This window comes from Saccoglossus kowalevskii, chromosome 5 (assembly GCF_978046115.1).
Source record: "Saccoglossus kowalevskii chromosome 5, keSacKowa6.1, whole genome shotgun sequence".
Taxonomy (NCBI): Eukaryota; Metazoa; Hemichordata; class Enteropneusta; family Harrimaniidae; genus Saccoglossus; species Saccoglossus kowalevskii.
This window is the reverse complement of record NC_140645.1, coordinates 24,929,552-25,072,062: the sequence shown is the minus strand read 5'-3', so window position 1 is coordinate 25,072,062 and position 142,511 is coordinate 24,929,552. Positions and strand designations below refer to the sequence as shown.

The following is a 142,511-nucleotide window of genomic DNA, read 5'->3' as shown; positions in this document are numbered from 1 at the left end:
CTGCTCAGCGAAATCAGGCGTGGTCTGAGTATGTGCAAAAATTACCAAGGTACATCAGTGAGGGCGCTGTTCAACAACTCGAGCGTGGCCGAGAGGCCTGGGTGCGTTCACAGATTATCCAGAGACAGCGTTGACGGCGCTGTGCAACACAGTGTTGTTATCACAAGTTCATTCGTGAAAATTCTCAAGAATAGTCGGCAGTTTCAATCATGAATGTCAATAATTTCAATGTTAAAAAATTACCATAATCAAGCATAAGCTTCTGGATCCTTATCCCTGGCATGTCTATGTTTGAAATATATTACTCTAAACAAAATTATATATCCTAAGTCTGATACCTAACGGGGACTGTGCCATGCATGGGTTGTTAAATTGTATCGCATTCAGGTGACCCTATCAGTTAGGGACATACACATGCGAGCAAACTGTGGGTGTTAACGCGGCCGTAAATGTATTCACTTCGAACAATTCTCGGGTTTTGAATGCGTTCTACTGTGTATTATGTTCAATCGTAAAATACGGCACCGTCTCATGTGCACATTTGAGACATTATTAGACCCTTTCTCAATATTGAATGTCCAAAAAATGTACCGCTTTTTCGTGGGCAAACTTATGCAAACATAAATTCATTGACATACTCAGTTATCAAGTCCTAACATGCATAGTTACTTATCTACAGTAAAAAAAACATGTAGGTAAAATATACGTAGCTGGCCATGTTACCAAAATTACAGTATGTAGGCATACAGGCTTAAACCCAAAGCTGTTGCACCGAGTCTAGGTCATATAATATTTATCATATTCCATTTACAATTAAAACCTATTGAGTTGCATGAAAGGAATATTCACAGCTATTGTTTTTATTTATGACCACAATTGGTACAAATATTGTGTCGAAACAATTGCACAGCGTGTGCCACCGATCGACCCTCGTGTAACAAAGGAAATTGTTCAGATTAGTCTCAATATTTTGTCAGTTTCGTACTAGGTTATATTATCATGAATGCAAGCAAATGTAAATGATGTACCATTTTCGTGTTGTACGCAACCGATGATGAATGCCAGTTTAGTATAATGGCTGGATCGCTAAATAATGTAAAAAGAAATAATTAAAAGTTATTACACACAAATCCAGTAGGATATACGACTGGCTTTTGGTATTTCTACGTACTGTGATTCACTATACAAGTGTCAGCAATTTAAAACTCAAATCTGCTGAGGAATTATTCCTTCTATATATTTCTAATGGTAAATATTTGTTTAAATTTAATTCACAGAGACATTACCAGTTCCAAAGTACACACTTGATGATACCATGATAGATGCAAAGGACCTGTTTATGAGAGCAGTTACAAAATTTAAATCCAATGAAATCCTACACAGCAAAATATTGCCTGGTGTTGCAGAGACAATGGATGCAGTAACACAATTGCTTAAGGGAGTCTGTGATATTGAAGAAGAAATTAAATCTGTTGTTATTGTTTTATGGCCAGCAATAACTGCTGGTGACAATGTACGTCTTTGCAACAGTCGCTGAGAGGCAATGTTCAGTGCATTTCATCGTGTAAGGTTGTCATCGGAATTAAGACAGAACATAAAATTGCTGCTTAGAAAAGTAAACGCCCCAGAATCTACAGTTTTATTAATGAGTATTGCCAGAGTCCTTTTTCAAACATTATTACTAAGACGTGAAAATATTGAATTAGATGATAACAGTGAGGGCATCAAAATGAGCAAAATGGAAGAGAATGTGTTGAGATATGCCTGTGGTTATATACCAATGGCTCTGTCAAAATAGCTTCAGCGACGTCGTTACAGTCATGCTTCAAACACTATCAAAAATGAAGACAACTGGAATGGATTCACCAACATTTCTTGAATATACTACCGAGTGGGTCAACAAAGAAAATCGTGGTGGCCTTTTTCCAATCAATGACAAGGCGTATGTTTGTTTGTTTTTTCGCAGAATAGAACACTTTATCCGCGTATATCTTCATTCCGGACAAAGTGAATCTATCCATGAATCTGTTACAGAGTCAGTCTTGGCTGACCGAGTTGCTCTGACATGTTGGTCAGAATTAGCTCCCAATTTGAATGATGAAACATCAATTCAACTCTTGCTTATGTGTGCAAAGCTGCTAATAAACATCAGAGGTCATTCAACAGCACGTAAACTCATTGAAGAACATAAAACAAAGCAAAAGAAGACACACCATAAGGGCATTCGAAAAGAACTCAAAGAACTTGCTTCATGATTTTTATTTCATTTTACTTAGAATTTTGTGTGCAACTTGTTATTTGCAGATGGCACACCTCTGTTAGTTTTTGCGAAAGGGGTAGGTTTGTGGGGGGTGGCTAAGTTACCATTTTATCAATGAAGTGCAATTCCAACCTGAGGGTTTCTATACCTTTTTAGCTACTATCCGGTAGTATAAAATGAGGGCACAAAGGAAAAAAATGTGGGTAAATTTGAATACTACATTTTCATTGAAATTTCAAAACTGAGGGTTTTTATACCCTTTCATTTATAAAATTAGGGTACATAGAAAAAAAATTATGGTAAATCTTGTACTGCAGAGGGTAAATGGGAGTGATGTCAGTGTGTGTGTGTGGGGGGGGTATTTTTCATGCATAGTATATAAAGACTATAAAAGTGTTACATTGTGTACGTTTTTTAGTTTTCACTATCTTTTTTTATATGAACTAAAATACTGTGGAATACTTCATTTCCGCTAGAATTAATTTTTGCCGAAAAGGCTTTTTGGGCGTTTTGTATGGAATTTATTTTCCCTGATTTTTGATTAGTTTAAGGTAAAATATAGGAGAAAAATATTCGCTGGATTATATTTTGACGGAATCATCCCTTCAGCGAAAATAAATTCCAAGCGAAAATAAAGTATTCTACAGTACATTACTCATATCCATCAAAATCTAATGTGAAGGCCCCAAACTGATATGGAAAGCATTTTTTGCAGAGGAAAATGGCAAAATTTTTAATTTCCAGATGCACAGGATTTGAAGCGACTACTCCTTGAAGTAGTATCGTCTCAATTCTTAGAAAAGAGGATCATTTCCTTTGAAAAAAATAGCCTATATTTCGTGCAGTGTCATACAGGATTTCTCACAAATAGCACAACTACTAGATTCAGTTGAGGTGTCAAATTAACCTATTTTTAAATGATTTTCAACATGATATAAAAGACAATACAACTTTAATAATAATGATTTTCATCCGTATGGAGAATCTTGGCCTATGACTTACTGCTGTTTGTATATTTAAAAAAAAAATTGTGATACAGATTATTATATATCAGCAACCCATTCTGAATAGTGAGACTGAGCTCACATTATCACACTAAAAACATGGCACAATTCAAATATACTACACATATTGTTACATATTTTATTCAAAACACATTATTTATTCCAGGAGTTATGCAGTAAATAAATATTATTTACAGATTGCTTTATTTATATGTAAAAAAAATATGTTCCAAAGAACAAAAATTGTGCAGTCTGCTGAAATTGCTGAACTTGAGAGTTGACAGACCAAGTGTAGATTGTACATGTAATTCTAACCAGTAAAAATTGACCATTTCATATTTTCAAAATTTCTAGAAATTCATCCTAAAAAAAGTACCCATAACATTCATTTTTATATTCTGTAAACAGGCAAACAAAATATGTACAATACTCAAAAATATGTTAGGAGTGTTTTGGCACCCTACCCTGCACGGACAAAAATACACAAATTAAATGCTGATGATACAAAGGCTTTCTAATACAGGTAATATACCGGTATTATGATGCGGCATATACATGTGAAGATGTTATTTTCAGACAGTGTTGTTACGACGTCTGTTCGGCAGTGGTGAGTTATCGACAGGTGCATCTCCACTAATCCTTACATTTGATCCACTGACTCTAAGTAGGTTTGATGACTTTAGCTGTAGCGCATTAGCATTCTGACAGAATTGCACAACTGATGGAGCATCATTACCACCTTTCATTTGTCGATGGTTTCCGAAGTATGCTTCTAGTGGATCTTGGTTAAACCGTTCAAATAAAACGCATTTAACACCAGGTTGGCTCAACAGATATTTAGTCACTTGTACAAATGAATTTACTGAAATCACAAAAAGAGAGGAAGAAATTAATTACCCAGTCAAAACCCAGCTATATGTCACTAGTCACTGAAGTAAAAATATTTATTCACGATCAAAGTCTCACCTAAATCAGTTAGTTTATAAGAAATGATGGTTAGATGACCTTGTTTGAAGGGGTCGATGTAAAACACTTACCTGTTATACGAATACCTTGCAAAGTCTCTCTGCATAACTTCATTCGGTTTTTGTCACTTTTTGATATGTGATCTCTTTGATCTACAAATTCATCCCATTTATCAAGATAAGAAAGAAAATCTTGCATGAGCCACTGAAAATTGAAATAATAACTAAAATAAGTTTCAGTGGAAGTAATCTCAGTATCAAGCAGTGCATATGGGCCTGTTTGTTGCGCAAAATTGACTGATCAAGAACTGATCTTTAACCAGTTAATAAGTTACTGAACATGGTATTTCACAATGCATGTATTTATTGACTTCTGTGAAAGGAATGTTTGGTTTGTGAGTAGCAGTACTGTAGCAAACACACATCAATAAATGCAATTCCATATTTGCTCTATTAGAAGTGCACCTAGAAGTATTTATTGTATATTGTGATGCTGAAATGTGACTTATTTTGACACACCTGTCATTTACATATAAAGCACATGTGCCTCTAAGAGAGCAAATACAGTATATGTACTGTACCTTTAATCTTGGGTCATCAACATTGTTATATGGAAGTAAATCTGGCTTTCTCTGGTATATTCCCTCTTTCATGCTTCTCACATTAAGACAGTCAAAAAACTTGTCAAAATATCTAATAAACTGTACTGTTGCTTTATTTCCACCACCATAAAAGGTTTCAATAGCGTTTGCCACACGTGTACTTAGAACCTTAGAACATAAAATAAACAAAAAAATGTAACTCTGTTGTATAAAAAAATTACAAATAAACAACAAAGAGCATGCATGAAGATATCAATATGGTTTATAATTTTGTAACAAACTTGTATGTAAATGTAAGACTACAATAATACAGTGAGATAAAATGATGTAGTGCAAGAACTCCTCATCAACATAGCAAAGTTAACTTACCTGAACAGCATATTTCACTTTCATTCGTTCATACTTCAATTTGTTACACAGAAATAGACCATTTCTCTCCAAATCAGCTTTATACAAATTGATAACAGTTGTCCAAGTTATGTTGTCCATTCTGCAAAAAAAGTAGATGAAATGTAAAAACAACACAAAATCTATTCATGGCTCACAATACCCACTGATAATGAATTTATTCCAATTTTTGCATATACGTCAGGATGTTAATAAATGTTCCCTCCAACTTTAAAGTGTGACTACCCTCTTCAGCATCTTATTCAAAACTATATAAAGCTACCCAACTTAAAGTTGTTTTTGTTATTATCAATCACCAGCATCTGCCACTTTTTTGGCTAATTGTTTTTCTTAACAACTTACCCATAACATTCTTTTTTTGTTGTGAAAGTCTGAATTGGCCCAACAATTTCTGGTCGTATTTATTAAATGCGGGACATCAGAAAAGAAATAAATCTCTCTTTGGTCATCAGCAAATGGGTTCAATGTACTGTGCACCAGGGGCGTAGCTGGGTCTTCAGCATGTAGATGTATAAACCTACGATTAGCTGCAGATGCGCCATCAGAGGTTGAAGCAATAACTTTGAATCCAATTCTTTCTAACCACTCATCTGCTTCCCAAATCAGTGGAAATAAAAAATCGGATGTAATCGTATTAGTTGGGAAGTGAACAAGTGGATACTCCAATCGCATTGTCACACCACGAACCATGAAAGCCAGAATGTAATTTGCAACAGTTTTGGTTGATACTCCGTTTTCAACATTCTGCTCAAATTCCATCAGTGAGTTCCCAAAGTCACCAATATTAACAAAACCGACCAGAGCACTTGTGTTCTTCTGAAACACCAAATCTGCTTTAATTCGTAACACGTCATGCAAAAGTACTAAATACTTCTGGTGATCATTCAGTTGTGGAAAGTTTGATTCTCTGTACAGCTGCTCGAATGTTGCTGCTGTAAATCCAGTAGTTGGTTTAGTCCACTGAGTGTAGTCTACCAGAATTCTCTCACTTGGGAGTTCCAGTACACCAGATTCTCTCAATGTCCTATAAGCAGCACTTGAGCGCAACTTCAGATTAAGGCACCACTTTATGAACATTGGGTGCCAACGATGGCCTCTTTTATCTTCACACTGCAGTGCTGCTTTCTGTTGTTGCCAAAAAAGACTACGAAAACATCCCTCTGTGTGTTCCTTTCCTACAGTGTTGTCAAAATCTTTCACAATCTGGTGAATGTCTTCATATGTGTTGTCATCTAAACAGACTCCTTCTTTCTGAATTTTCTTCTGTAGCTTACTCCTCAGTCTCTTCTCAGCTGCTTCAGCTCTTCGTTTTGCCTTTATTATGTTTTTTGTTCTATGGTATAGTTCTTTGGTGTTTAAGAATGCCAGAGGTACACTACTGCTTGGATCAGTTCTTTCAATCACACTAGTGATCTTCCTTTTTCTGTCATTTGTTACAATGGCATGTAAAGTGTTTCGAAATATGTTGCAGGAGTCACATCGATCTTTTCCATCTTTAGCAATCATATTACAGTCTGTAGTTCTTAAAGAATGGCTATACTGAGCTCCATTCTGATCTGTGATGAACATGTTGTGGCGTTGTGCAATTGGGGGATCATCTCTTCTGGAACCAGTGAAGACACCATTTCTAGATTCTGATATGCCATGAAACTTTTCATCTGGATTGCCAACGCAAACACCACAACTGTCAACAACATCAATAATGGCAAGTAGTGTTGATAGTCGGTCAATTATTTTAGGGAAATGATGAAATTTAGCTGTGTTATGTACCATAGACTGTAAAATTCTACCCTCCCATGTACAATCTCCCTGCATGTTGACAGACTTGGAGACTTGCGACTCTTTATTAATGCCTACTTCAATACACAGAAAGTTCATCTCGCCAGCACTTGACTGCTTAACCCATCTGCCAGGTAACACACATGACTCGAGCAAAATCACCATGTGATCAAACTCCATGCGTATAGGCACTGTGGGAAGAACAAATGTTGCTGAATCTTTATAATGTTGCCAGTACATGGGAGTGGCATTCATTGGAGGGTTGTGCTGCACGTCTGGAGCAGGGTCTGAAGATGATGGAGTACTGTTAGTGTTCACTGCTGATAGAGTGGCATTATAAGTATTTCCTGCTTCTTGTACCATGACTGGTGACAATGGATTACTGGTGGCACCTGATACAGATAATGAGCACAGTGTTCTTGCAGCTTCTATGTCATCCATATGTGAGGTAGAGTTTTCTCTGCTGACATCAACCTCCATACTTTCTTGGTTGACTATGGCTGAACTTGATATCTCCAATCTTTTTTGTTTTGCCCTTTCCATCTTCTTTTTCTGGTAATTCTTCCTATGCTTTCCAATACCATAATTGTAAGGCATAGCTACAAAAAATAGAGACAGTAAATATAAAAGACATATGTAACACTCAAGACACAGAATATCAAACAGCTTGACATGCTTATGATCAGATAAATAATAAAATCAATTATAAAAAATTGAAGTCTATTTTAAAGTCCATTTTAGTTTTAATTTAAAAAATTTCACTTGTCACAAAGTCATATTATTTGATGCCAACCAAAATGTGTACAGGTGGTGGTTACAGTTTTCTCAAAAACGGGTAAAACCTAACTCATCACAATAATCTATGAGTGACGAACAAAAACTGTCTAACAAAACATTCATTAACTACCTTAAAACTGTTGAATAAAATACCGAATCACACATTTACACAACACTCACCTGCTCAGAATTGACTATAACGCTGATACCAACAATAATTCTTCGATATTGGTTCTTGAAATGAAAAAAACAGCTAAGAATCGAATTGAGCACTGTTGATGACAACGCATTCAAGATGGCAACTGATGCGCTGGTTAACGGTGTTAATCACTAATGAATACCAAGGGACGTTACTCGTGACTTCCTGCCCAACCCTTTGATCTTTGCCGCAATTGCACGTTTTCTAGTGTCTTTGGTTATATCATGGAGCTAAAAAAAGATATGGTTTTATCAAGATGGCGATTCGAATGACCAATTTCGATGTTATAGTGACAGTATCTGATTTTAACAAACCTCGCAAACACACTTTTCCGACTTGAACTATTATTTTATTAATATTGAGGTGGAAGTTCAAAAAAGTGCCCAATGCTGCTTTAATGGCTGTTCTGTTTGTTTCGATCAAACTTAGATCGTGTTTTAACACATAAACTACGTTCGATACGTTTTTTGCGGCCCTGACAGAATGGATGGCTGCGTCGATGTCTCTGTTTCCGTAGCCTTCTTTCATGCATACAGCAGCAACATCAGTGGCGGATCCAGCAAAATGTATCGGGGGGGGGGGGGGGCAAGCTTCGCTTAAGATATACAGAGCGAAAATCGCAGAGAAGCTATGTGTAAGCCAGATGATATGAATCGTCATGCGTTTGGGCGGGGCCATGGCCCCCTGGCCCCTACTGGATCCGCTACTGAGCAACATTCTCCGAGCCCTCTTGCAATATATCGTTCCAATCGATATCAAATCGACAAAATCCTCGTAGTTTTCCACACATTTCGGTAAATAATGTACCGTCTTTCGCGTTGTGCCAAAAATCGAAACGAAGTGTATACGCATGCTTAGATGTGATTCAAGAAGGCTTCTGTTGTCATATGTCATACCATATGCTAATTTTATGGTAATAGAAAAGTAGGCTTGTGTTCGCTTGGGTTAACCAGAGGGTCTATGAGTTAACCATGGAGGTAAAAAGACACCTCCATAGATTAACGAATAAACAATTTGACGAACGTGAAACACGCATTGAGACAAAAGAAGTATTATCGTTTCCCAACCGGGGGTTGAGAGACTGCATTTCTACCCACCCCTTATCACGGAGATCTTACCATGGATTTTACATAACCAAAGCTCTTTATTAACAGTTTATTTGTAAACTAAGAACCTACAAACTTTTTAAAACCAAAATAGAACAAGAAAACTACTTAACAATTATGAAAAACAGTGAACTTCGCAAATCCTTAACAAAATTTAGACTTGGCAACCACTGTCTGAAAATTGAAACAGGCCGGCATACAGGATTGGATTTTAAAGACAGAGTCTGCAATATGTGCGACAATGACCATGTTGAAGATGAACAACATTTTGTCACAAATTCTCCTCATTACAATGAAATAAGATTAAAACTTTACATTGTAGCTAATAAACGTATACCAAATTTTGACAAATTTAGTAATGAAAATAAATTCATATCATTACTAAGTGACGAGAAAATGTCTATTCCTTTAGCGCAATATTTAAAAAAACTGTTTTAATACAAGACAGCAGCACCTACATAAACTAAGCCAGTAATACATTCCTTGTATTCAAATTATTATCTTTTTTTTTTTTTTTTTTTTATGCCTTTTTGTTCCCTTACTTTTTATGTGGTTATTTTTCTTTTACTAATATCTGATTTGTAACCCTTTTCATCCCCTCCGGGGGATGTTGTGTGTTAATAAATAAATAAATCACAACTCACGACTTCGGACAAATTTATATTCTTGATTATCACAATAAAAATAACATTCCAAAGATTTGCTAAATTAAAAGTTGTAGTCCTATCAGACTAAATACCACATCACAGTTGAGAGAATAAGACAAAACTATATACAGTATACAATGTATTTCAGCAAAAACAGTTAGGCGAAACGCTGTAACTTTGCAAACGAAACCCAAAAATGTTTAGCTAACGACTACCAAACACGCATATGAAAATTTCAGCTTACAACTGATTTTTAATTCGTGCCGAAAACATGCACAGCACGCTGTGGACACTGATTACCGGTCACCCCAAGTGCCAAACCAGGATAAACAACCATTGTCAATAGAGTAGCCATGGTGTTAAAAATGGATTATGTACTGGAAAACCAAATTCCGCATAGGCATATGTCTCTAACGTGTTCTTTTTGGATCATTTAGTCTTTTTTAGACTCAGCAGCCCTCAAAACCTAATATTAAATATAACAACGAAACAAATCTGTCGTGATTTCACGCTTTCACGGTAAAGGGGTGGTGGCTGCCCCCCCCCCCCCCCCCGCTGTAAACCCCTGCGTTTACTATCAACTCTTTCTACCGTGTCCTTACTTGGTGGCGTTTCTCAATTTATAAACTTGCCACGCTACTAATTTCGCCCAAAAACCGGCTTTTATCGGTTTTAAGCGACCAATTATCACATAATATCCGACCACGGAATCTTTTCCGACAGAAAAAACTACCACATTTTTATCACTTTCTTTTCTCGCTCGCTTTTTAAAACACCAAATCGCTGGCTCAAACACTGATCACTGGTACACGAGTGGTTGAATTTGTTGTTTCAATAGTAAAGTTTATGGATACGAGTAATAGAGTTAATTACTTTTAATTAATTACTATTAAAATCCGAACGACACGACACGGACGAACGACAATCTATGATACGTTGTATGGAGGGGGCAAGGGGAGTAGCTGGTACAGTTTTACGGGAAATAAAAAGGGCTTTTTACAATTTACAAGGAAATAATACGTTTTCACAGTTTACAGTGAAAATTGAATTTTGCAATGAATTGTGTCATCTAGTCATTTCACAGTTTCGAAAATGTAATTTCGCTGGATTATTCTTTACGACTTTTTTAATTTGGATGTAAGTTCTTGTACGTACCGAGAAAATGATACATTTTTACAGTGTACGATAAAAATATTTGATTGATTACGTTGTACGTCTAGCCTGGGATTACACAATTACGGAATTTATTTTTTCAATTTACGTTGTACGAACAAAAAAATATTGCAATTACGTTGAACGAAAGTAACCCCCCTTGCCCCCCTTGTATCATTCGCGCACGCAACTTAACTACGACCTTTTGTTTAACATGCTGAAGGAGCCGAACTATATTCCGTTTGAATCCAGGACTGCTCTCTCCTTTCATCAATGATTATCGAGACAGTCACTTGATAAAGACAACGCGAACTCCCTAGGCCAAAAAAACGAAGAAAATATTGATGGGTTTTCCCAAAAATAACGATGCCAAAACCACGAATTAAAATGCGCGCAGCGGGCGATATTTTCAAAATAAAGCGGAAAATAGTGACAGGTTGGGTGAAATTAATACTGTACACTCGGTTGGTATAAACAGATCCTTAAATACGCAGCAATACGACCGAACAATATCTATCATTCTGAAATATGCCAAATACAGAAAAAAAATGCAGCACGTTTTTTTTTTATGAGCCAAAATAAACAAAACAAAAATTCTACGAACGAAACAGACCCTGTTTGCAATGTTTATTTACACCTGGCATCTCTTAAACACTTCTCAAAATTTGCTATGTTATGTTAGTTTTACAAACGTTTAAAACATTGTTATTCTGATATTTTTTGGTCATCATATAAAATAAAAAAATTTTTGTTCAAAGGGCGGTGGTCATCGCGTCCTGTTAGATAGGGGACTCATAGCGACGTATACAACACGTGTAAACATTGCTTCATTATACGAAGTACGAAAACGCGCTGCGCAACGACCAGCGCCCATCAAATTTGTACCTGTATCATACTATTTTAAAGGACGTTGGCGTTTTTTAGTTTGGAAAATAACCCTCAAAAAAGTGGTTATACACTAAATATTTAAGTAAACATGTATGCCGAAATAACGAAAAAGACTACTAGTATGTTTCAATATTTTTGTAAACTGAATGACGACATCATTTCTGTGAATTACTGATCACCGATATCACGTAATTGACTACGTATTAAATATTTATGTGAACAACTGATCACTTATATCACGTAATAGACTATGTATTAAATATTTCTGTAAACAACTGTAACAACCAGTCTTCTCGGTCATTATTATGTTCAGTATTATGTAAATTAGATAATGAAAAGTTCTTTCTTATTTGTATTGTTGTTTTATTTGCGAAGAATAATTAGAATGTACTGTATACACGTAATGTCTATTGCATGTTCAAGGGTATCGAATATCTCGCCGTTTAGCGCCCCACCCCACAGCTTTACCCTAATGTGATACCATGGAGGTAAAAATCTTGTTTTACCTCCATGGTGATACCAAGTGAAACGTATATTTTTACTATCGCATTTTACAAAAGTCGAAACTGGGTGTATCATGGTACAACACACGCTGCGACAACTGAGTGATCAGCGACATCTTTTTGAGCGATGTTCCAATGGTGAATTAATTTATTTGAAATGTAGTGAATATGAATATGACTCTATTACAACGTGTTTGAATTATGTGCAGCAATGGGCAATGACCTCCAGAGTTCACGCATTAATATCTAATTAAATTCGCTTAACTCTGTTTTTTAATAAACATGTCGCACGTGAAAAGCAGGAGATATTTTAGATTAGTTTTATGTTTACCGATCTTCAACTTTTTAGAATAAATGATAGCTACCGTTGTCGAATCAACCAAGAGGCTCGAATCCGGAAGGCTTGGCTATTTTAAACTTCGTAAATAGCATTCTTTTCAAGCGGCGACTTCATTCAAGTGTAATGAACGTAAGTGAAATGTATGGAAAAGTCACGATACTTGTACCTACGAAAGTTACGACTCTTACGGTCATAAATACATGCACAAAATACGGACGTCCGTCCTGGTCGAAACCCTTGGCCGAAACGTCCGTCCACCGGAACGCCCAAACCCAATCTTCAGTCATTTTAAATATGATTACTCAGTAAAGTAACAAGGAAGGTATACATGTTCGATTTATATAAATCGATGCCAAAGCAAATTCAGAAAATGCAGATTACAGAATAACAGGAAGTGGACACGGTGTCTCGACGTCAGTTATTTTTTTCGCTTTCACACATTATTATTTAGACCGTAGTTTGGTTACGTCAGAAGTGTCCAACACGCCGGACCTCAGCGTGTTGTTTCTCGGTGTTTTCCTTTATGTACGTAGCAAATTTCGACAAAAAGGTAGTCTGCAACATCGGAATAGTGTCTTAAATTGAAGTCTCTGCTTTATGTTTCTACAATGCCGTCTTTAGAATAACCATTGAGAAATTAGTTTTCCTCTAATATATACCAAACATTGGTATTGTTTCCTCAGCAGGCTAATTGAAACCTCTCACAGTCATAGTTGTTGCAATTGTAAAAACAAATGTCACGAACCTAATTTATTCAATGCATGGAGGTATCTGTTTATACCTCCATGGTCAATGATAGTTGCGGTTACGCAATCTTGCGCTTGATCATGCTGTAGTTAGGCCACCTATGGAGGCTCTTTTTACCTCCATGGGCCACCTAACCTTGGGATTAAAATGCAATGGTCGTCGCGCCGCGTCGTGTTTGCTATGGACTCATAGCGACGTATACAACACGTTGTTTACTTACATAAAATTCACGCACTGAGCAAAGACCACCGCCCTTTCGTCAAAGGCCTCTTCTAAGCTATGAATTAATTTATACCGCCCGAATATTTTGATTCGAAATTGAGTTAAGCCACAGCCCCTCCACAAAAGCCTGCTTTATTTTACAATGTGAAACCACCTTATTATCGATATCCAACAACATTTATTATCTTGAATATTACATTTAAGCCCAAATAATAAACGTCAACAATATTAGTAAATGCTAGAACAATCTCAATTATGAATTCTAAGTAGGAAGACTGAATAGACGTGATGTCACAGCGTCAACTGTAGTGCTTGTCACGATTACAAGATCTTAAAGCGGAAGTGATGTAATCGTAGAACGATTTTTAACCCTTGAAAGAGAAGCAACGTCACAACAGTTATAAATACGCATGTCGCTGTGTTGGCTGTTGGTTGTTGGCTCACCCGCTTCAAGTTGTCCGAATATAACGCCTCGGGGGATAATTACTACTTAATGCTAAGTGGTGTTGTTTGAAATAACGCTATTTTATAGAGTGGTTTGCGTGGAACGAATTGTCGTATGTTTTAAAAAAATTACGTCAATTAGTCGCGTAAATCCGGGCAAGAATCCCAGGGCCGACATGCCGTTCACAAAACACTCCTTTAGATACGTGTGCTACAGTAACTCATGAGTAAACATCATCTTTATAAAGCAAGATCACAGTCGCTCTATCCTCTACCCTCTATAGAGGGACTGTGGCAAGATCATAAAATTTTCCCTGAACATTACATGGTCATCAAGTATTGCAATATACTACATAGTAATATAGTATTTTGTTTAAAAATTGTAATATAAGTGATGATATAGAAAACATTCCCTGTAGACACAATCCGGGTAGAACAAACTCCCAGACAGTACATCGCATGGAGACAATGGCATTTAATGTGAGCGTACCATAATCCGTTAATTCTTAAACCACATACTTTTTTTAGCTGTATATTATATATTATGTTTTATAAAGCCACAATAGGATTATTTGTATTTTAAAATAAAGATTGAAATTGGTGACCTTTTAGATCTACTGTGAAATACTTTATTTTCGCGAATATTTCTTTTTCCTTTATTTCACATTCAACTCGCCAGAAATCAGTGAAAAAAATCCATACAAAGCACTCAAAAACACTTTTCAGCAAAAATTAATTCTAGCTAAAATAAAGTATTTCACAGTACATCAACGCTCATCGTCGATCCTGTTCTATTGTAATGTGTTGGCAGTAACTTAAAAATAACATTATCTAAACACATGTTTTCTGAGATAATGTCCGCCGGGATCTTGCTCTGCCGGAATCCAGTAAATCTCAAATTCAGGTTAACCTCAAAACATATTTCGTGCTCGTAGGATTAGCGAAGGTGCGGGTTAAACCCATACCTTATCCATGGAAGGTCCAAGGCCACTTCACAAAATGTCAATAGTCGCTAAAGTGTTAATTCCATAGACAAACATACACAATTTACAGAGGGCGCACAACCATCGCGTAAGCCATGATATGGAGCTATTTTGCTTCCCATGAATTGTAAAGTTCAACTGGATTTGAGATCGGCGAGGGCGCAGTAACAGAAGTAATATTATTATTAGTCACTACGGATGCGTATGTAATAAATTATTATATGTCGCTATAATAGCATATTTATGTAATGTACAGTTACAGTCGCTAGATAAGCACTTCGCCACAATCGAATCATTGAGTATTAGTTCAAAAAATACCATTGTATAACAAAAAATATATAGTTGACGATAAATTAGTAAATTATAAACGGATTAGTTAGAAATATATTTCTATAGTCTTTAGACCTGGCCACCTAAGCAGGTTTATATGAAATGTGAATGATTTCTACCATGTCAAGCCAGTAGTGCAGCAGTTCAAGGTGCGTGATTTCCGCTTAATAAGTTGAACGTAAAACAACGACAAACTCGGGGTTGCCCGTCAATGTACGTTGAAAATATACAACGGGCAACGTAGTATATCAGTTCTTTAAGTTCAGCGTAAAACGACAGCAAATTTGGAAATTTCCGCTGTTTACATTGGGCGTATCAAACGCGCAACTTCTAAATTTACGTCGTTTCAGTTCCGACGGTTACGCGAGGGAAATTCGAACGTTTACACACCCAAATATAAACAACGGATTTACTGCAAAACACGTTGGTAATCCGGGAAGCGGTTACGACGGAAATTCGAATTTTCATGCAGTGAATCACAGTCCCTCTATCACCGGTCTGGCAACGACTATTGTTTTAGGTGTGAAACGGCTTATCCCCTGGGACCAACCGCGTACGGCGTTCCGCGAAGCATAGCTACAAAATAAGCATCGCGCCAGTTGTCAGTTTAGTTCCTGCCATTATTCGCCTTGTCTTGTTCTCCAACGTTTTTTAACCCAATCTCCCCTGTTATAATCATTATAGAAGTATTTCTACCATTACGAGGAGTAATTCTTTCTGGTGAGTACGTTTAATGATTCTTCCTGAGAGATTTTTTATCTTATTTTAGCTATAATTTTTGTTCCCTGTTTTTCCGAACTTATATAACATCATGCACCGAGTCTGACCGAGCCGAACGGTATTTTACGCCCTTTTTATTTCCGTCAATTCGTTCATTTTCCACCAAATCGGACAGTTTAACAACGTTAGAAGCTGGTCGACACATTTGTTATTCCTCTCTTCTGCCCTTTTCTATTAAAATAGCCACTTATTTTTACCATTGCTATTTTCGTTAAAACCAATATGGCGCAACTCCTGTATTCCATATTACTTCCTTCTTGGGCGTGTAAAATCGATGTTGACGTTGCGTAATTTTGACAATGTTACGAAATATTGAACGGCTTTCACCACTGACTGTTACTTGCCAATCTTCAGCTACGCAACTTTCTCTAAATAAAATTTGTGGTCACTGTTTTTTCAACCATCGAAATTATCGCAGTGACGCCATTTTGATTTTGCACTGTGTTTGATTTTGACGAACGGGATTTTATGCACCAATTATTTCTGTTACCAAACTTCATATTTACCCATTCTCTACCCAGGTGGACAGTTTAACGTTATTAGAAATTGGTGGGCTATTTTTATTTTCGTTTTTTTAGTACGTTGTCACCAATGCTATTTTTTTCCCATCCAACATGGCTGACTCCATAGAATCCCACATCACTTCATTCTGGGCACTTAAATCAATGTTTGCGTATCGTAACAACGTTACGAAATATTGAACAATTTTCCTCGTAGATTTTACATTTCAAACTTCAGCTGCATAAATATCCCAAAATAGAAATTGCGGTTACTGGTTTCGTAATTTTTTGGCAGTGTCGATCCCCCCCCCCACGACGAGTTCCATAATTTTAAACTGCGCTAATTTGCGTAAAACTAAAAATGTAAGAATGTTTTGACTTAGAACATCAAAGCTTCGACAGTTTATGTATTGGTGGGCTATTTTTATTTTGTTTTTTTGGTTTTACAACGCGTTATTTTAGGGTGTAACTTTGTTTACATGTTTTGTTTACACCATTTCAGAAGGAAGCCCTGCAAGTGTAGCGTGTGTGACACCTGTCACAATGCCCCGGAAAAGCAACAGCTTCTGCAGACAAAGGGATACTCGTACACAATAAAGAATAAGAAGGGAACTGATAGTAATGTGTGATTATATTTTATTTTATTTTACACTGTAACATTTTCATGTTTGTGGTCATACCATAATTATTCTTGTAAAAAAAAATCATATTTTAATTTATATCTGCATGTATTCATGTTCAAAATTTTGGGAACATGTTGTGACTACTCGTTTACCCTATATCAGTGTGTGCATAAATACCCAAGTGTTATTTCCATCTCCGCTGATAAAGTTTATTTGTTTGTTTTACAGAAAAGTGCTGGTCTCTGTCTTGGTGAATCATTTCCATTACAGCCAACTTTCTCATTTGAGTATCTACGTCAGTGTAGTCGTTCAATTCCTCTCCCTGACGGATGGACTGTTCTGAGCAGAACTAGGGATGTTGTCTTTTCAAAAATTGAGGGTGAATCAGAATACAAGATTTCCAGAAGTGTAACTGTTCATGAAAACCTGCAATGGGGTGTTACTGTTCGTGGTCAAACTGTTAACAGTGGAAACAGTGCATTTCAGCATGTTTCCTCTGTACTTATCGATGTAAACATGTTGATTTAGTAGCGGGCTGCAATATTTGTTGTGGTAATCATGATGTTCATTTCATCAAGATGGTATATGGGAATGAAGAGTTGGTGAAGGCAGTTACTTTCCGCACAGAGTCTGATGTATCTGCATATATCGAAGACTGTTATAGTGGGAAATCTGTTCATGGTGTCTCGTATAACAAAACAATTCGAAGCAAGAACTGTGACATTATTACAGAGAAAAACAGATGTCACAGTTGTATGAAGTCCCGAAGCAGTTTGCGATCTGCATGGCACAGGAAAACAAATAAAAAAGATGAAGATCGATCTTCCTTGTATAGCCATACAAATTTGCGCTATCTGAGCAGTTAAGAGTTAAAAGAGAGGGCAACGAGTTTACAGAAAGACCGCAAGTCATTAAAGAAAAGTCATTTCCGCCTTATAAAAAATGTGACAAGTGATGGTATGCAACTCCAGCAGCATCTTAACAGTGATTTTACTCTTATCGTGGAGGAAAAATCAAAAGAAGTTTATGAAGCTTTTCCAGAAAATAGTTTTCAACGTTTGCTCTGGGAAGAACAGCTGAAGAATGCAAGATGCATGGACTCGAGACAGATGCGATGGCATCCCACTCAGATTAGGTGGTGTTTATCTTTAAGATTCAAATCAGCAGCAGCATACGACGCACTCAGGAATTCAGGTTTTATAACACTGCCAAGTCGCAGAACATTGAGTGACTACACTAATTATGTACGTCCAGAGCCGGGAATAAACCCGAAAGTGCTGGAAGAACTGATCGCCGAAAGTAAAGTGAACAGCCTTGAGGAACATGACAGATTTGTGGTTTTACTTCATGACGAAGTCAAAATTAAATCTGATTTAGTGTTTGATAAAAATACAGGAGAGCTGATTGGGTTTGTTAACTTAGGCAAAGTGAATGAAGAGCTAGCATCCCTTGCACAGAGCAGTGTAGATGATCATTCACCGCCACCTTTGGCAACTCATGTACTGGTTTTTATGACACGAGCAGTATCTACTGGTTTTTGTGCGAGTGTGGCGTACTACCCAACAATTGGATGCACTGCAGACAACATGTTTCCTCTTCTATGGCGAATAATTGCATACCTGGAAATAACCTGTTTGTTGAAGGTCATTGCCTCCACAAGTGATGGTGCCACATGGAACAGAAAATTGTACAAAATGCATCGAGTCAATGGTGCGCCAGATGGTTTATTGGTTAACAAAGGACCTAATATGTTCAGCCAAGATGACCGGATGGTTTATTTTTTCTCGGATGTGACCCATCTTATAAAGACGACAAGGAATTGTTTTGCAAATTCAGAGGACCATAGGAAGTCAAGAAGTTTATGGGCAAGTACTTTTCACTACTGTTTTTCTGTTGCAGGATAAAATAATTGACCTAATTTGTTGGGTTACAAGAAATTTTTAAGAGAGCAAATGTTCGCAATGATATTGATGGTTTTCATTATAACAGTATTTTTTTAGTCTAAATTTTCGTTATTGAAATAATTCTATAATTCTAATTAAAATTTTATTTTAATTAGAATTATAGAATTATTTTTAAAGATTCGGTACTTATTTAATGACCGTTATGAACAAAGCTCATGTGTGTCTCATTAGTGCCAATTTTTATTGGAACTCCTAGTCGTAATATGTGGTTAACCCAAATAATCAATTAATATCAGTGGCTTATTTTTATTTCAGAACAATGGTCACCCAATTCTATGGCACCATCTTACCAAATTGGTTACAACTGACCAAGCAAGAAATATCCATTTGCTCCACAAAATTGGCTATAAGCATATAGAGTTGACTTCCTTTTCTATCATGCGAGTCAACCTTGCAGCGCAGGTAAGTTTTTATAGAGATTGTTGGGACGTGGTTCATCCTCTGAAACCTTTCAAACTGACATGCACAACAATGAAAAGCATAACCTTTTCTTTGATCTAATATAATACTCTTTCTTTTATTTACTAGGTACTCAGTGAATCAGTGGCTAATATAATACTCTTTCTTTTATTTACTAGGTACTCAGTGAATCAGTGGCTAATGCCATGGAATTGTTTGGGCCTCCTGAAGCCAGTGAGACGGCCAAGTTTATCAGGCTTATGGATCGTTTTTTTGATTGTCTAAATGTAAGGAATTTCGATGAGCATCAACGTAAAAGGAAGCCAAACTTACAACCATATGAAGATCAAAATGATCCAAGATTTGAGGTATATAATGATCTATAAGCAAGTGTTGCCAACTTATAATGACACTATACCAGAGAAGCTTCTTTTAAATGAATTATCAAGTAAAAAAATAGGGGTGGGCAACTCTTGAGTGGTTGAATTAGTCAGGAATAAATCACGAACAAAAATACTACAGGAATCAATAACAGAAAAAAATTCTACACACTGATTCCTTAGGGAAAAACAGAGAAAATAAAAAAATAGCACAAAACTAAATGGAAAAAAATATTTTGCATAGTTTTTCTGCCACCACCCCAAAGTTCTTAATGGTCAACCCCTTATTAAATTTTCTTTGTTGTGCACTCATCACTTTTTATATTTATCCATCAGTGGTTGCTGACCGACTTTCTCAAATACTTTGATGACTGGGAGATTTCTCCAAAAGTGCAAGGAATGCAATGTGCATAAGCAAACAGACCATTGAAGGGCCGAAAATGACAAGTCAATGCAAATTAATGGTGTGGCTGGGTTGAGAAATAATAAACATTGATCAATATTCCGACTAATTTGATCAATACCATATTATAATGAATGTGTTTTATTACATTAACGGTGTTTCTACTGGAAAATTAATTTATACATTAATCATGATTCTAATTAAAGAAAAATATTTTGTTTTTGTTTATATGTACTTCTAATAAAAGTATTTGTTTTCCAAACTCATCATTTTCTCCAATTTATTTTTCTGTAGTAAACTCCTTTGTTGATGTTGCTCGCTACCTACTTGGACAAGGAGTGCAGTTTATTTTAAGTGAGCGATTTTGCCAAGACCTCCTTTAGGCACACTTTAGCAAACACCGGCACAGAGGAGGGGCTAACAATGATACGACTGTGAGTGCATTTGGTTATCAAGAAAACAGCATAAGGATACAGAAATCACACCACCTTAAGAGTGTTACTGGTAACACTGGACGTTTCAAACGCCAGCCAATGGAACAGGTTATTGATGATACACCACTCTCCAAGCGCAGTAGACGATAATAAGCAAATTTAAAAAAATTAAATGAGTAATTTTATTGTTAAAATTCGCTTTTTATTTACAATGTTAATAGTGTAATAAAACAAATACAAAAATGATAAAAATTACCAATATGATTCTGTCGAAATTTACCGCCATCTCAAACCAGAGACTGTCTTAAGCCTTTTGATCCCTTCAGATGTTTTTTTTATTTTTACGTTTGTAGTTCTCTACTATGCTACGTGCGAACGAAGAACATCTGATATTCACAAAGAGCCGACAAAAGCGAGTTGGATACCTCCTCTGTTGTTGCCATTCGTGCAACACTTGACCATATTTGATGTATTTTCTGTCGCCCTAAAATTTGTTTTACCAATGGAGCTTGAATGTTCTGTCTATTGTATGAAGCAACATGGTCGTCTGTCAGCCGAGTTCGACAAATTGACTCAATTTCTTTAAAAAGTAAGAAAGTTGATCCAGAAACCTGAAATAATCCCCCCTATCTTGCTTTTGAACCCACTGTTTACTCTCACATACATTATTGTGGCAAGTATCTTTCATATCATCAATCACTGTGACATAGGCTTGACTTTTGCTGTTTTTGCCTCTAGAGTATTTCAATCTTAACTTGTATGGTATGTAACCGGAAAAGTAGCGAAGAGCTTTCTCTTCATCGGCACTCATTGGCTTCAATAAAGCAGTGTGTTCATCACGTTGGGCATTATCAATAAAACATACTTTGCAAACATTAATTAAAGACTGTGTCATGGCTTTGTTGATTAAAATTGTATAAAACCCAGTCCAAACATGTTCATTGTAGGCTGAATACGTTTTCGCTTTATCTCCTGACGTCACTGCTTCCCATAGTTGTGCGGACAGTTGAGTTATCAGATTCTCTGGCAAAGACAGCAATCCTGACTCCAATTTACTGGCGATTTGATGTGCCATCGCAGCAACTGCATGACCATTGACGCTTCCATTTAGGCCTAAAAAAAAGGTGTGTTTCAGGTAACGAGCTAGAAAAAAATAGGTAGGGTAGGTCAGATTTCTTTTTTTTTATTAATCTTCTTTTTTTTTTGCATTCAAACAATTTCGACAAGTTGAAATACAATTTGCTGAAAAAATATAATTAGCATGAATATATCTGGGTCTTTATTCAATGCCCAAATATTAATTGAATTTATATTTTGAGATGATAAAACTTTCTATTGTTCAAAATTGCTCACATGGGCAACTGATATTAGTTACATTTGTAGTTTCAAATTAATGACACCACCAAGATATCAAGTATCATACTCAATGGATCTTGTTGATCTCAGAATTCAAAAACAGCCATTGAGGACAATTGTTGATATCTAGTTCAACTGAGGCCAACTAAATAGAATGTGAAAAAAGACAAGTTTCAAAGATATTCAAGTTTTATTCAAGTTTCCATGTTCAATGTTCATTTATTTATAGAGTCTCGTGCAGCATGGGAGATACCCTTCACTGGTGCATGCAGGTCATCTTTCCTTGATACAAAATGTATACCTGCTGCATTCTTCACGTCCGAACTGTAAACAAATATTAAATTGACCTACAACTTGCAAGTGTGTTGTTTTTAGGATATACAAAATATATAATTATGCTATTCTAATTTTTTACAGTTGTATAAAATCAATTAAAAAAAGACTATTTATAACATTTATTGCTATAAAACACACCGTTTTTACATTATAATAAAGTTTGCAAATATATATAGGTACACATAAATACGTCAAATTCCCGGAATAACGAAGCCTAATTAATCTTATAATTGGACAGAATAATTTGTAAGCACTTTATATTAAAATTTAATGGATTGTCAAATTCAGTTACAAATTAAAAGTAACTCATTTATATTTCCTGAATACAGGTAAAAAATAAATACCGAACGTTATTTATAAGAGCGCCATAGTTTATACACGTACTTTGTGGTTTTGATCAATGGTAGAGACTTTTTCTTAGTCGAAGCAGACATCAGTACTTGGAATGGATTGTTCGTCTATGGCGATGCGGGTTCTGTGCATTTATCAAGTCCCGAACACATCGTGCTGTCCGGCTCAGGGACACAAGTGAACTTTATGAATTTAGTCCCAAATGAATTGACAACGCTCGGCACGGGCGATTTGAACATCGAGTCCGCGTTTCCGATTTTTGTTCACGGCCCATGTTCGTTCTCTGCTAACGCAAACTCACAGAACGATTGTCCCGTACATGCGTACAAATCTTCTAAATCCTCAAAAGTTTCAGTTGTTAGAGAAATAAACGACCTCGATGTCCGAACATTGTGCTTTGAACATACATTTTTTATCGCACAAACGACGGCCGCACTTGCACTGGAGGCGGCCATTTTGGAATCTAAAAATAGGTAAAATGGTGGCACGTGATGTGGTATGCGATCGCTGATTGGCTACAAGACGTATCATCGACCACACATTTCCAAACACCATCGGAAGTCGGGACGAGACGAAACGTCAAATAGCATCAAATAGCAAGTTTTTTTTTTTTTTTTTTTTAAATTTAAACTGTGTAATAAATTAAAATCTTATATATGTTGAAAAAAAAAATTAGGATCAGGACGTATTTTTAGGTAGGGTCGGGTTACCGGAAACACACCACTTTTTTTTTAGGCCTTACCTTAAGATTGTCATCTTCTCTCATTTCCACTAGTGCTAGATGAACTAATTCTGCCAAATTGTCTTTTAAATTCTGCTCTGTATAGACAGGAGCAGACCTGGAGAAACCTATAAAATAATTTCACAAAATCAGCATTTGATGCACAGGGAATTATGGGTGAAAACAAATCATAGGTAAATTACACAAATTCCATGCATACATCAATTGGCGTGAAGGGCAAGTGCATATTCAAAATTAAAAAATGCTAAAATGTCTTTTCATATTGTGATCATTTTTTATTTTAATTGGATCGTGTCCCAGTGTAGCATTAATATTCCTTACCCAGTTTGAATTCATTTTTATCATGTGATTATCTGGCAGACTATATAGTCCATGCCAAATAATTCTGGCAGATTAATTTATTGGTCAAATAATTCTGGCAGATTTATTTAATGGTCAAATCTGATAAAACAAGAAAATTCATTCTTTACCTGGCTTGGGTTTTGACTGTTTGGTGGTGGAGTGGTTGTGTTTTGAACCTAAAAAATGAAGCAATGAATTGTTATCATATGAAATTGTTTAGTATTAAGTTTAACTCATTTAATTACATGTATTGAAAAAATAATATCAATGTTAGTCACCTGGTACATCTTCACATTGCTGATCGGCGTTCATGTCTTTTGTCGATTTATATTGAGATGCTAAAAGCAAAAATAAAACAAAAGTTGTGTTCCTCCTTTATGATACATGACAATTGGTTACGGAACTTTCAAACACAGGAAACGATGCATATTGTTGTCAGACAGCAGTTCGTGTCTCGCACGTCTAAGCTACTTCCTCGCGTTCACTACTTGCACATACTGTAGAAATAAGTCTATTCTATATAAATGTGTATTCAACCAAGAGATTTTTAGTGTCGACATCTAATAAAAACTGGTAATTGTCAATTTAACATTTTAAATATATTTATGTTATCATCGCATCGGACATTAACGCAACAACATGCTTCCTGTATCAAATAGCACTGTGACGCAATCAACAATCCCGCATATATCCAACAATTGAAAATATAAGAACGAATCAAAAATACCTTTTAGATTTTGACCATGGATAACCTTAGTATGTCCTCTAAATCCACTAGCACTTTTGAAAGTTTTATCGCATGACGGGCATGAATAAAACACTCGTTGATCATTTCTGTTATTCGGTCTTGGATTTCCTGAGTGGGTGGTTTCACAAGACGAATGTGCGATCGGGACATCTTGACTTTGAATGTCAGAAACAATATCGGCACTGGTATCTTGTGTCAGATCGTCTTCAGAAAAGCGGACATCTTCCAAAACAAAATCCCAGTCAACGTTAACATCGTTGAACTCGATGTAATCTTCGTAAGACTTCCACATGGCTTCAATCGCTAGTTTGTTTTGATTCTGAATGACCTCCACAAAACTAACTGCGCAAATGCAAATCTGCATAACTCTCTGCATGCTGGGATTTTTCTGACCCTTATGAATATTCAACAACTTTCCGCAAACCATCGCTGCTTATCGTTGGTGTGAATAATCTGTTTACGCGTACGCGGATAGAGACAAAAGATGGTCTGTCGTTGCCAGACCGGTGATAGAGGGACTGTGAGTGAATGTATGGACAATGGCGTTGCCCTACATCAATAGATACCACAAAGACGAATGTGCTTTGGCCCCTTTCTTCATGACATTCCAATGTAATGAGCAAAATTGAGACAACGTTTCCAGACTACCGAAGGAAAGTTTTACAATCTGACGCCTCCCTCAATAGACATATGTTGCCGACAGCAATAACCACTCTATACATTCGCAACGTTCTGTGGGTAAAATAACATCTTAATACTTATTTCAAAAGCACGTCGCTCGTCAGACTCTCGTGTAGAGACGCCATTAGGATTTAAACAGATAACTGGTTGGCACAGGTAAGTAGATTATTCTTTCCATTATAGGGCTAACGCATATGAATACGATTGGTTGCGTTATCACCAACGACACAGGGAATTGAACAAACTTATGTTTTCCAATAAATTTTTAAATAGTAAAATCTTATATAACTCCCCCCCCTTCCTGGTATTGATTTCAAGTAATCACTGATTTTTGTTTATACCACTCAGTCTTTATCATAATTTTTGTTTAAAGGGGCACCTTCCAGTTAGGCTTAATTTCACAACAAATTTACTTTCTGGATTAAAATAACAATGGATAACAAAAGATAGATTAACATTGTAAGCAACATAGACAATGGTGTCCCATAATTCTTTGGTGCAATCCATGGGATTGAGCGGTTCCCCTTTAACAACTCTTTGCTTTATCACAATCTTCGTTACCCGCTAATAATAGGGTGTGAATTTGTGTGTACATCGTGCATTAAAATTTGCATATAGTCATTAGCGGGTAATAAAGATTGTGATTGTCAAAGCGAAAGCTATCCAGCCCGTTCGTACGGCATAAACTAACAGCAATCGACCGTGTCAAGAAGAGGTGAACCCAAGTTAAGGGTTGCACGTGATCAAGCAGTGGGTGAGCCCACTATTCCTGGGTGGGTAAAAAGTGAAGAGTAAATTTGTTTTCAAAGTTGACCAAGAGGCGGGACTGAATATAAAAACGTGCGAAATTGTCCGACAATGACGACATCGGTAAAGCTGTTTACGTTTCTTCAAGAACGGTCTGCCGGAACTCCACTTTCTGGTCCCATCAACCAACGCAAAGCACGTAACTCAGATATTACAATTGTGTATTATGATTTTTTCCCCGATAAGCTGAGCGCGATGTTTAAAATAGGGCAACAGTGCATTTTATTGTGAAAATTGTCGCCCTACGTCAGCTAGGAACAGGCGTGAGCATGTTCGGTCTGAGGGTCGGTGTAAAGGATTGAAGCGCGGTGGTCGTCGCGCAGCGCGTGTTCGAATTTCATGTAAATAAACAATGTATTTTAAACGTGTTGTATACGTCGCTATGAGTCCCATATCACTCTGGATGCGGCACGACGACTGCCCTTTAAACATGTAGTTTAACTAAGGTTAAGGTCAAGTGAAGTCCATGGTAATTAGCATATCGAGCATAACGAGTTTCTTAACCGCTCTTCTAGCAACCGTGCTTTAACTCGGTCCATGGAAGGTACCTTCCATGCTCGGTCTTGCATACACTCGGGTTTCTACTACGCCCCACCCACGTAGTATTATACTTTTTCAGTGTGAAGGCGAACTGGACGTCGCAGCCTGAGGCAGAGGTGGCGGTACGAAATTGTGCATGGAGGGGCGAGATCAGCTCACCAGTCTTGCGCCGAAGACGCGACCTTACTAGCGGGTCCGGGGCATGCTCCCCCTTAAACATTTTGAAATCCAGACCCCAATATTTTTTTCCGTGGGGGCTATCTGGTTATGACAAATCTACGTAAAAATAACTCTGTCAATCCTAAAAATAAACAACAGCTCGGAGGGTGTGATTGGGATCGGTTTGAACTGCTGTTTTTAGGCAAATCCATGCGGTTGTCCTGGGATCCCCACGATTGGATACAAAAGCATAGAAGTTTAAAATTGAAAATTGTTATCCATAAGCCATTTAATTTTGATTGGGGTGGGCGGAGTGAGCCTGTGCTTATTTTTATTACTGTTTGACCACCCAGTTTGCCATTCACCATGACCATTTCCATATAAACAAAAGCTTCAGCCAATAGATCCGACTACCTGTTCTAAGGCACTTGGGAATTAGTGTTGTGGCATGTGGCAAATGTCCCTGTGTCTTGGGTCATAGGATCGGCTAAATTTTAACTAGAAACTGGTAAACCGGTATACCTGTATGTACGAAGCCAGTGAATTTGACTCAATCAAAGCAAACTGCATCTACGTATATAAATATACACACACAGCATATTTTCTTAGAGCACTACATTGACACAATTGTGACAATTGCTCTACTCTCTGTGCTGGCTTGGTGGGTTAAACCCACCTTAAATATACCACACCAGCCACATAGCGCCCTTTGCACTGAGAACAAATTTGACATATTTGAGATTATTAATTAACCTGTATTGCGACCATGGACGAGAACATAATTGTCCATAATATTAAAACAACTGCAATACATCAGTAATGACAACGCAAAATAGCGAGTGTTTAAATTGCTTAGCCACGTGTGACATTGTATGTAACAAGACATGAATGTCACAGTCCCTGTTATTCAATTATAAAATACCCGTGTTAAAATAATACATGGAACATCTGCAAACAACTAAATTAATATGTACTCTATGTGGGTACAACTCATCATTGTCCTTAATCTGATAACTGAAAACTGTTATTGACGCGGTTCTAAAATCTAAGAGTCCACAAGTGCAACCAAACTATGTCTCATACATGCATACACCTTGGTGTACCTTTAATAACATAATTATATAATTAATAACTGAGATAACTGAAAAGTGACCATAAAAGGCCATGCAAGAAATGTTGAATGATATAACGAGTAAGTTCTTATTCGTATTTCTGTGTGAAATTATGTATATTGCATGCAGATGTATACAAGATCAATAACAGCCACGATTTTATTATCATGTCTGAGATTATCATGTCACGGACCGCATCTGACTTGACCAAGGTTGACCTCGATTGACCTAATTTATATCGACTTGGTATAGTGGGAGAAATTGCTTGTATTCAGAAAATTGACAAATATTCTACAGACGTCCCTGCGTTATGGTAGGTGTTGGGCCAACATCGTGAGCGTATTTTAACACAGAAGTTCCTATTTCATAATTTACGCAAATATTAAATCCACCGCCAAAATGACATATTAGGCAAGGAGGGACAGCTGACCCGGCCGGTTTTGCTTAAATCGCGGTTTTAAAACAAGTCATTGAAAATGACACAGTCCCCGTTAAGTTCTCTTTGTGCTCGTCATATTAAAGCGGAGGGGATGTAGCGAGCGTGTCCTTGAAACTTGAGTTCCAAGTAGCGTATACAACAGATTGTTTATTTACATCAAAATACGTGTTTCGTGTCATAGTAATATGGCCAAAATAAAAACAGCCGTTATTCAGCCATCTTTGATCTGATTATGCAACACACTGATATGTATGATGTATGTGCCAAATACGAATGAAAATGGTACATAAATTGTGGTAATATAGTAGTAAGGCCAAACAGTCAGATGGCTGTCAATCGGCCATCCTTGACCAGATTTTGAAACAAATTGTCATGGACATGCATCCTAACATGTATAAAGTACATGTATGTGCCAAATTTGAATGAAAACGGACAGAGCACGTCCAAGATACCGCATAAAAAAACAAAAACAAGATGACTGCCAGTCGACCATCTTTGATCCAATTGCGAAATAAATTGTCATGGACATGTATCCTAACATGTATAATCTATGTACCAAGTTTGAATGACAACTGACAAAGCATGTCCAAAATACAACATTTTCAAAAAACAAGATGGCCATTTTGAATCGAAATCGCTAAACCACTTCATGTGCATATGTCCCACATAAGGTACTAGGCACATGCAAAGAATGAACAGAATTGGTCCACAGGATTCTGAAATATGACATTGGATAGACTGACGCACGGACAGACGGACACACGGACGGTCGGACGGACAGACTCAGGAACTCACGGACGGTCGGGGACATGTATTCTAACATGTATGATCTATGTACTAAATATGAATGAAAACTGACAAAGCATTTCCAAAATACGACATTTTCAAAAAACAAGATGGCTGCCAGTCGGCCATCTTTGATCCAATTGTGAAATAAATCATCATGGACATGTATCCTAACATGTATAATCTATGTACCAAGTTTGAATGAAAACTGACAAAGCATGTCCAAAATACAACATTTTCAAAAAACAAGATGGCTGCCAGTCGGCCATTTTGAATCTAATCACTAAACCACTGCATGTGCATATGTCCCACATAAAGTACTAGGCACATGCAAAGAATGAACGATATCGGTCCAAGGGATTCTGAGATATGACTGCGGAAGGACGCACGGACGCACGGACACACGGACGCACGGACGCACGGACGCACGGAGACCAAATTATAAGTCCCAGTTTTCGGACTTCGTCCGAACAGGGACGAACAAGTCACAACAGAAATGTCCCGGGAATATAGTGATGCAAATATACTGGTCAGTAATGTTCAAAATCATGTATAAATCATAGTGAGGCTTTGGTTAACTGCTCACAATCAATTAAAGCGGGAGGGCCGTCTACTGCACACGCGCGGGAATTGAGTACCAAGCGACGATAACTACGCGCGTAAAAAAAGCTAAGGCTCATGGGTAGACACTAGTTTGTAAACAATGACAGGCTATGGCCATCTGACGCATGCGCAGTTGACGACTTCCCCGCTTTATCAGTAGATTGTTCCACAGGACCATGGCCATGAAAAACAAAATCATAAATCCTTCATTTGACAAGTGTAGCAGATGGCATGGTTTGCTGCAATATTGTTCACTTTGTCATGGGTCAGGGCAGAATAGTACATTTCGGCAGATAAAGTTTGTATCAAAACATGATGGCCCCTATGTAGAATACTGTTTGTTATTCCCAATTATTTTCACTGGGAGAGCTAGCTTACATAACACTTGTAATTACAAGCTTCATTCTGATTTCATTCAATCATTATATAATAGTGTGACAAATATCAGTCCTGCATTTTTTTTTGCCTGAGTTCAATTAGATAAATACGTTTTGAGGATATATAGAGTTTGACCAAGGGGCCAGGACGGGCGATGCTATGTGGATAATACGCGTCAATGTTGGGGTGTTTGATTCGAAAATAAACTGCAAGGATGGAAAAATGTCTGAGATTGCGTTAATTCGAACTTAATAATTATTATCTGTATGATATATGGAGAATATGTATTGCGAATATATGTGCGCGGTGTGCATATGCCGAAGACCTTTCAAAACACTATGCAAATCTACTATGCCTGCTCAGACGATGTTTTACGTGACCTTCTCAAGGCCGTCTATATTTATAAATGACATGTGGAAATGGCTATCGTACCGTAACTGGTATCACTGCTATGGTCTCATGCCACTAATCAATTTAAATGCCTTGCAAGAGCCAATGAACTTTTTTAAATATTTTTTTTTCTCGGGTGTTCCCTGTTTGGGGGCATGATCACCTTGGTCAAAGGTTAGACTAACGTGTGGTCTTTTGTTTACAACTTAGCGGCTGTGTACCTGTGGGGTTATTCTGTGTGTATTTGGATGTTCTAATCTTTTCTAAGGTATATGTTCTAATCTTGGTGTTTTTCCAGTGATTTATTTAGGTGCAGTCCAAATGCAGTAGGTGTGTCTTGTTTACCTGAGTTTTGCAAGGCGTTAACCGTAAAATAAAAAAAAGGGAAAAAAAGAAAACGAAACCGTGAGACACATCCTGGTAATGACGTGATCATGCCAACGACTGCAGCGATTGGCTGATCGCATGTTCACTCCGCCATGCCTTAGCGTTTAATATAGTGAGGGGGGGAACGAGAGAACGGTACAGCGAGGGGTTACCTCGGATGACTGTTTGTGTGAATAAAGCTGGACTGTCTGTAATGAACTAATGTGTATTCATTTGGGTCGAATCTGGTACCCCTACGTGTAAGTGACACCAGCCAAGCGAGACAAAGCTCCCCGATCCCCAAACACAACGCCTGTGTTCACAACACTACGATGAACATTTGTACAACTAGGTCGCCAACCAGTAACACTGAATGCTAACGCAGTGTCATTCCCCATGAAATGAACAACTATCTACTAACAGAGATTTCCAGCATAGACACGATTTATGTTGGGATCAATTGTACTATTTATCTCATTGAATAGGATCTGACTGAAAACTATTATAAATTATTTCCTATAATTCATAGGCTTGACCGGCACGATAAAAACGAAATCACAGCATGGAAACTGTTAAAACATAGAGGGCAGCATACAACATAATTCTGCATATTTATGGGAAAAGCTCCTGATTACTACCTTATACTAAAATATGTTTGGATAGTTAGAGTGCTAACAAATTTCCACTTCTGGTCCAGTTAGACTTTAAATTACACCACGAATATTCACTTTTGAGATATAATTTTTGGTATGTGTTGATTCTTTGATATTTTATCTTCGTCGTTCTGTACTTCGTTTAGTAATTCGAACTTCCCAGTTTGCGTAAAGAGGTTGAGTTTCGCGATTTCGACATCGAAAATGCCTTTGCTTCATTACTTGCTGAGGGACGGCCCCTTAGGTATGTGCTCTGTAACTTGCAGCAAATTGACCTAAAAACATTAGGTAATCAAACAAAAATTATGTTATACTAAAGTCCAAAAAGTATGTTCAAGGTCTTCATTTTTTTCGTAGCATAAAAACGATTTACTTCCTTTGCTTATTGTGACACTCTCAAATCAACTGATTTTCATTTCCCTCAAGAGTCAAAATGTTCCCTTAGGACGGGATAAAAATATTCAAACAAGCCAGTAGACTGGTTGGCGATCCACTCCACTCAAAAACAAGCAACATGTTTTTGGCTGTTTCGATGGTAGGACATGAACGTGAAACTAATGTCAGGTTATAACTAAATGGGCCCTGTATACGATGTTCGCATAAACCAATCAGTCTTTAGAAGTCACTGTGTTTAATACTAGGACGTATTCTGCTGTTACATTTAATATTTCCATCCGTTTTGCGATAGTATTTTCTAGAATGAAAGCAGCATTTACAGTTCAATCAAAGTTCAAAGTTGTGTTGGGGTTACGTTGATACGGTGTAACAATGTCGGCGCCAGTGGTATCTTAACAGTGCACAACGTAACTAAAATAAAAAGCATGATTATTTGAACACTGCTATTACAAAACTGGTAGGAGGTAATAAATTTGGGGCGAAAGTATTCAAAAATCAGTTTTTGGCTGTTGCCATGGCAGCAGTGGCCCAATGTTTTTTTCAATTAGTGACGGTACGACCTGCTTGTCAAGTATGGTCAAAATCAGCCAAGCCAAGAAAAAAATCTCAGAGCAGTTAAAAGTTGTTGCCGGTGAAAAGTTACCCCAACTTTCAGGTCAATTTTCTCTGTCATGAAAATAGACATACAAAAACAAGTAAACTTATGCCCACACTCAAGCTGAGTAAAGTGAGCTATGTCCGTGCTTTTTAATCAGTTTTTTTGCTGTTGCAATAAAAAAGGTGGCCCATAATTTGTTTTCAGATTTTACAACCTAACTAGAATGAAGGTGTGACTTGCCTGCCAAGTTTGAACCAAATCAGCTCAGCCAAAAAATAACAGAAGAGTTATAAAGCCATTCCTGGTGAACAGTTACCCCAAGTTTGGGGTCCAATTTCTCGGTTCAAATAGTAACAATTCAAATAGTAACTGTGTGCCCACACTCAATCTGAGTAGAATGAGCTATGTCTGAGGATTTTTATCTCAAAATTGTATGATGAGATATATTTGGCGCAAAGCCATCTAAAAATCAGTTTTTTGGCTATTGCTATGGCAATGGAGGTCCAAAATTTGTTTTCAGATATTTCTCAATAACTATGGTGAATGTGTGACCTACCTACGAAGTTTGGGGGAAATCGGCTAAGCCAAATAAAATCACAGAAGAATTAATGCGTGAAAACACTGGAAATCACACACAGAAAATTTGATTTTCAGGACAATTCTAGTGGAGCGGATCGCCAATAGGAGTATGAATCAGCTAGGCCTTGACGATAGCGTCATCACACAGTATTCCCATTAATGAACGAAATTAACATAACAATCTCATGCTTACAAATAATCCCATAATTATCGACAAGTTGTTACTACCTTATACTAAAAATATGTTTAGATATTTAGAGTACTAACACATTTCCACTTCCAGTTCGGTTAGACTTAAAATACACCACAAATATTCACTTTTATGATATAGTTTTGGTATGTGTTGGTTCTTGGATATTTCAGCTTCATCGTCCTGTACTTCATTTAGTAATTCGAACTTTCCAGATTGCGTAAAAATGGAACTTTATCAGAGTTCTCAATTGAGTTACACATCATTCTAGCAAGGAAAATTATTGATTACTTTTGTGCAGGTTATATAATAAAATAATTAATATTTCATTTGTGTTAGCGTCTCTTTAATTTTAATTATTAAAAATGTGCACACAATATCTAATTGGGACAGGAATTGCCAAGTCAAATTATAAACCAATATTTTCGTAAACAACACTGACCGTGAAATACGCCCTTGTTCTTTTTTTTATAGAAGAACCTTCCCAAAAAAAAGAAATTCTAAAATTTAAAAACATAAGAGGTAGTCACTAAACCATGTACTTTCACACTCAAGCAAGAGAATAGATATGTTGGTGAACTAGCCTTGCACTGTGAGTGTTTTATTGTTTACAATTTGTAAAATACCAGTTTTTTTTCACGAATAAAAAAAAAGAACTGCAGACCTCACTTCTTTATAATTTTAGGTGGGCCAGCCAAGTTTCCACATACAAAAATACACATAATATTTCTATTTTTTTTTATTTTATAATATAATATTACCACTGAATTCTTTAAAATAAATTTGCCATTTACAAATTAATGTGTTGGACACTATATAATCTTCATATTTTACAATCCATATCCTTATATTTAAATCTGTTTCAAGACAATTGAAAAAAAATATTTTAGAAGCATAACAGTACAACGACTAGATTTGGTGTCACAGTTTGCTCCCAATTCATACTGGAAAATTGCCAGCAATAATTAATAAAACTTGTTCAGAAAACCATGTATTCCCAACATCATATTCAATGACTAGTTCTCAGGATCTACAACAGTAAATAAATAAACTGAAATCATTTTGATGCCATGTTTTTAGACGACACAGCCATATCGCACAGATATTCAACACCGCCATATCGAATTTGGATTTGGACCATATCATTTCAAGCTGCAGGGTGTCTAAACAATGACTAAACAAACAATAAACACATCTTCCACCCACCACACAAATTTTAGCCCATAATTGAACAATCAAGAAAGCAACAAATATCAGGCTGCATCCTGAAAACAACAAAGTAGCGCATTACAACCAGTCATTACAAACATGAAATCCTCCACCCCTCCCAGTATACCCTACAGCATTAATGGTTCCTATATTCATTTGCATTTATGTACAACAAGCGTAGCCAATAGATGCACCTAACCATTAAACTTTTGACCAACCACTCATTCTAAATATTGGTGCGTGAGGGCGCTATTTATTAATGAGAGGAATCTTTTAAAAAAATTAAACAGATCTAATATTACAAGCAGTGAATATCTAGTTTTGCTTTAATTAATGAAGGTATACAATTCACTCACCTGAAAACATATTATAGCATGACTTTTAACTTGTTCCTATAGATCTTGTAGCCTAGGCGCAGTGAAATATTTGTGCGATATATGATTTCTCAGGTAGTTATTCAGCTCTAATTCTTAAATTAAATTAAATTATTAAAATTAATTCATTAATATTACAAGCAGTGAATATCTAGTTATTCTTTAACTAATGAAGGTAAGTTGTCTGACAAGCCCTTGCGGCATTCATCGTGCTTCAAGATAATAATATTGATAAAGCATAAATAAACTGCTCGAAAAACTATGCAGCTTTGTTAACTTCACATGCTTAACAACCACTTTGAATAGCAATGCTGATACAATACCCAGTAGTAATTGATGAATACAGATAAAAAAACAGCATTACGTACCTGGATTGTTGTAAGAGGTCAGTGACGGGTCGGATACTAATCATAGTTCCCCCTTTATTCAGTTACTTTTTCTGTTCAGCAGCTCACTTCCTTTTACTACTCACCCAATTTATTGAAACTTTTCTGTTGAATGTAACGTTTTTTCATCAAGTATTTTTTGTTGTTGAAAAAAAAACAGCTAGAAAAGTGGAAGTATGTTTGGAGATGTGGACACATGGGTACTGATGCAAATAGCATTCAAAATGGCGATCGGCCTATTGTTTGGCAAATATCTTGTTTTGAAGTTTTGTATTGCTTGTCACTCGGCTAGTTTCAAATCTAACTAGCTGAGGACCTGAAATTAGTTGTGCAATGTAGTGTCCTGTGTACATGCAACATTTCAGTTCATTTAAAAGCTTTGTTCAGCTTATGGCAAAAAAGCTTTATACGAGAAAAGTAGACCATTTTTCATCAGTCATATAATTTGGCCGGCATCTTTGATTTATTGTAAAAAGTGTGTATATGATATGTGCAGCCAAATCTTTTCACGAGAAATACGAGAAACTTGGTGGTCGATATTGTTTTTAGTATACTTTAGTATACCAGAGATATACTTTATAATGTGCATCCTTGGGGTGTTTGTTATATTCTGGGATGGTGAGTCATAATAACAACCAAGTATTTTGTTTTTGCATGCGAATACGCACCCTTGTACGGTTGCAAGGTCACGATTTTCACGAGAACACATGACACCTGCAATCAAAACGCAGGTGGGTTTCACCAAACTCATCGACCTTCAATGAAAACAGTAAAACTTTACACATTTTGTTCATATGCGTGTTGTTCATTACGTTCCAGTTACATGAACATTGCAGTATTAGTGTGACCCGTTGACCTTCTGAACACCATAGTTGATTTACATGATGATTAACAGACTAAACCACACTGACATTTGCTAGATAATGACATGATTTTCAAGTCCTAGCACACAAAACAAATGACTGAAAACAATTGACAATACATAGCATTTCAAAAATAGCATTAAAATATAGCTGCAAGCAGCATGATGGAATGTTTGCGTTAGAATTGCATTTATGCAACACAGTTATGACATTACTCTTCTGTAATATCTAGGATAATGGGTACATGTACTGTGATCATTTTACTATATACGGTTGGCAAATTAACCACAATATATGTTGATTTTATCACAGCATGGTGAACAGATCACATTATATGGCAAACAGGTCACAACTTTGCTAACAGTAGGGAGATGCTGTTATTGTAAATTGGTGACAGTATATGGTGAACCATGACCAGTTCACTATATTGGGACCAGTCAATCGTACGGAGGGTGTGGCAATAAGAGTACCATATTTGTACATATTTGAGATATTGAAGACATGTATATTTCAAGAGTTCTATGACCATATATGGTCATTGAACATTGGTCATTTCTTTTGTCCATTGCCTTCAATATAGAATTGGTTCTATGTTTGTGTATGCAGTAGTGCTTGATATATTAGATATATACATACTTAATGAGTTATTCACCATATATGGTCAACAAATATGTTGACCAATTCTCTTGTCCAGTGCCTTCTATATAGCGTTAGTTCCATGTTTGTACATGCAATAGTGCTTTAGATATTAGAGACATGCATATTTGATGAGTTCTATGACCACAAAAAGCTTCATGTCATTCGGACAGCAATTTTATGACTTATATCTATTTTAGTGATTGTTTGACCACATAAGGAAGAAAATTATGGCGGAAAAGGTCACATGTTCACTCAAGTTTTGTTTTATGAATATTGGTAAGCACATACCACAGGTGCTACATACAAAAAATAGAGATCCTAGACCCTCAGAAGGTGGTTCAAACGGCAGAATAATAAACATTACCAGAACAATAACAAAAGGCTTTCGATATTTAGAAATATGGAACTGGTCACCGGATTTGCTCTTCAGAGACAGCGAATGTTTTTACAATCGAAAGATGTAAACATTTTCTGAGACCATGATTGTTTTTATGTATGGTCTGTCATGGCATAAATCCATGTATCAGATACCTTGTACAATTATGACAACATTATTAGACCAAAACGTATCCAATAAATATACACACAAGATGCCGTCACCGCACACATGACAACAATTCGTAGAAACCTTTCATAATACGTAGAATGGATAAACTGATTACCATTCAGTGATAATTAAATTAAACAAAAAAATGCTTTCATTCTTTTATTTTTCCAACGACAACACTCCCTCACTGCCCATTTGTTTGTATTCGTATAATTCGAGATTACCAACCACGTCGATATCGCTATCCGCAGTCAGAAAGTAACAGGTATCCGTCTAGTAGAGTCGAACATAGAACGGCTAAAACGTTGAACAAGGGCGTAACCAGTCGAAGTTGCCACAATTCAAACCAAATGTTTTATAGCTAGTGATACTTGACTGGGTATACACCCGGTTCAAACACACAACTGCGCTGTATAATGAGCTTTGAGTTAACTCCCTTCAGAACATTGTAGATTAGCTTCTAATGGGGATCGCGTAGTTCGTTCTGATTTCAGCAATTTTCATTATTTATCGGCCCTAAAACAAAGCGAAATATGCATTTATGTTACATGGATTATGTAACTATGTTTAATATTAACTATAGTGTTGTCTTTCTGTCAAAGGCGAACCTTTCTGAAACAATGACAAGAAACAATTTGAGTTATCTTACTAACATACGAAAAATCAACACTCCAGCTAACCAAGATTAGCGAAAAAATAATTTCCTTGGCGTAGGTAAAAACCTTCAAGTTACACAAATGAACCAATTGAAGTTCAACATAAGCATACTAAATTTATTAATTTAAAAAAACAAATTACTGACACTAATTTAATGTCACAATTGAAGATATCAGTGAAGTAAGGTCGACTAAATCGAATTTCCTTGGAAACATTAATCACACAAAATTTCATGACCATTAAAAAATAATGTATCAACTATTAAGAAGTAGTAGTGTATATCTTTATTTTTATTTTAAAATGTGGTACTTTGACACACTACTCATAAGAATGTTACTTGTCAGTCACATGACAAAATGAAGGTTCTGTCTAACATGTGTACTGGTCAGTTTGTTTTGTTTTGTTCTTATGTATTTCTTTACATTGTTGTCAGTCATTTGCTTGTGTGGCCCTGGACTTGTTAATGACTATGTTGTCTAGTGTACTGGTCAGTTTGTTTTATTTTGTTCTTGTGGATTGTCTTTACATTGTTATAAGTCATTTACCTTTGCGTCCCTGGACTTGTAAATGATTATGTAGTCTAGTGTACTGGTCAGTTTGTTTTGTTTTGTTCTTATGTATTTCTTTACATTGTTATCAGTCATTTGCTTGTGTGGCCCTGGACTTGTTAATGACTATGTTGTCTAGTGTACTGGTCAGTTTGTTTTGTTTTGTTCTTGTGGATTGTCTTTACATTGTTATCAGTCAGTTGCTTTTGTGGCCCTGGACTTGTTAATGACTATGTAGTCTAGTGTACTGGTCAGTTTGTTTTGTTTTGTTCTTGTGGAGTGTTTTTTACATTGTTGTCAGTCATTCGCTTTTGAGTTCCTGGACTTGTGAATGATTATGTAGTCTAGTGTATTATGTAGTCTAGTCAATTTGTTTTGTTTTGTTCATATAGATTGTTTTTTTAATCGTTGTTTGTTTTGTGTTTATTGAGATGTACATTTCCGTATACGACTTTTGTCTTCAGATTTACAGTTTAGTACGTCATTTACCTCATAATAGAATGAAGGTAATTGTAGGATGACAGAATGCATAGTTGTACAGTGATTTTCAACGCCAACATAATGAAGTAAACAAAAATGTTTATTGTGTGCGTCATATCCACCAATTTGTAACAAACACAACTGTCACCTCTAAATTTCATCTCACGCGCTAAGATCAACTGCTGCCTTTTTGAACAGAAATTTGAACTGAAAGTGAACCATTTAAAATTCCTACAGGAGTATAAGAACAATGCAAGTGTTTGATATAATCTTGACCCAGACTTTTTGCTCTAATTTATCTTAGAAGTTTTAGTATGTGCTCTCTCGTGATCAGTACATCTTTCTTCTCTGTCATTTGTGTACGTTCTCAATATTTTCCCTGCTTTCCCTTGGATGAGACGTAAAACTGAAAACAAAATAAAAACATTACATACCCAACAGCTTAAGCGTCCAACTCATAACTTAACATTTACATAACATAAATATAACCATCTAAATATAGACGGATTCTGATGACAACGTACAGAGAATATGTTTGAACGCAAATACATTGGTTATGTAGTGCACAACCTCACCTTCATCATGTCTTCCGGTTCATTTACATAAAACTACCCAGGTTAATAAAGTATATGTAACAGAACATGTTATGACTTTTCCACATTGCCTGGGTGATTAACGCGGCCGTGAAAGTCGCGTATAAGTTTCATCTAACGAGGCTTGTCTTTCGCTGTGTGTTGCTATGGTTACTATAGCCCTATTACTACTACACTAACCGCGATAACAAGACAATTTAGTCGCAATTCCTTTTCTAGCGTAGTATATAGGTATATGCTCTTTTTATTCAGGTCTATTTCATTTAGTGTATATGTCGTGATTGCGATTACGTTCAAAAACCTGTCATTGTGACGGCTAAGATCGCTGCCCAGGTAAGCTGAGCATTCATCTCATACTAATAATAATCCCACTGACCAAAGCGTTTCAACCCACTTTATCCAGGTTACCCAAGGTAATCTCTAGTAAATACAGCCATATTATTTTGATTTCATTACCGTTTAACATTTATACCACGTGATTTCTCTACACGAAAGCCGTTGCGTGAATGTGACTCGTTGATAGAATTCTACAAACATACATACTGATAATACAAAGCGGGGTACTCATCACTACCCGGGCGATCGCTGGACGATCCCAGGCAAACCCATAGGTAACCACGGATACGGTATATATAGCACGAAGGGAAACAGGTTTCTATTTACATAACATTTTGCTTACCACTGCGCTAGTATGACGTAGACTGGATTATTTATCATTTGTTCAGATCTGCGCATGCACAATATACCGCCCATTCTCAGATGACGTAACACATATATTAACTTATGTGAAGGGAGGGGGTGGTTATCTGTCAAAAAAACCATGGTCAATAAACCTTCCTTCATGCCTATACGTTTATAGTATCATCTGCACTAATTATTCTCTCGCACTTGGCCACAAAGAAATTTGAATTTTGAATTTTGTGCAAACAAATATGGTATTTTAAATGCGTTTTATACATACTGCAGAATAATAGCGACAGAGTGAAAATATTCTGTCTTAATTTATTAACATCTCGGTCTGTCGCTTCCGCCATGTAACTGCCAGAATAAACCATTACCTGTGATCAGTGTCTATAACAACCAAAACTAAATTAAAGATACTTCAGAAAAACAAAATACGCTGTTGGTAATGAAGACACAAAGACATGAAATAGCTACAACACACTATCGAAATTAATTATACATTACAATTAATAACATTTTAAGCAACACACATCTTACTCAAACTAGTTCAAATAATGTGTGACCAAGTTAATCACATCCTGTAAAATATTTAACATTTTTAATGAAATCAATTAAATATGCAAATGTTATTATTTGATTTGTTAAAATGAACTTCCCAACAAGTCAAATTTATGTCGATTAACTTCTACACAGATTTACAAGTTATTCTAATACATAAGTATTTAATAACAAAATATCCTGCCAGATTGACAACCGCTGAGTTATATTGTAAACTCCTGTTAAACATGGAATATGAAAACATATATTTTTTCTAAATATTATTCGATATTCTAAATACGGTTTATCATAAACTAAAACTGTTGCGTTTACAGGTCACACGACAATATTCGCTTAAATAAAAAAATACTCTAATACGTATGTGAAATGATTATTATCGTACGTACTTAAACAACCAGCGCATGTGCGTATTTTATAGTAGTTTATTGTTTAATCAAACAAATACGCACACAAATAAAATAACCTAAAAATAGATAAAAAAACATACTATTTTCATTTCATTTTGTACATCGATTTTTTTTATTTTGTCCTAGTAAACATGAAATGTCACATATGTAAAAAATAAACTTATTACTATTCAGTGGGATTCCAATCAAATATGTTTTTTCCGATTCAACTTATTCTGACAAAAGGCAACATTTTAAGTGCACTATTTTTCTATAATTTCTATTTGTTGTACATAATAAACTTTATCAGGCCACAAATCAAGGTTATTGTAAATATTGTGACAGGAAAAATCTTTTAGTTACCCTTGTCTGAGCTTATTGTGTTAGGCTTGTGACATTGGGAACATTTATTTGTGAGATTTGTATTTACTTTAGTTCCAGAACCTGGCCATGAAATGCACACCAGTCACTATATTTGTAAACGTGTTATTGTGTGGATTAGCTGTATACGTGTTTTTGTTCACTAAGTGGAGTACAACGCTTAGCATTAGACCCGTTACTAGAGGGAGACAGTTCACATTTAGGTAGGTATATTGAATCTCATTGCATTCGAGGAAATGAAACTCTTGCTTTTAATACACAAAACGCACGCCGTGGTCTTAACATGTCGCCCGTGTGTTGACCGTACGATATTCGCCTGCAGATATACATTTGTTAATACAGTTACTAAACAATGATTGTCGTCCAATGTATTCAACATTCAGCGCACGGGTAGATATGCCAACCATATTGTCATACAAGATGGCATTTAACACAGCACGGTACATATGATAATATTACCTCGCTATAATAAATAAAAGTGTGTAAATAATTGCTGAAAATATAAATATAAGATATTCGTATAGGAACTTGTTTGGTGTATTTAATAATAATCATCGCCTGTCGAAATATACTGCGAGATTTTGCCAAAAATATGCAAAACACTAACGACCTTTTGCTAGTTTGGGTATTACCGCTATTACACTATAAAATACAAAACAAACAATAAAGACATATTTTGGATCCGGCTAAAGTAAAATAAGTGTCGTCCCTAGAAACAGCATTGTCATATTATAAATACAGTAGAAAAAATTAAAATCTCTAGTTCGTCCTTGTGTGCAGCAACTTTGGCGAAGCGTTTCTTTTTTTTAATGTTCTATTGTTTATGTATTACATAGATCAGCAGGGAACGAGTCTTACGTGTCTTGAATAACTAAAATTGAATAACTAAAATTTAAAATACAGAAAATAGTTATTCAGAGGGTCTAGATTTCAAAATTGTTCCGGGGCAGCAAGCCCCAGGACCCCTCTAGTAAGCACCTTCGGTGGGAGGACAGACTTGAAAATTTACTAGTGGAAACGCATTTTGATTAGTGATCTTGTTTCATTTTTGTTCGAAACAGAATGCGGAAATAAAACACATGGCTGGTGTTATACAACTGTTTTTTTCATTCGTCTATAATAATAGCAGATATCAATTGAAATGTCGCATATCAACTATTGCAGTATCCTATGTTGTCACGTGTGACTGTAGCATGTAATTTCACAGGCAAAAACGAACATAATTATATTCCGTAGAAGATTCCATATTATACCCCCTAGGATTACGTAATGTAATTGTTTTGTTTAGTGCAGGTGATGATCAGAATAGTATTAGATCTAATTAATCATGTATTTCTTTATAGTTTCACTACGGGGCATATGAACAATAATTCTGTTATCAACAATTGGCCAAAGATTTCTAAGTAAGTTTTGTTTTTCACATATTGCCACGTGTTATGTGGTCGTCAATGTACTTACTTCACCTCCCCTCACATACACTCACACACATGTAATATGCTGCATAAATCACATGGTAGCACAGGTTCTGTTGATTTGCCGAATAGTGGCGTTAAGGGAGTTCAACGCTATGTCAAAATGCCTATGATGGACATGACGCATATATTGTGAAAACAAATTATGACATTGAAAAGAAATTCAATAAAATGTATTTTTCCCAATTATATTTCATATTAGGATTTGTGTACATTTTAAAAATTGAATTTTTCTCTACGTATCAATTTCGAGTTATAATATGATCACACCATCTGTCTAGTTTGGGAAAGGTTGTTTTGTGCATATTTGCTAAAACAGGACATAGAAATATAAAACACGTGTTATACATGTCACGAGTAACAACTCTGATGTTTCCAAAAGCTCTTACCGAGTAATTGCTTTTTACTCGTCTATAGTGCTAGCAGATATCAATTTAAATATTGTATATCTACTATGGCAGTTTTATATATAACAGGTTATCACGTGTGGCTGTAGCATGTCATTTCACAAATAAAAACGAGAATAAATATATTTCATCACGGAGATTCCTTATTATAAAAACTATAATTACGTAATGTAATTGGTACTCTTAGTGTGGGGGAAAATCATTTGCATAATATGAGATCTAATTACTTGCGTATTTCTTTATAGCGTCAATACGGAACATACAGAGAAGAACAATTCTGGCATCAACAATTGGATATCTAAGTAAGTTTTGTTTTTATTTATTGTGTTTTTTGTGTGTGTTCGTCTATGCACGTACCTCTCGCCCTCAAACATGTAATATGTTGAAAATCTCGCATGGCAGCACTTGCCGAACGGCGACGTTAAGAGAGAGCAACCCATATAAGTCAAATATGTCTGTGATGAACTGAGTTTGAGTGCAAAGAATTGTGGGAAAGAACCTCCCTGCACATATATTGTGAAATTAAAATGTACTAAATGAAATGTATTTTCTCTAATATATTGTATATTACGATTCGTATACAAATTAGCATTCGCGTTTTCACCCCATCGTACACATTTTAAGATGCGAAGAAGAATTGTGTTTATGATCACACCATCTGTCTAGTTTGGAAAAGGTTGACTACTCTGTTTTATACATGTTCGACAAAACAGGGCATTAAAAATAAAACACTTGGCTGGTGTAATACAGGTTGTGACTAACAACTCCAATAATTTTTCCAAACGCTTCCGCCGAGTTGTTGCTTTTTACTCTTCTGTAGTACTAGCATATATCAATTTAAATGTGGTATATTGCACTATCATACAATGACATCACATGTTGTCACGTGTGATTGTAGCATGTCATTTCACAGCCGAAAACGAAAGTAATTTCCTAACGGAGGTTATGTTACGCCTCCTAGGATTACGTAATGTAATTGTTATGTCTATGCAGGGGAGTATTATTTGCATAGTATTAAGATCTAATTAGTTACGTATTTCCTTATAGTGTCACTACGAAGCATAACAAGAACTTGAAAAATAACAAGGATTCTAGCATCAACAATTCGATATCTAAGTAAGCTTTTTGTTTTCGTCTTAGTACTTTTTTCAACTCACGTGTAATTTTATTTGTTGCAAAAAATATAATTGTAGCACAGATTTTGTTGATTTTCCAAACAACGACGTTAAGGGAGTTTGACCTAAAAATATGTAATTACGATCTAATTAGTTACGTATTTCGTTATAGTGTCACTACGAGTCACTACGAAGCATAACAAGAAGCTGAAAAATAAGCTTTCTGTTTTCGTCCAAGTACTTTTCCCAACTCACATGTAATTTCATTTGTTGCAAAAAATATAATGGTAGCACAACATTAAGGGAGTTCGAACTACAAATATGTAATTGCGATCTAATTTGTTACGTATTTCTTTATAGTGTCACTACGAAGCATAACAAGAACTTGAAAAATAACAAGGATTCTAGCATCAACAATTCGATATCTAAGTAAGCTTTTTGTTTTCGTCTTAGTACTTTTTTCAACTCACGTGTAATTTTATTTGTTGCAAAAAATATAATTGTAGCACAGATTTTGTTGATTTTCCAAACAACGACGTTAAGGGAGTTCGAACTACAAATATGTAATTGCGATCTAATTAGTTACGTATTTCTTCATAGTGTCATTACGAAGCATGACAAGAACTTGAAAAATAACAAGGATTCTAGCATCAACAATTGGATATCTAAGTAAGCTTCTATTTTTTTCAACTCACGTGTAATTTCATTTGTTGCAAAAAATATAATTGTAGCACAGATTTTGTTGATTTTCCAAACAACGACGTTAAGGGAGTTCGACCTAAAATATGAAATTGTGATCTAATTAGTTATGTATTACTTTATAGTGTCACTACGAAGCATAACAAGAACTTGAAAAATAACAAGGATTCTAGCATCAACAATTGGATATCTAAGTAAGATTTTTGTTTTCGTTTTAGTACTTTTTTTCAACTCACGTGTAATTTCAATTGTTGCAAAAAATATAATGGTAGCACAGGTTTTGTTGATTTTCCAAATAACGACGTTAAGGGCGTTTGACCTAAAAATATGTAATTACGATCTAGTTAGTTACGTATTTCTTTATAGTGTCACTACGAAGCATAACAATAACTTGAACAATAACAAGGATTCTAGCATCAACAATTGGATATCTAAGTAAGCTTTTATTTTTTTCAACTCGCGTGTAATTTCATTTGTTGCAAAAAATATAATTGTAGCACAGATTTTGTTGATTTTCCAAACAACGACGTTAAGGGAGTTCCACCTAAAAATATGTAATTATGATCTCATTAGTTACGTATTTCTTTATAGTGTCACTACGAAACATAACAAGACCCTGAAAAAAAAAGACTCTAGCATCAACAATTGGATATCTAAGTAAGCTTTGTGTTTTCTCCACTCACGTGTAATTTCATTTGTTGCAATAAATATAATGGTAGCATTGGTATTTTTGATTTTCCAAACAACGACGTTAAGGGGGTTCGACCCAAAAATATGTCTGTGCCAATTATGTCGCTGAACATATGTGCAATGCACTATGGGAAAAATAACTTCCTTCGCATATATTGTGAAGAAATATCAAAGTGAAGTGTACTAAATAAAACGGAAATGTATATTAGGATTGGTAAACATTACAATATTCCATATTTCCATGGTTTTAAATATTATCACCCGTGTGTTGGTCGTACCGTAATCGTCTGTAGAGATATATTTATCAATAAAGTTAATACAAAATGATTTTTGGCATTTAATACAGTACGATGCTTATAGTAATATTACCTCGCTATATTTGTCCTTCATGTTAATTTAGAGAGACGAATACGTTCATTTATTTATTTTCAGGCAAAATATTACTGAGAGTTTTTCATCGAGAACCCTGATTAGAATTTTCCAGAAAGATATCCGAATTGAAGATATGGACTTGGACCAAAGTAATTGGACGTCTTTGAATAAATCGACATACTATTTACCACGACAGAAGAATTGTGCAGTCGTTGGCAACAGTGGAATTCTACGTAACAGCTCGTGCGGCAGAGACACTGACTCCAACGATTTTGTTTTCCGCTGTAATATTCCAGATGTAGATAATTATATTAAAGACGTTGGAAAACAAACAAATATAAACATTGTATTCCAGACTACTATACGTGACTTATACGCACTCTGCAAAAACGCCACAGTCCGTCAATCTATACTGGCAGAGAGATTACACGTTCTCAATAACTCAATACTATGGTATCCAGAAAGTTTTAGAAGTAAACAAGTTACCAACGAGACTGCAAAAGAAGCTCTGAACTGCATCAAAACAAAATTTAACCTTCAATTTCAGTTCGCTATTTCAGCTACCTATGATTTTACCGGAAAACTGAAGAGGTAAATGCTTTCAATAATATTCGAGCAGAATGGAATCTACACGACACTGACAACTTCATTAAAGCAATCAAAGAATAATGCCATATATGGAACAATAACGGGTACAATCTTCCAATAAACAGTAACAAACGTGTACACCAATGTAATCTAAAGAACACTAACGTGCACACAAATGTGATCTAGAGAACAATAACGTGCACACAAATGTGATCTAGAGAACAATAACGCGTACACCAGTGCAATATAGAGAACAATAACACGAACACCAATGCAATCTAGAGAACAATAACTTGTACACTAATGCAAACTAGAGAACAATAACGTGTACACTAATGCAATATAGAGAACAATAACGTGTACACTTATTCAATCTAGAGAACAATAACATGTACACTAATGTAATCTAGAGAACAATAATGTGTACACTAATGCAATCTATAGAACAAGAACGTGTACACTAATGTAATCTGGAGTCCAATAACATGTACAGTAATGCAATATAGAGAAAAATAACGTGTACACTAATGCAATCTATAGAACAATAACATGTACACTAATGCAATCTAGAGAACAATAACGTGTACACTAATGCAATCTAGAGAACAATAACGTGTACACTAATGCAATCTAGAGAACAATAACATGTACACTAATGCAATCTAGAGAACAATAAGGTGTACACTAATGCAATCTAGAGAACAATAACGTGTACACTAATGCAATCTAGAGAACAATAACATGTACACTAATGTAATCTAGAGAACAATAAGGTGTACACTAATGCGATATAAAGAATAATAACATGTACACTAATGCAATATAGAGAACAATAACATGTACACTAATGCAATATAGAGAACAATAACGTGTACACTAATGCAATCTAGAGAACAATAACGTATACACTAATATAATTTGGAGTCCAATAACATGTACATTAATGCAATCTAGAGAAAAATAACGTGTACACTAATGCAATCATAAGAACAATAACGTGTACACTAATGCGATCTAGAGAACAATAACGTGTACACGGATGTGATCTTTAGAACAATAACATGGACACAAATGTGATGTAGAGAACAATAATGTGTACACTAATGTAATCTGGAGAATAATGATATGTACACTAATTTGATCTAGAGTACAATAACGTGTACACTAATGTGATCTAGAGAACAATAACATAGATACCAATGCGATCTTGAGAACAATAATATGTTCGCTAATTTGATCTAGAGTTCAATAACGTGTAAACTAATGCGATCTAGAGAATACAAACGTGTACACGGATGTGATCTTTAGAACAATAACATGGACACCAATGTGATGTAGAGAACAATAATGTGTACACTAATGTAATCTGGAGAATAATGATATGTACACTAATTTGATCTAGAGTTCAATAACGTGTACACTAATGTGATCTAGAGAACAATAACATAGATACCAATGCGATCTTGAGAACAATAATATGTTCGCTAATTTGATCTAGAGTTCAATAACGTGTAAACTAATGCGATCTAGAGAATACAAACGTGTACACTAATGTGATCTTTAGAACAATAACATGGACACCAATGTGATGTACAGAACAATAACGTGTACACTTATGTTATCTTGAGAACAATATCATGGACACCAATACAATCTAGAGAACAATAATATGTACACTAATGTGATCAAGAGTACAATAACGTGTACACTAATGTGATCTAGAGAACAATAACGTGTACGCTAATATGATCTTGAGAACAATAATATGAACACCAATGCAATCTAGAGAACAATAATGTGTACAATAATGTAATCTAGAGAACAATAACATGTACACTAATGTGATCTAGAGAACAATAACGTTTACGCTAATGCGATCTAGAGAACAATAACATGTACACTAATGCAATCTAGAGAACAATAATGTGTACAATAATGTAATCTAGAGAACAATAACGTGTACACTAATGCGATCTAGAGAACAATAACGTGTACACTAATGCAATCTAGAGAACAATAACGTATACACTAATGTGATCTATAGAACAATAACGTGTACACTAATGTAATCTGAAGTCCAATAACATGTACACTAATGCAATCTAGAGAATAATAACATGTACACTAATTCAATCTATAGAACAATAACATGTACACTAATGCAATATAGAGAACAATAACGTGTACACTAATTCAATCTAGAGAACAATAACATGTACACTAATGCAATATAGAGAAAAATAACATGTACACTAATGCAATCTAGAGAAAAATAACGTGTACACTAATGCAATCTATAGAACAATAACGTGTACACTAATGTAATCTGGAGTCCAATAACAAGTATACTAATGCAATCTAGAGAAAAATAACGTGTACACCAATGCAATCTATAGAACAATAACATGTACACTAATGCAATAGAGAACAATAACGTGTACACTAATTCAATCTAGAGAACAATAACATGTACACTAATGCAATATAGAGAAAAATAACATGTACACTAATGCAATCTAGAGAAAAATAACGTGTACACTAATGCAATCTATAGAACAATAACATGTACACTAATGTAATCTAGAGAACAATAATGTGTACACTAATGCAATCTATAGAACAAGAACGTGTACACTAATGTAATCTGGAGTCCAATAACATGTACAGTAATGCAATATAGAGAAAAATAACGTGTACACTAATGCAATCTATAGAACAATAACATGTACACTAATGCAATCTAGAGAACAATAACGTGTACACTAATGCAATCTAGAGAACAATAACGTGTACACTAATGCAATCTAGAGAACAATAACATGTACACTAATGCAATCTAGAGAACAATAAGGTGTACACTAATGCAATCTAGAGAACAATAACGTGTACACTAATGCAATCTAGAGAACAATAACATGTACACTAATGTAATCTAGAGAACAATAAGGTGTACACTAATGCGATATAAAGAATAATAACATGTACACTAATGCAATATAGAGAACAATAACATGTACACTAATGCAATATAGAGAACAATAACGTGTACACTAATGCAATCTAGAGAACAATAACGTATACACTAATATAATTTGGAGTCCAATAACATGTACATTAATGCAATCTAGAGAAAAATAACGTGTACACTAATGCAATCATAAGAACAATAACGTGTACACTAATGCGATCTAGAGAACAATAACGTGTACACGGATGTGATCTTTAGAACAATAACATGGACACAAATGTGATGTAGAGAACAATAATGTGTACACTAATGTAATCTGGAGAATAATGATATGTACACTAATTTGATCTAGAGTACAATAACGTGTACACTAATGTGATCTAGAGAACAATAACATAGATACCAATGCGATCTTGAGAACAATAATATGTTCGCTAATTTGATCTAGAGTTCAATAACGTGTAAACTAATGCGATCTAGAGAATACAAACGTGTACACGGATGTGATCTTTAGAACAATAACATGGACACCAATGTGATGTAGAGAACAATAATGTGTACACTAATGTAATCTGGAGAATAATGATATGTACACTAATTTGATCTAGAGTTCAATAACGTGTACACTAATGTGATCTAGAGAACAATAACATAGATACCAATGCGATCTTGAGAACAATAATATGTTCGCTAATTTGATCTAGAGTTCAATAACGTGTAAACTAATGCGATCTAGAGAATACAAACGTGTACACTAATGTGATCTTTAGAACAATAACATGGACACCAATGTGATGTACAGAACAATAACGTGTACACTTATGTTATCTTGAGAACAATATCATGGACACCAATACAATCTAGAGAACAATAATATGTACACTAATGTGATCAAGAGTACAATAACGTGTACACTAATGTGATCTAGAGAACAATAACGTGTACGCTAATATGATCTTGAGAACAATAATATGAACACCAATGCAATCTAGAGAACAATAATGTGTACAATAATGTAATCTAGAGAACAATAACATGTACACTAATGTGATCTAGAGAACAATAACGTTTACGCTAATGCGATCTAGAGAACAATAACATGTACACTAATGCAATCTAGAGAACAATAATGTGTACAATAATGTAATCTAGAGAACAATAACGTGTACACTAATGCGATCTAGAGAACAATAACGTGTACACTAATGCAATCTAGAGAACAATAACGTATACACTAATGTGATCTATAGAACAATAACGTGTACACTAATGTAATCTGAAGTCCAATAACATGTACACTAATGCAATCTAGAGAATAATAACATGTACACTAATTCAATCTAGAGAATAATAACATGTACACTAATGCAATCTAGAGAACAATAACGTGTACACTAATGTAATCTGAAGTCCAATAACATGTACACTAATGCAATCTAGAGAATAATAACATGTACACTAATTCAATCTAGAGAACAATAACGTGTACACTAGTGCAATCTAGAGAACAATAACATGTACACTAATGCAATCGAGAGAAAACTAACGTGTACACTAATGCAATCTATAGACCAATAACATGTACAATAATGCAATCTAGAGAACTATAATGTGTGCGCTAATGTGATCTTGAGAACAATAACATGGACCCCAATGCAATCTACAGAACAATAATATGTACACTAATGTAATCAAAAGAACAATAACGTGTACACTAATATGATCTAGACAAAAATTACATTTACACTAATGTGATCTAGAGAACAATAACGTGTACACTAATGCAACATAGTGAACACTAACGTGCAACCCAATGAAATCAAAGAAACAACATTAGAAGTGGTGTGCATAGTAATTCTCTGTGTTAACGGTTCTCAACATTGTCGATTCTTATTTTTTTTTCATTTTGTTGATCGTTTGTAAAGTATTGTATATATGGCTTTAATTGTATTCAATTTCATTTTCAGGTTACTCAAGTTAAAGAAACCGACAACTGGTATGAGGGCCATTGTTGCTGCTCTCATTCTCTGTGAACATGTCAATGTTTATGGATTTTACCCATATGCTTTTGATCAGAATGGCAACAACCTACCTTATCATTACTACGGACCGTTCATCAGAGTAGATCGTCTCCACACATCGCACAATTACTCCGCCGAGTTCCAAACATTGCAAATGTTGCACAAAAGAAACGTCCTAAGACTAGTTACAGATGGCTGCAAAATTTGAACAATCGCGCTGTAAATATGTACAATATTTTCAAATTATTTTAAATGAGCTGTCATGCCAAGGTAAAGACTTTGGTAACTGCGCGATCTTGCAACTTTGATATCTACTTTTCTTCTGTTTTCTTCTCCATTCAACGACACACAAGCGTGTTTATTGCACGTAATTTTTATATTGTACACGCTAGATTGATTGTTTGTGGTATTGTAACTTTATTGATTTTTAATGATGTAACAATGTTCATTGTTCATAAGTCGTCTCATATGATTGGGTTTGATTATGGGTTTTCACTCTGTTACCAGTACAAGACATTTAATTCATCACTTGTAGCATGTGAGCTGTGATAACAACACTACATTTGATTGAGCACTCTGTCCCCACTGAGCAATTTCTGACTGATTGTCCGAGTATGGGGGCATTATCTATTATTAGAAAATAGAAACGTGCTATTGGTCGAAGTTCATAATTGATGTGGGAGGGGAAGTTGTTGTCGACATTCATAGTTGATTAAAGGGCTGTAACATTGCATGCATTCAATTTTAAAACTAGCAATAATACAATTGTATTGTTCAAAAATGATTTTCGATAGTGATAAATTGGTCTAAGTAATTGTGCACGCTCTACAGAGTCCGGTTCGAATATACCTGTGCGATTACTTAACAAAGTTATAGGTAACGTTATAAGTGTGAAGCAGTAGTTTGCCTCGTTCAATTTTCAAACCACGCTTTTACTGTTTATTGCTCGTTCCCAGTTAATAAACAACACTGAAACACACCAAGTTCGGGTTTTTTATGTACGCAGTGATAAAAACAATTAGTACGTGCCGCACAGTAAATATTTTTCGTATTTGACGAGTCGTCAAATATGAGGTCGTATTTTGTTGGCAGTATCTAATGGGCCGTAATTTGCATGCATGATAACATCTAGTATCCCACAAAATAAAGATCCAATTTGGTCGAAGGAAAGTATTTTCAATACAATTATGAGCAAAGGAAAGTATTTTCAGTACAAATCTTGGCGAAGGGAAGTATTTTCAAAACAATTATGGGCGAAGAAAAGAATTTTCAGTGCAAACATGGAAGAAAGAGAGTATTTTCAATACGACTATAGGCGATAGATTTTTATAGTTTTATCAGAAAAACTCTCCTTATATATAGTGAATATATTCACAGGAATTTTGTATTCATCATCGATAATTGTACATTCGCTTAAGGTCGTCACATTAAACAATTTTCTTCACCGAAGTAATATAGTTTCGCATTTTATAGTCAACACGTCACATTTAAAAACGCGTTTCCTCGCCCCTTTGCACTCCTTCCTTTTAATAGCGACCTTGTTGACCACGCTTAATTAGCCTTAGTGAATCACTACGTACAACAGCGACATAATTCAATTGAAATGTACCGAAATTTGACATTATTTAAAGCAGCATTGTGTGACAAAAACGATGAGTAAAATGACGATTGCCATTTATGAGGACAATAAATTGACGATAAGGTATTGGTCACGTGATATGAACTGACAAATTACGGGCAGTGGCTAAGGACGAGAAGTTATATTTAATTTGGTGAATGGTTTATTATTAAAATAGTCCAATTGTTTATGGATAGATCTCTCGATTTCCTAACAGTTTAACTTGAATAACGGCCCAGGTCATAGAAACCTAATGAACAAATAATGCGAATGCAAAAACGTAACTTTACTTTTCATGTTCATAAACCACGTCTAGACACAGAGACCGTAAGAGCTAAAATATACATGAGAATACAGCTAATCTGTTATATGAACACTTTTTGACTACGGGCAATTTGAAGGTATTTGAAGGTAAACATACTGATTAGAGCTGAGTTCACCGTGACCAGAGAGTATGATTGCTATACTAAATTCAACCATAAGATCTTCTGTCTATAACAAATACGTTCAAATATTCCGTTACCAACAAGCTGTACAAAATAAGCTAATCTATAATTTGTGAAATAATAACATCATTCAATAATCTTTATTTTGTTTCATCAGTGCAACTAATAACACACTAAAATAGTGATTTCAACAATTTCAACAATTTGAACAGAGAAACCTGTTCTTCACATTCCATGTAATTTTACTATAGTTATGGTATTAGTAATTTGGTTAAATGTAATTTGCATTTTCTAAATAAATAAGTGTAAATACAAAAGAAATCAATGACCACAACATTTTTGTTTGTGCCTCGACTCACCTCCATAACCACATAGAATTTTACCTTTTTCTTAATGGCAGTCAAAAAACTGGCCCACCTTGATTTTGGGGCATTCCATTTTGACTCTACATTACTACTAAGTCATGTTAGAGGGCATATCGGCCCGGCCTTTGTCTACAGTGCGGGAAGGATGCAAAAACAATATATTTCACAATATACGTGTCTTTGCTTTCTACGCATAGTTGTAAATGTATAATTCAAAACACTGACGTGCATATGAAACCGATGATTTCAATAAAGTTTGAAAAAAAAATCAGTCGTATTATGTCGGAGAAGCGTTGATGACATGGTCGATCTAATGTTGATCCTTAGTGTTTTGACACCAGTTGGGGGGGGGGGTACTCACATTGAAGTACTATATAAAAGTGTCGCCAAAAGGGATTCCAAATTTACCACTCTGAAAAGGGGTATGTTATTTTACCCTGCCTGTCTGAAAAAGGGGTATTCATTTTTCATCATTTCTGTCGGAAAGGGGCCCATATTTTCTAAAAACTGTCTCTAGAGCTTGAGATCCAATAATCAGGAGAATGAGGCTGTTTTTTTCTTTCTGTAACTACATTTCGATCGTCAAAGTCTATCCCAGGAGTCCACCTGCTTTTCCCTTGGTACCATTTATGCTTACTGTCTGGAACGGGGTGTCAAATATCTACAGTTTGTCTGAAAAGGGGAAGGCAACCAACAAACTACACACCCATGTTAGAATTTTTTGTAAGTACCCCCCCCCCACGGATCATAACTCAACGTAACGCTGCCTACGATTTCAGAAGGCAACTGTTAACCTACGTTTTTCTTCGTAATCTGTGTTAATTTCATTAAAAGTGACGGTTTTTGTAGGAACACGTCTCTTAAATTCGTGACCGGGGACTTAATACCATGCAGATGACAGTGTCTAGACACCATTGTAACTCAAGTTGTTATTTCGTGATAAATGAAAGTAAAATTGACCATGCGTTAATAGAATCGATTAAACCTCTCCAGCTATGTTATTTGATGCATTAGCTGTCCACCAAAACAAGACGAGACTAGCGTACCAAGCCACAAAAGGTCGGTAACTACTAACACTGTCTTGCATTGACGTCACAAACAAATTATTGTGAAATGCATGTGTTTCCAATAAACTCTTGGGACGAATGTTTCTTTATGAAAATCTAACACACATTTTGACCTTAACGCTTGTTGATGGAATATTATTGAGCCTGTCGAACATTGCATCACGCATTGAACCCCATACCGATGACAATCATCAAGAGGGCGTCTACAAGGTTACAAGTCTCTTGCACTTTGATTCACGTTCAACCGGACTTTCACAGTGACCCGGCTTCCCCATTTATACACTCAAATAATATTTTATTTTATAGAAACAAACAAAAAACAAAAAACAAACAAGAAAATATATGCAAGTTTAAAACAAGACTAATCAACAGTTTATTTTACCTCTGAATATGAATTATGGCGTAATTATAAGATCAATAGCCTTCCATTTGAAGTAGGGATCCAGGGTGACTTGCGTGATGAGATGATGGCATTGTATTCACAAGTCTGGTACTGAAGTTCTTATTGACAACCATTGAGAATGTATTTTTCATCACAGTATTGGCATTTCAACGGGAATAGAATGCGCTTCCTTATTGACTGATGTGTTTCTCTATTGATATGAAGCTGAATTTCTACAGAAAATAGTTACAAATAAGTACGAGGATGACAAATCCTTTAATTTCACATTCAGATTATATACTATAAATCAACAAAGCTAAATTTAGTGATGATATTGCAATGACGTATGCAGCTGAACTTGAACTTGAGATTTAGGCGATTGCGTAATCTAAATTCTATATTAAATTCGCAATATCCCTCACTTTCCCAACTATATGCATTACACAGCTCATTCACTATGCCAGGGCCTGTCGTACAAACATTTTTGGCTTAAAACTTACATAACTGAGAACTCTCAATCAGTCTACAGTAAATAAGTACCTGTCTAATTAGTAACACCGCCTCGAATACTGTTTTTAGCTACATGAGTGGATGGCCCAGTGTAAAACAGTTATTATAATTGTTATTAAATATTTGTAAAAAAACGCCACGGGAACGAAGGTATACAAAATAAATACAACCAGCTGTCGTTCGTGGCGACATTAATGCGTGTTAATGATCAGCCCCTCCCCGTAACGAGAATCGTCGAGTGCGGGCGCTGTTCAAGCTCGTTCATAAAGGAACCAGGCTTAACCGATCTTTTTTCTACTATTTAACAGTACAAATGTCGGTTAATGTTTTGGTTTTTTTTTGACTTCCAAAGTATCTCGTAATATATAAAAATAATAATCTTTTTTTCATCCAAAGGTTGACCGAGTTTGTTTAACTTCAATTTCCATTACATTCCCAACCAAATTTAGCACTTTTTTGACATTATTTGAGTTGGGAAAAAGTCAATGACTTATGTTTGACATTTCATTTCAATCAGGCACTTTATTGAAAAGGCGTTTGATAGACAACAATGTGTGGTGTTTTGATGTTGTCTGGGGCAGCTAATGACCGGGCGTGAGGAGAGTTAGTTCGGCTCTGTTAAAATGACCAATGTATACACAATATACACAACTAAAACTGAGGTTTTTGAGTTTTTTTGTTTATTGAGCATCAATTACAAAAAAGAGCCGACATCTTTTTGATCCAGGTTAGTTCTGTATATATACAGGCGTCTCTATGTACAAACAAATATTCGGTTAGATGTTGTTCACTATATACATATTGATACTTAAGTTCATTCAACATAGTTTAGATGCCTTTCCGATGTTTACTTTCTCTTCTCTTAAATGAAACATATAACACTCGTTACAGTTCCACCATCCATAACCTTCATAATTTATAAAACATTCTCGCGTCAATAAACAGCGACCTTCATTCACTTCCTTCGTTTGTTTCTCAGCTTCTATACCGAAAATAGATATTTTACATTTACATTTTTGCCAACCAGCGTTTTAGTGTTGCATACAGACCATCACTACCTCGCGATCTGCGGTGACAACATTGACCACAATATTACATACATATACATTTAGTAAAATAGCAGCGAACAACACCGTCATTTTATCTTCGAGAGACAAATAACTGCTTCTTCTCAAGCAGGCACTGTGCATGTGCACGCGCGAAACACATAAACAAGTGTGGCGACCTTTCGAAGATGAGTGTGTACTCGTATCCGCTGAACAACACTACAGCAATAAACATAAATGCATGTGGGTAAAATTAATACGGATACTATTGAAATTTGATTTGTCTCATTTGATTACAGAAACGCGATGTCAGTCCGACCATGAAATACACGTCAGTTTCGCTCTTTCTGTTTACAATATGTTTTGGAATATTTGTATACACGTTTTTGTATACTACGTGGTGGCACGCCACGCTTAATATTATACCCGTTGGCAGTATGAGAACGTTTGCAAAAAAGTAGGTTTTCTATATTTTCAGCCAAGATGACCGGATGGTTTATTTTTTCTCGGATGTGACCCATCTTATAAAGACGACAAGGAATTGTTTTGCAAATTCAGAGGCCCATAGGAAGTCAAGAAGTTTATGGGCAAGTACTTTTCACTACTGTTTTTCTGTTGTAGGATAAAATAATTGACCTAATTTGTTGGGTTACAAGAAATTTTTAAGAGAGCAAATGTGCGCAATGATATTGATGGTTTTCATTATAACAGTATTTTTTTAGTCTAAATTTTCGTTATTGAAATAATTCTATAATTCTAATTAAAATGTTATGAAAGATTCGGTACTTATTTAATGACCGTTATGAAAAAAGCTCATGTGTGTCTCGTTAGTGCCAATTTTTATTGGAACTCCTAGTCGTAATATGTGGTTAACCCAAATAATCAATTAATATCAGTGGCTTATTTTTATTTCAGAACAATGGTCACCCAATTCTATGGCACCATCTTACCAAATTGGTTACAAGTGACCAAGCAAGAAATATCCATTTGCTCCACAAAATTGGCTATGAGCATATAGAGTTGACTTCCTTTTCTATCATGCGAGTCAACCTTGCAGCGCAGGTAAGTTTTTATAGATTGTTGGGACGTGGTTCATCCTCTGAAACCTTTCAAACTGACATGCACAACAATGAAAAGCATAACCTTTTCTTTGATCTAATATAATACTCTTTCTTTTATTTACTAGGTACTCAGTGAATCAGTGGCTAATGCCATGGAATTGTTTGGGCCTCCTGAAGCCAGTGAGACGGCCAAGTTTATCAGGCTTATGGATCGTTTTTTTGATTGTCTAAATGTAAGGAATTACGATGAGCATCAACGTAAAAGGAAGCCAAACTTAAAACCATATGAAGATCAAAATGATCCAAGATTTGATGTATATAATGATCTATAAGCAAGTGTTGCCAACTTATAATGACACTATACCAGAGAAGCTTCTTTTAAATGAATTATCAAGTAAAAATAATAGGGGTGGGCAACTCTGGAGTGGTTGAATTAGTCACAAATAAATCACGAACAAAAAATACTACAGGAATCAATAACAGAAAAAAATTCTACACACTGATTCCTTAGGGAAAAACAGAGAAAATAAAAAAAATAGCACAAAACTAAATGGAAAAAAATATTTTGCATAGTTTTTCTGCCACCACCCCAAAGTTCTTAATGGTCAACCCCTTATTAAATTTTCTTTGTTGTGCACTCATCACTTTTTATATTTATCCATCAGTGGTTGCTGACCGACTTTCTCAAATACTTTGATGACTGGGAGATGTCCACCCTGAGCAGAGAAGGCAATTTCTCCAAAAGTGCAAGAAATGCAATGTGCATAAGCAGACAGACCATTGAAGGGCTGAAAATGACAGGTAAGGTCAATGCAAACTAATGTTGTGGCTGGGTTGAGAAATAATAAACATTGATCAATATTCCGACTAATTTGATCAATACCATATTATTGGCGATCCGCTCCGCTAGGATTGCCCTTATAATCACTTTTGTCGTTTTGTGTGTGTGTGTGTCTGTGTGTGTACATTTCCAGTGTTCCAGTGTTCACGTATTATTTCTTCTGTGACTTTTTTGGCTTGGCCGATTTCGTTCAAACTTGGCAGGTAGGTCACACCTTAACCCTAGTTATAAGGAAAAATCTGAAAAATTTTTTTGGACCACCGTTGCCATAGCAACAGCCAAAAAACTGATTTTTGGATAGCTTCGCGCCAAATGTATCTCCTCCTACAAATTTGGGATAAAACACTTCAAACATAGCTCATTCTACTCAGCTTGAGTGTGGGCACAAAGTTACCATTTGAATTTTTGATATCTGTTTTCATTACCGAGAAATTTGACCCTAAAGTTGGGGTAACTTTTCACCAGCAACGGCTTTTAACTCCTCTGTGATTGTTTCAGTCGGCCGGTTTTGTTCATACTTCACAGGTAGGTCGTGCTGTCACTAATTGAAAAACAATCCTGGCCCACCATTGCCATTGCAACATCCAAAAACAGATTTTTGAATACTTTCGCCCCAAATGTATTACCTCCTACCAGTTTTATCGGTGTCGCTGGGTGTATATAATAAAGGGAAGTTGTGCAACCAAATTTGCCGAGTTCGCAGTTTTTCGCCAATAAAAAAATAACTAAGGCAACAACTCACGGTTTTTCAGCATTTTTGTAATAAAGACATTATTCTCTATCAATAATCCACCCAAAACAGGAACATTTCTACTAATTCTTGTGTTTTTTAGACGTTTTTCGAAAAACCTGCTATTAGGCTGCAAAAGTAGAACATTCCGGAGGGGGCGAAAGGGAAGAGCCAAATTTAAAAATCGAAAAAATAGAACGCGTATTTTGACCTCTATGCGGTCGTTGCCAAAGAGCCCTGCGTCCATCGCCTGGCGATGCGATGCTCTTCCGTTTCACCAGTTGCGTTTTTTGACTAAAATTTGGGCAGTACTGTCAGTCACGAAAATTGATGAATAAATTAATACACATAAAATATGAATCACGGGCTAATTCAATGGTCACCGAACACTCCACTACTAAACAATCTGTGGCAAGATAGTAGAGTACTGTATATTTGACCCAGATTTAACAAGCGTGGTACAGTTTTTTGCGCGTGTCCGTAATAACGCGCACAAAGGATTGTGGGACAGAGTCCTTTATTTGCTGGCATTCTTGACTTTTGACTGCAGTTCTTTTTTTTATATTTTAGAGTAAATGCTTCTGATATGCTCTTAGGTTGCTTAATATCCGTCTGAAATTCTGGACTGTAGTCATATTTTTCGATTAGGAGTCGTATATTTAAATTGCTCACTGTGACTAGTGTTTTGCATTATGAAGTATATTGTTATGAAGGTCAACACACTGCAATTTAGGTAAATATTTACCATTTCGTTATTTCATTATTTCGCTTTCCAGCATTTACGGGAAACGCTTCATTCTAAAAAATGCTATCGCAAAACGGTTAGAAATAATAAATGTAACAGCAGAATACGTCCTAGCACAGTCACTCTACTAGGAGAGAGTAACTGTGGTCCTAGTACTAAACTAAGTGACTTCTAAAGACTGAATGGTGTTTGCGAACTTCGTATTAGTTATAAACCGACGTCAGCTTCACGTTTATGTCACCATGGAAACAGCCAAAAAACATGTTGCTTGTTTTTGAGCGGAGCGGATCGCCAACCAGCCTACCGGCTTGTTATGAATGTGTTTTATTACATTAACGGTGTTTCTACTGGAAAATTAATTTATACATTAATCATGATTCTAATTAAAGAAAAATATTTTTTTGTTTGTTTATATGTACTTCTAATAAAAGTATTTGTTTTCCAAACTCATCATTTTCTCCAATTTATTTTTCTGTAGTAAACTCCTTTGTTGATGTTGATCGCTACCTACTTGGACAAGGAGTGCAGTTTATTTTAAGTGAGCGATTTTGCCAAGACCCCCTTGAGGCACACTTTAGCAAACACCGGCACAGAGGAGGGGCTAACAATGATCCGACTGTGAGTGCATTTGGTTATCAAGAAAACAGCATAAGGATACAGAAATCACACCACCTTAAGAGTGTTACTGGTAACACTGGACGTTTCAAACGCCAGCCAATGGAACAGGTTATTGATGATACACCACTCTCCAAGCGCAGTAGACGATAATAAGCAAATTTAAAAAAATAAAATGAGTAATTTTATTGTTAAAATTCGCTTTTTATTTACAATGTTAATAGTGTAATAAAACAAATACAAAAATGATAAAAATTACCAATATGATTCTGTCGAAATTTACCGCCATCTCAAACCAGAGACTGTCTTAAGCCTTTTGATCCCTTCAGATGTTTTTTTATTTTTAAGTTTGTAGTTCTCTACTATGCTACGTGCGAACGAAAAACATCTGATATTCACAAAGAGCCGCACTATACTAGACAAAAGCGAGTTGGATACCTCCTCTGTTGTTGCCTTTCGTGCAACACTTGACCATATTTGATGTATTTTCTGTCGCCCTAAAATTTCTTTTACAATGGAGCTTGAATGTTCTGTCTATTGTATGAAGCAACATGGTCGTCTGTCAGCCGAGTTCGACAAATTGACTCAATTTCTTTAAAAAGTAAGAAAGTTGATCCAGAAACCTGAAATAAACCCCCCCCCCCATCTTGCTTTTGAACCCACTGTTTACTCTCACATACATTATTGTGGCAAGTATCTTTCATATCATCAATCACTGTGACATAGGCTTGACTTGTGCTGTTTTTGCCTCTAGAGTATTTCAATCTTAACTTGTATGGTATGTAACCGGAAAAGTAGCGAAGAACATTCTCTTCATCGGCACTCATTGGCTTCAATAAAGCAGTGTGTTCATCACGCTAGGTGTCTGTTCTGTCTCGTTTGAGCCTAATATGGTGACTAAATTCAGTAAAAACACTCTTACTGTTTGAAACAACAGTACATGTTGGGCATTATCAATAAAACATACTTTGCAAAAATTAATTAAAGACTGTGTCATGGCTTTGTTGATTAAAATTTTATAAAACCCAGTCCAAACATGTTCATTGTAGGCTGAATACGTTTTCTCTTTATCTCCTGACGTCACTGCTTCCCATAGTTGTGCGGACAGTTGAGTTATCAGATTCTCTGGCAAAGAAAGAAATCCTGACCCCAATTTACTGGCGATTTGATGTGCCATCGCAGCAACTGCATGACCATTGACGCTTCCATTTACCTTAAGATTGTCATCTTCTCTCATTTCCACTAGTGCTAGATGAACTAATTCTGCCAAATTGTCTTTTAAATTCTGCTCTGTATAGACAGGAGCAGACCTGGAGAAACCTATAAAATAATTTCACAAAATCAGCATTTGATGCACAGTGAATTATGGGTGAAAACAAATCATAGGTAAAATACACAAATTCCATGCATACATCAATTGGCGTGAAGGGCAAGTGCATATTCAAAATTAAAAAATGCTAAAATATCTTTTCATATTGTGATCATTTTTTATTTTAATTGGATCATGTCCCAGTGTAGCATTAATATTCCTTACCCAGTTTGAATTCATTTTTATCATGTGACTATCTGGCAGACTATATAGTCCATGCCAAATAATTCTGGCAGATTAATTTATTGGTCAAATAATTCTGGCAGATTTATTTAATGGTCAAATCTGATAAAACAAGAAAATGCATTCTTTACCTGGCTTGGGTTTTGACTGTTTGGTGGTGGAGTGGTTGTGTTTTGAACCTAAAAAAATGAAGCAATGAATTGTTATCATATGAAATTGTTTAGTATTAAGTTTAACTCATTTAATTACATGTATTGAAAAAATAATATCAATGTTAGTCACCTGGTACATCTTCACATTGCTGATCGGCGTTCATGTCTTTTGTCGATTTATATTGAGATGCTAAAAGCAAAAATAAAACAAAAGTTGTGTTCCTCCTTTATGATACATGACAATTGGTTACGGAACTTTCAAACACAGGAAACGATGCATATTGTTGTCAGACAGCAGTTCGTGTCTCGCACGTCTAAGCTACTTCCTCGCGTTCACTACTTGCACATACTGTAGAAATAAGTCTATTCTATATAAATGTGTATTCAACCAAGAGATTTTTAGTGTCGACATCTAATAAAAACTGGTAATTGTCAATTTAACATTTTAAATATATTTATGTTATCATCGCATCGGACATTAACGCAACGACATGCTTCCTGTATCAAATAGCACTGTGACGCAATCAACAATCCCGCATATATCCAACAATTGAAAATATAAGAACGAATCAAAAAATACCTTTTAGATTTTGACCATGGATAACCTTAGTATGTCCTCTAAATCCGCTAGCACTTTTGAAAGTTTTATCGCATGACGGGCATGAATAAAACACTCGTTGATCATTTCTGTTATTCGGTCTTGGATTTCCTGAGTGGGTGGTTTCACAAGACGAATGTGTGATCGGGACATCTTGACTTTGAATGTCAGAAACAATATCGGCAGTGGTATCTTGTGTCAGATCGTCTTCAGAAAAGCGGACATCTTCCAAAACAAAATCCCAGTCAACGTTAACATCGTTGAACTCGATGTAATCATGGAACTATGTAAGACTTCCACATGCCTTCAATCGCTAGTTTGTTTTGATTCTGAATGACCTCCACAAAACTAACTGCGCAAGTGCAAATCTGCATAACGCTCTGCATGCTGGGATTTGTCTGACCCTTATGAATATTCAACAACTTTCCGCAAACCATCGCGGCTTATTGTTGGTGTGAATAATATGTTTACGCGTACGCGGATAGAGACAAAAGATGGTCTGTCGTTGCCAGACCGGTGATAGGTGGACTGTGAGTGAATGTATGGACAATGGCCTTGCCCTACATCAATAGATACCACAAAGACGAATGTGCTTTGGCCCCTTTCTTCATGACATTCCAATGTAATGAGCAAAACGTTTCCAGACTACCGAAGGAAAGTTTCACAATCTGACGCCTCCCTCAATAGACATATGTTGCCGACAGCAATAACCACTCTATACATTCGCAACGTTCTGTGGGTAAAATAACATCTTAATACTTATTTCAAAAGCACGTCGCTCGTCAGACTCTCGTGTAGAGACGCCATTAGGATTTAAACAGATAACAAGTTGGCACAGGTAAGTAGATTATTCTTTCCATTATAGGCCTAACGCATATGAATACGATTGGTTGCGTTATCACCAACTACACAGGGAATTGAACAAACTTATGTTTTTCAATAAATTTTTAAATAGTAAAATGTTATATAACTCCCCCCCCCCCTTCCTGGTATTGATTTCAAGTAATCACTGATTTTTGTTTATACCACTCAGTCTTTATCATAATTTTTGTTTAAAGGGGCACCTTCCAGTTAGGCTTAATTTCACAACAAATTTACTTTCTGGATTAAAATAACAATGGATAACAAAAGATAGATTAACATTGTAAGCAACATAGACAATGGTGTCCCATGATTCTTTGGTGCAATCCATGGGATTGAGCGGTTCCCCTTTAACAACTCTTTGCTTTATCACAATCTTCGTTACCCGCTAATAATAGGGTGTGAATTTGTGTGTACATCGCGCATTAAAATTTGCATATAGTCATTAGCGGGTAATAAAGATTGTGATTGTCAAAGCGAAAGCTATCCAGCCCGTTCGTACGGCATAAACTAACAGCAATCGACCGTGTCAAGAAGAGGTGAACCCAAGTTAAGGGTTGCACGTGATCAAGCAGTGGGTGAGCCCACTATTCCTGGGTGGGTAAAAAGTGAAGAGTAAATTTGTTTTCAAAGTTGACCAAGAGGCGGGACTGAATATAAAAACGTGCGAAATTGTCCGACAATGACGACATCGGTAAAGCTGTTTACGTTTCTTCAAGAACGGTCTGCCGGAACTCCACTTTCTGGTCCCATCAACCAACGCAAAGCACGTAACTCAGATATTACAATTGTGTATTATGATTTTTTCCCCGATAAGCTGAGCGCGATGTTTAAAATAGGGCAACAGTGCATTTTATTGTGAAAATTGTCGCCCTACGTCAGCTAGGAACAGGCGTGAGCATGTTCGGTCTGAGGGTCGGTGTAAAGGATTGAAGCGCGGTGGTCGTCGCGCAGCGCGTGTTCGAATTTCATGTAAATAAACAATGTATTTTAAACGTGTTGTATACGTCGCTATGAGTCCCATATCACTCTGGATGCGGCACGACGACTGCCCTTTAAACATGTAGTTTAACTAAGGTTAAGGTCAAGTGAAGTCCATGGTAATTAGCATATCGAGCATAACGAGTTTCTTAACCGCTCTTCTAGCAACCGTGCTTTAACTCGGTCCATGGAAGGTACTTTCCATGCTCGGTCTTGCATACACTCGGGTTTCTACTACGCCCCACCCACGTAGTATTATACTTTTTCAGTGTGAAGGCGAACTGGACGTCGCAGCCTGAGGCAGAGGTGGCGGTACGAAATTGTGCATGGAGGGGCGAGATCAGCTCACCAGTCTTGCGCCGAAGACGCGACCTTACTAGCGGGTCCGGGGCATGCTCCCCCTTAAACATTTTGAAATCCAGACCCCAATATTTTTTTCCGTGGGGGCTATCTGGTTATGACAAATCTACGTAAAAATAACTCTGTCAATCCTAAAAATAAACAACAGCTCGGAGGGTGTGATTGGGATCGGTTTGAACTGCTGTTTTTAGGCAAATCCATGCGGTTGTCCTGGGATCCCCACGATTGGATACAAAAGCATAGAAGTTTAAAATTGAAAATTGTTATCCATAAGCCATTTAATTTTGATTGGGGTGGGCGGAGTGAGCCTGTGCTTATTTTTATTACTGTTTGACCACCCAGTTTGCCATTCACCATGACCATTTCCATATAAACAAAAGCTTCAGCCAATAGATCCGACTACCTGTTCTAAGGCACTTGGGAATTAGTGTTGTGGCATGTGGCAAATGTCCCTGTGTCTTGGGTCATAGGATCGGCTAAATTTTAACTAGAAACTGGTAAACCGGTATACCTGTATGTACGAAGCCAGTGAATTTGACTCAATCAAAGCAAACTGCATCTACGTATATAAATATACACACACAGCATATTTTCTTAGAGCACTACATTGACACAATTGTGACAATTGCTCTACTCTCTGTGCTGGCTTGGTGGGTTAAACCCACCTTAAATATACCACACCAGCCACATAGCGCCCTTTGCACTGAGAACAAATTTGACATATTTGAGATTATTAATTAACCTGTATTGCGACCATGGACGAGAACATAATTGTCCATAATATTAAAACAACTGCAATACATCAGTAATGACAACGCAAAATAGCGAGTGTTTAAATTGCTTAGCCACGTGTGACATTGTATGTAACAAGACATGAATGTCACAGTCCCTGTTATTCAATTATAAAATACCCGTGTTAAAATAATACATGGAACATCTGCAAACAACTAAATTAATATGTACTCTATGTGGGTACAACTCATCATTGTCCTTAATCTGATAACTGAAAACTGTTATTGACGCGGTTCTAAAATCTAAGAGTCCACAAGTGCAACCAAACTATGTCTCATACATGCATACACCTTGGTGTACCTTTAATAACATAATTATATAATTAATAACTGAGATAACTGAAAAGTGACCATAAAAGGCCATGCAAGAAATGTTGAATGATATAACGAGTAAGTTCTTATTCGTATTTCTGTGTGAAATTGTGTATATTGCATGCAGATGTATACAAGATCAATAACAGCCACGATTTTATTATCATGTCTGAGATTATCATGTCACGGACCGCATCTGACTTGACCAAGGTTGACCTCAATTGACCTAATTTATATCGACTTGGTATAGTGGGAGAAATTGCTTGTATTCAGAAAATTGACAAATATTCTACAGACGTCCCTGCGTTATGGTAGGTGTTGGGCCAACATCGTGAGCGTATTTTAACACAGAAGTTCCTATTTCATAATTTACGCAAATATTAAATCCACCGCCAAAATGACATATTAGGCAAGGAGGGACAGCTGACCCGGCCGGTTTTGCTTAAATCGCGGTTTTAAAACAAGTCATTGAAAATGACACAGTCCCCGTTAAGTTCTCTTTGTGCTCGTCATATTAAAGCGGAGGGGATGTAGCGAGCGTGTCCTTGAAACTTGAGTTCCAAGTAGCGTATACAACAGATTGTTTATTTACATCAAAATACGTGTTTCGTGTCATAGTAATATGGCCAAAATAAAAACAGCCGTTATTCAGCCATCTTTGATCTGATTATGCAACACACTGATATGTATGATGTATGTGCCAAATACGAATGAAAATGGTACATAAATTGTGGTAATATAGTAGTAAGGCCAAACAGTCAGATGGCTGTCAATCGGCCATCCTTGACCAGATTTTGAAACAAATTGTCATGGACATGCATCCTAACATGTATAAAGTACATGTATGTGCCAAATTTGAATGAAAACGGACAGAGCACGTCCAAGATACCGCATAAAAAAACAAAAACAAGATGACTGCCAGTCGACCATCTTTGATCCAATTGCGAAATAAATTGTCATGGACATGTATCCTAACATGTATAATCTATGTACCAAGTTTGAATGACAACTGACAAAGCATGTCCAAAATACAACATTTTCAAAAAACAAGATGGCCATTTTGAATCGAAATCGCTAAACCACTTCATGTGCATATGTCCCACATAAGGTACTAGGCACATGCAAAGAATGAACAGAATTGGTCCACAGGATTCTGAAATATGACATTGGATAGACTGACGCACGGACAGACGGACACACGGACGGTCGGACGGACAGACTCAGGAACTCACGGACGGTCGGGGACATGTATTCTAACATGTATGATCTATGTACTAAATATGAATGAAAACTGACAAAGCATTTCCAAAATACGACATTTTCAAAAAACAAGATGGCTGCCAGTCGGCCATCTTTGATCCAATTGTGAAATAAATCATCATGGACATGTATCCTAACATGTATAATCTATGTACCAAGTTTGAATGAAAACTGACAAAGCATGTCCAAAATACAACATTTTCAAAAAACAAGATGGCTGCCAGTCGGCCATTTTGAATCTAATCACTAAACCACTGCATGTGCATATGTCCCACATAAAGTACTAGGCACATGCAAAGAATGAACGATATCGGTCCAAGGGATTCTGAGATATGACTGCGGAAGGACGCACGGACGCACGGACACACGGACGCACGGACGCACGGACGCACGGAGACCAAATTATAAGTCCCAGTTTTCGGACTTCGTCCGAACAGGGACGAACAAGTCACAACAGAAATGTCCCGGGAATATAGTGATGCAAATATACTGGTCAGTAATGTTCAAAATCATGTATAAATCATAGTGAGGCTTTGGTTAACTGCTCACAATCAATTAAAGCGGGAGGGCCGTCTACTGCACACGCGCGGGAATTGAGTACCAAGCGACGATAACTACGCGCGTAAAAAAAGCTAAGGCTCATGGGTAGACACTAGTTTGTAAACAATGACAGGCTATGGCCATCTGACGCATGCGCAGTTGACGACTTCCCCGCTTTATCAGTAGATTGTTCCACAGGACCATGGCCATGAAAAACAAAATCATAAATCCTTCATTTGACAAGTGTAGCAGATGGCATGGTTTGCTGCAATATTGTTCACTTTGTCATGGGTCAGGGCAGAATAGTACATTTCGGCAGATAAAGTTTGTATCAAAACATGATGGCCCCTATGTAGAATACTGTTTGTTATTCCCAATTATTTTCACTGGGAGAGCTAGCTTACATAACACTTGTAATTACAAGCTTCATTCTGATTTCATTCAATCATTATATAATAGTGTGACAAATATCAGTCCTGCATTTTTTTTTGCCTGAGTTCAATTAGATAAATACGTTTTGAGGATATATAGAGTTTGACCAAGGGGCCAGGACGGGCGATGCTATGTGGATAATACGCGTCAATGTTGGGGTGTTTGATTCGAAAATAAACTGCAAGGATGGAAAAATGTCTGAGATTGCGTTAATTCGAACTTAATAATTATTATCTGTATGATATATGGAGAATATGTATTGCGAATATATGTGCGCGGTGTGCATATGCCGAAGACCTTTCAAAACACTATGCAAATCTACTATGCCTGCTCAGACGATGTTTTACGTGACCTTCTCAAGGCCGTCTATATTTATAAATGACATGTGGAAATGGCTATCGTACCGTAACTGGTATCACTGCTATGGTCTCATGCCACTAATCAATTTAAATGCCTTGCAAGAGCCAATGAACTTTTTTAAATATTTTTTTTTTCTCGGGTGTTCCCTGTTTGGGGGCATGATCACCTTGGTCAAAGGTTAGACTAACGTGTGGTCTTTTGTTTACAACTTAGCGGCTGTGTACCTGTGGGGTTATTCTGTGTGTATTTGGATGTTCTAATCTTTTCTAAGGTATATGTTCTAATCTTGGTGTTTTTCCAGTGATTTATTTAGGTGCAGTCCAAATGCAGTAGGTGTGTCTTGTTTACCTGAGTTTTGCAAGGCGTTAACCGTAAAATAAAAAAAAGGGAAAAAAAGAAAACGAAACCGTGAGACACATCCTGGTAATGACGTGATCATGCCAACGACTGCAGCGATTGGCTGATCGCATGTTCACTCCGCCATGCCTTAGCGTTTAATATAGTGAGGGGGGGAACGAGAGAACGGTACAGCGAGGGGTTACCTCGGATGACTGTTTGTGTGAATAAAGCTGGACTGTCTGTAATGAACTAATGTGTATTCATTTGGGTCGAATCTGGTACCCCTACGTGTAAGTGACACCAGCCAAGCGAGACAAAGCTCCCCGATCCCCAAACACAACGCCTGTGTTCACAACACTACGATGAACATTTGTACAACTAGGTCGCCAACCAGTAACACTGAATGCTAACGCAGTGTCATTCCCCATGAAATGAACAACTATCTACTAACAGAGATTTCCAGCATAGACACGATTTATGTTGGGATCAATTGTACTATTTATCTCATTGAATAGGATCTGACTGAAAACTATTATAAATTATTTCCTATAATTCATAGGCTTGACCGGCACGATAAAAACGAAATCACAGCATGGAAACTGTTAAAACATAGAGGGCAGCATACAACATAATTCTGCATATTTATGGGAAAAGCTCCTGATTACTACCTTATACTAAAATATGTTTGGATAGTTAGAGTGCTAACAAATTTCCACTTCTGGTCCAGTTAGACTTTAAATTACACCACGAATATTCACTTTTGAGATATAATTTTTGGTATGTGTTGATTCTTTGATATTTTATCTTCGTCGTTCTGTACTTCGTTTAGTAATTCGAACTTCCCAGTTTGCGTAAAGAGGTTGAGTTTCGCGATTTCGACATCGAAAATGCCTTTGCTTCATTACTTGCTGAGGGACGGCCCCTTAGGTATGTGCTCTGTAACTTGCAGCAAATTGACCTAAAAACATTAGGTAATCAAACAAAAATTATGTTATACTAAAGTCCAAAAAGTATGTTCAAGGTCTTCATTTTTTTCGTAGCATAAAAACGATTTACTTCCTTTGCTTATTGTGACACTCTCAAATCAACTGATTTTCATTTCCCTCAAGAGTCAAAATGTTCCCTTAGGACGGGATAAAAATATTCAAACAAGCCAGTAGACTGGTTGGCGATCCACTCCACTCAAAAACAAGCAACATGTTTTTGGCTGTTTCGATGGTAGGACATGAACGTGAAACTAATGTCAGGTTATAACTAAATGGGCCCTGTATACGATGTTCGCATAAACCAATCAGTCTTTAGAAGTCACTGTGTTTAATACTAGGACGTATTCTGCTGTTACATTTAATATTTCCATCCGTTTTGCGATAGTATTTTCTAGAATGAAAGCAGCATTTACAGTTCAATCAAAGTTCAAAGTTGTGTTGGGGTTACGTTGATACGGTGTAATAATGTCGGCGCCAGTGGTATCTTAACAGTGCACAACGTAACTAAAATAAAAAGCATGATTATTTGAACACTGCTATTACAAAACTGGTAGGAGGTAATAAATTTGGGGCGAAAGTATTCAAAAATCAGTTTTTGGCTGTTGCCATGGCAGCAGTGGCCCAATGTTTTTTTCAATTAGTGACGGTACGACCTGCTTGTCAAGTATGGTCAAAATCAGCCAAGCCAAGAAAAAAATCTCAGAGCAGTTAAAAGTTGTTGCCGGTGAAAAGTTACCCCAACTTTCAGGTCAATTTTCTCTGTCATGAAAATAGACATACAAAAACAAGTAAACTTATGCCCACACTCAAGCTGAGTAAAGTGAGCTATGTCCGTGCTTTTTAATCAGTTTTTTTGCTGTTGCAATAAAAAAGGTGGCCCATAATTTGTTTTCAGATTTTACAACCTAACTAGAATGAAGGTGTGACTTGCCTGCCAAGTTTGAACCAAATCAGCTCAGCCAAAAAATAACAGAAGAGTTATAAAGCCATTCCTGGTGAACAGTTACCCCAAGTTTGGGGTCCAATTTCTCGGTTCAAATAGTAACAATTCAAATAGTAACTGTGTGCCCACACTCAATCTGAGTAGAATGAGCTATGTCTGAGGATTTTTATCTCAAAATTGTATGATGAGATATATTTGGCGCAAAGCCATCTAAAAATCAGTTTTTTGGCTATTGCTATGGCAATGGAGGTCCAAAATTTGTTTTCAGATATTTCTCAATAACTATGGTGAATGTGTGACCTACCTACGAAGTTTGGGGGAAATCGGCTAAGCCAAATAAAATCACAGAAGAATTAATGCGTGAAAACACTGGAAATCACACACAGAAAATTTGATTTTCAGGACAATTCTAGTGGAGCGGATCGCCAATAGGAGTATGAATCAGCTAGGCCTTGACGATAGCGTCATCACACAGTATTCCCATTAATGAACGAAATTAACATAACAATCTCATGCTTACAAATAATCCCATAATTATCGACAAGTTGTTACTACCTTATACTAAAAATATGTTTAGATATTTAGAGTACTAACACATTTCCACTTCCAGTTCGGTTAGACTTAAAATACACCACAAATATTCACTTTTATGATATAGTTTTGGTATGTGTTGGTTCTTGGATATTTCAGCTTCATCGTCCTGTACTTCATTTAGTAATTCGAACTTTCCAGATTGCGTAAAAATGGAACTTTATCAGAGTTCTCAATTGAGTTACACATCATTCTAGCAAGGAAAATTATTGATTACTTTTGTGCAGGTTATATAATAAAATAATTAATATTTCATTTGTGTTAGCGTCTCTTTAATTTTAATTATTAAAAATGTGCACACAATATCTAATTGGGACAGGAATTGCCAAGTCAAATTATAAACCAATATTTTCGTAAACAACACTGACCGTGAAATACGCCCTTGTTCTTTTTTTTATAGAAGAACCTTCCCAAAAAAAAGAAATTCTAAAATTTAAAAACATAAGAGGTAGTCACTAAACCATGTACTTTCACACTCAAGCAAGAGAATAGATATGTTGGTGAACTAGCCTTGCACTGTGAGTGTTTTATTGTTTACAATTTGTAAAATACCAGTTTTTTTTCACGAATAAAAAAAAAGAACTGCAGACCTCACTTCTTTATAATTTTAGGTGGGCCAGCCAAGTTTCCACATACAAAAATACACATAATATTTCTATTTTTTTTTATTTTATAATATAATATTACCACTGAATTCTTTAAAATAAATTTGCCATTTACAAATTAATGTGTTGGACACTATATAATCTTCATATTTTACAATCCATATCCTTATATTTAAATCTGTTTCAAGACAATTGAAAAAAAATATTTTAGAAGCATAACAGTACAACGACTAGATTTGGTGTCACAGTTTGCTCCCAATTCATACTGGAAAATTGCCAGCAATAATTAATAAAACTTGTTCAGAAAACCATGTATTCCCAACATCATATTCAATGACTAGTTCTCAGGATCTACAACAGTAAATAAATAAACTGAAATCATTTTGATGCCATGTTTTTAGACGACACAGCCATATCGCACAGATATTCAACACCGCCATATCGAATTTGGATTTGGACCATATCATTTCAAGCTGCAGGGTGTCTAAACAATGACTAAACAAACAATAAACACATCTTCCACCCACCACACAAATTTTAGCCCATAATTGAACAATCAAGAAAGCAACAAATATCAGGCTGCATCCTGAAAACAACAAAGTAGCGCATTACAACCAGTCATTACAAACATGAAATCCTCCACCCCTCCCAGTATACCCTACAGCATTAATGGTTCCTATATTCATTTGCATTTATGTACAACAAGCGTAGCCAATAGATGCACCTAACCATTAAACTTTTGACCAACCACTCATTCTAAATATTGGTGCGTGAGGGCGCTATTTATTAATGAGAGGAATCTTTTAAAAAAATTAAACAGATCTAATATTACAAGCAGTGAATATCTAGTTTTGCTTTAATTAATGAAGGTATACAATTCACTCACCTGAAAACATATTATAGCATGACTTTTAACTTGTTCCTATAGATCTTGTAGCCTAGGCGCAGTGAAATATTTGTGCGATATATGATTTCTCAGGTAGTTATTCAGCTCTAATTCTTAAATTAAATTAAATTATTAAAATTAATTCATTAATATTACAAGCAGTGAATATCTAGTTATTCTTTAACTAATGAAGGTAAGTTGTCTGACAAGCCCTTGCGGCATTCATCGTGCTTCAAGATAATAATATTGATAAAGCATAAATAAACTGCTCGAAAAACTATGCAGCTTTGTTAACTTCACATGCTTAACAACCACTTTGAATAGCAATGCTGATACAATACCCAGTAGTAATTGATGAATACAGATAAAAAAACAGCATTACGTACCTGGATTGTTGTAAGAGGTCAGTGACGGGTCGGATACTAATCATAGTTCCCCCTTTATTCAGTTACTTTTTCTGTTCAGCAGCTCACTTCCTTTTACTACTCACCCAATTTATTGAAACTTTTCTGTTGAATGTAACGTTTTTTCATCAAGTATTTTTTGTTGTTGAAAAAAAAACAGCTAGAAAAGTGGAAGTATGTTTGGAGATGTGGACACATGGGTACTGATGCAAATAGCATTCAAAATGGCGATCGGCCTATTGTTTGGCAAATATCTTGTTTTGAAGTTTTGTATTGCTTGTCACTCGGCTAGTTTCAAATCTAACTAGCTGAGGACCTGAAATTAGTTGTGCAATGTAGTGTCCTGTGTACATGCAACATTTCAGTTCATTTAAAAGCTTTGTTCAGCTTATGGCAAAAAAGCTTTATACGAGAAAAGTAGACCATTTTTCATCAGTCATATAATTTGGCCGGCATCTTTGATTTATTGTAAAAAGTGTGTATATGATATGTGCAGCCAAATCTTTTCACGAGAAATACGAGAAACTTGGTGGTCGATATTGTTTTTAGTATACTTTAGTATACCAGAGATATACTTTATAATGTGCATCCTTGGGGTGTTTGTTATATTCTGGGATGGTGAGTCATAATAACAACCAAGTATTTTGTTTTTGCATGCGAATACGCACCCTTGTACGGTTGCAAGGTCACGATTTTCACGAGAACACATGACACCTGCAATCAAAACGCAGGTGGGTTTCACCAAACTCATCGACCTTCAATGAAAACAGTAAAACTTTACACATTTTGTTCATATGCGTGTTGTTCATTACGTTCCAGTTACATGAACATTGCAGTATTAGTGTGACCCGTTGACCTTCTGAACACCATAGTTGATTTACATGATGATTAACAGACTAAACCACACTGACATTTGCTAGATAATGACATGATTTTCAAGTCCTAGCACACAAAACAAATGACTGAAAACAATTGACAATACATAGCATTTCAAAAATAGCATTAAAATATAGCTGCAAGCAGCATGATGGAATGTTTGCGTTAGAATTGCATTTATGCAACACAGTTATGACATTACTCTTCTGTAATATCTAGGATAATGGGTACATGTACTGTGATCATTTTACTATATACGGTTGGCAAATTAACCACAATATATGTTGATTTTATCACAGCATGGTGAACAGATCACATTATATGGCAAACAGGTCACAACTTTGCTAACAGTAGGGAGATGCTGTTATTGTAAATTGGTGACAGTATATGGTGAACCATGACCAGTTCACTATATTGGGACCAGTCAATCGTACGGAGGGTGTGGCAATAAGAGTACCATATTTGTACATATTTGAGATATTGAAGACATGTATATTTCAAGAGTTCTATGACCATATATGGTCATTGAACATTGGTCATTTCTTTTGTCCATTGCCTTCAATATAGAATTGGTTCTATGTTTGTGTATGCAGTAGTGCTTGATATATTAGATATATACATACTTAATGAGTTATTCACCATATATGGTCAACAAATATGTTGACCAATTCTCTTGTCCAGTGCCTTCTATATAGCGTTAGTTCCATGTTTGTACATGCAATAGTGCTTTAGATATTAGAGACATGCATATTTGATGAGTTCTATGACCACAAAAAGCTTCATGTCATTCGGACAGCAATTTTATGACTTATATCTATTTTAGTGATTGTTTGACCACATAAGGAAGAAAATTATGGCGGAAAAGGTCACATGTTCACTCAAGTTTTGTTTTATGAATATTGGTAAGCACATACCACAGGTGCTACATACAAAAAATAGAGATCCTAGACCCTCAGAAGGTGGTTCAAACGGCAGAATAATAAACATTACCAGAACAATAACAAAAGGCTTTCGATATTTAGAAATATGGAACTGGTCACCGGATTTGCTCTTCAGAGACAGCGAATGTTTTTACAATCGAAAGATGTAAACATTTTCTGAGACCATGATTGTTTTTATGTATGGTCTGTCATGGCATAAATCCATGTATCAGATACCTTGTACAATTATGACAACATTATTAGACCAAAACGTATCCAATAAATATACACACAAGATGCCGTCACCGCACACATGACAACAATTCGTAGAAACCTTTCATAATACGTAGAATGGATAAACTGATTACCATTCAGTGATAATTAAATTAAACAAAAAAATGCTTTCATTCTTTTATTTTTCCAACGACAACACTCCCTCACTGCCCATTTGTTTGTATTCGTATAATTCGAGATTACCAACCACGTCGATATCGCTATCCGCAGTCAGAAAGTAACAGGTATCCGTCTAGTAGAGTCGAACATAGAACGGCTAAAACGTTGAACAAGGGCGTAACCAGTCGAAGTTGCCACAATTCAAACCAAATGTTTTATAGCTAGTGATACTTGACTGGGTATACACCCGGTTCAAACACACAACTGCGCTGTATAATGAGCTTTGAGTTAACTCCCTTCAGAACATTGTAGATTAGCTTCTAATGGGGATCGCGTAGTTCGTTCTGATTTCAGCAATTTTCATTATTTATCGGCCCTAAAACAAAGCGAAATATGCATTTATGTTACATGGATTATGTAACTATGTTTAATATTAACTATAGTGTTGTCTTTCTGTCAAAGGCGAACCTTTCTGAAACAATGACAAGAAACAATTTGAGTTATCTTACTAACATACGAAAAATCAACACTCCAGCTAACCAAGATTAGCGAAAAAATAATTTCCTTGGCGTAGGTAAAAACCTTCAAGTTACACAAATGAACCAATTGAAGTTCAACATAAGCATACTAAATTTATTAATTTAAAAAAACAAATTACTGACACTAATTTAATGTCACAATTGAAGATATCAGTGAAGTAAGGTCGACTAAATCGAATTTCCTTGGAAACATTAATCACACAAAATTTCATGACCATTAAAAAATAATGTATCAACTATTAAGAAGTAGTAGTGTATATCTTTATTTTTATTTTAAAATGTGGTACTTTGACACACTACTCATAAGAATGTTACTTGTCAGTCACATGACAAAATGAAGGTTCTGTCTAACATGTGTACTGGTCAGTTTGTTTTGTTTTGTTCTTATGTATTTCTTTACATTGTTGTCAGTCATTTGCTTGTGTGGCCCTGGACTTGTTAATGACTATGTTGTCTAGTGTACTGGTCAGTTTGTTTTATTTTGTTCTTGTGGATTGTCTTTACATTGTTATAAGTCATTTACCTTTGCGTCCCTGGACTTGTAAATGATTATGTAGTCTAGTGTACTGGTCAGTTTGTTTTGTTTTGTTCTTATGTATTTCTTTACATTGTTATCAGTCATTTGCTTGTGTGGCCCTGGACTTGTTAATGACTATGTTGTCTAGTGTACTGGTCAGTTTGTTTTGTTTTGTTCTTGTGGATTGTCTTTACATTGTTATCAGTCAGTTGCTTTTGTGGCCCTGGACTTGTTAATGACTATGTAGTCTAGTGTACTGGTCAGTTTGTTTTGTTTTGTTCTTGTGGAGTGTTTTTTACATTGTTGTCAGTCATTCGCTTTTGAGTTCCTGGACTTGTGAATGATTATGTAGTCTAGTGTATTATGTAGTCTAGTCAATTTGTTTTGTTTTGTTCATATAGATTGTTTTTTTAATCGTTGTTTGTTTTGTGTTTATTGAGATGTACATTTCCGTATACGACTTTTGTCTTCAGATTTACAGTTTAGTACGTCATTTACCTCATAATAGAATGAAGGTAATTGTAGGATGACAGAATGCATAGTTGTACAGTGATTTTCAACGCCAACATAATGAAGTAAACAAAAATGTTTATTGTGTGCGTCATATCCACCAATTTGTAACAAACACAACTGTCACCTCTAAATTTCATCTCACGCGCTAAGATCAACTGCTGCCTTTTTGAACAGAAATTTGAACTGAAAGTGAACCATTTAAAATTCCTACAGGAGTATAAGAACAATGCAAGTGTTTGATATAATCTTGACCCAGACTTTTTGCTCTAATTTATCTTAGAAGTTTTAGTATGTGCTCTCTCGTGATCAGTACATCTTTCTTCTCTGTCATTTGTGTACGTTCTCAATATTTTCCCTGCTTTCCCTTGGATGAGACGTAAAACTGAAAACAAAATAAAAACATTACATACCCAACAGCTTAAGCGTCCAACTCATAACTTAACATTTACATAACATAAATATAACCATCTAAATATAGACGGATTCTGATGACAACGTACAGAGAATATGTTTGAACGCAAATACATTGGTTATGTAGTGCACAACCTCACCTTCATCATGTCTTCCGGTTCATTTACATAAAACTACCCAGGTTAATAAAGTATATGTAACAGAACATGTTATGACTTTTCCACATTGCCTGGGTGATTAACGCGGCCGTGAAAGTCGCGTATAAGTTTCATCTAACGAGGCTTGTCTTTCGCTGTGTGTTGCTATGGTTACTATAGCCCTATTACTACTACACTAACCGCGATAACAAGACAATTTAGTCGCAATTCCTTTTCTAGCGTAGTATATAGGTATATGCTCTTTTTATTCAGGTCTATTTCATTTAGTGTATATGTCGTGATTGCGATTACGTTCAAAAACCTGTCATTGTGACGGCTAAGATCGCTGCCCAGGTAAGCTGAGCATTCATCTCATACTAATAATAATCCCACTGACCAAAGCGTTTCAACCCACTTTATCCAGGTTACCCAAGGTAATCTCTAGTAAATACAGCCATATTATTTTGATTTCATTACCGTTTAACATTTATACCACGTGATTTCTCTACACGAAAGCCGTTGCGTGAATGTGACTCGTTGATAGAATTCTACAAACATACATACTGATAATACAAAGCGGGGTACTCATCACTACCCGGGCGATCGCTGGACGATCCCAGGCAAACCCATAGGTAACCACGGATACGGTATATATAGCACGAAGGGAAACAGGTTTCTATTTACATAACATTTTGCTTACCACTGCGCTAGTATGACGTAGACTGGATTATTTATCATTTGTTCAGATCTGCGCATGCACAATATACCGCCCATTCTCAGATGACGTAACACATATATTAACTTATGTGAAGGGAGGGGGTGGTTATCTGTCAAAAAAACCATGGTCAATAAACCTTCCTTCATGCCTATACGTTTATAGTATCATCTGCACTAATTATTCTCTCGCACTTGGCCACAAAGAAATTTGAATTTTGAATTTTGTGCAAACAAATATGGTATTTTAAATGCGTTTTATACATACTGCAGAATAATAGCGACAGAGTGAAAATATTCTGTCTTAATTTATTAACATCTCGGTCTGTCGCTTCCGCCATGTAACTGCCAGAATAAACCATTACCTGTGATCAGTGTCTATAACAACCAAAACTAAATTAAAGATACTTCAGAAAAACAAAATACGCTGTTGGTAATGAAGACACAAAGACATGAAATAGCTACAACACACTATCGAAATTAATTATACATTACAATTAATAACATTTTAAGCAACACACATCTTACTCAAACTAGTTCAAATAATGTGTGACCAAGTTAATCACATCCTGTAAAATATTTAACATTTTTAATGAAATCAATTAAATATGCAAATGTTATTATTTGATTTGTTAAAATGAACTTCCCAACAAGTCAAATTTATGTCGATTAACTTCTACACAGATTTACAAGTTATTCTAATACATAAGTATTTAATAACAAAATATCCTGCCAGATTGACAACCGCTGAGTTATATTGTAAACTCCTGTTAAACATGGAATATGAAAACATATATTTTTTCTAAATATTATTCGATATTCTAAATACGGTTTATCATAAACTAAAACTGTTGCGTTTACAGGTCACACGACAATATTCGCTTAAATAAAAAAATACTCTAATACGTATGTGAAATGATTATTATCGTACGTACTTAAACAACCAGCGCATGTGCGTATTTTATAGTAGTTTATTGTTTAATCAAACAAATACGCACACAAATAAAATAACCTAAAAATAGATAAAAAAACATACTATTTTCATTTCATTTTGTACATCGATTTTTTTTATTTTGTCCTAGTAAACATGAAATGTCACATATGTAAAAAATAAACTTATTACTATTCAGTGGGATTCCAATCAAATATGTTTTTTCCGATTCAACTTATTCTGACAAAAGGCAACATTTTAAGTGCACTATTTTTCTATAATTTCTATTTGTTGTACATAATAAACTTTATCAGGCCACAAATCAAGGTTATTGTAAATATTGTGACAGGAAAAATCTTTTAGTTACCCTTGTCTGAGCTTATTGTGTTAGGCTTGTGACATTGGGAACATTTATTTGTGAGATTTGTATTTACTTTAGTTCCAGAACCTGGCCATGAAATGCACACCAGTCACTATATTTGTAAACGTGTTATTGTGTGGATTAGCTGTATACGTGTTTTTGTTCACTAAGTGGAGTACAACGCTTAGCATTAGACCCGTTACTAGAGGGAGACAGTTCACATTTAGGTAGGTATATTGAATCTCATTGCATTCGAGGAAATGAAACTCTTGCTTTTAATACACAAAACGCACGCCGTGGTCTTAACATGTCGCCCGTGTGTTGACCGTACGATATTCGCCTGCAGATATACATTTGTTAATACAGTTACTAAACAATGATTGTCGTCCAATGTATTCAACATTCAGCGCACGGGTAGATATGCCAACCATATTGTCATACAAGATGGCATTTAACACAGCACGGTACATATGATAATATTACCTCGCTATAATAAATAAAAGTGTGTAAATAATTGCTGAAAATATAAATATAAGATATTCGTATAGGAACTTGTTTGGTGTATTTAATAATAATCATCGCCTGTCGAAATATACTGCGAGATTTTGCCAAAAATATGCAAAACACTAACGACCTTTTGCTAGTTTGGGTATTACCGCTATTACACTATAAAATACAAAACAAACAATAAAGACATATTTTGGATCCGGCTAAAGTAAAATAAGTGTCGTCCCTAGAAACAGCATTGTCATATTATAAATACAGTAGAAAAAATTAAAATCTCTAGTTCGTCCTTGTGTGCAGCAACTTTGGCGAAGCGTTTCTTTTTTTTAATGTTCTATTGTTTATGTATTACATAGATCAGCAGGGAACGAGTCTTACGTGTCTTGAATAACTAAAATTGAATAACTAAAATTTAAAATACAGAAAATAGTTATTCAGAGGGTCTAGATTTCAAAATTGTTCCGGGGCAGCAAGCCCCAGGACCCCTCTAGTAAGCACCTTCGGTGGGAGGACAGACTTGAAAATTTACTAGTGGAAACGCATTTTGATTAGTGATCTTGTTTCATTTTTGTTCGAAACAGAATGCGGAAATAAAACACATGGCTGGTGTTATACAACTGTTTTTTTCATTCGTCTATAATAATAGCAGATATCAATTGAAATGTCGCATATCAACTATTGCAGTATCCTATGTTGTCACGTGTGACTGTAGCATGTAATTTCACAGGCAAAAACGAACATAATTATATTCCGTAGAAGATTCCATATTATACCCCCTAGGATTACGTAATGTAATTGTTTTGTTTAGTGCAGGTGATGATCAGAATAGTATTAGATCTAATTAATCATGTATTTCTTTATAGTTTCACTACGGGGCATATGAACAATAATTCTGTTATCAACAATTGGCCAAAGATTTCTAAGTAAGTTTTGTTTTTCACATATTGCCACGTGTTATGTGGTCGTCAATGTACTTACTTCACCTCCCCTCACATACACTCACACACATGTAATATGCTGCATAAATCACATGGTAGCACAGGTTCTGTTGATTTGCCGAATAGTGGCGTTAAGGGAGTTCAACGCTATGTCAAAATGCCTATGATGGACATGACGCATATATTGTGAAAACAAATTATGACATTGAAAAGAAATTCAATAAAATGTATTTTTCCCAATTATATTTCATATTAGGATTTGTGTACATTTTAAAAATTGAATTTTTCTCTACGTATCAATTTCGAGTTATAATATGATCACACCATCTGTCTAGTTTGGGAAAGGTTGTTTTGTGCATATTTGCTAAAACAGGACATAGAAATATAAAACACGTGTTATACATGTCACGAGTAACAACTCTGATGTTTCCAAAAGCTCTTACCGAGTAATTGCTTTTTACTCGTCTATAGTGCTAGCAGATATCAATTTAAATATTGTATATCTACTATGGCAGTTTTATATATAACAGGTTATCACGTGTGGCTGTAGCATGTCATTTCACAAATAAAAACGAGAATAAATATATTTCATCACGGAGATTCCTTATTATAAAAACTATAATTACGTAATGTAATTGGTACTCTTAGTGTGGGGGAAAATCATTTGCATAATATGAGATCTAATTACTTGCGTATTTCTTTATAGCGTCAATACGGAACATACAGAGAAGAACAATTCTGGCATCAACAATTGGATATCTAAGTAAGTTTTGTTTTTATTTATTGTGTTTTTTGTGTGTGTTCGTCTATGCACGTACCTCTCGCCCTCAAACATGTAATATGTTGAAAATCTCGCATGGCAGCACTTGCCGAACGGCGACGTTAAGAGAGAGCAACCCATATAAGTCAAATATGTCTGTGATGAACTGAGTTTGAGTGCAAAGAATTGTGGGAAAGAACCTCCCTGCACATATATTGTGAAATTAAAATGTACTAAATGAAATGTATTTTCTCTAATATATTGTATATTACGATTCGTATACAAATTAGCATTCGCGTTTTCACCCCATCGTACACATTTTAAGATGCGAAGAAGAATTGTGTTTATGATCACACCATCTGTCTAGTTTGGAAAAGGTTGACTACTCTGTTTTATACATGTTCGACAAAACAGGGCATTAAAAATAAAACACTTGGCTGGTGTAATACAGGTTGTGACTAACAACTCCAATAATTTTTCCAAACGCTTCCGCCGAGTTGTTGCTTTTTACTCTTCTGTAGTACTAGCATATATCAATTTAAATGTGGTATATTGCACTATCATACAATGACATCACATGTTGTCACGTGTGATTGTAGCATGTCATTTCACAGCCGAAAACGAAAGTAATTTCCTAACGGAGGTTATGTTACGCCTCCTAGGATTACGTAATGTAATTGTTATGTCTATGCAGGGGAGTATTATTTGCATAGTATTAAGATCTAATTAGTTACGTATTTCCTTATAGTGTCACTACGAAGCATAACAAGAACTTGAAAAATAACAAGGATTCTAGCATCAACAATTCGATATCTAAGTAAGCTTTTTGTTTTCGTCTTAGTACTTTTTTCAACTCACGTGTAATTTTATTTGTTGCAAAAAATATAATTGTAGCACAGATTTTGTTGATTTTCCAAACAACGACGTTAAGGGAGTTTGACCTAAAAATATGTAATTACGATCTAATTAGTTACGTATTTCGTTATAGTGTCACTACGAGTCACTACGAAGCATAACAAGAAGCTGAAAAATAAGCTTTCTGTTTTCGTCCAAGTACTTTTCCCAACTCACATGTAATTTCATTTGTTGCAAAAAATATAATGGTAGCACAACATTAAGGGAGTTCGAACTACAAATATGTAATTGCGATCTAATTTGTTACGTATTTCTTTATAGTGTCACTACGAAGCATAACAAGAACTTGAAAAATAACAAGGATTCTAGCATCAACAATTCGATATCTAAGTAAGCTTTTTGTTTTCGTCTTAGTACTTTTTTCAACTCACGTGTAATTTTATTTGTTGCAAAAAATATAATTGTAGCACAGATTTTGTTGATTTTCCAAACAACGACGTTAAGGGAGTTCGAACTACAAATATGTAATTGCGATCTAATTAGTTACGTATTTCTTCATAGTGTCATTACGAAGCATGACAAGAACTTGAAAAATAACAAGGATTCTAGCATCAACAATTGGATATCTAAGTAAGCTTCTATTTTTTTCAACTCACGTGTAATTTCATTTGTTGCAAAAAATATAATTGTAGCACAGATTTTGTTGATTTTCCAAACAACGACGTTAAGGGAGTTCGACCTAAAATATGAAATTGTGATCTAATTAGTTATGTATTACTTTATAGTGTCACTACGAAGCATAACAAGAACTTGAAAAATAACAAGGATTCTAGCATCAACAATTGGATATCTAAGTAAGATTTTTGTTTTCGTTTTAGTACTTTTTTTCAACTCACGTGTAATTTCAATTGTTGCAAAAAATATAATGGTAGCACAGGTTTTGTTGATTTTCCAAATAACGACGTTAAGGGCGTTTGACCTAAAAATATGTAATTACGATCTAGTTAGTTACGTATTTCTTTATAGTGTCACTACGAAGCATAACAATAACTTGAACAATAACAAGGATTCTAGCATCAACAATTGGATATCTAAGTAAGCTTTTATTTTTTTCAACTCGCGTGTAATTTCATTTGTTGCAAAAAATATAATTGTAGCACAGATTTTGTTGATTTTCCAAACAACGACGTTAAGGGAGTTCCACCTAAAAATATGTAATTATGATCTCATTAGTTACGTATTTCTTTATAGTGTCACTACGAAACATAACAAGACCCTGAAAAAAAAAGACTCTAGCATCAACAATTGGATATCTAAGTAAGCTTTGTGTTTTCTCCACTCACGTGTAATTTCATTTGTTGCAATAAATATAATGGTAGCATTGGTATTTTTGATTTTCCAAACAACGACGTTAAGGGGGTTCGACCCAAAAATATGTCTGTGCCAATTATGTCGCTGAACATATGTGCAATGCACTATGGGAAAAATAACTTCCTTCGCATATATTGTGAAGAAATATCAAAGTGAAGTGTACTAAATAAAACGGAAATGTATATTAGGATTGGTAAACATTACAATATTCCATATTTCCATGGTTTTAAATATTATCACCCGTGTGTTGGTCGTACCGTAATCGTCTGTAGAGATATATTTATCAATAAAGTTAATACAAAATGATTTTTGGCATTTAATACAGTACGATGCTTATAGTAATATTACCTCGCTATATTTGTCCTTCATGTTAATTTAGAGAGACGAATACGTTCATTTATTTATTTTCAGGCAAAATATTACTGAGAGTTTTTCATCGAGAACCCTGATTAGAATTTTCCAGAAAGATATCCGAATTGAAGATATGGACTTGGACCAAAGTAATTGGACGTCTTTGAATAAATCGACATACTATTTACCACGACAGAAGAATTGTGCAGTCGTTGGCAACAGTGGAATTCTACGTAACAGCTCGTGCGGCAGAGACATTGACTCCAACGATTTTGTTTTCCGCTGTAATATTCCAGATGTAGATAATTATATTAAAGACGTTGGAAAACAAACAAATATAAACATTGTATTCCAGACTACTATACGTGACTTATACGCACTCTGCAAAAACGCCACAGTCCGTCAATCTATACTGGCAGAGAGATTACACGTTCTCAATAACTCAATACTATGGTATCCAGAAAGTTTTAGAAGTAAACAAGTTACCAACGAGACTGCAAAAGAAGCTCTGAACTGCATCAAAACAAAATTTAACCTTCAATTTCAGTTCGCTATTTCAGCTACCTATGATTTTACCGGAAAACTGAAGAGGTAAATGCTTTCAATAATATTCGAGCAGAATGGAATCTACACGACACTGACAACTTCATTAAAGCAATCAAAGAATAATGCCATATATGGAACAATAACGGGTACAATCTTCCAATAAACAGTAACAAACGTGTACACCAATGTAATCTAAAGAACACTAACGTGCACACAAATGTGATCTAGAGAACAATAACGTGCACACAAATGTGATCTAGAGAACAATAACGCGTACACCAGTGCAATATAGAGAACAATAACACGAACACCAATGCAATCTAGAGAACAATAACTTGTACACTAATGCAAACTAGAGAACAATAACGTGTACACTAATGCAATATAGAGAACAATAACGTGTACACTTATTCAATCTAGAGAACAATAACATGTACACTAATGTAATCTAGAGAACAATAATGTGTACACTAATGCAATCTATAGAACAAGAACGTGTACACTAATGTAATCTGGAGTCCAATAACATGTACAGTAATGCAATATAGAGAAAAATAACGTGTACACTAATGCAATCTATAGAACAATAACATGTACACTAATGCAATCTAGAGAACAATAACGTGTACACTAATGCAATCTAGAGAACAATAACGTGTACACTAATGCAATCTAGAGAACAATAACATGTACACTAATGCAATCTAGAGAACAATAAGGTGTACACTAATGCAATCTAGAGAACAATAACGTGTACACTAATGCAATCTAGAGAACAATAACATGTACACTAATGTAATCTAGAGAACAATAAGGTGTACACTAATGCGATATAAAGAATAATAACATGTACACTAATGCAATATAGAGAACAATAACATGTACACTAATGCAATATAGAGAACAATAACGTGTACACTAATGCAATCTAGAGAACAATAACGTATACACTAATATAATTTGGAGTCCAATAACATGTACATTAATGCAATCTAGAGAAAAATAACGTGTACACTAATGCAATCATAAGAACAATAACGTGTACACTAATGCGATCTAGAGAACAATAACGTGTACACGGATGTGATCTTTAGAACAATAACATGGACACAAATGTGATGTAGAGAACAATAATGTGTACACTAATGTAATCTGGAGAATAATGATATGTACACTAATTTGATCTAGAGTACAATAACGTGTACACTAATGTGATCTAGAGAACAATAACATAGATACCAATGCGATCTTGAGAACAATAATATGTTCGCTAATTTGATCTAGAGTTCAATAACGTGTAAACTAATGCGATCTAGAGAATACAAACGTGTACACGGATGTGATCTTTAGAACAATAACATGGACACCAATGTGATGTAGAGAACAATAATGTGTACACTAATGTAATCTGGAGAATAATGATATGTACACTAATTTGATCTAGAGTTCAATAACGTGTACACTAATGTGATCTAGAGAACAATAACATAGATACCAATGCGATCTTGAGAACAATAATATGTTCGCTAATTTGATCTAGAGTTCAATAACGTGTAAACTAATGCGATCTAGAGAATACAAACGTGTACACTAATGTGATCTTTAGAACAATAACATGGACACCAATGTGATGTACAGAACAATAACGTGTACACTTATGTTATCTTGAGAACAATATCATGGACACCAATACAATCTAGAGAACAATAATATGTACACTAATGTGATCAAGAGTACAATAACGTGTACACTAATGTGATCTAGAGAACAATAACGTGTACGCTAATATGATCTTGAGAACAATAATATGAACACCAATGCAATCTAGAGAACAATAATGTGTACAATAATGTAATCTAGAGAACAATAACATGTACACTAATGTGATCTAGAGAACAATAACGTTTACGCTAATGCGATCTAGAGAACAATAACATGTACACTAATGCAATCTAGAGAACAATAATGTGTACAATAATGTAATCTAGAGAACAATAACGTGTACACTAATGCGATCTAGAGAACAATAACGTGTACACTAATGCAATCTAGAGAACAATAACGTATACACTAATGTGATCTATAGAACAATAACGTGTACACTAATGTAATCTGAAGTCCAATAACATGTACACTAATGCAATCTAGAGAATAATAACATGTACACTAATTCAATCTATAGAACAATAACATGTACACTAATGCAATATAGAGAACAATAACGTGTACACTAATTCAATCTAGAGAACAATAACATGTACACTAATGCAATATAGAGAAAAATAACATGTACACTAATGCAATCTAGAGAAAAATAACGTGTACACTAATGCAATCTATAGAACAATAACGTGTACACTAATGTAATCTGGAGTCCAATAACAAGTATACTAATGCAATCTAGAGAAAAATAACGTGTACACCAATGCAATCTATAGAACAATAACATGTACACTAATGCAATAGAGAACAATAACGTGTACACTAATTCAATCTAGAGAACAATAACATGTACACTAATGCAATATAGAGAAAAATAACATGTACACTAATGCAATCTAGAGAAAAATAACGTGTACACTAATGCAATCTATAGAACAATAACATGTACACTAATGTAATCTAGAGAACAATAATGTGTACACTAATGCAATCTATAGAACAAGAACGTGTACACTAATGTAATCTGGAGTCCAATAACATGTACAGTAATGCAATATAGAGAAAAATAACGTGTACACTAATGCAATCTATAGAACAATAACATGTACACTAATGCAATCTAGAGAACAATAACGTGTACACTAATGCAATCTAGAGAACAATAACGTGTACACTAATGCAATCTAGAGAACAATAACATGTACACTAATGCAATCTAGAGAACAATAAGGTGTACACTAATGCAATCTAGAGAACAATAACGTGTACACTAATGCAATCTAGAGAACAATAACATGTACACTAATGTAATCTAGAGAACAATAAGGTGTACACTAATGCGATATAAAGAATAATAACATGTACACTAATGCAATATAGAGAACAATAACATGTACACTAATGCAATATAGAGAACAATAACGTGTACACTAATGCAATCTAGAGAACAATAACGTATACACTAATATAATTTGGAGTCCAATAACATGTACATTAATGCAATCTAGAGAAAAATAACGTGTACACTAATGCAATCATAAGAACAATAACGTGTACACTAATGCGATCTAGAGAACAATAACGTGTACACGGATGTGATCTTTAGAACAATAACATGGACACAAATGTGATGTAGAGAACAATAATGTGTACACTAATGTAATCTGGAGAATAATGATATGTACACTAATTTGATCTAGAGTACAATAACGTGTACACTAATGTGATCTAGAGAACAATAACATAGATACCAATGCGATCTTGAGAACAATAATATGTTCGCTAATTTGATCTAGAGTTCAATAACGTGTAAACTAATGCGATCTAGAGAATACAAACGTGTACACGGATGTGATCTTTAGAACAATAACATGGACACCAATGTGATGTAGAGAACAATAATGTGTACACTAATGTAATCTGGAGAATAATGATATGTACACTAATTTGATCTAGAGTTCAATAACGTGTACACTAATGTGATCTAGAGAACAATAACATAGATACCAATGCGATCTTGAGAACAATAATATGTTCGCTAATTTGATCTAGAGTTCAATAACGTGTAAACTAATGCGATCTAGAGAATACAAACGTGTACACTAATGTGATCTTTAGAACAATAACATGGACACCAATGTGATGTACAGAACAATAACGTGTACACTTATGTTATCTTGAGAACAATATCATGGACACCAATACAATCTAGAGAACAATAATATGTACACTAATGTGATCAAGAGTACAATAACGTGTACACTAATGTGATCTAGAGAACAATAACGTGTACGCTAATATGATCTTGAGAACAATAATATGAACACCAATGCAATCTAGAGAACAATAATGTGTACAATAATGTAATCTAGAGAACAATAACATGTACACTAATGTGATCTAGAGAACAATAACGTTTACGCTAATGCGATCTAGAGAACAATAACATGTACACTAATGCAATCTAGAGAACAATAATGTGTACAATAATGTAATCTAGAGAACAATAACGTGTACACTAATGCGATCTAGAGAACAATAACGTGTACACTAATGCAATCTAGAGAACAATAACGTATACACTAATGTGATCTATAGAACAATAACGTGTACACTAATGTAATCTGAAGTCCAATAACATGTACACTAATGCAATCTAGAGAATAATAACATGTACACTAATTCAATCTAGAGAATAATAACATGTACACTAATGCAATCTAGAGAACAATAACGTGTACACTAATGTAATCTGAAGTCCAATAACATGTACACTAATGCAATCTAGAGAATAATAACATGTACACTAATTCAATCTAGAGAACAATAACGTGTACACTAGTGCAATCTAGAGAACAATAACATGTACACTAATGCAATCGAGAGAAAACTAACGTGTACACTAATGCAATCTATAGACCAATAACATGTACAATAATGCAATCTAGAGAACTATAATGTGTGCGCTAATGTGATCTTGAGAACAATAACATGGACCCCAATGCAATCTACAGAACAATAATATGTACACTAATGTAATCAAAAGAACAATAACGTGTACACTAATATGATCTAGACAAAAATTACATTTACACTAATGTGATCTAGAGAACAATAACGTGTACACTAATGCAACATAGTGAACACTAACGTGCAACCCAATGAAATCAAAGAAACAACATTAGAAGTGGTGTGCATAGTAATTCTCTGTGTTAACGGTTCTCAACATTGTCGATTCTTATTTTTTTTTCATTTTGTTGATCGTTTGTAAAGTATTGTATATATGGCTTTAATTGTATTCAATTTCATTTTCAGGTTACTCAAGTTAAAGAAACCGACAACTGGTATGAGGGCCATTGTTGCTGCTCTCATTCTCTGTGAACATGTCAATGTTTATGGATTTTACCCATATGCTTTTGATCAGAATGGCAACAACCTACCTTATCATTACTACGGACCGTTCATCAGAGTAGATCGTCTCCACACATCGCACAATTACTCCGCCGAGTTCCAAACATTGCAAATGTTGCACAAAAGAAACGTCCTAAGACTAGTTACAGATGGCTGCAAAATTTGAACAATCGCGCTGTAAATATGTACAATATTTTCAAATTATTTTAAATGAGCTGTCATGCCAAGGTAAAGACTTTGGTAACTGCGCGATCTTGCAACTTTGATATCTACTTTTCTTCTGTTTTCTTCTCCATTCAACGACACACAAGCGTGTTTATTGCACGTAATTTTTATATTGTACACGCTAGATTGATTGTTTGTGGTATTGTAACTTTATTGATTTTTAATGATGTAACAATGTTCATTGTTCATAAGTCGTCTCATATGATTGGGTTTGATTATGGGTTTTCACTCTGTTACCAGTACAAGACATTTAATTCATCACTTGTAGCATGTGAGCTGTGATAACAACACTACATTTGATTGAGCACTCTGTCCCCACTGAGCAATTTCTGACTGATTGTCCGAGTATGGGGGCATTATCTATTATTAGAAAATAGAAACGTGCTATTGGTCGAAGTTCATAATTGATGTGGGAGGGGAAGTTGTTGTCGACATTCATAGTTGATTAAAGGGCTGTAACATTGCATGCATTCAATTTTAAAACTAGCAATAATACAATTGTATTGTTCAAAAATGATTTTCGATAGTGATAAATTGGTCTAAGTAATTGTGCACGCTCTACAGAGTCCGGTTCGAATATACCTGTGCGATTACTTAACAAAGTTATAGGTAACGTTATAAGTGTGAAGCAGTAGTTTGCCTCGTTCAATTTTCAAACCACGCTTTTACTGTTTATTGCTCGTTCCCAGTTAATAAACAACACTGAAACACACCAAGTTCGGGTTTTTTATGTACGCAGTGATAAAAACAATTAGTACGTGCCGCACAGTAAATATTTTTCGTATTTGACGAGTCGTCAAATATGAGGTCGTATTTTGTTGGCAGTATCTAATGGGCCGTAATTTGCATGCATGATAACATCTAGTATCCCACAAAATAAAGATCCAATTTGGTCGAAGGAAAGTATTTTCAATACAATTATGAGCAAAGGAAAGTATTTTCAGTACAAATCTTGGCGAAGGGAAGTATTTTCAAAACAATTATGGGCGAAGAAAAGAATTTTCAGTGCAAACATGGAAGAAAGAGAGTATTTTCAATACGACTATAGGCGATAGATTTTTATAGTTTTATCAGAAAAACTCTCCTTATATATAGTGAATATATTCACAGGAATTTTGTATTCATCATCGATAATTGTACATTCGCTTAAGGTCGTCACATTAAACAATTTTCTTCACCGAAGTAATATAGTTTCGCATTTTATAGTCAACACGTCACATTTAAAAACGCGTTTCCTCGCCCCTTTGCACTCCTTCCTTTTAATAGCGACCTTGTTGACCACGCTTAATTAGCCTTAGTGAATCACTACGTACAACAGCGACATAATTCAATTGAAATGTACCGAAATTTGACATTATTTAAAGCAGCATTGTGTGACAAAAACGATGAGTAAAATGACGATTGCCATTTATGAGGACAATAAATTGACGATAAGGTATTGGTCACGTGATATGAACTGACAAATTACGGGCAGTGGCTAAGGACGAGAAGTTATATTTAATTTGGTGAATGGTTTATTATTAAAATAGTCCAATTGTTTATGGATAGATCTCTCGATTTCCTAACAGTTTAACTTGAATAACGGCCCAGGTCATAGAAACCTAATGAACAAATAATGCGAATGCAAAAACGTAACTTTACTTTTCATGTTCATAAACCACGTCTAGACACAGAGACCGTAAGAGCTAAAATATACATGAGAATACAGCTAATCTGTTATATGAACACTTTTTGACTACGGGCAATTTGAAGGTATTTGAAGGTAAACATACTGATTAGAGCTGAGTTCACCGTGACCAGAGAGTATGATTGCTATACTAAATTCAACCATAAGATCTTCTGTCTATAACAAATACGTTCAAATATTCCGTTACCAACAAGCTGTACAAAATAAGCTAATCTATAATTTGTGAAATAATAACATCATTCAATAATCTTTATTTTGTTTCATCAGTGCAACTAATAACACACTAAAATAGTGATTTCAACAATTTCAACAATTTGAACAGAGAAACCTGTTCTTCACATTCCATGTAATTTTACTATAGTTATGGTATTAGTAATTTGGTTAAATGTAATTTGCATTTTCTAAATAAATAAGTGTAAATACAAAAGAAATCAATGACCACAACATTTTTGTTTGTGCCTCGACTCACCTCCATAACCACATAGAATTTTACCTTTTTCTTAATGGCAGTCAAAAAACTGGCCCACCTTGATTTTGGGGCATTCCATTTTGACTCTACATTACTACTAAGTCATGTTAGAGGGCATATCGGCCCGGCCTTTGTCTACAGTGCGGGAAGGATGCAAAAACAATATATTTCACAATATACGTGTCTTTGCTTTCTACGCATAGTTGTAAATGTATAATTCAAAACACTGACGTGCATATGAAACCGATGATTTCAATAAAGTTTGAAAAAAAAATCAGTCGTATTATGTCGGAGAAGCGTTGATGACATGGTCGATCTAATGTTGATCCTTAGTGTTTTGACACCAGTTGGGGGGGGGGTACTCACATTGAAGTACTATATAAAAGTGTCGCCAAAAGGGATTCCAAATTTACCACTCTGAAAAGGGGTATGTTATTTTACCCTGCCTGTCTGAAAAAGGGGTATTCATTTTTCATCATTTCTGTCGGAAAGGGGCCCATATTTTCTAAAAACTGTCTCTAGAGCTTGAGATCCAATAATCAGGAGAATGAGGCTGTTTTTTTCTTTCTGTAACTACATTTCGATCGTCAAAGTCTATCCCAGGAGTCCACCTGCTTTTCCCTTGGTACCATTTATGCTTACTGTCTGGAACGGGGTGTCAAATATCTACAGTTTTTCTGAAAAGGGGAAGGCAACCAACAAACTACACACCCATGTTAGAATTTTTTGTAAGTACCCCCCCCCCCACGGATCATAACTCAACGTAACGCTGCCTACGATTTCAGAAGGCAACTGTTAACCTACGTTTTTCTTCGTAATCTGTGTTAATTTCATTAAAAGTGACGGTTTTTGTAGGAACACGTCTCTTAAATTCGTGACCGGGGACTTAATACCATGCAGATGACAGTGTCTAGACACCATTGTAACTCAAGTTGTTATTTCGTGATAAATGAAAGTAAAATCGACCATGCGTTAATAGAATCGATTAAACCTCTCCAGCTATGTTATTTGATTCATTAGCTGTCCACCAAAACAAGACGAGACTAGCGTACCAAGCCACAAAAGTTCGGTAACTACTAACACTGTCTTGCATTGACGTCACAAACAAATTATTGTGAAATGCATGTGTTTCCAATAAACTCTTGGGACGAATGTTTCTTTATGAAAATCTAACACACATTTTGACCTTAACGCTTGTTGATGGAATATTATTGAGCCTGTCGAACATTGCATCACGCATTGAACCCCATACCGATGACAATCATCAAGAGGGCGTCTACAAGGTTACAAGTCTCTTGCACTTTGATTCACGTTCAACCGGACTTTCACAGTGACCCGGCTTCCCCATTTATACACTCAAATAATATTTTATTTTATAGAAAAAAAAACCACCAAAAAACAAACAAGAAAATATATGCAAGTTTAAAACAAGACTAATCAACAGTTTATTTTACCTCTGAATATGAATTATGGCGTAATTATAAGATCAATAGCCTTCCATTTGAAGTAGGGATCCAGGGTGACTTGCGTGATGAGATAGATGTTGGCATTTCATTCACAAGTCTGGTACTGAAGTTCTTATTGACAACCATTGAGAATGTATTTTTCATCACAGTATTGGCATTTCAACGGGAATAGAATGCGCTTCCTTATTGACTGATGTGTTTCTCTATTGATATGAAGCTGAATTTCTACAGAAAATAATTACAAATATGTACGAGGATGACAAATCCTTTAATTTCACATTCAGATTATATGCTATAAATCAACAAAGCTAAATTTAGTGATGATATTGCAATGACGTATGCAGCTGAACTTGAACTTGAGATTTAGGCGATTGCGTAATCTAAATTCTATATTAAATTCGCAATATCCCTCACTTTCCCATCTATATGCATTACACAGCTCATTCACTATGCCAGGGCCTGTCGTACAAACATTTTTGGCTTAAAACTTACATAACTGAGAACTCTCAATCAGTCTACATTAAATAAGTACCTGTCTAATTAGTAACACCGCCTCGAATACTGTTTTTAGCTACATGAGTGGATGGCCCAGTTTAAAACAGTTATAATAATTGTTATTAAATATTTGTAAAAAAAACGCCACGGGAACGAAGGTATACAAAATAAATACAACCAGCTGTCGTTCGTGGCGACATTAATGCGTGTTAATGATCAGCCCCTCCCCGTAACGAGAATCGTCGAGTGCGGGCGCTGTTCAAGCTCGTTCATAAAGGAACCAGGCTTAACCGATCTTCTTTCTACTATATAACAGTACAAATGTCGGTTAATGTTTTGGTTTTTTTTTTTACTTCCAAAGTATCTCGTAATATATAAAAATAATAATCTTTTTTTCATCCAAAGGTTGACCGAGTTTGTTTAACTTCAATTTCCATTACATTCCCAACCAAATTTAGCACTTTTTTGACATTATTTGAGTTGGGAAAAAGTCAATGACTTATGTTTGACATTTCATTTCAATCAGGCACTTTATTGAAAAGGCGTTTGATAGACAACAATGTGTGGTGTTTTGATGTTGTCTGGGGCAGCTAATGACCGGGCGTGAGGAGAGTTAGTTCGGCTCTGTTAAAATGACCAATGTATACACAATATACACAACTAAAACTGAGGTTTATGAGTTTTTTTGTTTATTGAGCATCAATTACAAAAAAGAGCCGACATCTTTTTGATCCAGGTTAGTTCTGTATATATACAAGCGTCTCTATGTACAAACAAATATTCGGTTAGATGTTGTTCACTATATACATATTGATACTTAAGTTCATTCAACATAGTTTAGATGCCTTCCCGTTGTTTACTTTCTCTTCTCTTAAATGAAACATATAACACTCGTTACAGTTCCACCATCCATAACCTTCATAATTTATAAAACATTCTCGCGTCAATAAACCGCGACCTTCATTCACTTCCTTCGTTTGTTTCTCAGCTTCTATACCGAAAATATATATTTTACATTTACATTTTTGCCAACCAGCGTTTTAGTGTTGCATACAGACCATCACTACCTCGCGATCTGCGGTGACAACATTGACCACAATATTACATACATATACATTTAGTAAAATAGCAGCGAACAACACCGTCATTTTATCTTCGAGAGGCAAATAACTGCTTCTTCTCAAGCAGGCACTGTGCATGTGCACGCGCGAAACACATAAACAAGTGTGGCGACCTTTCGAAGATGAGTGTGTACTCGTATCCGCTGAACAACACTACAGCAATAAACATAAATGCATGTGGGTAAAATTAATACGGATACTATTGAAATTTGATTTGTCTCATTTGATTACAGAAACGAGATGTCAGTCCGACCATGAAATACACGTCAGTTTCGCTCTTTCTGTTTACAATATGTTTTGGAATATTTGTATACACGTTTTTTGTATACTACGTGGTGGCACGCCACGCTTAATATTATACCCGTTGGCAGTATGAGAACGTTTGCAAAAAAGTAGGTTTTCTATATTTTCAGCCAAGATGACCGGATGGTTTATTTTTTCTCGGATGTGCCCCATCTTATAAAGACGACAAGGAATTGTTTTGCAAATTCAGAGGCCCATAGGAAGTCAAGAAGTTTATGGGCAAGTACTTTTCACTACTGTTTTTCTGTTGTAGGATAAAATAATTGACCTAATTTGTTGGGTTACAAGAATTTTTTAAGAGAGCAAATGTGCGCAATGATATTGATGGTTTTCATTATAACAGTATTTTTTTAGTCTAAATTTTCGTTATTGAAATAATTCTATAATTCTAATTAAAATGTTATGAAAGATTCGGCACTTATTTAATGACCGTTATGAAAAAAGCTCATGTGAGTCTCGTTAGTGCCAATTTTTATTGGAACTCCTAGTCGTAATATGTGGTTAACCCAAATAATCAATTAATATCAGTGGCTTATTTTTATTTCAGAACAATGGTCACCCAATTCTATGGCACCATCTTACCAAATTGGTTACAACTGACCAAGCAAGAAATATCCATTTGCTCCACAAAATTGGCTATGAGCATATAGAGTTGACTTCCTTTTCTATCATGCGAGTCAACCTTGCAGCGCAGGTAAGTTTTTATAGAGATTGTTGGGACGTGGTTCATCCTCTGAAACCTTTCAAACTGACATGCACAACAATGAAAAGCATAACCTTTTCTTTGATCTAATATAATACTCATTCTTTTATTTACTAGGTACTCAGTGAATCAGTGGCTAATGCCATGGAATTGTTTGGGCCTCCTGAAGCCAGTGAGACGGCCACGTTTATCAGGCTTATGGATCGTTTTTTTGATTGTCTAAATGTAAGGAATTAGGATGAGCATCAACGTAAACGGAAGCCAAACTTAAAACCATATGAAGATCAAAATGATCCAAGATTTGATGTATATAATGATCTATAAGCAAGTGTTGCCAACTTATAATGACACTATACCAGAGAAGCTTCTTTTAAATGAATTATCAAGTAAAAATAATAGGGGTGGGCAACTCTGGAGTGGTTGAATTAGTCACAAATAAATCACGAACAAAAAATACTACAGGAATCAATAACAGAAAAAAATTCTACACACTGATTCCTTAGGGAAAAACAGAGAAAATAAAAAAAATAGCACAAAACTAAATGGAAAAACATATTTTGCATAGTTTTTCTGCCACCACCCCAAAGTTCTTAATGGTCAACCCCTTATTAAATTTTCTTTGTTGTGCACTCATCACTTTTTATATTTATCCATCAGTGGTTGCTGACCGACTTTCTCAAATACTTTGATGACTGGGAGATGTCCACCCTGAGCAGAGAAGGCAATTTCTCCAAAAGTGCAAGAAATGCAATGTGCATAAGCAGACAGACCATTGAAGGGCTGAAAATGACAGGTAAGGTCAATGCAAACTAATGTTGTGGCTGGGTTGAGAAATAATAAACATTGATCAATATTCCGACTAATTTGATCAATACCATATTATTGGCGATCCGCTCCGCTAGGATTGCCCTTATAATCACTTTTGTCGTTTTGTGTGTGTCTGTGTGTGTACATTTCCAGTGTTCCAGTGTTCACGTATTATTTCTTCTGTGACTTTTTTGGCTTGGCCGATTTCGTTCAAACTTGGCAGGTAGGTCACACCTTAACCCTAGTTATAAGGAAAAATCTGAAAAATTTTTTTGGACCACCGTTGCCATAGCAACAGCCAAAAAACTGATTTTGGGATAGCTTCGCGCCAAATGTATCTCCTCCTACAAATTTGGGATAAAACACTTCAAACATAGCTCATTCTACTCAGCTTGAGTGTGGGCACAAAGTTACCATTTGAATTTTTGATATCTGTTTTCATTACCGAGAAATTTGACCCTAAAGTTGGGGTAACTTTTCACCAGCAACGGCTTTTAACTCCTCTGTGATTGTTTCAGTCGGCCGGTTTTGTTCATACTTCACAGGTAGGTCGTGCTGTCACTAATTGAAAAACAATCCTGGCCCACCATTGCCATTGCAACATCCAAAAACAGATTTTTGAATACTTTCGCCCCAAATGTATTACCTCCTACCAGTTTTATCGGTGTCGCTGGGTGTATATAATAAAGGGAAGTTGTGCAACCAAATTTGCCGAGTTCGCAGTTTTTCGCCAATAAAAAAATAACTAAGGCAACAACTCACGGTTTTTCAGCATTTTTGTAATAAAGACATTATTCTCTATCAATAATCCACCCAAAACAGGAACATTTCTACTAATTCTTGTGTTTTTTAGACGTTTTTCGAAAAACCTGCTATTAGGCTGCAAAAGTAGAACATTCCGGAGGGGGCGAAAGGGAAGAGCCAAATTTAAAAATCGAAAAAATAGAACGCGTATTTTGACCTCTATGCGGTCGTTGCCAAAGAGCCCTGCGTCCATCGCCTGGCGATGCGATGCTCTTCCGTTTCACCAGTTGCGTTTTTTGACTAAAATTTGGGCAGTACTGTCAGTCACGAAAATTGATGAATAAATTAATACACATAAAATATGAATCACGGGCTAATTCAATGGTCACCGAACACTCCACTACTAAACAATCTGTGGCAAGATAGTAGAGTACTGTATATTTGACCCAGATTTGACAAGCGTGGTACAGTTTTTTGCGCGTGTCCGTAATAACGCGCACAAAGGATTGTGGGACAGAGTCCTTTATTTGCTGGCATTCTTGACTTTTGACTGCAGTTCTTTTTTTTATATTTTAGAGTAAATGCTTCTGATATGCTCTTAGGTTGCTTAATATCCGTCTGAAATTCTGGACTGTAGTCATATTTTTCGATTAGGAGTCGTATATTTAAATTGCTCACTGTGACTAGTGTTTTGCATTATGAAGTATATTGTTATGAAGGTCAACACACTGCAATTTAGGTAAATATTTACCATTTCGTTATTTCATTATTTCGCTTTCCAGCATTTACGGGAAACGCTTCATTCTAAAAAATGCTATCGCAAAACGGTTAGAAATAATAAATGTAACAGCAGAATACGTCCTAGCACAGTCACTCTACTAGGAGAGAGTAACTGTGGTCCTAGTACTAAACTAAGTGACTTCTAAAGACTGAATGGTGTTTGCGAACTTCGTATTAGTTATAAACCGACGTCAGCTTCACGTTTATGTCACCATGGAAACAGCCAAAAAACATGTTGCTTGTTTTTGAGCGGAGCGGATCGCCAACCAGCCTACCGGCTTGTTATGAATGTGTTTTATTACATTAACGGTGTTTCTACTGGAAAATTAATTTATACATTAATCATGATTCTAATTAAAGAAAAATATTTTTTTGTTTGTTTATATGTACTTCTAATAAAAGTATTTGTTTTCCAAACTCATCATTTTCTCCAATTTATTTTTCTGTAGTAAACTCCTTTGTTGATGTTGATCGCTACCTACTTGGACAAGGAGTGCAGTTTATTTTAAGTGAGCGATTTTGCCAAGACCCCCTTGAGGCACACTTTAGCAAACACCGGCACAGAGGAGGGGCTAACAATGATCCGACTGTGAGTGCATTTGGTTATCAAGAAAACAGCATAAGGATACAGAAATCACACCACCTTAAGAGTGTTACTGGTAACACTGGACGTTTCAAACGCCAGCCAATGGAACAGGTTATTGATGATACACCACTCTCCAAGCGCAGTAGACGATAATAAGCAAATTTAAAAAAATAAAATGAGTAATTTTATTGTTAAAATTCGCTTTTTATTTACAATGTTAATAGTGTAATAAAACAAATACAAAAATGATAAAAATTACCAATATGATTCTGTCGAAATTTACCGCCATCTCAAACCAGAGACTGTCTTAAGCCTTTTGATCCCTTCAGATGTTTTTTTATTTTTAAGTTTGTAGTTCTCTACTATGCTACGTGCGAACGAAAAACATCTGATATTCACAAAGAGCCGCACTATACTAGACAAAAGCGAGTTGGATACCTCCTCTGTTGTTGCCTTTCGTGCAACACTTGACCATATTTGATGTATTTTCTGTCGCCCTAAAATTTCTTTTACAATGGAGCTTGAATGTTCTGTCTATTGTATGAAGCAACATGGTCGTCTGTCAGCCGAGTTCGACAAATTGACTCAATTTCTTTAAAAAGTAAGAAAGTTGATCCAGAAACCTGAAATAACCCCCCCCCCCCATCTTGCTTTTGAACCCACTGTTTACTCTCACATACATTATTGTGGCAAGTATCTTTCATATCATCAATCACTGTGACATAGGCTTGACTTGTGCTGTTTTTGCCTCTAGAGTATTTCAATCTTAACTTGTATGGTATGTAACCGGAAAAGTAGCGAAGAACATTCTCTTCATCGGCACTCATTGGCTTCAATAAAGCAGTGTGTTCATCACGCTAGGTGTCTGTTCTGTCTCGTTTGAGCCTAATATGGTGACTAAATTCAGTAAAAACACTCTTACTGTTTGAAACAACAGTACATGTTGGGCATTATCAATAAAACATACTTTGCAAAAATTAATTAAAGACTGTGTCATGGCTTTGTTGATTAAAATTTTATAAAACCCAGTCCAAACATGTTCATTGTAGGCTGAATACGTTTTCTCTTTATCTCCTGACGTCACTGCTTCCCATAGTTGTGCGGACAGTTGAGTTATCAGATTCTCTGGCAAAGAAAGAAATCCTGACCCCAATTTACTGGCGATTTGATGTGCCATCGCAGCAACTGCATGACCATTGACGCTTCCATTTACCTTAAGATTGTCATCTTCTCTCATTTCCACTAGTGCTAGATGAACTAATTCTGCCAAATTGTCTTTTAAATTCTGCTCTGTATAGACAGGAGCAGACCTGGAGAAACCTATAAAATAATTTCACAAAATCAGCATTTGATGCACAGTGAATTATGGGTGAAAACAAATCATAGGTAAAATACACAAATTCCATGCATACATCAATTGGCGTGAAGGGCAAGTGCATATTCAAAATTAAAAAATGCTAAAATATCTTTTCATATTGTGATCATTTTTTATTTTAATTGGATCATGTCCCAGTGTAGCATTAATATTCCTTACCCAGTTTGAATTCATTTTTATCATGTGATTATCTGGCAGACTATATAGTCCATGCCAAATAATTCTGGCAGATTAATTTATTGGTCAAATAATTCTGGCAGATTTATTTAATGGTCAAATCTGATAAAACAAGAAAATGCATTCTTTACCTGGCTTGGGTTTTGACTGTTTGGTGGTGGAGTGGTTGTGTTTTGAACCTAAAAAAATGAAGCAATGAATTGTTATCATATGAAATTGTTTAGTATTAAGTTTAACTCATTTAATTACATGTATTGAAAAAATAATATCAATGTTAGTCACCTGGTACATCTTCACATTGCTGATCGGCGTTCATGTCTTTTGTCGATTTATATTGAGATGCTAAAAGCAAAAATAAAACAAAAGTTGTGTTCCTCCTTTATGATACATGACAATTGGTTACGGAACTTTCAAACACAGGAAACGATGCATATTGTTGTCAGACAGCAGTTCGTGTCTCGCACGTCTAAGCTACTTCCTCGCGTTCACTACTTGCACATACTGTAGAAATAAGTCTATTCTATATAAATGTGTATTCAACCAAGAGATTTTTAGTGTCGACATCTAATAAAAACTGGTAATTGTCAATTTAACATTTTAAATATATTTATGTTATCATCGCATCGGACATTAACGCAACGACATGCTTCCTGTATCAAATAGCACTGTGACGCAATCAACAATCCCGCATATATCCAACAATTGAAAATATAAGAACGAATCAAAAAATACCTTTTAGATTTTGACCATGGATAACCTTAGTATGTCCTCTAAATCCGCTAGCACTTTTGAAAGTTTTATCGCATGACGGGCATGAATAAAACACTCGTTGATCATTTCTGTTATTCGGTCTTGGATTTCCTGAGTGGGTGGTTTCACAAGACGAATGTGTGATCGGGACATCTTGTCTTTGAATGTCAGAAACAATATCGGCAGTGGTATCTTGTGTCAGATCGTCTTCAGAAAAGCGGACATCTTCCAAAACAAAATCCCAGTCAACGTTAACATCGTTGAACTCGATGTAATCATGGAACTATGTAAGACTTCCACATGCCTTCAATCGCTAGTTTGTTTTGATTCTGAATGACCTCCACAAAACTAACTGCGCAAGTGCAAATCTGCATAACGCTCTGCATGCTGGGATTTGTCTGACCCTTATGAATATTCAACAACTTTCCGCAAACCATCGCGGCTTATTGTTGGTGTGAATAATATGTTTACGCGTACGCGGATAGAGACAAAAGATGGTCTGTCGTTGCCAGACCGGTGATAGGTGGACTGTGAGTGAATGTATGGACAATGGCCTTGCCCTACATCAATAGATACCACAAAGACGAATGTGCTTTGGCCCCTTTCTTCATGACATTCCAATGTAATGAGCAAAATTGAGACAACGTTTCCAGACTACCGAAGGAAAGTTTCACAATCTGACGCCTCCCTCAATAGACATATGTTGCCGACAGCAATAACCACTCTATACATTCGCAACGTTCTGTGGGTAAAATAACATCTTAATACTTATTTCAAAAGCACGTCGCTCGTCAGACTCTCGTGTAGAGACGCCATTAGGATTTAAACAGATAACAAGTTGGCACAGGTAAGTAGATTATTCTTTCCATTATAGGCCTAACGCATATGAATACGATTGGTTGCGTTATCACCAACTAAACAAACTTATGTTTTTCAATAAATTTTTAAATAGTAAAATGTTATATAACTCCCCCCCCCCCTTCCTGGTATTGATTTCAAGTAATCACTGATTTTTGTTTATACCACTCAGTCTTTATCATAATTTTTGTTTAAAGGGGCACCTTCCAGTTAGGCTTAATTTCACAACAAATTTACTTTCTGGTTTAAAATAACAATGGATAACAAAAGATAGATTAACATTGTAAGCAACATAGACAATGGTGTCCCATGATTCTTTGGTGCAATCCATGGGATTGAGCGGTTCCCCTTTAACAACTCTTTGCTTTATCACAATCTTCGTTACCCGCTAATAATAGGGTGTGAATTTGTGTGTACATCGTGCATTAAAATTGGCATATAGTCATTAGCGGGTAATAAAGATTGTGATTGTCAAAGCGAAAGCTATCCAGCCCGTTCGTACGGCATAAACTAACAGTAATCGACCGTGTCAAGAAGAGGTGAACCCAAGTTAAACGTTGCACGTGATCAAGCAGTGGGTGAGCCCACTATTCCTGGGTGGTTAAAAAGTGAAGAGTAAATTTGTTTTCAAAGTTGACCAAGAGGCGGGACTGAATATAAAAACGTGCGAAATTGTCCGACAATGACGACATCGATAAAGCTGTTTACGTTTCTTCAAGAACGGTCTGCCGGAACTCCACTTTCTGGTCCCATCAACCAATGCAAAGCACGTAACTCAGATATTACAATTGTGTATTATGAGTGGGTGGTTTCACAAGACGAATGTGCGATCGGGACATCTTGACATTGAATGTCAGAAACAATATCGGCACTGGTATCTTGTGTCAGATCGTCTTCCACTACGTGAAATAGCGAAAATATTGTTAAGTACAGACATTTATTAAAGCCTGTATTTTTGGTAAATACAGGTAGATACAGGGTGATACACATGAAAACAGGAAATGGAAATACATTTCCTGTATTCATACCTTTATTCACCTGTAATTGCACTCTTGTAAATACATGGTGATTACATTGTGAATACAGGTAAATACTTACTATAAATACATTGTTTATTTCTGATGTATTTACCATTTATTTCTACGGTGTGTATTTACTTGTGTAGCCAAATACAAGTAAATACATATGCATCTAATTAAATATACTGATACATACTGGCACATAATTCTACTGGTGAGGGGATTTGATTTGATTTGATGGACTGGTGGGTTTACACAGGGGGGGGGGGGGGTGCAGATACATCGTCGACATATGGAATTGATCTTAACGGGGCTATCTGTTTCTGTACATGCTGAGAAATTTGAAGACATGTTTTGAACTATACTGAAAAACTATAAGTACACATCTCACCTCGGGTATTTATATGTTGTTACCGGTTTGACCCCTTGGGTATACCAAGAAATAACAATTTCCTTATTCAAAACGACACAACTTCCCCAATTCAAACTCGCCCATGCAATGCATTATTGCTTGATAACAAAGTACAAATTTGACAGGTTGTCATTTACTCCTGGGTAATTAGTTTCGCTGTATATGTAGTCCAAACCTTGTTTTGCTTTCCTGCAAGTTTTGCCATACTTGATTGGGAATTGGACATTAAATCATTTATGGTAACTATAATTGTGCAAGACTAGTATGTATACTGACAGCCATGTTTAGGGGATGTAACATTGCTTTGTTATTAGACTGGCACAGTATGGGTGAATAATTTTTTTTTTAATTTAAAATTAAGAAAAAAAAATAGCGAAATTGAGGTGTTACCGCAAAATCACCTTTAACCGCGAAATTTTGCAAAATTATTTTTTCCAATTTTTTTTTTATTATCATTTAAATGAAAAAAAGTCATCACAGCTGGGCCAGTCTACTTTGTCATGAATGCTTCTAACAAAACTTGCATTGTAAGATACTTTCATGAATGGAATGAGGAGGGGGGGCATTGTGCAGCAGAAAACATTTTAATTTCAAGTTAAAATGAACCAAATCCAGTTTTTTGGCACAAACTCAATGGTTGGTAGAACCTTTTGTGTTGAAGTTCAAGATGCATATTGACCAGTGCTGTATACGTGTACAATGCAAACACTTAAAATCAACACAAATTCACAAAATTTTCATTTAAAAAAATTATTTTGAAACACAGAATACATCATAATTATTTAAATAAAAAGTTACATCTCTGGTAAAGGTGGACCTCAAACATTTCGCCAAATATTAATAAAAATACAGATAAAATAATAAAATAATAAACAATTATATACAAAATCTGAAAAATGTATTCGCTCTCTCACAGCTGTTATCAAAGAAAATCCAAGATACTGAAATAGTATGCCCTATAATGCATTTTATGACGCCACATACAGTAACTTTTCTTTTGTGACACAAAACATCTGCAATTTTTACACATTTTATTACTGAAATACAGGGGCTGATGGTACAGTAACCAGTCCACATTCAATGTAAGACACAAGTGAAATTTACTTTTAAAATATCCTTCATTGAAAAAATCTTTCCACGCTTTCCCGTCATAGATGTCATTCAAAATGTTTTTTTCCTGGTTGTCTTGCTCTCCACTTGTTGCATGCAGTTGTAAATCCGGGTCTTCTAACAAACATTTCCAGGGATGTAACTAGACTTCTACAACAATAAACTTTCTTGGGATACAAGACATACAAGTACTGTACTCTCGACCATTTTGTCCTTTTACCTTTTTGAGTAACACTTCACCACATTGCTTTTGACGTGACCGATGTTGATGTTGTGGAAAGGCAACATGCTGGCACTTTAATGAAACTTTCTTTCCGTTAAACTTGGTTTTAAAACAATCCTCAAATAAATAAACACTATGTCAAGTCCCAGAAATTTCCTAATAGTGAACAATGTGCCTGGTAAAAATTTTAAAAACTTTGTCAGCGCATCAATGTTAAAGATCGTAGCTATTGTCAGTAGCAGATGTTTGATGAATGCCACAAGGCACTGAATACCTCTATCAGAAACAACATAGGTTTTTTGCCATGAAAGAATAAACAGTAATATTGCAGTCATCAAATGAGAATGATCCGTTTGTGTTGTATCAGCATGTTGATTGTCAGGCACATCGTTGTTGAACTGCATGGCTTCCTTGATGTCAGCCTCATCTACCCAGACCTCTTGTACATTTTCTTTATTGATTGATGGCCCAATTCCTGATGACTGACATCTATCATAATTACTTGATCTCTATAAAATAAAATTACACTGTTAATGAGCATTGGGGTGAAGTATACACTTTTCAACAAGCTGTGATCATGTCAACAAATCTATTGGTTAAGTGGACAAGCGTTTACAATGCACACAGTCCCTGTGCTCTTCTGTTCTGTATTTAATGACCTGAGACGCTTTCTTACTTTTTTATTGTGTACTTTTTCAACATTGGGTATAAAATGACACCTAACCAATGGAGGATTAGTAGTTGGCACACTTTCATTTTTCAAAAAAAAACAAAAAACATAGCTTGGTATGATTGTCCATGTCATAGGAAAACTTGAGAAGAAAATAGAAAATAAAAAAAAAAATTCAAAATGTGTCCCTTATCAATAAATTATATTGATCTAATAATGATCAAAATCTTTGATTTCATAAATAAAGTTTAACTGATTGAACTTGCGTTTTTAAAAGTATGACTGTGTGCCATTTATTTCACCCACCTAGGCAGTGTGCCATTTTATTTGCAGTTGTAAACAACTCTCAGACTGGTAAAGTTCAGTCATTGTGTTTTGGGGAGCATTTGGGTTACTCAATCATGGAAAATGTTGACATGAATGGCTTTAAATATAAATACCATGATTAAACATGATAATTATGAATAGTAATTGCATACGTATATCACAATTTTGTTGTGGGAAAAACTGGTGTAACAGTTTGCAAATGTCACAGTAGAAAAGCTTACATGACTGAACAGTGACAATCACTTAAATACTAAACAAAGGCCAGGAAACCATCTACCCTGTGCTGCAAGAAGTAGCCACACCTCAATAATCATAGACTTACTTCATTGCTATCTTTCTTTTCTTCAGAGCTAGAATATACATCAAATTCACTATGATCTTCCTCAACATCAGTGATTAAACTGGAAATGATGCCATAAAATATTTATTTATTTATTTACTTATTGACTCTTACACAATCCCCGGAGGGAAAGAAAATGGTCACAAAGTACAAGGAGAAATATATATATATAAAAAACAAAAAACAAAAACACAATATACTAAATAACAAATAACAAATACAATCACTAAATTACTAAATAATACAAAATCTCTAAAATACAATCTAATATAAAATTACAAAATTGACAGCAGGCATTAAGATGTCAAGTAAGACCCTGCTTCCTGACTTCAAAGCTTTTACTTATGAACTTATAAATGAGTACAATATCTATAAGGATTATTTTATTTGATGAAACATTGATCAATACATGTCTTTCACTTGCCCAATTTCACATAAATTTTAGTATCATATGACATCCATATTGGAGGCCAGACTGAATTTCCTCCATATATTCACATGTAACAACTTTTCAGACTGTAAAACAATTTTGTCATACACCAAATACTTACAGCAGCACAGTGTCAAAGAGTACAAAAATACAATGCCATAGACACAAAAGATAGTTTGAGTGCCTTTAGCATGGCAGACTTCCTGCTTAACCATACAGGCCTAATGACCTCCATACAAAAATTCTATACTGTAGAGTCTTTATTTGGGACTGAATTTTTATCATTAAGTTAAATCATCTCACCATTGTTCCTAACATTGTTCATCTGATTCCTGTAATGACTGGTTATGGGCATCGTTTGGTAAAATTTGGACAGCAACAGCATCACTGCCATCAGGCACATGAACTGGATGTACTTCAACTTCATGTAAAGCTGCAACTAAATAAAATACTAAACTTATTGCAAAAAACTAAGAATTATGAGTTGAATAAAAGAAACATTCAATTAATTTATACTAAATTTTGTGATTTAACTTTATCATGATAATCCTGTTTACATATCATTAAAATAAATTATTTTTATTTGTAATTCTGTTTTAATGTGTTCAATGGGACAACAGTGTATAGCATGTGATTACTTCAAAATAATATGGAATACAATGACTTATTTTCTTTTTATATTTGACTAAGAACAAAAAAATAGATCTGTTTCTGGTCGTCAGTTCAAAAGGCCGCTCTCGAAAGTTTTTTTTTTTTTAATTTGAAAAAAAGAAAAAAAAAAGTGAAGTATGCTTGTCGTTGATGGCACTGTATCTTGTTCACGCATGTGCAGATTGAATTTCTTGATTTCTCCCTATAGTGTTTGTGTTAGCGTATGACAAGTCAGTTTCATCCAGTTTTGTTTCTAAAACTCAATTTAAAAAAAAAAGGGGGGGGGAAAACGTATCACCGCATTGTTTTTTAAGAAACTTCGGACCAGAAACAGATCTATTTTTTTTTTGTCCTAATAATTTTTACCACAAACAGATTCATTTTGTTCACATCAATATTTTAGCTGAAATTCTAATGTCAGTACACATCCAGCTTTAAAGTGGTATTCTACTCCTTGTTTTTATCGATATCGCATTTACAGCCCAGAAATGTGTCCCATTTGTCAAAAAACACTGTATGTTAATGACAAAACTTTCGCCACCTTGCGACACTCAAAACATGCCCATAGAACATGTTTGATTTCATTTTAAATATATATGCACAACCTAGATTTTCAAAATAAATTCAGACAACAAAAAGTGCTCACGAGTCACAATATTATATTTTTATAACCCCTATGTCACCAGCAAAGATTTGTGATACAAAGACAAATCTTCGCTATAAGAACCATTGGTAAAAAGTTCTAAAACACTATCAGTGCTATTTTATACCCTAGTTTTTCTTTTGAAACTGTATGGTTAACCCACGTTTTCTGCACAGAAATAAATAAACACTGACTCAGTGAACAAAATACTGAGATTTGGACAAATTTTAGGTTGTATTAGTGTTGAGCAGCCTTTAAACTTAAAATCAAGCAAATTTATTAGCAAAATTTTTTTTATTTGTAAGTTTTGTTTATCTTGAAGATGACAGTGCCATATGATCATATCCCACTTTCTGTTTTTCTATAAGACATTGTTATTATCAGCCACATAGACATTGTTGGTGTGGTATTGCCCCCCCCCCCCTCCCACAAAGAAAAAAAATCATCGTAAAGCAATACAATGTCAATTGCCAACTAACATCGTCTGCTAAGAACTTTATAATTTCTGTCTGTGTAGACATTTAAATCTTACATATCATACTGGTGTTCCTGATGGAAAACATAACAGTGCAAAAGCATGCTTACCTGTTTCGACTTCAATCTGTTTTCCATTATCATCAGCCCAGTAACCGTAAGGTTCGAAATAAGTACGCTTGTGGTTGTAAAACGAGGACTTTCCCATCTATCTAAAACAGTGGCCGCATTCATATAAGCGTTGTTTTGACAGTAGTTCTGACATGCTAATTTCGACGTGCTTCAGCAATACTAACTAAATTATAATAATGCTTGAAACTTCGCAGACAACGGAAAAGTGATTCAAATACAGTATGGTATATTTTATGGGACAATAATCGTGAAACAAGAATAACTTTTGTCATTGTCAAGTGTGACAAGACACATTGTTGACCTCACTGGCATAGAAAGGCCCTCTAGACCGGCCTGTATTCTTACTTAAGTCGAGGTAAACTTGATGTCTTCAGCTGTTATTGAAACAAATGCACATCAAGGATTGAAAATTAATTTTTATATGCGATATTTGCATATTGTGGATTTACAAACACTTAAAAAAAAAGAATTAGGCACACGTTTTAATGATACAGCTAGGTAGTCACAACAGCGCCACCATACGACAACCTTTCGTGTACACAAACTACAGTCTATGTTTGTCATTCGCTGGTTCCCGGCGTCCTTTGCGAATGGCAGGTAGGACGCAGGTAACTAGTAATCGCCATATTGTTCCATTTGGGCCGGTTTTCCGGCCGGAAGGAACGCGACTGGGTGACGTAATTTGAAAACATTCCAAGTTGCGTTTTGCGTAAACGTGTCTGTAATGCTACAATAAAGCCATGCTCATACATACTGCCTGCTTAGATTTACAGATTTGATATGTTCTGTGCTAATTTATAACAAAAGAAACAATTCTTTTTATTCGCCCAACTTTCGAAAGCAAAAGGAAACCCCTGAACGGCCACGAGCGTAAGCGCTGACGTCAGGTAACTAAGGGAAATGGAACAAGCAACTAGAAAGTGATGTACCCAATCAGAATGCCGGAACCGTTGCTAGTTACCGGCCTCTTGTGGCTTGGTACGCCATGACACTTGAGGCGGGAACCAGCCAATGTTTGTCATTGCATCCGTGCTGACATGAACAGTCTTCTTCAACTTTACACCCAAAGTTCAACATCCTAACATGAATTCAAGAAGACGTCTAAATGCTAATGAAGCATTCAACAACATTGTGGAAGAAAACGCTTCATCAAGTTTTGCCGAATCTGATTTCAATAGTAGTACTCCGTTTTACCCGGCTAGTTGAGTTCAGCCATCATGGTTCAGCCTCAGGAGCCTCATGCTCAACATCCACTCTATACCTAGATAGATGCACAGACAACCCAGCCACCAAGATGGTCAACGTCAAGACAGCCACCCTCATCATCCACTTTATTCGACCTAAATGCACAGACAACCCAGCCACCAAGATGGTCAACGCCAAGACAGCCACTTCAACAACAGAATTCAAATACTGTGGGGTATGCACAAGATAGTCAGACTGCAGGTAATTGTTCAGTTTTATATGTGAGTTAATTTCGATCAATCGCATTTGCACCTTTCTAGTTATTTGTGGCGCCGATCCTGGATCTAAGATTAAATATATAACGTTTAATTTTTCCTACAGTGTTGGTGTATTTATCTGATATATTTGCTATGTTAGTAGCCTTTCCTATATTTCGTTTATGTATGGGCATAGACACTCAAAGCATTGTTTTGTCAGCATATCCTGTGTACCATATGTTGTGGATCCTTGATTAAAAGTCAAGTACACAATAGTTTCAAACAATAGGCTTCTTCACAGGATGTACTCTCTCTTTTGTTTAGAACTTTAACACACATTAACAAATTTGCGTATATGCTTCTTTACAGACTTTCAATTTATATATGAGAATTTTAATTCTCTCCAGGAAACTTGCAGCAACATGTCATCACAGCAAGAAGATTTGAAAGACTGCATATTGTCTAGATTAAAAAATCTGGAAAAAAAAGTTGAAGATTCTATACTACAACAACGGCAGCAACGGCAACAACAATGTCAGACACAGTCAACAAAAAAAACAAAAAATTAGAACACCATCAGAGCTTTCGGTAAGTGTTGCTTAAACATTTACACATGCTACAAACCAATCCGATGCTGTATTGAATTATTTCGCAAATATGTGTAGTTTAATGAAAGACGTGGGGAGAATTGGGGTTTGTGAAACAGATTTAGAAATTAAAATGAATATTTATTTAAGCTCTGCATGACACTGATTTGTCAATTTCATTTACCTTTAAGATTTAGTATAACCATAGACCCTTTTAGAGGATCTATGGTATAACCAACTGCTGTAATTGATCTTGTTTTCTGTGTATTTTTTATAGATGAGAATCAAGCAATTATGTGCACATAATCAGAGTTTGGCATTTGATGTTATTGCTGGGTGAGTTCACAAACATAATATTTTAGTCTGTAACATGCCATACATATAAACACAAACTGAAAAGAAACAGTTGTGAACCACTGTGTGTGATTAAAACCCCAAAAGGGCAACCAAATTAAGAAATATTAATTTTTTTTTATGTAAAACTTTGTAGCAATACTGTTTGATCGATAATTTTGCATACATGTGCAATTAAAGAAGTTGACAAGATGACTCAACGGGTTCATGTGTATCATATTATGTTCGTCCATGTACTTTATAATAAATTATTATAGGGTCTATGGTTTGTCATCGTTAGGTAATTTTATCTTTTTTATCAGCATTAGTTTATTCAGTTTTTGTTTTTTGTTTATAGTTGGAATGCTGAACACAACAGACAGATAAGAGAAAAGATTATGGACCAATTAAGATTAAAGTTTGACGACAAATATTCAGAAAATGAGTATCAATGTAAGTAAAAATTTAATTATCAGTTACTGCTTTGCTTATTGTTGACAATTATACCTGTAACTCAAGAAGTGAACCATATGGTTATTGCTTTGTGGTTTTCATTGATGTTCCAACAGTTGATTCCTATCGGGAACACTTTATTCATATTAATTATTCGTTATTGATTCGTTTAATCTTCACTTTGAGTCACAGTACTGTTGTATTTCTTTGACATTACATGTATCCCTATGGCAAACTAACACAACCTTGACTGTTTCATGCAAATCCTGTCTTCTATTGTGATACCCAACCACAATTTCATGTGTTTCAATGTGCTATCAAAGAGACATGACTTGTTTGAATTTTTGATGAATTTTAATGAGTTATGAAGTAACTTTAATATATTACTATTGAAGAATACTATTCAACTCATTCTATATTAGTTGCATTGTAGTACTGTTGCTTTATCAATTTCTTTCTAGTCGCTATACGAAGAGCTTATGAAAATAAGAGGATACATGCTAGAGAAGGACAAAACCCAGCATTAAAGAACAAAAATAAGATGGCGAAGCATCTAAACACACTACGCTGGCAGGTATGTTGTGATAAATTATAAATATATTGTTAGAATATACAATAAATTTGTGTACTCCAACACTCAATAATTTATCACATTAATTTATTGTGATTTAACTATTTCACCATAATCAGCAGTTATATATTTGTTTTCATGTAATAATAACATTTTGCTGATTATCGGTAATACAATTACAATTGTATTTTTGTTGACTACTTGACACTTTACTATAAGTTGTAATTGTTACATTAGTATTTATGTCATCGAATGTTTTCTTACAGACAATGCAGAGACGCATGAGTCTTAGAGAATGAAGAGGAGAGAGCCATGTGGAAAGAAGTGGACCCTGAATTGATGTCCGGTGAAGAGAACCAGGAGGATGGCTCTCTCCTCAAATCACCAAGATGGAGAGCTGCTCCAAAAAATGAGCTCATCTGTTCACTAGATCGTCGTCTTCATGACAAAGGCATAATGAAAAGATTGGTTAAAAAAAGACTCCGCTCAACAGTGTTTACAGAAAGGCAAAAACCAGCAAAAAAATATCCAACCAGCTGTGTGTGATAATTTGTTTTTTGAGAAATGGGGTTTCCTCATGTGTTTAATTTTGATAGTGTCGCTTTTTAACTATATGTGGGGGAGTGTTTTCATTTTTTTTACATTTGAGACACTGACATGTTACCATTTACAAGTTTTAATGGATGTTTCACATTTATTTATTATTTTCATTGGGGGGGCATTATTTTATAGTATTTACATTCGAGGGACGTGTTATGCTATCATTTACAAGTTTAAAGGATTTTTCATATTTACGGGGGGGGGTGGTAATTTTTCACATTTAATTTTTACATAAGGAAGGGGGTCGAGTTTTTTTATTTCTTATTGTATTTACATGTGTGGGAGGATTGTATGTTATTATTTACAAGTTTTAAGAAATTCTTTCACATTTATTGTTATTTTTTGAGGGGGGGATTCACACACATTCAATTTTGATAGAGGGGTGGGGTCTTATTTATTAACATTTATGGAGTATTTTTTGCAAAGGTTTCAAACATTTATGTGTTTACACGTTTTCATTGTTTTGTGATGAGTACTAATAAATCATAATGTATTTTCTATATTAAGGTATATATAGATTTGTGTGTGTGTGCTGAATGTATGTATCTATGTACGAGACTGCTGGCCACTGTTCCCATGAGTTACAAGGAATATCCCCACTATCATTGCTCCAGCTAATAATTTTAAATGACTGTATCTGGATTCTGTTTTCTTCATAAAGTTCTCTAAAGAAGATAACAATGTCCTCACCATTCTTACTTCAGAATGCATGTGCCAATCATGTGGGCATATGAATACCTTTCACAGAATTCTTTGTGTAAAAACTAAACTGTGGAATACGCCCATGGTTCAAATATCTTTTCCCAGAAACCATGAATGAAGTAGCCCTCTATAAAAGTGATACAGCAGCTACCATTACTACATCAATCAATATTTTATATAAATGCTTCCCTGTATTTTTGTAATTTCACGAAAATACAAGCTCCAGCCAATAGATCTGACTACCTGTTCTAAGGCACTTGGGAATTAGTGTTGTGGCATGTGGCAAATGTCCCTGTGTCTTGCGTCATAGGATCGGCTAAATTTTAACTAGAAACTGGTAAACCGGTATACCCGTATGTACGAAGCCAGTGAATTTGACTCAATCAAAGCAAACTGCATCTACGTATATAAATATACACACACAGCATATTTTCTTAGAGCACTACATTGACACAATTGTGATAATTGCTCTACTCTCTGTGCTGGTTTGGTGGGGTAAACCCACCTTAAATATACCACACCAGCTACATAGCGCCTTTGCACTGAGAACAAATTTGACATATTTGAGATTATTAATTAACCTGTATTGCGACCATGGACGAGAACATAATTGTCCATAATATTAAAACAACTGCAATACATCAGAAATGACAACGCAAAGTAGCGAGTGCTTCAATTGCTTAGCCACGTGTGACATTGTATGTAACAAGACATGAATGTCACAGTCCCTGTTATTCAATTATAAAATACCCGTGTTAAAATAATACATGGAACATCCGCAAACAACTAAATTAATATGTACTCTATGTGGGTACAACTCATCATTGTCCTTAATCTGATAACTGAAAACTGTTATTGACGCGGGTCTAAAATCTAAGAGTCCACAAGTGCAACCAAACTATGTCTCGTACATGCATACACCTTGGTGTACATTTAATAACATAATTATATAATTAATAACTGAGATAACTGAAAAGTGACCATAAAAGGCCATGCAAGAAATGTTTAATGATATAACGAGTAAGTTCTTATTCGTATTTCTGTGTGAAATTGTGTAAATTGCATGCAGATGTATACAAGATCAATAACAGCCACGATTTTATTATCATGTCTGAGATTATCATGTCACGGACCGCATCTGACTTGACCAAGGTTGACCTCGATTGACCTAATTTATATCGACTTGGTATAGTGGGAGAAATTGCTTGTATTCAGAAAATTGACAAATATTCTACAGACGTTCCTGCGTTATGGTAGGTGTTGGGCCAACATCGTGAGCGTATTTTAACACAGAAGTTCCTATTTCATAATTTACGCAAATATTAAATCCACCGCCAAAATGACATATTAGGCAAGGAGGGACAGCTGACCCGGCCGGTTTTGCTTAAATCGCGGTTTTAAAACAAGTCATTGAAAATGACACAGTCCCCGTTAGGTTCTCTTTGTGCTCGTCATATTAAAGCGGAGGGGTTGTAGCTAGCGTGTCCTTGAAACTTGAGTTCCAAGTAGCGTATACAACAGATTGTTTATTTACATCAAAACACGTGTTTCGTGTCATAGTAATATGGCCAAAATAAAAACAGCCGTTATTCAGCCATCTTTGATCTGATTATGCAACACACTGATATGTATGATGTATGTGCCAAATACGAATGAAAATGGTACATAAATTGTGGAAATATAGTAGTAAGGCCAAAAAGTCAGATGGCTGTCAATCGGCCATCCTTGACCAGATTTTGAAACAAATTGTCATGGACATGCATCCTAACATGTATAAAGTACATGTATGTGCCAAATTTGAATGAAAACTGACAGAGCACGTCCAAGATACCGCATAAAAAAACAAAAACAAGATGACTGCCAGTCGACCATCTTTGATCCAATTGCAAAATAAATCGTCATGGACATGTATCCTAACATGTATAATCTATGTACCGAGTTTGAATGACAACTGACAAAGCATGTCCAAAATACAACATTTTCAAAAAACAAGATGGCTGACAGTCGGCCATTTTGAATCGAAGTCGCTAAACAACTGCATGTGCATATGTCCCACATAAGGCACTAGGCACATGCAAAGATTGAACGGAATTGGTCCACAGGATTCTGAAATATTACATTGGATAGACTGACGCACGGACAGACGGACACACGGACGGTCGGACGGACAGACTCAGGAACTCACGGACGGTCGGGGACATGTATTCTAACATGTATGATCTATGTACTAAATTTGAATGAAAACTGACAAAGCATGTCCAAAATACGACATTTTCAAAAAACAAGATGGCTGCCAGTCAGCCATCTTTGATCCAATTGTGAAATAAATCATCATGGACATGTATCCTAACATGTATAATCGATGTACCAAGTTTGAATAAAAACTGACAAAGCATGTGCAAAATACAACATTTTCAAAAAACAAGATGGCTGCCAGTCGGCCATTTTGAATCTAGTCACTAAACCACTGCATGTGCATATGTCCCACATAATGTACTAGGCACATGCAAAGAATGAACGAAATCGGTCCAAGGGATTCTGAGATATGACTCCGGAAGGACGCACGGACACACGGACGCACGGAGACCAAATTATAAGTCCCCGTTTTCGGACTTCGTCCGAACAGGGACGAACAAGTCACAAAAGAAATGTCCCGGGAATATAGTGATGCAAATATACTGGTCAGTAATGTTCAAAATCATGTATAAATCATAGTGAGGCTTTGGTTAACTGCTCACAATCAATTAAAGCGGGAGGGCCGTCTACTGCAGACGCGCGGGAATTGAGTTATTCCCAATTATTTTCACTGGGAGAGCTAGCTTACATAACACTTGTAATTACAAGCTTCATTCTGATTTCATTCAATCATTATATAATAGTGTGACAAATATCAGTCCTGCATTTTTTTTGCCTGAGTTCAATTAGATAAATACGTTTTGAGGATATATAGAGTTTGACCAAGGGGCCGGGACGGGCGATGCTATGCGGGTAATACGCGTCAATGTTGGGGTGTTTGATTCGAAAATAAACTGCAAGGATGGAAAAATGTCTGAGATTGCCTTAATTCGAACTTAATAATTAGTGTTTGTATGATATACGGAGAACATGTATCGCGAATATATGTGCGCGGTGTGCATATGCCGAAGACCTTTCAAAACACTATGCAAATCTACTATGCCTGCTCAGACGATGTTTTACGTGACCTCCTCAAGGCCGTCTATATTTAGAAATGACATGTGGAAATGGCTATCGTACCGTAACTGGTATCACTGTTATGGTCTCATGCCACTAATCAATTTAAATGCCTTGCAAGAGTCAATGAATTTTTTTAAGTATTTTTTTTCTCAGGTGTTCTCTGTTTGAGGGCATGATCACCTTGGTCAAAGGTGAGACTATCGTGTGGTCTTTTGTTTCCTACTTAGCGGCTGTGTGCCTGGGGGATTATTCTGCGTGTATTTGGATGTTCTAATCTTTTCTAAGGTCTATGTTCTAATCTGGGTGTTTTTCCAGTGATTTATCTAGGTGCAGTCCAAATGCAGTTTGTGTGTCTTGTTTACCTGAGTTTTGCAAGAGTTTGAGCTGGCCAACATGTGGGTTTTTTTCATGTGGTTGATTGCAGGCATGTTGATTTACCATTTTAGAGCCATGTTTTCAAATTTGTTTATTATTTTCATATAGCATTCTCATCATATGTTAACATTGTCGTCTATGGAGTTTCAATTAGTGGTATGAGCCCTGAAGATAGCGACTTCACGTTCGCACATTCGGTTCACATGCCGTTGCACTACGGTTCAGAATCAACAACTTGAATGTTTAGGGAGATTATAAACATATATAACACGAGTTCTTCCGTCAGTAATTGGTGAATCACAATGTGCATTTTTGAAGGGTCGTAACATAGGTGATTGTGCTCGTTTGATTGACGAAATGCTTACGTATACAAAGGAAGAAAATATCCCAGCTATCATGATGGCTGTGGATTTCGAAAAAGCTTTTGACACAGTTGAGTGGCAATTTCTTTTTAAATGTCTGAATGCTTTTCACTTTAGTGAATCATTTATTAAATGGGTGCATACATATTATTCAAACCCTGTGAGCTGTGTTATGAATAACGGTTGTAGTACGGGCTATTTCAACATTACACGCAGGGATAGACAAGGTGACCCATTGTCACCATATTTATTTATTATTGTGCTGGAATTGTTGCTGTGTCAATTAATGTAAGTCCTTATATCTGTGGTGTCAAAATAGGTGACAAAGAGATTAGGTCGACCGCGTATGCCGACGATCTCACCTGTTTCTTATCAACAGAAAATTCTGGAAATCAACTGTTGCATTTATTTAACAAGTTTTATATGGCTTCTGGCCTTAAGCTAGATATTCAGAAAACTGAAGCCCTATGGTTGGGTAGATGGCGGAAGCGTAGAGATAAATTGTACAATGTTAAGTGGCCTACGTTTCCAATTAAAATAGTTGCCATTTATTTTTCATACAATAAACATGAAGCGTTAGAGTTTAATCTCTTAAAACCTAAATCTGATCTCCTCAAAATATTTAATATTTGGCAACAACGCAACCTTACTCTTATTGGCAACGTTCAGATTATGAAAGCAATTGGTATTTCTAAATTACAGTACATTTTAAATTTGATAACGGTTCCGCTCGAAGAACTGAGAAAAATTAATGCAATGTTGTTTAGTTTTCTCTGGGGCGGTAAAGACAAGGTTTCCCGTAAAACTATGATATCGGGCATTGACAATGGGGGTCTTGGGGCACCAGATATTGGTATAATTTATAAAACACAAAGATAAACTGGATCATACGTTATCTAGATAAAAATGTCAGCCACGTCTGGAAGGATCTTTTAACAAAGAGAATTGAAAATGTAGGTGGGAGTATTGTTTTTAAATGTACCTTCACCACTGAATTACCTGATGTTAATTTGCCACCATTTTACATAGATTGTTTCAGCGCATGGTCAGAATTAAATAACCAAACTGATTTAGGTATTGATATGTACTTGTGGAATAATAAGGTAATTACGGTTAGAGGAAAGTCTATTTTCTATAGAATACTTCACAAATTAGGTATAAATTATGTATCAGATCTTTTCAGACAGAATGGCGATGTCATTCCTTGGGACGAATGGCAAACACGTGGGTTATCACATTTGGGAATTATGTTGTGGAATAGGGTAGTAAGCGCTATTCCAAATATTAAAGGAAATTTTAGAATTTACGATTTTGGACTACATATCAACAATAAATTTACCAAAATTAACGAAATTGACAGCAGGAAAATACGCTTAGAGTTAATCAACAAAGTTGCCACCCGTCCTACGAGTGAAAAAAAAATGTCAGAAATATTGAATATTGACCATACTAGTATTCATTTTTCAGATGTGTAAAATTTGCCATTCACCACTACAATTGATAATAGAACAAGAAATTTTCAATTTAAACTAAATCATAATATTCTCTATACAAACAAAGATTTATATTCCACGAACTCTAGCCTGGTTACATCATCAAAATGCAGTTTCTGTGAAACGTATGATGAAACATTGATTCATCTACTCTGTGAGTGTATAGTTGTGACGACTTTCTGGCAAACTATTTCGGTGCGTTTCGCTCATCTGCCCGCCCTTAGTAATATGTCCAACCAAGATATTATTCTTGGGAACAAGGTTTTTTCAAAAATAACAAATCATATTATTCTTCTAGCTAAACGCCATATCTACTTTTCCAAAATGAGAAACGAAAAACATTCTTTCCATGGATGTCTATATCTCATTAGGCAAGTTTATAATTTAGAAAAAGTGATAGCGATAGGGGGAGGCAAATTAGCGAAGCACACTGAAAAGTGGGAATCATTTAATATGCTGTGACACTGACATAATAAAAAAAATAATCAAAGAAAGCATAGAAAGAACTCCCGTGTGCTGAGAGTATTGAAGACACATTAAAAATTAATTCGAAATTACTTGTACATGAGATATTGATGGAAAAGCTGAAAACCAATTATATAAATCTGGTAACAGAACAGAAAAAAAAATGAATTATTGTGCTAATTAGAGAATTAATATGAACAAATTTTAACCCAAAATTAATCAGGCCTGTATATTGTCCTAGAGCATTTATGTACAACATTGTATTCAAATGTGATGATCAGTAATTGAGATATCAGTGTTAATTAATTATGTTAATTAGGTGTTTAATAAGCATAAATAATTACCAAAAACTAATTGGGTTTCTGCATAGTTCTCTTTAAAAGTTTCATTAAAATCGAATTTGTGGTTCTTTATATATCAGTGGAACATTATGCAAATTGGGTAATTAATATCCAATTAAAACTAATCAGGTCTCTGCATAATCCTAGAAGATCTATGTAGCAAGTCTCATTGAAATATGATTATTATTACTTGATATATCAAAAGCTGAAAATTAATTAATTATGCAAATTAGGTAATTAATATGTACGTACTGATATTACCCTAAAAACTATCAGGTCTGTGCAGTGTCCTGTGACATCTATGTACCAAGTGTCATTGAAATGTGATGATTACTACTTGAAATATCAAAAGCTGAAAATTAATTAATTATGCAAATTAGGTAATTAATATGTACTGATAGTACCCTAAAAACTATCAGGTCTGTGCAGTGTCCTGTGACATCTATGTACCAAGTGTCATTGAAATGTGAGGATTACTACTTGAAATATCAAAAGCTGAAAATTAATTAATTATGCAAATTAGGTAATTAATATGTATTGATATTACCCTAAAAACTATCAGGTCTGTGCAGTGTGCTATGACATCTATGTACCAAGTGTCATTGAAATGTAATGATTACTACTTGAAATATCAAAAGCTGAAAATTAATTAATTATGCAAATTAGGTAATTAATATATACTGATATTACCCTAAAACCTATCAGGTCTGTGCAGTGTCCTATGACATCTATGTACCAAATTGCATTGAAATGTGATGATTACTACTTGAAATATCAAAAGCTGAAAATTAAATAATTATGCAAATCAGGTAATTAATATGTACTCATATTACCCTAAAAACTATCAGGTTTGTGCAGTGTCCTATGACATCTATGTACCAAGTGTTATTGAAATGTGATGATTAGTACTTGAGACATCAGTGGAAAAGCCGAAAATTGATTAATCATTATGCAAATTAGGTAATTAATATTGCACAGATTTTTACCCAAAACTAATCAAATCTGCGCATTAGTTTGGAGCATCTATATGCCAAGTTTCATCAAAATCCAATGAGTGGTTCTTTAGATATCAGTGGAACAGCTAAAAATCAGCTAATTATCATGCAAATTAGGTAATTAATATGCATGGATTTTTACCAAAACCTAATCAAATCTGCGCATTGGCCCAGAGCATCTATGCACAAAGTTTCATAAAAAATCAATGTATTTCTTTGTATGTTCTTGAGATATCAGTGGAACAGACACACACACACACACACACACACACACACACACACACACACACACACACACACACAGACACACTAACTGCAAAGACTCCCTTTTTGTGCTTCGCACACGGGAGTAAAAAAAACACGAATTTGATAGATTGTTTATTTATTGTATTTAGTAGTGGCAACTTTGCAAGGCGATAACCATGAGACACATCCTGCAACGACTGCAGCGATTGGCTGATCGCATGTTTACACTGCTTGTGTAAATAAAGCTGGACTGTCTGTAATGAACTAATGTGTATTCATTTGAATCGAATCTGGTACCCCTACGTGTAAGTGACACCAGCCAAGCGAGACAAAGCTCCCTGATCCCCAAACACAACGCCTGTGTTCACAACACTACGATGAACTGTACTCTTCTCTGCGTACAAAACATTTATAACGCAATATCATCATTTGTACAACTAGGTCGCCAACCAGTAACATTGAATGCTAACACAGTGTCATTCCCCATGAAATGAACATCTAACCGAGATTACCAGCGTAGACACGATCCATTTTGGATTCAATTGTACTATTTATCTCATTGAATGGGATCTAACTAAAAACTATAATTAAGTATTTCCTATAATTCATAGGCTTGACCGGCACGATAAAAACGAAATCACAGCATGGAAACTGTTAAAACATAGAGGGCAGCATACAACATAATTCTGCATATTCTTGGGAAAAGCTCCTGATTACTACCTTATACTAAAATATGTTTGGATAGTTAGAGTGCTAACAAATTTCCACTTCTTGTCCGGTTAGACTTAATTAAATTTTGGTATGTGTTGGTTCTTGGATATTTCAGCTTCATCGTCCTGTACTTCATTTAGTAATTCGAACTTCCCAGATTGCGTAAAAACGAAGAATTTCCCGATTTCGACATCAAAAATGCCTTGGCTTAATTGTTTGCTGAGGAACGGCCACTTAGGTACGTGCTTTGTAACTTGCAGCACATGAACCTAAAACATTAGGTAATCAAATTCACAAGAAGTTGACTATCTCTGATACGGGTATTGCTAAATCGCCAGCTGTGAACTTTATCAGGGTTCTCATATTATGTTACACATCATTCTAGCAAGGAAAAATATTGATTATTTTTGTGCAGGTTATATAATAAAATAATTAATATTGCATTTGTGTTAGTGTCTCATTAATTTTATTTATTAAAATATGTACACATTATATCTAATTGGGGCGGGAATTTCCAAGCCAATTTATAAAACTATAAACCAATATTATCGTAAATAACACTGACCTTGAAATACGCCCTTGAGAAGTGTTACTGACAGAATATTTTATATTGCAATTTCTTGCAATTTGAATTAGTTGTATTGCAATGCATTAGTAATAATATATATATATCAGTTCTTTTTATTTAGATAATGGCAATTTTTTAGTCAGAGCGCCCTCTAGTATTTGTGGGAAATCATGTTTATTTGGAATGCTCTGATTGGATGGAAGTTCGAGCCTAGCATGGTGTGATAGAATTGACCTGTTATGTTCAGATTCAAATAAACATGAACCACTAATTTGACAGGGAAGTGATACTTATAGTGCAGCAAGCAGTTCTAATTGCTGTTGTGGTAGAGTTTTTCTATTTTCCTGTCAAATGGTCCACTGAAAAATCAAGATAATGTTCCCAGTAACTTAGACTCTTATTGATCAAGGCACTTTTAAAATCATGGGTGTTAACTCCCCTCAAGTTATGACCCGTTTTGCCCTATAAAATAATGGTTGCATCTAATATTAAAATAAAGATGGCGGAGTATAGCGTTTATAGGATTACTTGGAGTCAAGATCCTAGAAAGTTAGTATTTATATGCCTGTGTGTTTTTTGTTTTGTTTTTTCACTGTCTTTGACTTTCCCAGTGTGTTTGTTGCTGTTGACAACAATTCAGTCCTTTGTAAGGCTTCAGTCAATGTTTTTCGTAGGTACCCAGCTCCTCGTTGGGCACTATGTAGCTGGTGTGGTATATTTATCACAGACAGTAGGACAATTGTCACATTTAGTGCTCCAAGAAAATATTCTCTGTCCATGTGTATTTATACAAATAGATGCAGTTTCTTTGGCTTGAATAACATTCACTGGCTTCGTACATACAGGTATACTGGTTTAACTGTTTGTAGTTGAAATTTAGCCAATCTTATTACCCAAGACAGTTGGACATATGCCACATGTCACAACACTAATTTCCAAGTGCCACAGCTTAAAACAAGCAGTCAAATCTGATATTGGCTGAGCTTTTGTGTATATGGACATGGTAAATGGCAAACTAGATGGTCAGAAAGTAATAAAAATAATCACAGCTTTACTCCACCCACCCTACTATGAAATAAAGGCTGTTTATAAAGCCATTTATGATGGTTTCATGTTTCTTATGAAAAACCATTTTAATTATAAACTTCTATGCTCCTGAACCCAACCGTGGGGACCCGTCATACTGAACAACGGGTGTCACTATTAAGAAAAATATACTTTTTTTATATTATAATTACTATTATTAATATACTGACTCCACAGTACTGTTTCATAAGGTACATGGAGTACCTCACTCATCAGGAGTTAAGACGTTATTAAATAAACCACCGAAACAGACGTTATAAGCGCTACAGATTTGCATAACTGCATAACAATGGAGTGGGTTTACGGTATTAAAATTAGTTGTTGCATAGCAACGATTTGGCTCTGTGTCTACAGGAAAAATAAAGCTCATTTCTTTTTTTTAAGGTAGAGATGCAGTTTACCTGACAGGTATTTTAATTAGTTAATTAGGAAACCAAGATGACCTCCCTTGTCCACAAAACTATATATTTTCGGAAAGCTTATTGTATGAATTTACAAATTTAAAAGTATTTCTTTTATGAACACTGCAGTTTGAAATATTTTTTGGTCAAAAATGATTTAAAAAAAAATAGCTTCTAAACCATGCTTCTGTTTCCTGTCAAAATTGGTTTTACATGTACATCTGTTTACTATGAAGAAAGTGCTGTCTTGACAACTGTCTACCAGTTGTCAATTTTGCAGGGCAGCAGCTCAAATTTCACTAATTCAAGTTTATGCATAATTAACACCCAGGCTAGTTTTCTGTACGATTGTTGTAACACTGTTCAACCAAAAACAATGCCCCGACGGCGTTTTGAAGATAAACACATTGTCAATCATTTGTGAAAATTTCAAAACAAAAGGTCAAAGCGTCTAGGAGCTATTCTTTTTAAATTTCTGGGATGTGTACTAAAAAGAAGCTGAGATAATTGCTAATTTGCATTACAATTCACTCAGTAAGAAGTTTGCTAATGCTCATAATTAAAATGGATGTAACAGTTCCAAATTTAAATGTATTATCATTTTGTAAATAGTTAAATATAATGCGTAATATGGAGATCCCTTCATTTCTTTTTTTTCACCATGTTTCTTTCTTATTATTTATGTACAGCCTTGCTAAACCTTGCTAAGAATTCAAAAGAGAGAATGTTTGCACCTGTTATCTATATTCTAAAATCGTCTGTTGAGTATGTTCCACTATTCACAATTCTACAAAATTCTATCCAAGACTGTTTGGATAATAAAAAGCAAAAAAAAATGTCACTCCCAAGTGCCCACGAACCAGCATCTCTACCTTAAACTACAGTATCGTGGTTGGAAAATTATAATATATTTCTCTCTAATGCATAATTTGCAACGTTTGCTTGAAGTATTATATGATGCAGCACGCGATAACACTCTCCATTTAATGTCATAATCGATGTTATTGTCTTTTAATGACCAAGAGTATTTACTGAGCTCTGTTGCGTTTCTTAATGACTGGTTGCGTAGCGATGCAGTGTGGTTTCTGTACCGGGTTTTAAATTCATTACCTGTTAGTCCCACATATGTTTCACACTTGTTGTTGTCTTGCCGTCTGGTAATAGCTTGGTAAACCAAGGCCGATTGTAAACAATTTCCGTCTAAGGGACATTCAGATTTCTTACTGCGTCACTGGTTGATAAGTGTTTCCAACAGGAAAACAAACTCAGAAAAATGTTCAGCCGTAACACCATCAAATTGAGCTACAGTTGTACGAATAACGTGAAGCAAATAATCTGCAATCAAAACAAACAACAACTTACAGCGGCCAACACCAATACACCCAGTACCGAGATTAACAGATTATGTAACTGCCGTATGAAATCTGAAAGTCCCTTAGAAGGACATTTTTTACAATCGGCCTTGGTTTACCAAGCTAATATCAAACGGCAAGACAACAACAAGTGTGAAACATATGTGGGACTAACAGGAAATGAATTTAAAACCCGCTACAGAAACCACACTGCATCGCTACGCAACCGAACCAAAGGTGAGTGAATAATACAGCTCATGACATCAACCAGCTCCACAAATAACTACTTAGAGGCGATGACGGTTTTATCATAATCGAACAGTCAAAACAAAGAAGACATTTTACCGAATTTAGCTTACGAATCTCCTTAGTGTCTTGTCTAAGCGTCGTTCGTGTTTCGAATTCGAAGGAATTATAACCATTTTCAGCGTTTTTTTTTTAAATAAATTTTCACTCTTTTATTGGCTTTTATTTTTTTTTTTTTTTTTTTTTTATTTTTTTTTTACTTTTATTGTCATTGGAACATGTTTGTAATTGTTATTCGGTCTATAACCAAAGGCAAAGAACTCACGAGCAGTCGTATATTACATCTTCGTATTACATAGTTGATATGGATGGGTTTTCACCCAGGTATATACTATGACATAAGATAATTATAATACTATTCATTTACATTAATAATTAATAGGCATATTTCAAAAAAACAAATATCACATGTTTTTGAGTAGGCTCGACATTATACTCCAGAATATATCAAAATATAATTTGAGGTAAATTGGGATGGAGCATCCGCATCTGAGCATCTGATTTTATTTCAAAATTCAAGTTTAAAATAAATGCTATTGATTTGCTATATCGCATTGTGTTTTGAGAAGTAGATTTTGTAATCCATTGAAATATTATACCTAACTTTTTCCAACGTTAAAGTTTGTTTCCATATCAAGATTGATGTGACTTGGTTTGGAGGTGGGGAGGGGTAGAGGGGATATTAGGCTACACGGTCCCCTATGTAACATGTGGGTTACTATACATAGATTCATTGCAGTTGTTTTTTGATTTGTCTAAGAATAGTACACATTAATTTGTTTTATTTTTGTTTCACTTTCAGATTCACAATGAAGTACCCATATAAGATTATTGTATTTATAGTTTTGGGCTGCATGCTATTTATGCTATTTAATATTCGTAATAAAAACAATGCAGTGAACAAGAACAAAAATACTGACCCATTGATGGAAATTCCCAGGTACAAATAATATTTGAATATCGATTACAGATTAATTATTTGATCAAGTTAAGAAACACTGATATTTTCGTACATACTGTCAAAAAATGGTTAATGGTGGTAGATATTAACAAAATAACGATACCAATGTAAGTGATATCAATTAATTCAGTAGAGGGTATGTTTGATTTACGTCATTCCTGTATTTATATGTTTTATTGAATATCCAACCTTCAACCACAGGCAAACGCTGTTTGACACTCCATTTTGCAACGTACACGTTATTCTGATTAAGTTGTGTTACTATAAACTTGAATCTTGAACATTAATCACATACATGTATCTGGTCTTCAACTATTTTCATTAGCAATACACATTTAACAGAACAGTTAATATGGTGTTTACGCTGGTCAACCTGACCATAAAATAGTAAACTCAATGTTAAATAAATGTTTAATTATTAATGTTCATCTCTACCTTCTCCTCTATTTGTAGGAGCAGCAACGGTGAATTATTTACAAACAAAACTGGAGCAAAAATTGTTAATGAATCAAAATGGGAAATATCAAATATAGTGTGAGTATTGTTGTATAGCACTTCCAATGCAATTATGTTATTTTAAACATTTAAAACATGCGATAGATTAGTGTTCTACCTAAGTAGAGTACATTGTAACCAGACTCAAGTGATCAAGTTTGAACATACACACAGACAGAAGACTTTTATACAGGTTTATTGCGCTTCGTGTGCGTGTCAATTCAGTAAAGGCAAATTAGAGATTTTGACTCAAATATTTGTACGGGGATACATTTTGCGCGTAGCTACGACCAACACGTTTTCGGTCGTTGTTATGGCAACAGTAGGAGGGAACTATTTTTTTTCAAATTTGCCTACTTTTCTAGAGTGAAGGTAATACCTGCCTGTTAAGTTTGACCAATGTTGCCCTCCTCAAAAAACACAATCACAGAAAAATTAAAAAAGCCGTTTCTGGCGAAAAGTTACCCCAACTTCAAGGTCAAATTTTTAGGCAATGAAAAACTATACAAACAAAACCAATAGTAACTTTGGCTTCACGCTCAAGTTGAATGGAATGAACAATTTTGTTTTTGCTTTATTGCAAGATTTGGAGGAGAAGATACATTTCAAGGTATTTAAAATCTGTGTTTCAGCTGTTGCCACGGCAATGGTGAACCAGAAGTTTTTCTAAGATTTCACCATCTAAACTATAGGATGATGGCACGACCTGCCTACCAAGCTGGAACCAAATCGCTCCCGCCCAAAAAATCACAGAAAATTTAATGCGTGAAAATGACACATACACACAGACAAGCCTGTAGGCTGGTTGGTGATCCGCTCCGCTCAAAAACAAACAAACAAACAAACACCATATTTTCAGCTGTTATGATAAAACATGAACGTGAAGCTAATGTCGGTTTATAACTACAATTGGGCCCGTATACGAAGTTCTTAAAGAGCATTCAGTCTTTAGAAGTTACTTCACTTTATTACTAGCACGTATTCTGCTGTTATAATTAATATTTCCGAGCAGTTTTCGATTGTATGTTCTTGACTAGGTTTCTTTGAGTGGGCGTAGCTTTTACATTTTATTCAAAGTTGCGTTGGGATTATGTTGATACAGTGTAACAATGTCGGTGCCGGTGATCTGCGTCGGTGCTCAACTTAACCAAAATAAAAAGCATGATAATTTGAACACTGCTATTACAAAACTGGTAGGAAGTAATAAGTTTGGGGCATTTAAGAATCAGTTTTTTGGCTGTTGACAAGACAGCTGCGGGCGAGGATGTTTTCCGACTAGTGACGGTTTGACGTGACTGCCAATATGAACAAAATTGGCCACGCCAAACAAATCACAGAAGAGTTAAAAAAAAACGCTACTGGTGAAAAGTTACCCAAACTCTGAAGTCAAATTTATCGGTAATGAAAATAGATATAAAAAAAACAGTAAGTAACTTTGTGCCCATGCTAAAGCTAAGTAGAGTAAGTCATGTCCGAGCTTTTTAATATAAGAATAATAGGGTGAGATACATTTGGCGAAAAGATATTAAAAATGAGTTTTTTGGTTGTTGCCATGGCAACGATGAACCAGCAATTGTTTCAGATTTTACAACCTAACTAGAGTGAAGATGGGACTTGGTTTCCAAGTTTAAACTAAATCAGCCCAGCCAAAAAATCACAGAAGACTTCAGAAGCTGTTGATGGTGAACAGTTACCCCAACATTGGGGTCAAATTTCTCGGTAATAAAAAAACAAAAACAAAAAATGAAATAGTAACTTTGTGCCCACACTCGAGCTGTCCGATATGTTTAATTCTAAGTTGTGGGAGGAGATACATTTGGCGCGAAGCTATTTAAAAATCATTTTTTTGGCAGATTTTTTTTCCAGAGTTACCGAGTAACTAGCGTGAAGATTAGACCTACCTACCAAGTTTGAGCGAAATCAACCCAGGCGAAAAAAATAATACGTGAAAACACTGAAAACGACACACAGACACACACATTTACGTCGTACCATTGTTGTATCGACACTCGTTGAATTAACTTTTAATATAGTTGCGATATGAACTCTATTAAAACGCGTTCTTATATAGGGAATTACAATTCGATGCAATACAACGTAGAATTGCGTTTCAATTAAGTTTAATTTAATAAAAGTTGAATATCCCGTGACTGAACATAGAAATGTTTGCAAAGCTTATGTTTAGTAAAGGGGAAGGTATGGTACAATTATATTAATATCAATAAAAATTGAACCATACCTTCCCCCTTTAGTAAACCTAAGCTTCGCAAACTTGACTTAAATTCGATTAATATTAATATAAATTATAAAAATAGTGAGGGGCTTCACAATGTAGGTCCGGTCGTCACAAGTCGGTGTAAAGTTAAATTGAAGTCTTCACGACGTTGTTACAACACACGCACGCATCCCCCCCCACACACACGTAATTTTAAGGGCAATCCTAGCAGAGCGGATCACCAACAAACCGACTTATTGGTGCCGTTGAATCAGATATCTGACGGACTAACAAACAAACAAACAAACACAAGTACAGCATTGGCTCGCCTGTATTGTACTAATTTATTCATTCATTTCTCGTTTTATGCATAATAGAAAGAATATCAGCACAACTCTACCAAACAAGTATCTGGTTAGGGTCTACCAAAAAGACAAGCCAGTTGACGAAATGGATTTTATCCAAAGGCAGTCAAAAGTCGTAATGAATTCAACGATCGAATTACCCCCACAAAAAAGATGTGCAGTTATCGGTAACAGTGGTATTCTTTTGAACAGTGGATGTGGAGATGAAATCAATTCTCACAATTTTGTTATTCGTTGTAACATTCCAGCGATTAGTGAGTTTACTCGGGATGTTGGATACAAAACGAATATGATGATTGTGTATCAAAAAACGGCCCTTGAACTTTACAACTTTTCAACAAATGGCTGGATGCCTGAAGATTTTCGTCGGAGGTGTCAGGACCTGAATGATTCCATAATATGGTACCCTGGTGTTTTCTCAAGCAGAATAAGGAACGTTTGGAAAACCAATCTCAACTACCTGAGGTCAACGTTGCACATACCAGCGATATTTGCTTACACCACAGATACTGACTTAACTTCTACTGTTAAACGGTAATACTTGAATTCAAATCTAATTTAATATTTATTGGTCACATATTTGTTTTTAAATATATCCTTTTACACAATATGGTGACAGCGTACTTGAAATGTAATGAAATATACACAGTATATCTATGTGCTATTGAGAAAATCTGAATATATCACGTCTGGGTGTTATATCATATAACTATGTTTTTTTCTATTTCATGAGATTATCAGTGTGTTATGTAAAATGGTTCTCAAGAACCAATCATTACAATTAATAACTGAAGCGGAGGAATATATGAAGATGTGTCTCCCTAACGTGTCAATTATTCACCAAGGCGCAGCTGGGAGGACTAATTGTCACATCGGGAAGACAAATCTGTATATACTCTGAAACTCACTCTTAATAATTGTTTTGTCATTTGGAATTTGGTAGTTTACTTGTCAAAATCGATTGTTGATTTACATGTCCGTGGTTTCAGCGACCATCACTGTAGTGCGGCGTCCATCCAACTTCGATTTGTGCGCTTCAATTGTGTTTTGTTACCAGATTATAATGGACGCGATCTTGTCAGCTGCTAGCCCCGCTCAAGTGAAAATATCAATATGGTTTTCTGCATTTCTATTGACATTCAGATTGCATTCCGATGTCCAAATTAAATCCGAATTCCTATGTACATACGCTATTACAGTGAAATACCGATGTGATGTGCATAAACTGATTGGTATATTGTAATTTATTTCATTCCACGTGATCGGCTCTTCCCGGTCAGCTTGGCATACTGGAATGTGAGAGATGACAATGAGATTTATATATCCACACTGTGATTCTCAAAGTTTATTATTTATCATTATACCATGCACGTGATATAATACATATTAATTACTTATAATTGTAATTTGCATAATAGTGAATGATATTATCTTTAATTTTCAGGGTACTTAATTTGAATAAATCGCCGACGAGCGGAATGAAGACTGTAGTCGCTGCACTCACTCTCTGTGACGAGGTTTCTGTGTATGGATTTTTCCCGTTTGCAGAGGATACATTCGGAAATAGAATAACATATCACTACTTTGGCGAATATACAAAAATAACCATGGGTTTTAAAACTGGGCACGATTTCAATGATGAATTCAATTTGCTATCTAGATTACATGATAAGAATATTGTGAATTTTGTTTACGACAAATGCAAATGATATTGACACGAAACGACATTTATGCAAATATATTGGGTGTCTTAATGATAATAATAATGATGATAATAACCATTAATCGCAAATGGCCGTCGAGATATCAGCCACAGGCACAATAATATACATCCCATGTGTCAAAATGTGTAGTGTTAAGGAGTAGAGCAAAATGAAATTAATATAATAGTTATATTATTCGGCTACATAAGCATACTGGTTTGTTACATAATAGACAAATAAAAACATTTGGCGAGATTACATATAGATTGTGAGTAGTACTCACCAACACAATGAATTTGCCAGGATATAGATCTGTATAAAAATATAAGTGAAACTCATCACTGACTACATTATTTGCAGAGAATGGACAATCACGTTCTCGCCTAGCAAGACTCCCACGCCTGTCTGTTTCAATGTTGAAAGCGTGTCATCCCAGTAAAACATACAAGAAATCCTCATTATCAATACAGTGTCAATATTTTTATTCGTCCAAGACAATTTTTTTTTTTTTTATACAGATCTAGTTAGACTAACGATTCTGTTACTCCTGCCAACATTGATAATCGATGTCACAAGTGTCGTGACTAAAAACTTGCTAAGAAATATTCCATTCCTTCATTCACTAAATTCACAGTAAAATAAGAGTCTTTGTGAAATTGTGGAACCATATTTCAAAAATAAAATATACCATAAAGTTTAGACATATCATTCTTAGATTTGAAAAACATTGGCATATGAGTCAGATCTATTTAATCTCATCATATCAGTAGCTGTTTTTGCAATATACAAGGCACGAATAATTAAACAAAGTATCGGGAATCATTATAAGCACTCGAGCTTAATGCAACTTTTGGATTCTGCATACGAAAGATTCAGCCTATCACAACGTATATATTTTAGCCAATCAGATCCCTTCCTTATTGACCTATTACAAACATGTAATATATCCTCTTCCCGCCTAAATTCAAGAATGCACCATTTTCCTATAAATTGAGAAATTGTCCTTGTACTTTTCAGATGCTGTTTTATGTTAGTGTAATAAAGCTCGTTACTTGCTCAAGCCACTGTTATCTCGCCTCCGTTATCTCTATCCACCCGAATCTCTTCTATACAATTCTACACACAAAGGAATATTCAAAGTTACTTTGTGGACGAGTTATATCATATTAACTATGAAACACAGAATGAAATTTTAAAATAAATTGTTAAATATATATAAACAACGTAAAATTAGAGTGCACACATGGGTGAGGTTATTTTGTAGTATTTTTGTTCTAATTATTATAAAAATTGTAAATGCATATATGCCTTGTATTAATATTATAAAATATTGTTTTTATATTGATATGTTATTGTGTGGCATCAGACTCGGGGTGTGGCTGACTACAAACGCGAGGGACGTTGCTAACGACATCCAATGGGGAGAGGGGTATTGTAATCATCCATGTTTGTGGTCAGCCATATCCTCGCGCTGGGCTTTACCTTGATACCGCGGTGATGGTACCGGCTAAACAACGAGACATATATATGTATATATTAAAATAAATAATAAAGAGTCTTCTACTTTTACGCCCTGCCCTGTTCTCTGTTAAATTAGGTTTTCTAAAAAATACGTGATTGGCAACTATAATTTATGGCCATTTGTTAATAATCTCCTGATCTACATCATTAAAAGGAGCGATAAACTGCGGCGTGTTTGTGACATGTGAACTCGATGGTATTTTGACACTGACAAAACAAAACGGAAAACATGTCACAAATACGCCGCAGTTTATCGCTCCTTTTAATGACGTAGATCAGGAGATTATTAACAAATGGCCATAAATTATAGTTGCCAATCACGTATTTTTTAGAAAATCTAATTTATCCAGCTTAAATCAACTCTGGATCATCAATCAGTCACTGACACGCGTAAGACCAACAGTAATAACAACTTATCACATTCTTAGCATAATTAATAAGTTGATACGTGCAAAACCACACAAAAAAAAACTAAATTTACACGAATTACTGGATCGAAAATGAATAAGTCGACGACAGAGTGCGCTTAACATAAGGGTTACGTGTTCACACGACGTATTCACGGTGTTGGAAGCAGTGTGTCAACGGTGTTCAGGGACTGGTTCACCTCCTAAACGATGTTCTAAACATTGCTAATAATATCTGTTGTGAATCTCGGTATACCTATTTGGATAGACTGTTTTGGGATACCAATGTAGTTTGCGACAAGAATAGTACAGCGTGTACATGAGAATGATTTAATATGGCATTAAATACAAAGTCTAATCACTTAAGACTATTAAAGGAAAAATCTACTGTGACTTTATATGGACCGTCATGTACGCTTAGGTAATCGACGAGCAGTCAACTACTCGGCAAGATAACATTTCAACTAAGAAAACAAACAGCGACGGGCTTTTTCGTTTGTTGCTTCGATCATTTTTCTCAGTCACTTCGTTTCTACTCACCAACAGCTACTTTTAAATACTAATTTTAATCATAATTCAATCATAATTGTACAGTAATTATAATTGTGTAAAGCGCCCAAGACATAGTGTAGTGCGCTAAATAGCATATTTGAATAATACTTTGAATAATAATAATTAATATTGCTCCTGCGTATATGAAAAATACAGTTATTCAGCACAAACTAGTATATATTATCTGCTTAATACAAGTACTTATTTGAAAGCAATTCATTCAAGATTGTTGTCTTGCTGCTGTCATTCGCTGTTTTGTCTTGTAGCATTCATGAAAGTTGCGGAGAATGTCACAAATATGCTGTGAACGGAATGTTTGCGATACATCAGACTGAAACTCTAAATCAAACAAGTATAACTTGTATATTCCGATTTGCCAAGTTCTTTGGAAAATGTTACTATATTTGAAATTACAGTGAAAAGGCAATATTTTGATTCAATATATGAATGATACATATTCAATAAGCTATCACAATCATTGTCTAAACCATATTACAATTTTGTATATATTGCTTGGTGTATTACAGTTACGCAAAACATGACAAAAATGGTACAACATATATGCATATTAAGGAGATTACTTGCCCGTATATGTTTACCTGATAGATGCATGTTGCATGATGCATGTTGCATGTTCATTTCTGCAACAGTGCTTGTAATATTGCAAATTAGCATATTAATAAGGTCACATGACATTATATGATCGTGCTATGTTAGTTAGACCTCTTATTCAATGCTTTAGTTGTACTGCACTAACTGTATGTCCTTTTCTAGGCATTCCTGTTTCCCATGTTGTATTGCTGGATTTGCATGATATGAAAAAGTAATAAAGAAAAACGTGTGAATTAGTTGGTGTAGCAAACACATTTTTTCTTCAATAAAAATCATGAAAATAACATGCAAAATAAAATTCGAATCGAAATTAGTCAATTTCAAATTTTCTCAAACACAACGATGTTGGTCTCAATAAGGTACATTCAAAATCACTAACATGTTATGATTATTCAAGGAAAACACTACTAACACTACACTACATTAATTAGATAGGAAATATTTAGCCTGCTTCTCGGTTATGTTGATACTAAGAGTTGGTCATGCTCATCACTTATTTGTATAGCTGGTTTATCTACTCATCATCGCTTTGAGAAAATTAGTAGCCCATGATGTCACTCGTACCAAGCAGACCTGTCTGGTAATAACCGGTTGTGTATTATTTGAATTGCATTTTTCTGCATTTTTTCATTCTTCATAACTGAAATTTTCGTTTGATTATTATTATATTCTTCAGTGGAAATTAATATTATTATTAGTTATTATCTTTCAATTAGGCTCCACAGCTAAACTCTTCTATATAATGTTACTGTATCTTGCATGCAAATTGTTGGAAACATTGAAAATAGATTGAGCACGGGGTACGAAATACTTGATAACAATGATCATTGAAAATGTATCACTGTTATAGTAGCGATGTTAAGTAGGAAAATGTTGTGTTCTTTGCATTCTACGTATTCATTGGGGTTGGTATTCGATAAATATGGAAGCTGTTTGTTTGAAAAAAAAAAAAAACGAGCTGGCTTGCTGTCACAAGCTTATTACGTCCACTGCTACTAGTCATACGGTACACATATATAAATATATTTACTGTTTTCCAATAGTGATGCCGAGACACATTTACGTGCACGTGCCCATACAAAATATTCAGATCAGCTCATAGCAATTAGAAAGAAAAGAACAAAAAAATAAACCATTGTGGACAATGGTAAGGGCTCAGAGCTCTGAAAACAGCATACGTAGCATATGTCCATATCGCTTAAAGTAGCTAGTTTGCTTCGGCTTGTTTATTGAATACGAATACCTAACATACACATCATCTTAATTTTCTCTTACTTTATTTTGTATACCATCCCGTATTGAATCACCCAAAAAGATAGCGTTGGTTTTTTGGATAATTTAGCGTCTACATCATGCAATTGCCGTCGTATTCGTCTTCTTACTCACCATGCTTAGCAACTGTAAATACGATAATTTAGTAATTTTACAATTTCGAGTCATTCATGAACAGACTATATGTATTAAGGTCTGAGATACATAATCAAGGATAAGAAATTACCTGCCAGAAACGAGCCAGCTTTCTTAAAATGTGTTTACGTCATCAGTTATTTCCAATGTACCATCTGTCATTCTCATTTGCATATCATTAACAGGATTGTCATCGGCGTTGCCAATTAATCCACACACTTTACCTAACATAGATGTGTCAAGGGTTGATGCCACGCGTCCTTTGCCATTCCACAGTAAAGAGAATTTGTAGTCCATGGTAATTTTCACATATTCTGTATACTTGTTTACTTTTAAATGACCATTTATCCATGGGAATGGCTCGGTTATATTCTGGCTGTTAAACTGTCAACAACAATAATATCTATGTAATATACAAGTGCTGGTACACTGAATATAGAATGGAAAACCACGTTTGAAAAATTATTATGTATAATTAATCACATGAGTAGGTAGATGAGTAGTCTAGATAACTCAAATAACCCTGTTAGTGTTGTTAAGGCATAGGCCAAAACAATAGTTCAGTATCCAATGGTGTTACCAACTTACTAATCGTGTAAGTAAATTTAGGTAGAAATGCAGGTTTGTGGGCACTTGGGAGTGAATTTTTTTGTTTTGCTTTTTATTATCCAAACAGTCTTGGCTATAGACTGTTAAAATTTTGTAGAATTGTGAATAGTGGAACATACTCAAAAAACGATTTTAAAATATAGATAACAGGTGCAAACATTATCTCTTTTGAATGTTTAGCGAGATTTAGCAAGGCTGTACATAAATAATAAAAAAGAAACACGGTGAAACAATTCATTGAAAATGACACAGTCCCCGTTAATTTTTTAAAAGTTCTCTTTGTGCTCGCCATATTAAAGCGGAGGGGTTGACGCGAGCGTGTCCTTGAAACTTGAGTTCCAAGTGGCGTATGCAACAGATTGTTTATTTACATCAAAACACGTGTTCCTTGTAGTAGTAATATGGTAAAATATAAAAACAGCCGTTATTCAACGATCTTTGATCTGATTATGAAACACACTGATATGTATGACGTATGTGCCAAATACGAATGAAAATGGTACATAAATTGTGGAAATATAGTAGTAAGGCCAAGAAGCAGCCAGTCGGCTGAGATAGCTCCGCTGTTAGCAATGCACATTTCAATTAAAGAACAGAAGATATCATTAGAAAATGAACAATATGTATAGTATGTATAGCAATCGGACTTGCTGTTTTCAACAAGAATTCAAAAATATCACTTTTTACCAAAAATGACATAAATATTCATCACAATTAGATAATTGAAGATATCATCACCAAATGAACAAATATGAGAGAGGTCCACATGTAGTACCTATATATGTAATATCAAAGCAATTGGACTTTTGGTTTTTAACAAGAAGTCAAAAATATCACATTTTACCAAAAATTACAAAAATATTCACTAAAAATAGAGAATTGAGGATATCATCTCAAAAATGAACAAATATGAGAAAGGTCCACATGTAGTAACTATATATGTAATATCAAAGCAATTGGACTTTTGGTTTTTAACAAGAAGTCAAAAATATCACTTTTTACCAAAAATGACAAAAATATTCACCAAAATGAAAGAATTTAAGATATCATCACGAAATGAACAAATCTGAGAAAGGTCCACATGTAGTAAATATATATGTAATAACAAAGCAATTGGACTATTGGTTTTTAACAAAAAGTCAAAAATATCACTTTTTACCAAAAATGACAAAAATATTCACCAAAATAAGAGAATTTAAGATATCATTACTAAATGAACAAATCTCAGAAAGGTTCACATGTAGTATCTATATATATACTATCAAAGCAATTGGACTTGCGTTTTTTAACAAGAAGTCAAAAATATCACATTTTACCAAAAATTACAAAAATATTCACTAAAAATAGAGAATTTAAGATATCATCACGAAATGAACAAATCTGAGAGAGGTTCACATGTAGTACCTATATATGTAATATCAAAGCAATTGGACTTTAACAAAAGGTCGAAAATATCACTTTTTACCAAAAATTTCAAAATATATTCACCAAAATTAGAGAATTGAAGATATCATCACGAAATGAACAAATCTGAGAAAGGTCCACATGTAGCATCTTTATATGCAATATCAAAGCAATTGGACTTGCGGTTTTTAACAAGAAATCAAAAATATAACTTTTTTACCAAAAATTACAAAAATATTCACCAAAATTAGAGAAGATATGGTTGTACCATGTCTCACCCAGGCCATAAGAAAGAAGTAACATTTTTAAATTCAGGGCCCAACACTTTTTACCCATTTCTGCATCATGGTACTGAAACATTAACATAAATATACCAGTCTGTGTCGGGGTAATGATAAAATGCGAAGCCAGTACTTATAAATCCTAATAAGTCTAAACGTTTTAATAGTAAACCTACTTAACTCCCCCCTTATAGCCAAATTTGGTGCATTATGATAGACTTTCAATATAAATCGACAGAATTTGTTTTGTATAATTTCAACTTGATTGCCATTGTGAAAGCCCCAGACTTCGCTAGCGTACATTAAAATTGGTAGGATTTTACCATCAAAGATTTTAAATGCAATATTTACATCAATACCGTCAAATTGCGAAATACTTTTCTTAATCGCAAACAACGATCCTGACACTTTTTTGGCCAAACTAGACTGGGCATAGTTCCAAAGCCCAGAACTCGACAATACTATACCCAAATAATTATAATAAGAAACAACTTCTAGTTTATGTCCTGCAAACCACCATTGCTCAGTTGATTTCAATCTGCCCCACGCCTAAATACCATTACATTAGATTTATCAATATTACCTTTTAGTCTCCATTTATTTGCATATAATAATAAAATAATGGAAGAGCTAAAAACTGCCAAATCGTCTGCAAAAAACAAAATAATGTTATAGGCGTTATATAAACTCCGGTGTGGCTGTGTTGTATTGATTCGCCAAGATCATTTACAAAGAGAGAGAAAAGGAGTGGCGATAAAACACTGCCTTGTTGGACTCCTACTGTACATTTGAACAATTCAGAAATACCTATTGGGAAGCGAACACATGCCCTGATATCTTGGTACATGGACTTCAATACTTTAAATAGTTTGCCACCCATTCCCGATTGTGTTAGTTTGTAAAAGAGTAAGGTGTGGTTAATCCTATCAAATGCCTTTTCAAAATCTATAAATGCGCAGTATAATTTACTTCCTAATGACAAATAACGACCAATAATGGTTGATAAAACGAATAGATTGTCAACTGATGAATAATTTTTACGGAAACCAGCCTGTTCTTCCACAATAGAATAGTGCAAGTTGACCCAATTAAGCAGACCATGATATATAATATCGCTGAAAACTTTTGTCATCGATGACAGCAATGTAATACCTCTATAGTTATTAACTGAATCTCTTTCACCCTTCTTATAGACAGGAATAATTAAACCATGCACCCATTGTGGAGGGAATATACCAGTATTAATTATAGTATTGAAAAGTTTAACAAGTAATTGTTTAAAAATCATAGGAATATGCTTAAATATTTCCGGCGATAAACCATCAATACCAGCTGTCTTATTTGCTTTCAACCGACTAAGGGCATGTTCCAATTCCACAATTGTAATGGCTTGATCTAAAATATGATAGTCAATAACTGCATTTGACTCTAGCAAAATTAATAAATTATCAAGATAGTCTTGAACTTCTTCTAAAAACATGTTACTTTCATTCCCATAATTCAAATCTGTACTCGTAAAGAGTTGAGAAAAATAAACATGCCATGCGCTTGGTTGGATTTTTGTAGATGGGCCACTTTTCTTGCTATTTAATAAATTCCAAAATTCCTTTGTATTCGGATTGATTGCAGAGATGTAAAGTTCACGTTTTTGAGATTGTTAAATAATTTTTTTTGTCCCTCAGCAATATACGATAATTATTTCTGTGAGTAATATAGTTTTCAAGATTAACAACAGATCTACAATTTCGAAACTAATTTAGGGCTTTCCTGGTCTGTTGCTTCATATATTTGCAGTCATCGTCGAACCAATTACTTTTCTTATCAAACTTTCTTATAGTCTGTGGCAATTTACATTTACGTTTCATGCCATCAGCCGCGTTAAATAACAAAACAGATAAAATATTAGCAGCTTCAATAGTATTTCCCATATTTGCTAAAGTGTGAAATCTTTCTACGAAGAGATTTGCAGTTTCACCTTTGCAAAATGAATGGAATTGATCCTTATTTGATACATTCCAATTATATCTAGTAAAAATACTGCCCTCAATTGAGGATTCGTTCTCATTTTGGGTTAGCGTTTTCAGTGTAAATGTGGTTGTATGTGGTCAGAATCGGGTCTATTAACTATGGAAAAATCACTACACAGTTCAAAATTGTCATAACATGTTAGGACGTAATCAATTACACTGGCACCTGTAGGTTTAATACATGTAAAATGGCCTAGTCTTTTATCTTCAAATAATCAGCCATTAAAAATTCTTAAATTAGAGTTTTTACATAAATCTAGTAATAAATGGCCAAATGGGTTAATTGCACGATCCTGGGAAGACCTTTTTGGTAACTCAGGTTCTGACATATTTACTTGATCAGCGAAAAAATCCCTGTTATCATGTTCAGTAAAGTCTGATTCCGTTGCCGTTCTGGCGTTAAAGTCGCCACAACAACAAAATGTATATTCCGTATATTTAGAAGTATTATTTGCCAATTCATCCTCCAAAATTTGAAAATTTATTTCATTAGAATAACTGCTAGAATACTGGGGTGAACAATAAACAATGCCAAAACAATATTTTGAATCACCAGTGCTGCAAAGAAACCAGACAATACTATCAGTCGCTTCACTGTTTAAAAATTTCACCTCATTAAAATACCTTGTTTTATATAAGATACTAATGCCACCAGAAGTACGACCATAGCGCATGCGCTTGATACGTGAATTGTGGTAGCTTTCATAAACATTAATTTCAAATTTGCTTTAAGGTGTGCTCCATGTTTCAGTAAGAAAAATAATGTCATATTTAGATAAGAATAGCAGAAAGTCAGGATTGGTGCATTTAGTTTTCAGACCGTTCACATTCCACACAATACATGACAGAGTAGATGAGTGAATATAATTATTATTAACATTATTTGGGTGCATATACTGGCCTTGGCCATACCTCTATGCGTTCTTAATTTGCTTAATTTCATCAGTTTCGTCGTCATACACATAAATATCATTATCAATTAATAGCTTATCGTATTTCATGGACGCTTTCTTGCCGTCTTCTCTTGCCTTCACTAGCAACGATCCTAGTTTCCATCTTGCTTTGCGAACCATAGGCGAAAAATCCTCGGAAATACGATATTCAGATCCGCGTAGTTTGTTTCTGAACACGTGATATACTCGATCCTTATCTTTATATTTGGTAAATTTTACAACGATTGGTTGAGGTAGTAGACCACGCTTTATTCTGTGGGCATGATCAATTTCAACAGAGTCGGCTCCTATACCAAGTTGCTCCGAAATTACGGCACGAAC

At 35.3% G+C, this 142,511-nt stretch overlaps 6 protein-coding genes and 1 pseudogene across 9 annotated transcripts; 4 read left to right on the top strand and 3 right to left on the bottom strand.

Annotated features, from left to right (window-relative positions):
• Positions 1–25,386: 25,386 nt before the first annotated feature.
• Positions 25,387–93,460, top strand: LOC146745925 (alpha-N-acetylneuraminide alpha-2,8-sialyltransferase-like). Of its 3 annotated transcripts, XM_085499269.1 has the most exons (15): positions 25,387–25,551; positions 41,751–41,899; positions 43,040–43,099; positions 43,821–43,877; positions 44,623–44,691; positions 45,051–45,119; positions 45,291–45,359; positions 83,670–83,738; positions 84,098–84,166; positions 84,338–84,406; positions 84,562–84,630; positions 84,803–84,871; positions 85,028–85,093; positions 85,559–86,089; positions 91,022–93,460. In XM_085499269.1, the coding sequence occupies exons 2-15, from the start codon at positions 41,766–41,768 to the stop codon at positions 91,281–91,283; spliced, it is 1,662 nt and encodes a 553-aa protein (XP_085355395.1). In that variant the 5' UTR covers positions 25,387–25,551; positions 41,751–41,765; the 3' UTR covers positions 91,284–93,460. The 3 variants fall into 3 exon arrangements, with proteins under 3 accessions (XP_085355395.1, XP_085355396.1, XP_085355397.1); XM_085499270.1 differs by lacking the exons at positions 25,387–25,551; positions 41,751–41,899; positions 43,040–43,099; ... (2 more) ...; positions 45,051–45,119; positions 45,291–45,359 and adding exons at positions 64,174–64,594; positions 80,798–80,946; positions 82,087–82,146; positions 82,868–82,924; XM_085499271.1 differs by lacking the exons at positions 25,387–25,551; positions 41,751–41,899; positions 43,040–43,099; ... (3 more) ...; positions 45,291–45,359; positions 83,670–83,738 and adding exons at positions 64,174–64,594; positions 80,798–80,946; positions 82,087–82,146; positions 82,868–82,924.
• LOC146745927 (alpha-2,8-sialyltransferase 8B-like) lies at positions 46,585–54,413 on the top strand. The gene is made up of 2 exons (XM_085499454.1): positions 46,585–47,042; positions 51,975–54,413. Exons 1-2 carry the CDS (start codon positions 46,585–46,587, stop codon positions 52,234–52,236), a joined length of 720 nt encoding a protein of 239 aa, XP_085355580.1. The 3' UTR covers positions 52,237–54,413.
• LOC146745926 (uncharacterized) lies at positions 61,638–64,111 on the bottom strand. The gene is made up of 4 exons (XM_085499272.1): positions 63,739–64,111; positions 63,289–63,348; positions 63,138–63,185; positions 61,638–62,774 (listed from the first exon to the last, which is right to left on the bottom strand). The coding sequence occupies exons 2-4, from the start codon at positions 63,320–63,322 to the stop codon at positions 62,287–62,289; spliced, it is 570 nt and encodes a 189-aa protein (XP_085355398.1). The 5' UTR covers positions 63,323–63,348; positions 63,739–64,111; the 3' UTR covers positions 61,638–62,286.
• A 3,936-nt stretch (positions 93,461–97,396) lies between the features above and the next one.
• LOC146745924 (uncharacterized) lies at positions 97,397–100,740 on the top strand (annotated as a pseudogene).
• LOC100371180 (uncharacterized) lies at positions 100,687–103,146 on the bottom strand. The gene is made up of 4 exons (XM_002739976.4): positions 102,788–103,146; positions 102,338–102,397; positions 102,187–102,234; positions 100,687–101,823 (listed from the first exon to the last, which is right to left on the bottom strand). The coding sequence occupies exons 2-4, from the start codon at positions 102,369–102,371 to the stop codon at positions 101,336–101,338; spliced, it is 570 nt and encodes a 189-aa protein (XP_002740022.1). The 5' UTR covers positions 102,372–102,397; positions 102,788–103,146; the 3' UTR covers positions 100,687–101,335.
• Positions 103,147–103,246: 100 nt separating this feature from the next.
• On the top strand, positions 103,247–133,477 carry LOC102807233 (CMP-N-acetylneuraminate-poly-alpha-2,8-sialyltransferase-like). Of its 2 annotated transcripts, XM_085499268.1 has the most exons (7): positions 103,247–103,652; positions 111,360–111,540; positions 111,906–112,124; positions 112,401–112,459; positions 112,815–112,909; positions 113,371–113,483; positions 113,747–114,590. In XM_085499268.1, exons 4-7 carry the CDS (start codon positions 112,401–112,403, stop codon positions 113,777–113,779), a joined length of 300 nt encoding a protein of 99 aa, XP_085355394.1. In that variant the 5' UTR covers positions 103,247–103,652; positions 111,360–111,540; positions 111,906–112,124; the 3' UTR covers positions 113,780–114,590. The 2 variants fall into 2 exon arrangements, with proteins under 2 accessions (XP_085355394.1, XP_085355393.1); XM_085499267.1 differs by lacking the exons at positions 111,360–111,540; positions 111,906–112,124; positions 112,401–112,459; ... (1 more) ...; positions 113,371–113,483; positions 113,747–114,590 and adding exons at positions 127,481–127,618; positions 128,093–128,173; positions 130,727–131,248; positions 132,159–133,477.
• LOC146745923 (uncharacterized) lies at positions 106,502–110,417 on the bottom strand. Its single transcript, XM_085498817.1, has 4 exons — positions 110,074–110,417; positions 108,537–108,633; positions 107,747–107,825; positions 106,502–106,936 (listed from the first exon to the last, which is right to left on the bottom strand). Exons 1-4 carry the CDS (start codon positions 110,168–110,170, stop codon positions 106,502–106,504), a joined length of 708 nt encoding a protein of 235 aa, XP_085354943.1. The 5' UTR covers positions 110,171–110,417.
• Positions 133,478–142,511: the final 9,034 nt, after the last annotated feature.

Bases quoted from the DNA above. Each gene is read 5' to 3' on its own strand.
- LOC146745925 (XM_085499269.1), top strand. From the start codon at position 41,766: ATGAAATGCACACCAGTCACTATATTTGTAAACGTGTTATTGTGTGGA. The intron at 43,100-43,820 runs GTAAGTTTTGTT...ATTTCTTTATAG, and splicing joins AATTGGCCAAAGATTTCTAA to CGTCAATACGGAACATACAG. The intron at 84,631-84,802 runs GTAAGATTTTTG...ATTTCTTTATAG, and splicing joins ATCAACAATTGGATATCTAA to TGTCACTACGAAGCATAACA.
- LOC146745927 (XM_085499454.1), top strand. From the start codon at position 46,585: ATGGACTTGGACCAAAGTAATTGGACGTCTTTGAATAAATCGACATAC. The intron at 47,043-51,974 runs GTAAATGCTTTC...TTTCATTTTCAG, and splicing joins TTTACCGGAAAACTGAAGAG to GTTACTCAAGTTAAAGAAAC.
- LOC146745926 (XM_085499272.1), bottom strand. From the start codon at position 63,322: ATGAACGCCGATCAGCAATGTGAAGATGTACCAG. The intron at 63,186-63,288 runs GTGACTAACATT...TCATTTTTTTAG, and splicing joins GCAATGTGAAGATGTACCAG to GTTCAAAACACAACCACTCC. The intron at 62,775-63,137 runs GTAAAGAATGCA...ATTATTTTATAG, and splicing joins ACAGTCAAAACCCAAGCCAG to GTTTCTCCAGGTCTGCTCCT.
- LOC100371180 (XM_002739976.4), bottom strand. From the start codon at position 102,371: ATGAACGCCGATCAGCAATGTGAAGATGTACCAG. The intron at 102,235-102,337 runs GTGACTAACATT...TCATTTTTTTAG, and splicing joins GCAATGTGAAGATGTACCAG to GTTCAAAACACAACCACTCC. The intron at 101,824-102,186 runs GTAAAGAATGCA...ATTATTTTATAG, and splicing joins ACAGTCAAAACCCAAGCCAG to GTTTCTCCAGGTCTGCTCCT.
- LOC146745923 (XM_085498817.1), bottom strand. From the start codon at position 110,170: ATGGGAAAGTCCTCGTTTTACAACCACAAGCGTACTTATTTCGAACCT. The intron at 107,826-108,536 runs GTCATTACAGGA...CATCATTTCCAG, and splicing joins CCAAACGATGCCCATAACCA to TTTAATCACTGATGTTGAGG. The intron at 106,937-107,746 runs GTAAGTCTATGA...TTTATTTTATAG, and splicing joins AAAAGAAAGATAGCAATGAA to AGATCAAGTAATTATGATAG.
- LOC102807233 (XM_085499267.1), top strand. From the start codon at position 127,488: ATGAAGTACCCATATAAGATTATTGTATTTATAGTTTTGGGCTGCATG. The intron at 127,619-128,092 runs GTACAAATAATA...CTCTATTTGTAG, and splicing joins CCATTGATGGAAATTCCCAG to GAGCAGCAACGGTGAATTAT. The intron at 128,174-130,726 runs GTGAGTATTGTT...TATGCATAATAG, and splicing joins TGGGAAATATCAAATATAGT to AAAGAATATCAGCACAACTC.